This window comes from Oryza brachyantha, chromosome 3, assembly GCF_000231095.2.
Source record: "Oryza brachyantha chromosome 3, ObraRS2, whole genome shotgun sequence".
In the NCBI taxonomy this organism is placed as follows: domain Eukaryota; kingdom Viridiplantae; phylum Streptophyta; class Magnoliopsida; order Poales; family Poaceae; genus Oryza; species Oryza brachyantha.
The window spans coordinates 2,015,690-2,143,516 of record NC_023165.2 but is presented as its reverse complement, the minus strand read 5'-3'; the positions used below and the strand labels follow the sequence as shown (position 1 = coordinate 2,143,516).

The window sequence follows — 127,827 nt, the reverse complement described above, 5'->3', positions numbered from 1 at the left end:
ATTGAAAGAGTAGTGTCTAGTACTAGTTTCTTGATGATGGAAAATTTATGGAAACTTATTTAAGTCTTTAAAAATCCTTTTTCTTGATACAAGACAATAAAACATCAAGTCATTCTTCTCCTATCACGCAAGTTGGTTTCTATTATATTGTAACCAAGAATGCCCTTTTAAAAGAAGTATTACTAACTTTATAAGATGGCATTTCAGAAAAGCATGCTTATGTTTTGATCATTTTAAGGCCAAACCACTAATATCATAATAAATTTGAAATTACCAATATCAGGAGGGGTCTAAAGGTGTGAAATAATACGGACTGTAGTTGTGTCGGCCGACGAGCGCATACTCGACATTATGCCTGCATGGAAGAAGTCTTAAATCTTAATTTTAGCAAAGTGGTTAGGATGGACCGGAGAGGTTCTTCGACCATAGTGGTTAGGATGAATGTGATTTCGTCCTGACGGGATAAGTCACGAAACGGATGATATCAATTGATATCATTTAGTACTAGATAATAAATATTACTTGGGCTGCGTTTGGCCAGCAAGGATAAGTTAACTTACTCTCATCGTTTTTCATGCGCACGCTTTCCAAAATTTTTTATAAAAAATTTTTATAGGAAAGTTGTTTTAAAAAATTAAATTAATCTATTTTATATTTTTTAATAATTAATAACTAATTAATTATATACTAATCTATTACTTATATTTTCCGTGCTAGGCAAGTCAACTTACCGCCCTGAACGCGGCCTTGGTAACATCCGGTAAAGAGGGCAGCGAAGTGTAGGTGAGGCACACGTTGGAGCGCACCAACAGAGGGAAGCACCGCGGGCAGAGATCGGCACAAACGACCTAGGAGAAAGCTTTCTAGTTCCATATAGCCTCCAGCTCCTCCTGGCTCAATTAGATCATCAGGAGTTGGGGCCATCGCCAAACTTGGGAGCAGACCGGAGGAGCACAGCACAAGCGCATGCTTCCGCCTCATATTTTCGCTATGCTTGTGTTTATAAATTACTCCTAACATTTAAATTTCTAACTTTAAATTTAGATTTGCTTTTTGAGTTTTTTAATCAAAGTTATTTTTCACCCTTGACTTTTCGATTGTTATCAACACATATATTACAGTTTTATTCATGAATTATTCTCATGTGCAAATATGTTATTTGATTATTCGTGAAATAAGAAAAAAGATTAGAGCAAGTATAATAGAAAGCTATAATCTGGCTAAATCCTTACATGGAGGAGAGAGAGGAAGTGGACTATAATCTTATAGCCAGCTTGGACACAAGAATCAAGAAACTATGTGAAAGAGACATATGAGTCTTACATTAATGATAAAAAACTAACTATATGAGTTAGCTAAGAGATGACTACAAAAGGCCTTATAGCTAACTTATTGGCTATATTATTAGTCTTACTCTTAGCACCTTGTTGCCCGTGGAGACATTGAGTGCGTGCCACCGCCGCTTTCCTCTGATGCTCCCGGAGAAGCGGAGAGTGCCGCCATTGCCCCCTCTCCGCGTGGATCAGGATGTGAAGCTGAGCGCCGCCCCACTGCGGACAGAAGGACATGGTCGCCATGTTCATAGATTTCCGCGGCTGTCTATCGTTGGGCCGGGGGGAAAGAAGGCAACCGTACGGCGTCGGGGGGTGGCTGAGAGGTTCTGCTGGGAGATCGACTGAGCCGGCGGCGGGTGAAGGAGTGCCGGCGCGCGACGCCGACGGACAAGAGGAGGGATTCGCGCGGCGGAGAGGGGCGGGATCGCGGTCGCGACGCGCGAAGGAGACGAGTTTAATAGCGGCCCATTTAAAACACGCATCTAGATTACGGCCCAAGAGAGCCAACGAAACAGATTTCCAGGGTCAACTCTTCGCCGGCGATTTCGCACGTATCATCTCGTAGTCGCAGTATATGTGATGCATTTGGTTAGTTTAATTTAACGACTCGTTGTGGCAATCGACTAGCAACTTTTGGCCTGCAACTAACTGGTTTTTATATTTTGGTTTCACATTAATTAATTAATTAATTCCTACCAGCATGTGGTGGCTGATGTGATCAGTGTCAGACAGTGTTATTATCTTGTAGTAGTTCGTACTTACTACCGAGTTTAGTATAAAAAAATAGTGCATGTGGTTGCCGCGACATACGAATATCCAGTTAGCCATAAATGCCAAATGGGTTCATGGGAGTCAATAGATAAAGAGAGCAAGGTTACAAGGGTTAGTTAGATGTTTCATGTGGGCGACTGAAAGCGATATCTATCTGAGCTAAAAGTATAGGTAACTGAACGATCAGTTCATCTATTTGGGACCACTAAAAAAAATTATCAAAGCAGATACGTGTGGCACTTGTTTCAAGTTCAGTTACATCAGTGGAGACATTGCTGTTGTCCAGTTGCTCATGGCGAGATACTGCACAACAAACAAAACCGGATTCTTGCACTGCCAGTTCCTTTTTTAGATGTTACTGATAGCTTTTATTTTACCTGTGCTGAAATTGGTTGCTTTACACTTCTACAGTGCAGTACTGTTTCTGTAATTCTCTACGTCACTTTCTAGTCTTACAGTTTTACTGAAACTCTGCAGGTTTATATGAAGCCTGATCAGTGATTACCTGCCGAGACAACACAGGCAGCACCTGGGCCTTTACTGGTGTACTTTCTCTTGCCGTTTGCTGAACTCCCATGAAGGAAATAGCTAAGATTAAATATCGACGGATTAACTGCTACTTTCTCCCGTTTTAAATGTTTAACTTCATTTATTTTTTTTGGGGGGGGGGAATTGCTTTACTTACCCTGTTTTAAGCATAGCTAACAAAATCACCATACTTTTTTTTTAATTTGCTCATTGTTTTCAAAAACGAACCATCCGTCTTATCCTATTCCGTTAATCCCTGCTAACGGTGTTAATAGAGCAAAAAAGTCACAAATGCCCTTACTTATTTGACCCCTGTTTATCATGTGAATTTGGATTGAATTTGTTCATTTGTAAATATGCGTATAAAATTAAATCATTTAAAATATATGTGATACCTTATATAGAAATTTGAATTACATTTGAGATATATTTCATACGTTTTGTGCAATGTTTGAAACCTATTAAATATATTTTAAATAATTTAAGTTTCTCTATAAGGTATCACATATATTTCAAACATTTTAATTTTGTGCACATATTTATAAATGAACAAATCATGCCTCAATTAACATAATAAAGCAGGGTCAAGAACATAAGTATCGCTTTTTTGCTATGTTCACACCGTTAACAAAGGTTAACGGAATAGGGTCAGATAACTCGTTCGTTTTTTAAAACGAGGGACAAATGAACAAAGAAAACATATTGGGTCATTTTGTTGTATAGGCTTTAAAACATGGTCAAGCGAGCAATTACCTCTTATTTCTTATATACATTTGACTATTTTTCCTATAAAATTATATATGCTAAAATATAGATCAACTTAAAGTACTTATAATGGTAAAACAAATTACATAACTGTGTATTTTTTTAATAAGATAAACGGTCATATATGTCTAGAGGTCAATAACATCAACATTAAAAACTAGATAGAGTAAAGACCATACTCTAGAAATATCATACAAGAAACTTTTATAAAACTCATTTACACGAAACACTTTTTTTGTTTTTTCCGTTCATTTGTGTTCGTAACATTCAAACATGGCCAAACTAGAAATAGCCACGAATAGACTCCCAACAATCCATAACCAGTTTTAGTTTAACAAAACGACCTTTACCCCCAAAACAACGGCGTGCCGTGCGCACGAGGTTGGCATTGAACTGTTATGAAAGACGGCCGGGCCAGGGCGGAAGAAGAGAAGCTGCCTGCCACTGGCCGGCCGCGGCCGTGAGGCCGTGACGCTGACCGGCGATCGATCGCGCCTTCGCGCCAACCAACCGGCCGCGAGCGATGGTGCCAACTGAAAAAATATACGCGCGTATCGTATCGGTCGCTTTGGTTTGGTGCAGACGCTATACTCCACGTGATGCGCCCTTCGTATTACATTATCACCCTCAACTAATTCCCAATGTACAGAGCCCTTTCGCCGTTGCAGAGTAATTAAAATATATTTAATAATAAATTTAATCATAGTAAAATAAATAATAATTATATATCTAATAAGATAAATAATTAAACATGTGTAAAAAAGTAATGGCTTTATCTATCAAAATACAGATCAAATACTTTTAGGTTAGTATAACATTTTTGTGAAAAAGCCCAGATAAAGCCTTTTATGTTGTTTTGACCGCCGAATGCACACGCGGAACAAAGAACAAGGCAGTCTTACCTTGAAGTTAAACCGGGCCCGCATGTCAGTGCGATGTACAACATTACTGCCAGGTGGGACCCACGTGCCTGCCTCCGCCGACCACGTGCCGCCCTCTCGCAGTAGCCTTTCCGTCGGACTCCAGTTTTTTTTTCCTTTCCAATTTTTCCATCGACTTTTTATTTTTTATATATATTTTGTTTTCTGGCTTGCTTTTATCGTTTATTATTCTCTCTACGATCTCGTCCTCTTCTCTTCCCCTTCGTTGGGTTTGATCCTTGGCATTCACCCACAACACAAGCCGAAGCCTACGGATTCCAATTCCCACTTGTTTCGGTCTCGCGCGTGCATGGAGCTCTCCGGCGAGCCCGCCTCGCCGGCTACGGCGCCGCCCGGGCAGCCGGAGGAGGCGGCGGAGTTGTCTGAGGGTGCAGTGGAGGAGGAGGAGTCGACTGCCACGGCGTCGCCGGTCGCCCGGCCCGAGAGCGAGGCCGCCACGGAGTCGTCTTCTTCGATGACGCTGGCCGGCGAAGAGGCGGCGGCCGCAGACGGGGAGGAAGTGGAGGCCTACGGGCCAGCGTCGGGGCTGTTGGGGGCGGGCGGGGATGAGTCGCCGTCGGTTTCTGAACCGCGAGAGGAGCCGGGAAGGGTGGATACGGGAAGTGCCGCATCGGCGGCGCCGTCGGTTTTGCGATCGGAGCAGCGTGCGAGGGGAGCGGAGGAGCTGGAGAATTCCATCGCCGCCCCGTCGAGGGGAGGATCGCCAGCGAGGGAGGAGGCGAAGTCGAGGTTCTCTTCCGCGCCGTCGTCTCCTGTTCTATCGGGCACGTCGAGCTCGTCGTCGCCGTTGTTACAGATCAAGCAGCAGGTGCGGCACGTGCGCACCGGCAGCTTCCAGCGGTTCCGGCAGCAGATGCAGCGGGCGTGGAAGTGGGGGCCAATAGGGAGTGGAGGAGGCGCCGAGAGGAGCCCCAGGGAGCAGCTGCTGAGGACGACAGTGAACATTGAGGCTATGGCTAATCAGAAGCGGCAGTGGTACCAAATCCACTCCAAGTCGCGGGTACAAAACTCTCCTGTTTCGTTCAATTATGTTTATGATATTTGTGAATTTTATTTGGAACTTCTGCTTAGGGGCGACTCGAAACTTATTTGAATGGATAACTGAGAACAAAAGTACAATCAGATAGCTTTAGTCTTTGAGGTCCAGTAGGAATGGCAGGTTCATGCTATCAGATAAAAAACAACAGCAGACAGTTTTATAAGGGAGTGCACATAACCTGTGTGCATCATTTGCATTAAGATATTTAAGGAAGGTTTACAGAACGCCAAGTGCCTTGGCAAAAGGATTAATCCATCAAGCTTGTTGTCGTGCCCTGGAAAAAAGAGTCTTGGAGTTTTACTCTACTTTCGGTTGGAATTTTAGAAGAAAAATCGAAGCTTAGTCTTTTGCTCTTCTTTACGGGTCTGATAAACTTTGTTATCTATTCCCCATGTATTGGGAGAGTCTTTTGTACTTGTGACTTGTTTGACTGTGCACACCCCACAAGGTGTGGAGGCTGGGTTTAATCTAATCCATTATCTAAAAAAAAGGATTAATCCATCTCTCACAACAGCAGCAGACAGTGAGCTCTAACACTTCGATCTCTACCTATTTCACCTTTTTGTTGTATGCATTTCAACAACGGGATCATTGCTCAACAAAATGGGCAAAATACTACTAAACCACAATGTTGCAATGTGATTTTTTCCCATACTTGTAGCGAAGTAGTTGATGCATTCTGATGTTCTGATGAGTCATAACTTGGTGAACTTGGTATTATTTGAAAATGTCATCCCCAGAGAGAATTCAAATGCCATAACACCTCTAATAGATTGATTGAAAAATATCAAATATGTACCTAGTACACAAGTACTAACCTAGCACAATATAGATTTACTTTTGTATTACAGTGCCCTTCTTTACGATGTTGCATTATTTTGGCTTGTATTCAACGGGAATTTTCTGTTGTTACTAAGCTGTTTGTTTACATTTTTCTTGGCAGGACCATAAACAATATAAGGAACCAACGACACTCTTTGAAAATTTTTTTGTAGTTGGACTTCATTCTTATGCAAATGTTGGAATAATTGAGGATGCATTTGCAAAGAAGAAAGCTTGGGAATCTAATGTAGAACATTTGGAGATTGTAGATCTTAGAAAAATTCAGTACCATGGACCTATACCGACCATGGAACCACAGGTATGCTTCTTTGAGAAAACACATGGAATTCTTCTGCTCGTACATGTGATTCTAGTCTCAGGGGCTCTGGAAACTTCTATCTTCTTTATACTGTCAAACTCCAAAATTCTGTCCTGATTTAGACTGTTGGGCCTGGCCTCTAGATTCAAGCCTCACTTGCTGCTTTTGAGAATAGTTTGTCTTCATTCATTATCCGTTATCTTTATTAAAAATTATCCGTTATCTTTATTAAAATATAATCAATCGAGAAATTTACTTGCAGATTCTTTTCAAGTATCCACCTGGAAAGAGAGCAGAAATTAGGGAGATTGATTTGCCCTCATTCTGTTTTCCTGAGGGTGTAAAGGTTAGTTAAGTTAGTTTTTTTTGTTTTGCTGAATGTATACTGCAGTTATTGGATTTCTAATGAAATTGCCCTTTGATTTTCTTAGTTGAGTAGAACTGTCTCGATGCAGAAATTTTACTTCTGGCATATGATGTTTTCTAAATAATTTAAATTTGAGTTAAGGCATCTATCATTCACGTGGGTGTTTGAACAATGATTCATGCATCATGATTCGTCTCTTCTTTCTTTCTTTTTTTTTGGATTTGAGCCTGTGGGTTGAATATTTTTTCCTGGAATAGGTCAATTGGTTGGACTGATATCTCGTGATCTTGTGTCTGCAAAAATTCTTTAGTATTATAGTTGAATCATGATTAGATAGAGTTGTTTCAATAAAGGTGGTCTGAAAGAAAGATTCAATTAAGGGTAACATGAAATTTGCTTGTACTACTTCTTTCTCAGAACCTGAGGAAGGTTCAGTTAAGAGTAACATGAAGTTTAGTTTGCTAGTTGTCCTTTCCTAGGACCTGAGGAATACTCGTTAGTGGTACACACTTCTTTCTGGCATAGGCTTTCCATTTTCTATCAAGTGCTATAAAGTATAAACTATAAACAAATGATTATCTGAACTTGTTTACTTGCTGATACCTTTTACAGTCCTGGGGCTTTGATTCCTTTCATGTGACTCAAAGATAACATTTAATTAAATTGTTTTGATATTTTCCCGTGGAGGATTGGGATTGAGTACTATTAAGTATTGCAAATGTTAATCAACCGAAAGTTTATTCTTTTCATTTCCCTTCTGTTTTTGTTGGGATATGTTCTGCTATAAATATATTGATTCCTTTTTATTTCAAATTTCCAGGCTCGCTTAATAGAGAGGACTCCATCAATGAGTGATCTGAATGAAGTGGTATTTGGGCAGGTTAGAACTAGTTGTAGCAGGATTCGGGAAGCCTCCTGTTATTTGCAGTTAACTGTTTTCTAATCTGTGAAAAAAGATATAACGATTGCTTAAATTTTGTTTTAAAACTTGCTGGTCAATGGATAATCAGGGGATGGTTGTCATATTCCACTGGAAATGTAATTACTCTTGTGGAGACTGCATTACTATTCCTACTTACTTCCACTTCTCTCATTCTTGACTTTAATGTGCTTTCCTTCAAAGTGTTCCATCTTGCTAACTTGTAGAACAAATTTTATATAGGAACATCTGTGTCGAGATGACCTGTCTTTTATTTTCTCCATGAAGGTTTGTTTATGTTCTTTTCAATATTCCTGGATTTTAGCATTTAGATCATTATCTATTACCGTTCTTATGGTTGATTGTTGTTCACAACACCAGGTGTCAGATAATGCACCACTATATGGTGTTTGTCTGCATGTCCAGGAAATAGTTCAGAGAGCACCAGGTATACTAGGCATGGTTTCACCACTAAACCCTACTTCCTACAAGCCAAGTCGTTTCTTGGTTTCTGCACCACGTTGTTACTGTTTACTTACAAAAGTACCCTTTTTTGAGCTGCATTATGAGATGCTAAACAGGTTGGTTATATTTACTTAGTTACAAGATTCCTTTGATTATCTGGCATGATAACATTTGTTATGTATAAAATGCCTAGTTGACACTTCCTCAATTTTCTACTAATCAAGTGAGCATATGGTGTCATTTATATGAACAGCATAATTGCTCAGGAGAGGCTTGACAGGATAACACAGTTTGCTAGTGAAATTGCTCTGGCAGAACCAGTCCCCCGTTCCGTGAAAGAGCATAATCAAATAAATGGGGATTATGAATCCCCAAATGGGCTTTCGTACAATGACTGGACAGAATATGCTGTCCCTGTCAATAGTATATCTGGTCTTGTCTCTTCATCAGGACTTCCATCAGAGGGAGACGTTGCTTCATATCTATTCAGGACTTGGGAGCCTAATTCTCCTGAAAGTATATCAGCTAGTGAGACTTCAGATTCTAGTTACATAAGAGAACTTGAGAAGGAAGGCAGACATAGCTTCCAACAATATGATGACTGTATATCAGAGAACTTGGAATCTCGTTGTGATAGCTTTGGAAGAGCAAGTTGTACTTACGAGAATGGACATACTTCCCCAGATCTTCTGTCGACACATTCACCTATCTCCAGAAGAATTGTGCGTGCACAGAGTATGGATTCTCTACACAGGTAACCCTGGTGATTAGAAAAAAAATCCTGCAGCTATTGAGTGCAAATTGTAGTAATTCGATCTGCTAGATGTCTGAATTCATGGGGTTATTCCTATGAAATCACTACTCTCTTCATCCCAAAATAAGTTCATCTTTCTAGTAATTTAAACTAGAAAGATGAAATTATTTTGGGATGGAGGAAGTATCTTTATGTTGGAATTCATATTATTTTTAGCTGTGATATGTCTAATGTTTTCATGCTATCTGCCTTACTCATTAAGCATGTTTGTGGTTTCTGACAGTTCAGTGAAAGGTGCTGGGTCAGATGAAGAAGAAGAAACAAGTGTAAAGCATGAATTTGTTGATGATGAAAAAGTTATGGGATGGGCTAAGGTTCGTCTGACATATTCAAGCTCCACAAAAGTCATCTGCTGGCTCTTGTTCTAACCATATACATTCTGTATTTTAGGCACACAACAATGAGCCTCTACAAATTGTTTGTGGCTACCATGCTCTTGATCTTCCACCTCGTGGTGGTGAGCTAGTTTTCCACCCCCTTGAACATCTACAACCTGTTAAATACTCCAGGCCTGTATTATCTTCTTTGGGGTTAGGAGACACAAATTTGGACAATGGTTTGACTACAATACAACAACCTGAGGTGAATGTGAGATCTTTACAGATCTGCTTTGTAGTGCTCGCATCCCTAAACATCAATTTTTTATTACTAGGTCAATGCCCGTTTGGCTGCTGCAGAAGAAGCTATTGCATTATCAATATGGACTACAGCTACAATTTGTCGTGCTTTGTCTCTCGAAAGTGTATGTTCTACGCTCTGTTCTAAGTTTTACTATGCAGTTTCTTTTGTTTGTGTAGAACTCCCACCAATTTTAAGACAGTCATCTTGTTACAGGGTAAACTCTTAGGCCGCGTTTGGCATAGGGGGAGGGAGGGGTTAGTTATCTGGCGCAGAAAACGTAGTAATGGATTAGTACATGATTAACTAATTATTAATTATTAAAAAAATATAAAATAGATTAATATGATTTTTAAAAGCAACTTTCCTATAGAAATTTTTTGCAAAAAATACACCGTTCAGTAGTTCAAGAAGCGTGCGCGCGAAAAATGAGAGAATCTGGGGTTAGATGGGAAGTTGCGGAACACGGCCTTAGCGGTAGGGATAATAATGAAGCTGTACCACTGTTAAATTTTCCTTTTCTGCAACATTCATTAATCAGTTTTGTTAAGTTTTCATGCTTGGCTCAGTGTGCATAAAGTCACTGATTGTTTTTTACTGCAGGTGCTAGAATTATTTGCTGGGGTACTGTTGGAGAAGCAAATTGTGGTAATATGCCCAAATCTGGTATGATGGTTAGCTTGAGCTTTGTAACTATGTATCCTTTCCTCTTATGCATGTTCCTACTCATTCCAACACCTTCCTTGAATGCTTAATTGCAGGGTGTACTGTCAGCAATTGTTCTGTCAGTTATACCGATGATAAGACCATTCCAGTGGCAAAGTTTACTACTTCCTGTAAGTTTTAAGTTTCTCTTCAATTCTTACTTTTAATACAATATATTGCTAAATTCAATTCTGTTTGGGTGGGACTATGGGAGCTTGGGATTTGATCTGACTGATTCTGCCTTTTTTGGTGGCTCAGTTTTGCTCCTTTTTTAATTTATTTTTATCATTCCTTATTTATTTCTGTAAGCATGAGGATCTTTCTTTCTTGCAACTGATTTTTTTCTAGTTCATATTTGAACTAGAAGAGTGCACTTATTTTGGAATGGAGATTGTACTGAAGATCAGAACAGATGCCTTTGGTGCTAAATATGAAGATAATAGCCATTACCTTTCTTTCTAGACTTCAACTTTTGTTTTGGAGAACATAAATTGGTAGCTGAAATAGACAACTAGTATGAAGATGGTATGGCCTTTGTTGAGTTGGTAGGTGTTTTGATGAAACCCGGGCTGTTCAGCTCAGTTTCATTGCACTTGCATCAACCTTGACTGCACTCCTAAACCGCTATGTACAACTCTAGTAAAAAAAAGTGAAAAATCGTGAATGGTGCAGATTTGAATGCAGTGTACGAAAAATCCATTCATAAGAGCATTATTTTAACTGTTGGACTGTCTTTTATCAATTTGCACCTGTCGCCCAACAGTAGGCATTTGCTTTCTCTAGAAAAGATATATTCATGTCTAGACATGCTTTGCTTTGAACATTGGACTAAGTCTAAAAGAGTGTGGTAGATCTGTAGCTCTTACATATGTTTCCCGTTCCTATTCTGCTCTGAGGTATAAACAACTGCTTTTCAGGTTCTGCCGAGAAAGTTGGTTGATTTTCTTGATGCCCCCGTCCCTTTCATTGTAAGTTCTGAATGTTCTTTAAAGCACACTTACTGGTCATGCTCTTTCAAGGAGTAGTCACTGACTGCAATTGCCAATTTATGTATTTTACCAATCTTAACCCTATTCTGATTGACTGTTCATGTTATCTGATAAATTATCTGTTCTGTCCTACAGGCTGGTGTCCAACATAAACCCCCTGATATTAAGATGAAAGCATCAAGTATTGTCAGAATAAATGTAGAGAAAGATCAGGCAAGTGTGTCATGTTTACTATGGGTTTAAACTATCTTGGGAATGAATGCTAAAATAACTTTTTTTTGTCAAAGTGAATAATTTACTTCATGCTCTATGCTAGCTGACCTGTGAGCATGTGAATTGAAAGGAAGTTATAAGTCAACATGATCAATAGAAGTGGGAATTGACTTCACCCACTACTGGCATTTCGATACACCCAAACAAGAATATCTAGTTTCATTCACATGCTGATTAAGAAACAAGAATATCTAGTTTCATTCACATGCTGATTAAGTGATTATCAAAGAACAAAGAATTCTGCATGAATCTATGAGACCAGGTGTCAAGGTTTATTCTTTCAGGCTGCGCATTATATGTCTAATTTTGCATCATGGCACTCCTGGCCTGTTCATGTCAATTTGGTGATATTTTACTGGGGGAAGCAAACATATGAGCTGCAGCCATTGCAGGATTAGTTTTGTAGCCACTAACTGTTAGTAATTTTACTGAAAATATTCAGGTGAAGGCATGCTCATTACCTCAACTTCCGTATTTCAAAGAGCTTGTTTCTGATCTCAGTCCAATTCATGCTAGACTTTCATGTGAGAATGCTTTGGCTAAGAGACATCCAATTTACAAATGCAATGAAGTTCAGGTAGTAATATTTCTAATATGTGAATGGGGATCTATCCTCTTTGGTGCCCATTCCCTCGAAATTTTGTTTTCCTTTGCAGATCTTGATCATTTAAAATTTCAGCCATCCTTCATGTTCGACTTTAAAGGATAAATATGTCTCAAAATATCACATGTATTACAACTAGTTTGGATTTCATTGCAGGCTGAGGCAGCCTGCCAGTTTTTGAACGTCATGAGAACTTACTTGGAATCACTTTGTTCTGACTTGCGCTCTCATACCATCACCAATGTACAGGCAAATAATGACAGGGTTAGCAATACAAACCCAGATATTTGCACTTCAATTGTTGAAAACAGTATAAATACAGTGAATGATATTTCTTCTATCCTATCAGGTTTCGTTGCTTCTGAAAGACAGCTTTATCGATTCATTCCCCTCAAAGGACCGACAATTTGTAAAGGTACTTGTCAGTTGAGTTCTTAAACAGTGGCATCCATCTTTGTCTATGCGAAACCATGTTCTTATGAAATTAGCAGAAATTTAAGCTGTTCATGGATCCCCACCCTTGGATGGTAAATCTGTTATGTACTTATAGGCATGCCAATCTTTTTCCCCATCATAGTTCCTGTTGATACGAGTTCATAAAAAGATGTGAATATTGTGTGCATTTTTAACTCTTTGGTATTACTAATGCTAGATCACTTCTAAAAGAAAATTTAGTTCATTGGGTAGGTCTTTTTAACCAGAAGGGTGGAGGGAGTATGACAAGTATCTTGGTGTATAGAATTTTCTTAATGAATGAAACTTGTTTTTTTCATTTAACCATCTTCCCATTTTCTTTTCCGTTAGTGTTATGTGTATAGAATTTGCATGGTGTATAGAATTTGCAAATTCTCATGATTTCAGTGTTTTGCAGCTTTTTGTGGAGACACAGATGTTCTCTGTTCTATCAGATTCTCGACTTTCAACATTCGAAAATGAACTGACATAAAAGGTTTGCTCCAGCCAGAGATCAAAGAATTCAAACATTGCTGGTTTGTCGTAAAGATTTCTTCTAGTGCATATCTTGTCATTTGAACGATCGGGAAATGGGAAGAAAAAGGCAAATCCGACCGAGCATTGAGGGGTTAGACTGTGCAGCCCCCAGAAGTTTCTATTCAATGCTGGAGACCTGGAGCTTCCGAAGAATGAATCGGGTAGTCTGGCTATGAAAATATGACGCAGATGCAGGCATGCAGCCCAGTCTTTTCAATGGGCACATGGCCTCCTAGTGGTATACATACGGGATGGAAAAGAGATATTTAAATGCTGTACTACAGTTTTGTTTTTGTTCATTGTCTTCTCTTTGCCATACAAATCAGCCAGTATATAGTGAAAGAGCCCTGTAAATAAATTGAGGTTATCCATTGTAGTTAGCATGTTGGATGTTAGAATGTTGGATGGATTTAATTTGGAGCAATTTTACTATCGTTGAGGAGGTACCAAGAGGTTTTTGTATCACTGTTTTCTATTATTTTCTATGTAAATTTGGTAAATGTTAGTAGGCATTAGAAGGTACCAAATTTTACTTCCTCATCAAGGATTGGAAAAAAAAACTCTTTAATTTAGGGTGAGTACTGCGTAAGAGCATGCATCGTTTCAATTTGCAAAAAAACAGTAACTCAATGAGCTAGCTCTGCAACAGGCATCGATCAATCCCAACTCAGCAAGTTCACAACAGTGGCGTGACCACCTGACGAAATGTAAGCACATCGTTGGAGCAGAACCAGCCAGCTTGGTGATCATTTCACCAATGATAGGTCTTTGCTCTTTAGCCCGATCACGAGTCACAACCGTGACGTGACTCAGCTTGAGCTGCATGCATGCTTATCACGCATCACCAGAGAGGACAGCCTGGTGATCATTAGAACATGATGACATGCCAAAACAACCTATCTTGGGAGTTGGGTCTAGCTTCTAACATCCAGACCCTCATCATGGCAGCAGCTGCTACTCCACTCCATTGCCTTGCGCAGCAAACTCCTCTCCTAACAAGAAAAAAAGAAGGTACGAACACCCCCATCTCTGACACCCTCCCTAAAACTGAGTCTTCCATACGCACAAGAAACCAACAGATTCCAACGTGCGTTTCATTGCAGCTTGCCATCTGATCTGCATGGATTGCCTGGAAGTGGATTTAGGAACATTTCTCCATCTATTCAAGTCATAGACTAAATTTTTTTAAAAAATAAGAAGATAAATTAGTTCTACCTTCATTTTATATTATAAGACTTTCTGTCATTGTCTAAATCATTCATTGATGAATATATATAATTTATATATATGTGTCTAGATTCATTAGCATCCATATGAATCGAGACAATACTAAAGTCTTACATTATAAAACGGAGGAAGTACAAGATATTTCTTTCACAAACGTGAAAATTCAAATACGACGCCTACAATTTATAACATAGATAACAAATTAAACTCTAAAAAATATATGTATATTTGTAGTTATATTTATTGTTTTTGTTATATTTATAAAAGTTATGTTTGAACTTGTATGCTCATATGCTTATAGAACGATATATCCTATATTAATTTACCTACCTATACTTTTGATAATTATTTAGGGGGTGATTGAAAAACCGAACGACATATTTGTAAACGAAAAATAATTTGTGAATAAAATTTTAATATATATATTTTTAGCGGTATACTTAGCAATCTTAAGGCTAAGGCTGAAAAATAAACTTCGATAATAAACCTCAAAATTAACTTCAAATTAAAGGTTAAAATTTTAAATTTTGGCTTATGAGCATAAGCAAAACCGAAAAGACGGGGTGTTAGATGATATGGAATAGACGAGATCACCTTTCTCAAGAATTTAGAATTGTTTCCGGAATTATCCAGCACTAACAAGCATCCGTACGTCGTACGAATCCACCGTACGTTGCATGGTTGCATCTGCGTTTCAAGCCTATAAATACCGTGCACCGCGCTCGCCAATGCAACGCACTCGCAACATTAAGTCAGTGATCATTTGTCATAATGGATCGCCGGGCTAGCATGTCTGGCCGGAGCGTCCGGGTCCAAATCCCGGACCAGCTGCCGACGCTGTTCGAGCCGCAGAAGGCCATAATGACGCCGCACAGCCGCGCGAGCGTCGACGACGAGGACGACGGCGACGCGGCGCAGCCGGAGAGGCGGCTCACGGTGCTGGCGCTCCAGCTCGCCGTGCTCGAGAAGGCGGCGAGCCGGCTCGGCACGCTGGGGTTCATCTGGGCGACGGTGGTGCTGCTCGGCGGCTTCGCCATCACGCTCGGCCGAACCGACTTCTGGTGCATCACCACGCTGCTGCTGGTGGAGGGCGCGCGCATCCTGGGCCGCAGCCACGAGCTGGAGTGGCAGCACGAGGCGGCGTCGCGGCCGCCGGTGTCGTGGGCGGTCGGCCGCGTCTTCTACTGGATGGAGCTGCTGTCCGCGTCGGTGTGCGTCGCGCTCTCGCTCGTCCGCCTCGTCCACCAGCGGTACGGCGGCAGCGCCGAGGCGCGGACCAACCGGAGCTCGGCGCTCGACATCTTCTACGGCCTCGCGCTCGCCGAGGGGCTGCTGTTCCTGGTCGAGAGGGCGCTGTGGCAATGGCGGGTGGGCCACCGCCGCCTGCTCGAGCGCGTCGCCAAGGAGTGCCACCTCGCCACCGCGTGCGGCGCGGTGGCCGTCCGCCGCTTCTTCTACGATTCCTACTCCCGGTGCCTCAACGGCAGCATCTTCGACGGCCTGCATATGGACCTCGTGTCCTACGCCGACGATCTGCTCACCGCCGGCTCCCACGACGAGCAGCGGCTCGGCGCCTTCGTCCTCGTCGCGCTTGTCGAGTCCGACCACTTCGCCGACTCCACGCTGCGCAGGATTGGCACGTCCGCGCCGACCACTGAGCGGCTCATCGAGATGCTCAGCTGGAATAACTCGTCGGAGAAGGGCGTCCGCCGGTCGGCCGCGGTGGTAGTCTCCATGCTCACCGAGGGGAAGCTCAACGCGCTCCGCGTGACCGGCATCCCCGGCGCCATCGAATCCGTCGCGTCGTTGCTGTACGCCGACCTCGACGAGCTCAACCTCCTCGGCCTCTCCATCCTCAACAAACTGGCACACGACCACGACATCTGCGACAAGATCGGCAAGACGAAGGGACTCCTCGACAAGATCATCTCCTACTCGAGCATCGCCAATGCATCTGCGACTGCGCGCACCGACACGAGGCTCATGGCGGTGAAGCAGTCGCTCCGCGTGGTGAAGAGGCTGGCCAGCATAACGGGCACCACCGGGAAGATTCTCCGGAGGGAGCTCTCCGACATCGTGTTCACGGTGAGCAACGTCAGGGATGTGCTGGAACAGCGCGACGGGAAGGCACGGACCGAGCTACACCAGCTAGCGATCGAGATTCTGACGAACCTCGCCATGGACGAGGAGGCGAGGGAGATGATCGGCAGGACAGGGGGCGTGGTGAGCGAGCTGGTAGCCATGTTCTTGCCGGCAACGGAGGCGGTCGGAGACAAGCCGGCTGACGCGGTCCGGGTGGAGGCCGGCGAGGCGCTGGCGATGCTGGCGCTTGACAGCAGGAGCAACTGCGGCGCGATCATAGTGGCTTGCGGTGGAGGCGTTGAGCGGCTCGTCGAGGCGCTGAGCGACCCCGTCGTCGTCGTCCGCGCGGCGAGGATCCTCCGCAATCTGTGCACCTACGCCGGCGAAGAGTGGCAGCTCCCGCTGAGAGGAATCATCGCCGGCGCCAACAAGGTGCTGAGAACCATCATGGCCGAGAAGGGCAAGGTGCTCAACATCTTCCTCGGCCTCGCGGCGCAGATGCTCCGGTTCATGGACCCGGGAGAGCTCCGCACGAGCCTCGCAGCGGCGAGCATCACGGAGGAGGCGCTGGCGAAGGCACTGGTGCAGGTCCTCAGGGAGTACAGCCGGCCGTCGATGGCGGTGCCGCGGATCCGCCGGTACGCCATCGAGCTCGCCGTCGCCATGATGCGGTCGGACGAGCGGTACGTGGCGCTGTTCGTCGAGCTGGGCCTGCAGGGCCAGCTGCGGCGCGTCGCGGCCACCACCTCCGAGCTCGAGTGCTTCAACGTGTTCTCCGGCAGCGTCGGGCTCAGCCGCCGCGGGGTCAGCGTCTGCGCCGACGTCGAGTCGGCACTGGAGTTGATGAGGCAGGCCTGAAGTTAACTGAAGCTATAGTTACCTGCGCGTGCCTGCTTAATCTAATTCGACTATATATATACTCGAATTAGATTATACTGCAGATTAAGTAAGAGGATCTGTTTGCGTTATTACATGAGTTGTTAATCTGTGATTCATTCATTTACCTCCAAAATGTGTTATCTGTTTATCGTGTTCAAAATTTGTGTATGAGTATATACATATTTGTTTGAAATAAGTGTATCTGTACTCTTTCTAAAAATGAGCATTGGACCACCCACCACCAACTTTCATCCTTTTTTAAAAAAAATGAAGAGGTCCGCATGTCAGTCATCATACACCAACTCTCTATTTTATACACAGAGAAAAAAATACTTTGAAGATGATTTATACATCAATAATAATAACATATTCAAAAGCTTTGATAATAATGGGTTAATGAATGTTTTCTTTAATTAAAATCCTATTACAACGCACGGACAATATGCTAGTCATAATAAGTAATTTAAGGTAAACACAATACTACCCTAAAGTTTTTCCCCTGAAACCAACTAGATATCAGGTACAGTGAGAAGCATGGTTACTTGGGAAGTTCTGGTAAAATAGGTTAATGTCATAGGTATATGATATCAGGAAACGTGACCATAATTGGGAAATTCTAGCAAATTAGGTTAATGTGATAGCTATAAGATAGAACAAAATGACAGGAATACCAAACCACAAAATGGGTAAACAAAGAAGCACCACAGCAAGAGGCAAACATAGATACTGGTAGTTTCCAGAAATACAATCATGTTCCATCAATCCCATATACATTGCTGCGAATAGAAGTTCTGGTAAGTCAATCTTTGTGCAAGAAACTTCGCAAGTTTCATAGCTGTAGGCCCAGGTCTAAGAATATCCGGGTTACCTGAAACAGAACATGGACTAGCATCCCCAACACCTATGCACCATCCCCCTGGGGCTGGTTCTCCTGGCTGCCGGTGTAAAATTTCGTCGTCGATGTGGTTAAGAACAGGATCGTCCTTAGAAAATCCTGTCCCAAAAGCTACGCCACTTTGAGTCATATTTTCTACATCATCCAGGGTCAGTAGAAGGGGCTCTTTTTTTGAATGTGAGTCCCATTTTGAATAGTGTAGGTCATGGTTAACAACAGTCCTGTTAAACTCGTGGGAGTTGCAAAGAACTGTCTGGAAATACTTCCGGTGTGGCAAGGGCATGTTAGTATAGTACATTAGCATGGTTCTTGGTAGATTGTCGGTACCAATGATACAGTACTCTGTAAATTTCCGAGAAAGGATAACAGATGAAGAACCTGCATGGGAACAATAGGTACAATTAAATGCTTCTTCAGTTTCATTATTCTAATCAATTAAATAGTTAGGTAAAAAGGCAATAAAATAAGGTGTAATCAAGGTGTAGAGTGAACTCAATGCCATTCTATAAATAAATGGATTCATTTTTTTTATTTTTTCCACCCTATTTCATGAATAAGACATTAGAATTCCACAAAGCTCTTGTTGAGCCTAGGCAGAGTTACATGCCATTGGAGTTGTCGATAGAAATGTCTATGTTTTACAGAGCATTAGGTACCAAACGGAATGGCTAAGTATAACGAGGCCAATAAAATGTCAACCAAAGCAACCAACCAAGAGAATTAGATAGTACACTGTTTATATGGATAGCCATAGGTTGTAATCTGATATTTTAAAACCATGCAACAATAACTAAAGAGGAAAGTAGGAAACTAGTCCATTAAACCTACATATGATAAAGATGTTTCACAATTTCCAGTCAACTGTATATTGCATCATCGTTAGCACTATAAACCATAGTATTATGTCCCATATCATTATGTAAAGATTTATGGGATGGTCTAATAAATTCTCAATAATGTTAACCGCTTACCTGTAAATAGTTTATATGCATTTGGCAGTTCGCGTTTTTGAGTGGCATAAAATATATCAGTCCTGGATGAGAGATATAAACCAGGATCAACAACTATCGGTCTTATCTGTCTTGACCTGCACAACCATACAATGTCAAGAACTTGCATTCCGAAGTTTGAATTAACACTGAAAATTTCAGAATGACGGGATGTCCTTACTCCCTCCAACCGATATAACTGGTATGCTGGATGAAGTTGAGATCCTTTGGTAGATATGATAAAACATGTAGGAGATCTGCCAACAATTTAAGGTTAGATCAAATAAGGAGTGCTATCCTCTATAGACGAGTAGCTTGTTTCATAAAATTTTCATAGCTTCCAAAGCAATGAACTGGTAAAAGCACAACATAGAGGTATCCATGACCATTTTGTTCTACCATTACATAGTAAAATTTCTGAAGGGCACAAGTTTATTCAAGTCTCTTTAGGAAGAGTACAGCAAGTGGACTTTGAATTCAATAAACAAGTACATTTAACATGAAGCACATTGAAGAAACTCTAACAGCCAAGCTCAATCAAAAATAATTCTCCATGCTGTTATAATGCAAAGCATTCACTGAATTAGATCACATCGTCATGAATTTCTGTTGAAGTAAGATCAGATCAGCATGCGAAGCGTGCACTATTTAACCCAAGAGATTTTTAAAACAACCAAGGCCATACGGTTTGTAGGGCGGGAAAGCAAAAATCATTAGAAAGATCAAAGGCTTGTCACGTCACCAAAATAATGCCAGTCCATTTCAAACCTCAAAAGAATAGGCTTCAGTGTAGAAAACCAAGTTCCATACGATTCTTGCATAAAAAGGATATTGTTTTTTGTATATAGAATACTGTAAGAAATATATAGTGATCTATCAATCAGGAATGTATTCCATGGAATGCCACGAATACAAATGTACTACTTTTCATAGATGATAATGGGATTTTAATCCCTTCAATATACCAACTACTTAACCATTCCAATGCATTGAAGATGGTCTTCAGAGTTCAGAGAGAATTTATTTTTCTATCAGTAACCTGATTAGTCATTGATTCACATAGACCTTTCTACATTAAAATACCCCACTTCCTACAAACAATAACAATAACAATTTATTGCGAAAAAATAGCAGGATTAATACTCTAAAATCGAATGTTTTAGATCCAGCCCGAACACCACAACGACGATAGAAACTTCTCACATACACAAAGGTGCCCAAAAAGGTGGAAAGAGGAATCACCGTCCGGAGTGACGAGCGGGTAGTCACCAGCGTCGAGGTGCACAAACCAGTCCCAGTCCTGGCCTACCCGCAGCAGCAAGGCCGCGCCGTGCAGGGTGGCGGCGAGCGTGGACGCGCCATGGGGGTTGGCGAACCCGGGGTCGCCGACGACGTGGACATTGGCGCGCCCAGGGCCAGCCCGCGCCTCGCGGGCGAGCCGCGCTCGTTCCCCCGCGGACGCGGCGCGGTCGAGGAGGAGGAGGTAGAGGTTGCGGGGGTGGTAGGCGGCGAGGAGCAGCCGGAGGAGGCGGTCGGCGTCGCCCACCGAGCCGGTGAGGAGGAATGCGAGGGAGGGCGGGGTCGGCCCAGAGGAGGAGGCGTCGACGGGGAGCGGGATGTGGTCGGGCGTGGCCGGCAGCGGCGGCGAGGACGAAGGAGGAGCAGAGGAGGAGAGGAGGTGGAGGAGCAGCAGGAGCAGGAGCGAGGCGAGCAGGAGGCAGGGGAGCGGGCGGGAGTCCTTGGGGAAGACGGCGGGCGGCAGGGCGGCGGTCGCGGCCGGCCCGGCGAGCGCGGGGGGTTGCATGGGCGATTGGATTTTTTGGCGGTGGTGGTGCAGCCGCGGCGCGGATCGGGGGCGGAGAGGCGTGGAAAGAGGAAAGGTTTTTTCTCTTCCGTGTTTGGTGCACCGGCGTGTCTGATGAGCCAGGGTCCGGTCTGGTCAAGGTGACTTTGAGTTCACTCCATTGAAAATATAGGGTCGATTGTTTTGCCTTTTGTATGATTCGGGTGTATGAGCAGAAATTGTGGATTAGGGGGTGTTTAGTGGGTAAAATAAAAACTTTATAATGTCATATTACACGTTTAATCGGACGTCGGAAGGGGTATTCGGACACGAATGGAAAAACGAATTTCACGGTTAGCCTGTAAACCGCGAGACGAATCTTTTGAGCATAATTAATCCGTCAGTAGCGCATGTGGGTTACTGTAACACTTATGGTTAATCACGTACTAACTAGGCTCAAAAGATCCGTCTCATGATTTCTCACATAACTGTGCAATTAGTTTTTCGTTTTATCTATATTTAATACTATATTTAGGTGTCTAAAGATTCGATGTGATGTTTTGGATGAAAATTTTTAGGAACTAAATAACCCCTTAATTTGGCTAATTGTCCTAACCAAGATTGATTATTGGGTTAGACCAATTATTTTATTCAAAGTTTTGTTCTCAAATTCTATACGAGGGGTTTGCGATCGTCGTACGTATCCTACTTACACCTTATGACAAAAAAGTTTGATTTAGAGAGAAGAAGCAGGGTAAATTAGAAAAATACCATTTGATTCGTCAACTTTTTTTTAAAAAAAAACAAAGTTTACCTTTTTGAGTTTTAGTGAAAAAACAAAAATTGCAATCACTGTCAGGAAAAAGATCAAATGGTATATTGACAAATAAAAAATAATTTATGAGTTAAATATATATATATATATATATATTGATTTAAAAGACAAGGCTAAAAAATAAACCACTATAAAACTATAAAATCAATTTCAATGCTAAGGTTGAAAATTCAGTTGAGACTGATACTCACTTAAATTTATTTGTTTCATCTATTCATTCATATTTGTAATTTTAGTGCGATGAGTTTCTTTTAATAGTTCATTTCAGGTACTTCTATATTTGATGTGTTTACTTGGCAGTATTAGATTAGAATTGAATCGTTACTGTCTTTCGTTTGCCCTTAATAATGTTTTGGGGCAATTACATTTTCCCGTTTAATTGTTCATTTTATGTTCGACGAATCTCTATTTTACGTGGATTACTAACTCTTCTAAGCTATGGTGTAATTTTGTTTATATTGGGACCAAAAGTTTGCCTCCGTGCTCACCGGCGAACGCGCCCGCAATCTACCACAGAAAACCTACATCCACTGCGCTTCATCCGGGTACCCGAGCCACCGAAAACACAATCATGTCCCGTTTCTTTCCTGCGATCTGGTGGCACGCAAGTACACAACCCAAACAAACGATTTGATTTGGGCGGTGCGACGATTGCTCTCCTCTCCGCGACTCCACCACCACGTGCTCCGCGGCCATACCGCCACTCCTGCCGGCTGCCGCCATAAAGATCTCTCTCTCGCCTGATGCCGCGCCCCTACCGCGACGAAATGTCAGGGCCGTGCCCCGCGCGCGGCGACGACTACACACACCAGCTCAACGCAAGGCCACCACCAGCCAGTCCCCCCCATCTCTCACCAGTGCCACGAGTTGTTGTACCCGGACCACGTACCTCTCATCGAACCGCTCGTCGACACCATGTGAGGATGGATGCTCCGGTCTCGCTCTCACCGTCGTTTTCGTTCGTTCAATCAACCAGGTCAGGTAGAATAGAGTGGAGTGGATGAGTCGCTTGCCATGGTAACGCCGTCTGCAGTAGCGTCACCGAGGAGAAGGTGCCCATGCCGACGACACGATGCGACAAGCGGCACAGCGCCACTGTGCCTCGACGGGTGATAAGTACAGTGCCCTTTTCGTTTCTTGCCGGTGCCTCACAGATGGAGTAGTAGTGGATGGAAGGATGTTCCAAGTGCCAGTACTTCACTTCCACCACCAGCCTGATGAAGAAGAAATGAAAAACTAAAGACGTCAAAGTCGTTTGCACCAGCAAGGCTGCTGCAGCTGATTGCCCGGCCGGTGATAGCATAGCATAGCATACACACGTCGCATTCAGACATTCAGACAGAGTTGCTGCCTGTTGATCGATAAGCAAAACACAGCTCTTCCACCGATTGCTTTGTTACACCACCAAGGTTGACATGGTTGCAGGAAAGATTTGAGCATGATGAGGCTGTTTTGATGTCTATCTTTCCTTGCCAAGAACTAAGATTTTGGCAGATGTTCTTAAACCTCTACTAATCCTAATGTCCTACAAAATGGAAAATTGAAAAGAAATGGAAAAGGAGATAAAGGAGATGGCACGCTAATCGTCCCCATCCTCCGTCGCCGCCGGGAGGAAGCAAACGACGGTTTTGTTCCATCACTTGTTGCCCTTGCCGGCGGAACGCGCCGCCGCCCGCTCGGCGCGGCGCGCCTTGGCGTTGACGCGGATGGCGGCCGAGGCGTCCTCCTCGCTCTCGCGGCGCATCTCCATGACGCGGCGGTGGGAGTTGGAGTGCAGCAGCGGGGAGAAGGTGGGGCTGTTCGCCGGGCGGTACTCCGGGAACAGGCGCCCGGACTTGAACCGCACGCCGCACGCGTTGCACAGCGTGCGGGGCCCGTCCGGCCCCAGCCGCCACTGCGGCGTGTCCTCCACGGCGCAGTGGGTGCACCGCCGCCGAGGCGCCGCCGCGTCCGCCGCCGGCGCCGGCGCCGGCGCCAGACGCGGGCGCGACAGCAGGGGCGGCGGGAGGCTCCACGGCGCCGTCACCCGCCGGCGCCGCCGCAAACCCTTGGTCCTCGGCCCCACCGCGGCGCGCGCCGGCGCCGCCGCAGCCGCCTCCACCTCCGCCGCCATGGTGTCAACCGACGGGAACGCGTCCTTGTTCGAAAGCCACTCCAGCTCCTCCTCCTCCTCCCCCTCCCCCTGCCCCCCTCCTCCTACCATCGCCGCATCCAAACCCTGCAAGAACCACACAAAAAATCAAAACTTCCAGCCATACGGCAACCCAGCACCTCCCTCCGCCATGGACACTGGGATTGGAAAGGAAAACATACCGTGTGGTCAAAGAAGCCGTTCAAGCTGGCGCCCGCGTCGCCGGTCAGCTCCCCGGCCAGCGCCGCCGCGTCCTTATCACCAACCATGTCCGCCGCCGCCGCCGTCACGACCCAGGGATAAAGAAATGGAATTTTTATTCGATTTTTCCTGGCACCTCTATTTGATCCCCTGACCTTTTTATCATCAACCCTTTTACCCCTTTTTGTTTGGGGTTTTTTGCTTCGGTTTGCAAGTTAAAGCAAGAGATTTTTGTCTGGGTTCTTGCGATGATGCGAGAAATCCATAGGTTTTAACGATGGTAATAACCCCATGGCGTTCACGTGGGGGTGGGGTGGCTCTTAAGTTTTTGGCCTCTGGACGATTTGGATGTATTAGCATCTCACTTAGCACGCCCCCTGCTGGGTTAACCAGGACCTTCCATTAGGGTTTGCTTAAGGTTTAAGCAGTGGAAACACATCCCAAAAGGCCAAAACAAGAACTGAATGAATGGAGACGAGACGAGGCTACCATTTCCATTCCTTTTTTTTGTATCCTATTTTGGACGCAGCGGGGTGCATGCGTTTCGTGATATATCTGGTCTACAGGGAGTTTCTTGCTGTGATTGAACTGTACTCTATCTTCCCGTTGTTCTTTTAGTTTCTTTTTCTGGGGAAGCTTGATAGTATAGACAAAGTTTGTTGGTGCTACAACCTTTTGTAACTCAAGTTAGACGGAGAGAGTAAGAGGTATCCAAAAATACATCAATAGGTTATGTAAAAATAATGGGTTCTCGTAGGGAGGGAAAAGTGTGTTAGCGGGAAAATATTTACGACTAATTGATAGCAGTCACCCCTTTATTCGATCATTTAAGATAGTCATCTTATAACAAAGAAGTATGGCGGGAATACTAAACATAAAGATTTGTGCGAGTAACTGGTCAATTAGGACGTTAAGGGAAACTCATGTAGCTTTAAAAGTATGCCAACAAGAGGTAGCTACGGTTTGTCGTATATGTGTCCGAAATAATACGACATTTATCACCTCTTCTCCGGTCGATATATCCAGATAATATGTGACAAATTTTACCTTTTGTGCGTTGAAATTACTTTTGTCGTGTGTGTGAGAACGGTGTGCTATATTTTATTTATGGGAAAAGCTAGCTACCCTGTATCGTCCATGTCATTGGGGCAGTATCTCTCGTGTACGATATGCTATACTAAGGTGTACGCAAAAAGTTATAGTCATTCTTTTATATTTTTTAATTTATATTTTTATTAAAATTGAGATATTTCTAATGTATCATTTATATTTTAAAGCAACATTCGTGTACAGATGAGCATTGTCGGTACATATTAGTCGATAGAGCATCATCTGATATCACCATAGTATCAGTTAGATACCAGCACGATATTGGATTTGATATTGTATCATATTCGTTATCTTGTAGGAATCATCCCGTTATAGAATGAGATATCATATAATAATAACCCTCTTTATTTATAAATAAATTCTTAAACCAAACATATGGACAAACTTTTAGCAGGTGTGCTTTAAAAGTGTAAATTTGTATTTCTAAATAGTCGAAATATGGTAGCAAATTATTCAAACCTTCGAATAATGACATGGTTTTTCGTTCAAAATGCATCCATGTTCTCTCACCAATGGATCTAGTCATCGGTAACGGTACCATAGTTTACAATCCACCATTGCTGACTTTGAGTTTGTTTAGATAATGACTAACTTTGTTTCGTAATGTAAGATTAATATATATACAAATAACATATATCGATCATGTGATATATCTAATCTTAGAAAAAATGTGGCTAGTAAATAGTTGCAGCTCCATCTTTTCACGTATGCTTATGTCTATAAACCAAATTTAAATTTCTAACCTTAAGAGTAGATTTTGGGTTTTTCTCATCGTAGTTGATTTTTTAGCCTTGGATTTAAGAACATGTATATAAAAATTTTATTGATAAATTATTTTAAAGTTATAAATATGTTGTTTGATTTTTTTCATAAATAAGTCAAATGATCTCCCTCTTGGCCACTGTACAAATGTAGACCCATATAAATAAAAATTTTGATGAGCTATAAATATGATAATAAATAAAACAGTCCATAATAAATAAAACAGTCGTCTAACATACCTACAGCGTTCTAAATATAATATGGCAATAGAATTATAAGAGACATCAACCAAACACCAAAGACATCTTTAGCGATGAAATGGAAAACCCACGGCTATGAGCCGCTTTCAAACTCTACGGCTGAACCTGCATAACGTGAACAGAAGCCAGCCACGCAGAAATCAGCGTGCATATGGTCCTAGCCCGTTAATCTGTATCCAATTCCAAGCACTCACGACTCTCCAAGGCGGGCGGTTTCTATTGGGCCTTCTCTTGAAGCCTCTCCAGAAGAGGCCTCTGTAACGTCCGAAGCCCATACAGGCATGCATACATCTTTGTGGCCCACTGACATCCGTGGGCCCTGGCGGCTCATTCGCTGCTTGCGTAGGCCTCGTGGTCTCGACCGCAAGGCCGACGGTGAACACGTGGGCCGTGGAGCTAGAGCCCAGAGGCTGGATGCGGCCGGGCCGCGGCGCATGTGTCGTAGCAGCTGCATTGGCAACCAACCCGCCGAGGCGCCGACGCGGATACCGTCCGGCTGTGGTGTTTAGCCGCTCCGCGGATACTTTTATGATCATATACGGTTCAACGAATTAAATTAATGTTTTATGTAAACTTAATTTATTTAGTTAAAATATAGCCGGTTACAAATTATCTGCTGACTAATTCTTATCTATCCCTATTTGCCGCGCAACACCAACTGCCGAAATTTCCATCGTACTTTTTGTCTTTTGCTTATACTTGTAAATCAAAATTTAAATTTTTAAATTTTTTTAACTTTTGACTTTTAGATCACTATAAAATGAATATTGTTAAAGTTTTATTTGTAACTTATTTTTTATTTATAAATATTCCGTTTATTTTTTTCTTTTAAACAGCCATGTCGCCGAGACGGCGAGTCTAGCATGAGATTTCACTTGGAGCTGGTCAGCTGGAGATTTCACCAAACAAACATGGCAGAAACACAGCGGACGCAAATATGCAAGCATGGACACCGAATCAACCAACCGGTCCAGTTTCGTCGCTGCATCGGTGATTCGGCGCGTACACAAATGCCCAGATGCACGCGTTAGTTAGGATTAAACCCAAATCATGCGAATGCGAAGGAAATTTATCTACGGATGCAACGTGCACTCTAATCATATTAGGCTCAGCTCGGGGATGGCGGAGCAGAGTTCCAACTCCATTACCAAGTTGGGCACTGTTTCTGCACTATCCAGCCTTTCACTACCAAACATATATTCTCTCCTCCTGATACTGTACATTAATACAAGATACAATACATCTTACTTAATTAATTTATTATGCACCAAAGTTGCCTAACCAAACAAGCATGTTCACCCAACTACAGGTGTTTGTACGTCGGAGGTTGGAGCCATTTCACAACAACAATCAGCCAAAGGTACACGCATGCATGTGGCCAGCAATAGCATATACTGCAGTCTACATGAAGCGATAAAAATAAAGAAGCGACCCAACCTAGCGTTTTTTGTTTTTGAATTAATTTGGCTATTGCTCGTACTATATAATCAAATGATAATGCCAACACATAACAATATGGAGTACTAATTAATTGATAAGTACATATAAAGGACATTTTACATGCTTTCTTGTCTTGTTTTCTTATCGGCATGTTACTTTCACTAGCTAACACAACACTGCATTTCGAGAGAGGAGGAATAGGTACAAGAACAACAAAACGGTAGTGACTAGTGATGCCCTTTGGAAACTTCCCCTGTTCAATTATAGATATCTATCAATCATATTTTATTTATCAATTAGTTGAAATGCCATTTGATCTATGATTCAAGCAGGAAGAGGGAAAAAAACCACTACTGCTGAATGCTGATCGATGAGTAATGCCACGATTAATAATGGCTCAATAATCTGCCGGCACGGAGGAGGGAATTTTCAGACGCTGCAAAGTGGAAGGCGCTTCACATGGCCCCCCCACGCTGTCTCTCGCAAGTCGCAATTAGAAAAAAAACGTAGAGGAGAGAGTACTAGAGAAGATGATGGAATGGAAGGCCATGTGTGCGTCCATGTGGGCTAGCGAAGCTAAGCTAGGCCGAGCTCAACCGAGTTGGCAATGGCATGCATGGAAGGGTGGCCGATTGCCTGCATTTGTTGCAGTTGGTGGCTGCATCTTACCCTGCATGATTGTTCTGCGGCTAGTGTGGTTTCCACTATCGTCCTCCTCGCCTAAGCTTCATAATCTGTGCCTGTTGAGCCAGAGATTTGTCTTCTGCATCTCAGCCTCTTGATCAGAAAAGCATAGAAATGCATCTTGCATCACTGAATTACATGAAGTAAAACAGCAGGGACTTCAGATCGTTTTTTTTGAAACGGAAGGGCCTCAGGTTGCCTTATGACTGGGCTGCTACATCATTCTTCAGTAATTTACCTCAGCCAGAAAGTTGTTATTGCAGAGAATCTATTGGTATATGAATGCCTGCCAGGTAGGTCCAATAATGGCTTCCTTTACTAACATGGGAAGGTTCTGAGAGTAATTGTTAGGATCATGTTAATTATTTGTTGTGTAACTCACCTACAGGGAAATGGCTAGTTTTTGTACAATAGTACACTTCATAAAGGTAGAAACAGTTGGGTCAGTTGGGCTGACTTTTTGAGGGGAGGACAAGGGTCCTGTTGCTGCTTGTACTTTTCAGTGCTTGTTTATAACCTGATGTCTCCCAGAGCAAAGTGTTTGCTACTGCTACATGACAACCAAACATATTTGACAGAGCAAAAGATGAGCTGTGTTATAAATGTGGAAATGGTTATCTCTATACAGTGCTGTTGCATTGTCTGTTTGGCTTATGCTCATGTTGTGTAGGAGTAGTTGTTACAGAGTGGTCAAGACCTTTGTGATGTGTTAATAACTGAAATATTGTAAACTGAAATTACCGAGTTTGATGCACTAGGATATACGGTATGCTTATTTTGATCTATTCCCTTAAAGAGGAAAAAAAAGGAACGATCGATCAGCTAAAACAATAGCATAGCTGAGCAAGCATAAGGTCAGACCATGACAGCTTCTTATTCGTAACACCAAAATTTAACATCAATCAACTGAATCAAGCCATCGTAGCTTTGCTTTCCAAGCATAAAAGGGGAACATCTAACATTATCCTTTCAAGAAAGAAACATGTCTAGGTTATGCTAATTGAAGCTCTTGGACTTGCTTGGGTCTCAGTATTTAACAACGTTTACTGTATTATTAACTCACCCCCAATTCCTCTTCAAAGGCATTGCAGCTTCCATATTCAGAGCAATTCATCCAAAACAAACCTTACAACTACCAGGTTATCTGCGTATTCTATTCATGGACAATTCAGTAGTGCTTTTCTAGATGGCATCTCATTTCACTATTTTTATGTGCAATGAAAAAAAATGAAGCCAACCACTGCTGGTTAAGATCCCCAAATTTGACAACCTAGTCATGAAAAATGGAAACTACACCATGCCGCTCTCAAGAATCTAATCATCAAGATAACAGGATTTTCTTCCATGTGACGGAGATAATTGGCCTGGGTCTGGGCAACTTGTATACCGTGTACGCGCTTCTCTACCACAATGCAAAGTTTGTCCTATGAATAATTAGCAAAAAAAACTTGCCGCATGAATTTTGCTTTATAATAAAGTATTTCTTTTGGAAGAAAAAAGGAGGATAGTGCCGTTGAAATTTTCAGAGCTCAGAGATCACACAACACAGTTACACAGCAGGTGAAACTTTTACAATGATTTGTTACTCGTTAGAGTCTGCAAACGCATTCCTCGGAAAGGCATTATGCAAATTCGGTCGCTGCTTGCCACTGTTATTGTAATGACACATTTTTCCTAGGCATTGCGTATGTAATATGAGCAATTCTATATAAAATTTGGTATCTTTGATATACTAAATTTTATATGAAATAAAATAGTACCTCGCTAGAAGGTACTAAATTTTACATGGAAAAAAAATAGTACGTCATGTTACCTACTCAAGAATGAAAAAAAACTCGTATAATATACACATAGTGTTTCAAAAAAGTACAGCCCGTAATTGTTTTACAAGATTACTGCCTATAACGGTTTATCGTTCACTGGAATTGTTGCTTTAGAGATGATTCGAACCTTACTTGTAGATGTTCTGCACTAGTACTACCAAAGATCCAGAAGCTAAGCATACTTAGTCAGAAGATTAGAAGATTCTGATGTCACTTTTTACTCCTGGTATTAGACAATTAAATACGAGCTATTTATCACACATGGAAGAGAATCTTACAGTCCCTACAGGCTCCAGCTCCACCACCAGGATCACTGACAAAAGTTCCATTCAACCTGCAAGATAAGGTTAATGTACCTTGTTTATGGTCAATCATTTGTTTAACACCAGGGCACGCTTGCATCTCTACCGCTGCTGCTTGCATTAGAATGTAGTAACAGATAGGAGTATGCAACTAAAGTAATCTTGGCGTTAACCATGCGTGTCACTTAGCAAAATTCCATTTGTTTAGAGTTCAGACTACTGAACTTAAGAAATCACAACTTATGTCTCTTTCTTTCTTATCTGATGGCAGAGTTCAACTGAAGTTCTTAAAGCTTGATTTCTTCCAAAAGACTAAAATGGTGGCAAAACCAGTTTGCTTTCATACTTGAACATTGATCAGAATGAGTAGTACATACCAATATACAGTAGAAATATACTAGAATTTATACTTCCAGACCGTCGATAACAGAACAGCAATGCCATAGTTTCATGCCCATACATCACAACTATTAATATCTCTGCAAAAAAAAAACAGCCATGTTATTGACACATCGAAATAGGGAATCGACTCCAATGAAAACTTCCATGTTCTGTGTTTACAATGATTGCAATTCCCGTTCTTTAAACCAGCAAGACAAAATTCTCTCTCCAATGACGAGGGATCAATCTCCTTTTGCACATTCTCTTAACCACATGGGTCATGTCTCCCAAGCTCTCAATAATTCCAAGAGCATTTTCCAGCCTACGTCCATGCTCCCTCCTAACCTTTACACTCTCATACCAAGCTGTTGTTGTGCTCTCCATGGCCCCCACATAGCTACTAAACCATATGCACCTAACACTAACAACACACACTAGCACACCAATGCATTTGCATGCCACAAAGTAGTATTTTATCATCTCATCCCTCCCTCCAAATGCATAGATTAATGCTTTAATCTAATCCTAATCATAGACATCCTCTTATATACCTTCCTATGAGTTTCCCTCCATTTTCTCTATTGCTTCAAACAAGGCAATGAAAACACAAAACTAGAGCTAGTGTGTGTGACAGAGACCAGAGGAGTGTAGAGGACAAGGGAGGAACAGAAGAACCGAGTATGACAGGTGCTACTACACCGAAGCCAAGTAGCACTCCACGCTTGTTCGTCTCCTTGTCCTTCTCCTTCTTGGCATTCTTGAGCTGCATTGCCGTGTGCAATGTCGCCGTCGCCGCCGCCGCCGGCGACGAGGCCGCGGTGCTGCTGGCCATCAAGGCGTCTCTCGTCGATCCATTGGGTGAGCTGAAAGGATGGAGCTCTTCGCCGCATTGTACGTGGAAGGGCGTGCGCTGCGACGCCCGGGGCGCGGTCACCGGCCTCAATCTCGCCGGAATGAACCTGAGCGGCACCGTCCCGGACGGCATCCTCCGCCTCGCCGGGCTCACCTCGGTCGTCCTGCAGAGCAATGCGTTCGACGGCGAGCTGCCGGCGGCACTCGTGTCCATTCCGACGATCCAGGAGCTCGACGTCAGCGACAACAACTTCAAGGGCCGCTTCCCGGCCGGACTCGGGGCGTGCGCCTCGCTGACACACCTCAACGCGTCGGGCAACAACTTCGCCGGCCCGCTCCCGGCCGACATCGGCAACGCCACAGCGCTCGAGACGCTCGACTTCAGGGGCGGCTTCTTCTCCGGCGGGATCCCGAAGACCTACGGCAAGCTCCAGAAGCTCAAGTTCTTGGGCCTCTCAGGCAACAACCTCAACGGCGCTCTCCCAGCTGAGCTGTTCGAGCTCTCGTCGCTGGAGCAGCTCATCATCGGCTACAACGAGTTCAGCGGCGCGATCCCGGCCGCCATTGGCAATCTCGCCAAGCTTCAGTACCTCGACATGGCGATCGGAAGCCTAGAAGGTCCCATACCACCGGAGCTCGGCCGGCTGCCGTATCTCAACACCGTTTACCTTTACAAGAACAACATTGGTGGTGAGATTCCCAAGGAGCTCGGCAACCTCTCCTCCCTCATCATGCTTGACCTCTCCGACAACGCGATCACCGGCACGATCCCGCCGGAGCTGGCACAGCTCACTAACCTGCAGCTACTTAACCTGATGTGCAACAAGCTCAAGGGCGCCATTCCGGCGGGGATTGGCGAGCTCCCCAAACTGGAGGTGCTGGAGCTGTGGAACAACTCCCTCACCGGGCCGTTGCCGCCGTCGCTCGGCAAAGCGCAGCCGCTGCAGTGGCTGGACGTGTCGACGAACGCCTTGTCCGGGCCGGTGCCCGCCGGACTCTGCGACAGCGGTAACCTGACGAAGCTGATACTGTTCAACAACGTCTTCACGGGCCCGATTCCGGCGGGGCTCACGACGTGTTCGACGCTTGTCCGCGTCCGGGTGCACAACAACCGGCTCAACGGCACGGTGCCGGTGGGGCTCGGGCGGCTGCCGCGGCTGCAGCGCCTGGAGCTGGCCGGCAATGAGCTGTCCGGCGAGATCCCGGACGACTTGGCGCTCTCGAAGTCGCTCTCCTTCATCGACCTCTCGCACAACCAGCTGCGGTCGGCGCTGCCGTCGAACATCCTGTCCATCCCGGCGCTGCAGACGTTCGCGGCGGCCGATAACGAGCTGACCGGCGGCGTGCCGGATGAGCTTGCCGATTGCCTGTCGCTGTCCGCCCTCGACCTGTCGAACAACCGGCTGTCTGGCGCGATCCCGGCCAGCCTCGCGTCGTGCCAGAGGCTCGTTTCGCTAAGCCTCCGGAACAACCGCTTCACCGGGGAAATCCCTGCGGCTGTCGCCATGATGCCGACATTGTCCGTCCTCGATCTCTCCAACAACTTCCTCACCGGCGAGATCCCGAGCAACTTCGGCAGCTCGCCGGCGCTTGAAATGCTGAACCTGGCGTACAACAACCTCACTGGCCCCGTGCCGGCGACGGGGCTCCTAAGGACGATCAACCCCGACGACCTTGCCGGGAACCCGGGACTCTGTGGCGGCGTCCTGCCTCCGTGCGGGGCAAACGCTCTCCGGTCATCGTCGTCGGAATCGTCTGGTCTTCGCCGCTCACACATGAAACACATCGCCGCCGGCTGGGCCATCGGCATCTCTGCCGTGATAGTGGCATGCGGAGCCATACTTGTTGGCAAGCAGCTGTACCACCGGTGGTACGTCCACGGCGGATGCTGCGACGACGCCGTGGAGGAAGAGGGGAGCGGCTCGTGGCCATGGCGCCTCACGGCGTTCCAGCGGTTGAGTTTCACTAGCGCCGAGGTGCTCGCGTGCATCAAGGAGGCCAACATCGTCGGCATGGGCGGCACGGGTGTGGTGTACCGCGCCGACATGCCACGCCACCACACTGTCGTCGCCGTCAAGAAGTTGTGGCGCGCGGCCGGCTGCCCCGAGGAGGCCGCCACGGTCGACGGGCGCCAGGACGTCGAAGCGGGAGGCGAGTTCGCGGCCGAGGTGAAGCTTCTCGGGCGGCTCCGGCACCGGAACGTCGTGCGCATGCTGGGCTACGTGAGCAACAACCTGGACACTATGGTGCTCTACGAGTACATGGTCAATGGCAGCCTGTGGGACGCGCTTCACGGACAGCGAAAGGGCAAGATGCTGATGGACTGGGTGTCGCGATACAACGTCGCGGCGGGCGTCGCCGCCGGTCTCGCCTACCTGCACCACGACTGCCGGCCGCCGGTCATCCACCGCGACGTCAAGTCGAGCAACGTCCTCCTCGACGCCAACATGGACGCCAAGATCGCCGACTTCGGCCTCGCCCGCGTCATGGCGCGCGCCCACGAGACCGTCTCCGTCGTCGCCGGCTCGTATGGCTACATCGCGCCGGAGTACGGGTACACGCTGAAGGTGGATCAGAAGAGCGACATCTACAGCTTCGGAGTGGTCCTCATGGAGCTCCTCACCGGACGGCGGCCCATCGAGCCGGAGTACGGCGACAGCCAGGACATCGTCGGGTGGATCAGGGAGCGGCTGCGCAGCAACACCGGGGTGGAGGAGCTGCTCGACGCCAGCGTCGGCGGCCGCGTCGACCACGTCCGGGAGGAGATGCTGCTGGTTCTGCGCGTCGCGGTGCTGTGCACGGCCAAGTCACCCAAGGACCGGCCCAGCATGCGCGACGTGGTGACCATGCTCGGGGAGGCGAAGCCCCGGCGGAAGAGCAGCAGCGCCACGGTGGCCGCCACCGTCGTGGACAAGGACAAGCCGGTGTTCACGACGTCGCCCGACTCCGGTTACCTATAATACAACTTGGTTTTTCACCGGAGCCTCTGACGTGACAGACGCGATCGAACACTTTTCTTGTATCTATAGTTCCTGCAATCTGCTATGCTTTTTACATAGTTCTGATTTACACATTTGGTCCTGTTCTGGGACTACGAATTGATGTAAACAATGTTTATACCTTTTTTAAACAGTTTTAGGATATAAAGGAATTCAATTAGTCAAATCAAATACGAGGCAAATTCTGAATTTGTCCATAATCCGCGGCTTCCCCAAACTACTCCATGCAAATTGATACGGACCGCCCATGGTGGATCGGACGGCTCAAATAATCCCCGTGTAGGATTGCTAGCAATGTAGCGAACCATATCAAGGGTGGCCCAAATTGAGGCACAATATTGTGCGTCCGTCGCCCACTCACGTCAGCCCAATTCGTCCTCGCCCATTATTATGCCTCGCGTCGTTTGCTCTTCTATTTGCAAGGGAGAATCGATCTCACCGCCGTCACCGGTGACCGGCGCACCGCCGCCGCCGCCGCGGTTGTCGTCGCCTCGTCGGAGTGGTTTGCTCTTCTGTTCGCAAACTGGAGCCGTGTCGCCCAATGGGACTTCCGTGTGCTCCTCATCTAAGAATCGCCTATTTCTAGGAACGAGATGTTTTTTCATTGTTAGACAGAACTTACCTTGCTTCTGCATTGATAAGATTAAGTAGAACAATGCAGAAAAAAGAAAGATCGTTCACTTAGCTAAGAGCAAATTAAACTGATGATTCTAGCTAGCTAGTTGATGGTAATACGGACCTTGATTTGGATGCCACCTTGGTCGTCGTCTTCGAGGACACACCATGGCACCACGAACTGGAAGCACTGCTTGCGGTCGGGCAGCCCATCGGCGAGGTCGGTGCACCCTATGTGGAACTCGGACTTCTGGTAGTGGCTGCGGCACATGTCCCCGTCGCCATTGTAGCCGAACCTCGAGACGAACAGGAGCTCGCATTGCATCGCCGGCTGCTCGGCGGCGTGGGGACGTATGCAGAGCACGGAGATGGCGCGGCCGAGCGGCTCCCGAGTGACGTTCAGCATGATCAGGTGGTCGGAGAAGGTGGCGCTGCCGCGGCGGTGGTGATGGACGCGGAGGAAGGTGAAGCCGTCGCGGAGGTGGGCGCTGACCATCTCGCCGGCGCGGACGTTGGTGGTGCACGGCCAGTTATGCGCCGCGGCGAAGTGGTCCAGGAGCGCGGCCGCCGAGCCGACGAAGCCGCATGCGTCTCCGGGGCAGTGGCACGGCGCGTGCCGGCACACCAGGCGGTGCGCGTCAAGGTCGTGGTAGGCCGGTAGGAAGGTGCAGCCGTGGGCGGCGTGCGGGCACGCGACGCGGATGGACGCCACCAGGCGCTCCATGGCGCGGCAGCGCCGATAGGCGGCGACGGCGACGCCGCAGACGTGGCACTTTCCCGCCCCCGTCAGCCACAGCTTGTAGCGGCACCGGAAGCACACCACGTGCCCGACCTGGCACTGGAAGATAGGCGGGCTCAGCGGGAGGCAGCACACGCCACACTCGAGGGCGTCGGCTTCCAGGACCGTCACGCCCGCCACCGCCCGTGTCGACGGCGGTCGGCGGCACCTCCCCGGAATGGATGCCGGCGCTTTCCTCTTCCTCCACACCTTTGCCATGATTCTCCTCAGTCTCGTCCTCCGAATCTGCGAACACCGGTGTGAATCAGACGACACGCGGCTTCTTCCTCGCGTTAGCCGAGTTGTTCGCTTCCTCCGCCGCCGCCATGGCTCGCTGAGTGCACCGGGAGGAATCTCTCCGAGACTCTTCGACTTCTCTGGCTGACTGTATGGATTCCCTACCTCTCTTAAACCAAAAAAAAAAAAAGCTCCCTTCCTCTATTTGAATCTCGTAAAAAAAAACATAACTTTTTTATTCAAAATACTATTTGTCCCATTATCATTTTTTATTCAAAATTTTTACCATTTTATCCTAAACTATCCTTCCACCTCCACCCCCTCCTCATTTATTAAGAGACATTATTCAACATTAATCCATGTTGAACAACTTAACGATACTTATATTTTGGCACAAAAGTAGCATGTCTGCATGTGTTTCCCAGCAAATGCATTTGGACAATTAGTACATGTAAAATGTGTCTATTTGGCAGTGTTGATAGATCTGCCAATAATTTTTTTAAAATAAAAAGATCCATTGGCCTCCAAATTATTATTATCTTTCATAAATTTATTCCATACATGTTATATTCCTATATGATGCAGCACAATAGATGTAGTGAGTTAGGAAAATTTAGAGCTCAAGTAAATTTAACACCGTTGAGTATTACTCACTCTGTTTTAGTTTTAGCCTTGATCAGATGCATACAGATTCTAATGAATATGGATGGAGAGACTTTCACACACATAGAGAGATAGACTTATAATATGCGGCATGTTTTTAATCCCTATATTGACATCATAATTCTATATTTCTGTTGTATAATTGCGGTATGTTTGCATGTTGTATAAAAGCAAGTACGATAGTAGGTTATAAGCCAATTATAAACACCGGAGGAAGAAAGTTAAAAATAAAGTAATGTTAACTTCCATTCAAAAGCTAGATTTTGCAAGTTATATATATTAAGTATATAAGGAGAAAGAGATATGGGTGCAATAGTGGAGCCTACCTTATAGCTAATCTTAGTTATATTGTATTCTTTATATAGTTCTCTTCCACTAGCTATAAAGCTCAATATACATATATGTCATATTATCACCCTCCTGCAACTATTATATTTAAATCTCGTACAAACCTGCAACATCCTTTGTAATTTGTTAGCTTCTAAAGATTAATATGTAAACATCTCAAAAATCACCGTCCTCTATATCATTGTCACAGTATTTCGGCGTATATTGATCCATAATTTTAACACATTTAATATATATTTATCTATATATCCCTATATTCATTCAATATTTCAATATATTCAACCCACATTAATCCATATATCTTATATTTAAGCGTGAAACGTCAGCTAGTATAAACCTATAGCGAGTAGTTAGCTCTAATACGGAGTATCAAACTTGCTCTACGTACACTGACAGAGGTGGATGAAAACCTAGGAGGCGCACTTGTACTGTTGTACATCGCTGGAGAGGGGATAAAGCAGGCCGTGCAACCCTCGGGTATTAATGGACCGTGGAATCCAATTTGATCTCGCTAACGCTCTTTCGTGGGCCAAAAGTAACCAATTTTGTGCGTGGGAAGAGCTTAGGAGGCAACTGGCCACCTTATGGTGTTCCTGCCAGGACTTTAAGCCCAATGAGGCCCATGAGAATCGCTGTGTTGGATCGCAGCGATACATTTCTTTGGTGGGCCAAAAGGGAGACGAATATTCAATGCTCCAAAGAAGAGGAACTGGGCTCCTTGTCTCCTGCTCCACACGACGCCGACATCAGACGACATCTTGCAACTAGCAAATGCTACAGGCGACGGTTGATCTGTGCTGCTGTGCAGGTACGGTTTAAGACAGCGTAGATCAAACACATGCATATTAGAGCTGCTACCATTATTTTTCAAATGCAACACATGTACTCCTCGCTGGCCTAGTTTTATCAGCTTTAATAGCTAGACAAAGCTATACAAGAATCACCAGCTTTTGAAGATGAATGCTTTAGAGCATGTATAATAGTAGACTATAAGTTGACTATAACCTGATGTGGAGAAAAGAGGTAATGAAAAAAAGGTGGGGTTGGCTCTTATGCAAGAGATGATTATTCACCGACTCTAAGAAAAATGCATTAAATATAAAGGTAAGAGAAAGAGATAAGGACATGTTCAAAGGCAGAACTCGTTGTGGGTTTTATCTTAAGCCACGTCAAGAACAGGAGTCTATTTTATAATGATACATATAGAGGTAGAGTTAGGTGTGGTTTTTTCATTAATTTAATAAAATATTTTTTATTAAGCTAATTTTCTTTTTATATATTCTCATGCAAGAAAGTTTTCTTTAATAAATGCTAAGAGTCGACTCTAAGCCGTTACTATGCATGACAATAGTTTTTCTCTCTGCTTCCCTTTTTCTCCTCCACATCACCAAATTTGTTTACGTGGTAATTGAGAGAGTCAACTAATAGATACCTTTGTACGTGCTCTAAGAGATAAAAATTATAGCCAACCTTATAGCCGATCTATTATATGGGTTGACTATAATATAAGCTTATAGATAGAGCAAGTTCAATAGTATAGCCAACTACTAGCTCCAATTCATCTATAGTCAATTTAATAGCCAATTCATACAATAGTTATCTACAAAACATTAGTACATGATCTCACATGTCATATATATATTGTCTTAGAGTCTGTGTAGTTGGTTACAAATTAATAGTCCACCTCTCTTCTCTCTTCTCTTTATCTCTTTAAAATATGCTTATAACTGTGAAATAATCTGCTATTGTACCTGCTCTCTAAGTCTGAAGGGTAAACTTATAAAAAAACTTGGAAAGCAACGAGCAAATGATTAAAAACATAGATTCGACTAAAAAGCATCGCTGTCCAATATAATAACACCCTCTGTACGCTTAGTACCACCGGTTGGATCCTATGCTTGGCCATGACACCATCTCTTACTTGCACGGGCCCAAATCCGAGTACCAAAGGTCGGAACAATGCCGCGCTTTTTCATGTCAAGTTCATCAGCAACATGGGAACGTGCAGGACATGATCTGCTTTTGGCTTACACTGATGAAGGCGACGTGTCATTTGCCTCTGTGACTTGTGTGAGCCTTGATGAACTAATGACTGGCTGTTCCTCAGCAAGCAGCCCTAATTCCATCTTCAAAGAACGGGACACCAGAATTTTCTGGTACAATTGTCAAGGTGTCAGTCCGATTTGCACGGAATAGAAATAAGGAACGCTATACATATAATACTAGATTATAGAAATGGTGTCGGTCCGATTTGCACGGAGTAGAAATGAAGAATATTATACATACACTAGATTATAGCAATTATGGATGGTTGTGCTACGAATGTAGATTCCTGTAGATACCGTGAGCTTCAATAAAACAGCTATCGTGCAGAAAACAAAAGCAGATGCCACTCTCACCCGTACCAATTAATTGGTACTACGTGATACTGTTCCCATAGTCCCATTTATATCACAAAGGACCACAGGGGGGGCTAACCGAAGTCAGATGGACCGACACAATGAACAAGACATAACTTGAGAGCATGATATGATTTTTTTTCTTTTGCATAAAATGCTTCAAGTTTTAAAATATAATCAAATATCATGTAGTATATCACACCAGAGGTTGATGCCTGAAGAAAATTTCCACTACACGCCATGCCAATCTACATATCTGACATGCATTACATTTTAAATCTAGCGAGGCTGCGAGAATATACCTGAAACTTGGGACCGTAATTTCATCTATTTCATCCTTCAGAGAGCCGTGGTGTGTTCATCAACCTATGAGACAACCATAGAAAGGAGATAAGCACATCTCATTTCAAGACTGCCATAAATGAGCCAACAAAATTACAACATAATTATTGTTTTTGCAATATCAATTCACTACTGGTCTTCCAACGTTGAGACCAATAAGGTCTAAATTCCCAATAAGATAAATCTGAATATGAACAAAATAAGTGTTAAGACAAAAAAAAAAGAATGGCCATATATTAGTTTCTTGCATAATTCAAGCAGTCCAGCAGACATGATACATAGCCATGAACAAGCACTGAGGAAGCGATTGACAAATGATTTAAGAAACCCCAATTTTATCACCGCTGGCTAAAAGCCTAAAAAAACACTGATCAATAAGAAGGCCGTTCAGGCATTGAGAAACCATTCACTACTTGATAGGCAATAGCATCTACTTTACATCACTGGCAAGCAAGTTCAGATGGAAGTAACTAACAACAGAATTTGTTGTTTATGTATAGTCAACTCTATAGCCTGTCATAGCTATTGGAAGAGGACAACTTAAGGCTTCCACAATCATTATTGGAGCATCCAGCCCTAAGCAACTGAACAAATAAACAAACATCCTGCAGCCATTAAGTTGCAATATAGTAGAGCTAGTTCAAGTCTGCAAGTATGCATCCTTCTGAAGCATTATCTGGGATCACAAACGTTGTAATACCTTGCATGAAGAAATGTCATATCAACAAGTATTTCCTTGATTTCTTACTAATTGTGCATATGAAAAGATAGTATACACAAATTCTAAACCATACACATACAGAGCAAAGCAAACAAAACAAAACAATACCAAAATTGATATACCTACAAATCCCATAAGGGCATACAAAGTATTATTGAGCGAAGCAAAATAAAAACTAGAGTGTGAAATGATATTTATAGGGGCAATTCAAAGGCTGTGCCATTTTTCCACGAGCATCTTTTGTGGCACGACTTGCACCTGTAGGGGCTAGATCATCAAGAACATACATGATCATCAGAACTACTGTATTGGAGATCTTTGACCTATGGGCAAGGTATTTGCATCAGAGCTTCTTCAGAGAGGAATACTACTTTCATTCCCTCAATCACATATCTAACTACCTGTAGTTTAGTTCTGACCTCTTTGTTCATTTTTCCAGGAGTTTTTGGCAGCTTTAGTAGAAGGATTAGTAGAATCACCACCCTTGTCCTTGGGTTTAGAGAAGAATGGATCCCATTCGTGAGGTCCAATTGTCCTCTGCCCTTCTTCTAGCAGATCATACTTCCAGCTATTCTCTTCAACAAAATCTTTATCTTCACGGTCTTCTATGATATCTCTTCTCAATTGTGTCACCTTGTTAATGATTGCCTCTACAGAAACATCGAACGCATCCTTCAGAGTTTCCAGCTTTGACCTTGGATCAGCATATATCACCCTTGGAATGAGACTGATGACCTCTTCCCTCATCTTCTTGACCACATCTGGCTGGATACTTTTTAGCCTGTCCTCAATGCTGACATTTCCCGTACGGACGCCATCTTCAGGGATGAAAACAGAGTACCGTGTATAGTTCTTCGGAAGATGCCATGTATATTGGACATATGCTGAACCAGGATGAAAGAAAACAGGAATGCAGCCAGCCAGCATCGAGTCAAAGGCAGATCTTCTCGTATAGGAATCACCTTGTGGCTGCAAGCAGAACAGAGAGCTCTGAAACATATTCATGATTGCGCTAGGGGAATGGCACTTGCTCTCCCCAAGATCACACTCCAACAATTTACAAACACTTGATGCCCTGCATTGATCAATAAGCTGGCCCCTGATGGACTTAGGATCATCAGGACGAGGAGCCCCAGCAAATGAGAACAACCATGGTCGTTCCAGGCTCCTCATTCTATCCTGCCAAAGCAAAACATCAGCATCCTTGGAAGGGTGGAAGTAAGTAGGGTAAGGTATCGCAAAATCATTGGCATTCCATGGGCTTGACTCCACCACCAACATCGACATATTCTTTGCAGCAGGCAAGAACAGCAGCTTGTTGCCCCAATCCGACTCTTCGTCCGTCAAGCGCCTGAAATCCCACGCAATCCTGCCTCCAACCAAGAAATGGTCACGCCCGCCCATCACATCCCATTCGGGCCTTTTCCTCATCCAATCTATCAAATCCAGCGACGCAGCATCCCTCATCGAAATGTTGTAACCCCAAAGATACCTCGCCACATCAAACCCCGCGTAGAACGGCACAAACACCGCAGCAGCAATGGACGAGTCCTTGGTCAGGCACTCATACTGCTTCATCCTGTTCCTGAAGATGACATCCACCATAAACTGGTTCGTCGCGTACCAGCCGGTGTTGGAGAAGACCCCTTCCTCGTTACCCAACGGCGGACCAAGCCCATCGTTGCTCACGAACTTACACATGTCGGTCCAGATGCTGAGCCTTTTGCACTCCCGCAGCATGTCGTCGTTGAACCGCGGCGGCAGCTCGTGCACGTAGATGTACCGGCCGCCGCACGGGTCGCTCTTGTTCTCCGCAGTCTTGAGCGCTCGCTGGAACGCGTACTCCTTGTGCGGCGTCTCCGCCTGGACGACGGCCGTGGACTCCTCTTCCACTTTGGGGACAGTAGCGGTGGCAGGTGGTGGCTCCGAGACGGTGCCAGGCGGTGGCTCGGAGACGAATACAGGCGGAGGGAGGGGAACGACGGGGTCGGAGAAGCGTTCGGGTTCGGGGAGCGGAAGGTCGGCGTGGGAAATGCTCGCCCCGGCGTCGTCGGGCTGCGCCCCGGCAGAGGCGCCAGGCTCGTTGGCGATGACGAAGAAGTGGAAGTAGAAGATGAGGACCCAGAACATGGCGCAGAGCGTGGCGAGGAAGCATAGTCGCGACTGCGGTGGCTTCCCGCCCACCTTCTCCATGCCGTCCTGGTGTGACGGCAGCACCGGCCGCCGCCTCATAGCAGACATCCGCCGCGCCCGCGCCGACCCCGCCGCAGCCGCGCCGCCGCCGCCCAACTCACAGGCCAGGGTCCGAATCCCGCCGCATCAACACACCCCCAAAACCCCAGCGACAAACAGGACGCGCGGGAGCGGCGCCGCTGCTCGAGACACGGCGCGGGGAAACCGGATCGGCGGATCGCGCCGCGCGGGGTGGTGGCGAAAAGAAAGCACCACTAAACGAACGAACGAACGAACGAACGATGGGTTTAGACTTTTGGTCGCGAAATTTGTCCCCGTCTTCTTCGATTCGGGAGGGGGGAGTTCTCCCTTGTGTTTGAATGCGGCTTGGTGATGGAGTAAGCGGCGAGGGGGAGGGAGTAATGAGGAGGGGAGGAAACCAGGTGGTGTGGGGGAGGGGGAGGGGAGACGTGGCGACCGACCCGGCCGTCTCAGGACGGACGTGCGAGGGTGCGACGGTGGTGTCAGTGGCGTGGGCGCCCAGAGGCGCGGTCGCCTGGGACGCCGGGACGTGGCGGTGGGAAGGTGAGCTTCCTTTTTTGTTTTTTACCGTATGATTGTTCAGTTGTTTTCACGAGGTGTCTATTTTATGGCTTCACCGACACATGTGGGCTTGATTTGTTCATACAAACTCCCCACTTTGCACCATACTCTAGGACACCCGAAACGGTGCTCGGATGTCGCTAGTCATGGACTAGCCGTATTAATTTTTCACACCATATGCTTGTAATACGTCAGCATGTGATTTCGAGGTATTTTTATGACAAAATATAACAATTACTCTCTCCGAAAAAAACCATTTTCCACTGATATCACACATGCTAATATAAAAGAAAAAAACTACATTACCCTTCATTTTATAAAATAGTCAATGTATGTGGTTCCTTCTTATTTAGTTACAATGTATTTGCCTTATATATTTATGAACTCCAATACAATTATTATGACTCAAAGTTGAAATTATTTTGGAAAATAATGAGATAAAACATTGTCTTATTTTTAAATGGACGGAGTAATTCTTAATAAGTTTTTCTCAATAATATGGAACAGAAGTGTTTAAGGTTTAACTGTATATATTCTGGATTCCATGACTATTTGATAGCAGTACTCGTTTCTCTTGTTGAAATTATTGCATGGGTTGCTATCAGGCTCACCATATCAAACAGAAAGAGGATATATAAATTGTCTTCGTTCTTAGGTTGAGTAATAGTTCCTTTTGTTTTTAGTATGCAGTACTTCCTAACCATTTATATGTTGTTTAGCATGGAGCAAGATGTTAGTTTTTTTTAAATCACTTTAGTAGTCATTTTTGGAATTTTTTATTTGATTAGATTCTTTCTAAGTACCTGATTAGCTCTGAAATCATTAGAATGATTAAAATCATAAGAATTATTGAATAGATATTTATATTGGTATATAAAATTTGAATAATATAGATACTTATATTTTGAAAAGGGAGAGTATCAATATTTTCCATAGTGCCGGGAGCTTGAGTTCAACCAAAGGCCATGGCCCATGGTTATCTTTTTTCTCATATCAGCATGGCAAGCACTGCTCGATCCCTTGGCTTTTCACAGCAGCCGTTGAATTTTACTCAAATGCGTACAGGCCATTTGTGACTAAACAATACGAAAACCCAAGTGCCGGTAAACTGTCTGTTAAATCATTGCACATTGATTTCGACTCAGACTCGGTCACATAATTTTTTCGTTAAGAAGATGACACTTTTGTTTAGTGGGTTCGCTTGTAACTTACCGGCGTTCTATTGGCAGCAACCACAAAAAAGAAGGAAAAAACGAATAGTAGGGGGCAAACGGGGACGGCACAGGATGGCGCGCCACTGCAGAAAACGTGCGCTCTCGCTCGCCGGCGAAATCGTCGGTAGGCGGTCAAAGCGGGGAGACAGGGCAATGTGCGGGGGGTGACGTGCCGGTGGCCGCACCGGTTGCGCCGGCTGTCCAGCAAGCGCGACGCGAGCGCAGGTTGCGGCAGTCGCCGTCACGCGGTGCCGGATCCGCTCCGAGATCCAGAACGAGACACGGGATAAAGAAAAACCGGAAGCTGCTGTTTGCACTGGAGTAGAGCAGTGCCATAGGTCTGCCGACACTGGGCTCCCATTATTTTACTTTGGAGGAATAAGCGAAAATATGTTTTTTAAATGAAAAATAATTTATACGTAAAATTTTTATATACGTGTATATAGCGACTCAAAAGCAAAATGTCTAAAACAAACCATGATAAAAAAAACTACAAAATCAAGTTCAAAATTAAGTTTTAAAATTCAAATTATATCTTATAAGCAGTTGCAACTGTGAAACGATGGAGCCCCTGCTTTTTTTTACTGTTTCTGCCTCTTCTCCGGTTCTCCTTCTCCATAGAATCGTTCTCGCGCCTCTTTGCATCATGCAACGTGAATGGTTTAGGCCATGGTTAGTTCTAAAAATTTTCACCTAAAAACGTCACATTGAACTTTTATACCTAAATAGAGTATTAAACATAGATAAAACGAATAACTAATTATAAAGTTATGTGAGAAATCGTGAGACGAATCTTTTAAGCTTAATTAGTATGTGATTAACCATAAGTGCTACAGTAACCCACCTACGCTAATGATATATTAATTAGGCTTAAAAGATTCGTCTCGCAGTTTACAGGTGAGCCATGAAATTCGTTTTTTATTCGTGTCCGAAAACCATCGACTAATATGACACCTAAAAGTTTTTATTTCACCAACTAAACACCCCTAAAATACAACCCGGAGCCTCGAACAAGTTGGCATACATCAGCAATGGCGAAACATCGTTATCATTGTTGTTTATAAAATCAGCTATGGATTCTAAAACGGTACACTAGAGCAAAGCTAGGTTCCGTTGTATATAGACCGAAACGCACATGGAACAGCAAGAAATACCAACACAAGATGGCAGCGGTAAATTTGATGGAAGATCCCAGAGAAATTTAGGGGGTCCTGTCTGATGAGGCACTTCCTACAATTTGTCACGCATTTGGGCTGGTCCCCGGCCTGTCCCTCCCTCCCCCGATACAGTCGAGCGCCATCATTGCAGGAAATGTACCCTTGAGAGTTGAGCCCCCCTTGACGACGAGGGAGTGGGTCTCACGAACGTCGTCCGCATGTGGTGCTACGTGCGATGCGAGTCTCCGGTTACCAAAACTGCCGGGAGAACACGCCATTTGTCAACTCATTACGCTCCAAATGAGGGGGATTTAGCAGCAAGGATTTGCCACCATGTCGAGGAGAGACTTGCCGGCCGGCCGCGGCCGGACCCCGCTTGGCGGCACGCTGCGCGACGTTTGTTGGGTCCACGATCACCGGCGTGTTCGGGTGTGTGCAGTGCGCCCGGTCATGGGCTCCAGGCAGAGCTTTCAATCAGAACAGTGCAATTTCCCTTGCTATTCATGTTACCGTGTCCAGAGAGGAGAAACAGGATTGACAGTGATGCTCGCAGCCTTGTTCAAGTTCCCAAATTTTTCTCTAAAAATATCACATCGAATCTTTGGACATCTAAATAAAACATTAAACATAGATGAACCAAAAAATTAATTACATAGTTACGAAAGAAACCTTGAGACGAACCTTTTAAGTCTAGAGTCCACGATTAGCTATAAGTACTACAGTACCAACATATGCTAATAACGGATTAATTAGGCTCAAAAAATTTGTCTCGCGGTTTCCAAGCTAGCCGTGAAATTCGTTTTTTTATTCGTGTCCGGAAACCCCTTCCGACATCCGGTCAAACATTTAACGTGATACTTATCACAAAATTTTTTTTCAATCTAAACGGCGCCTTAGTACGTACCAGTAGGAGTTATTACTCTCCATCCAACAAAAATAGCAATTCTACCATTCATAAAATGGAATTTGCTACTATATCACAGTCGACATGAAACTGAAACAAATTTCTTGCAAAAATAGCAATTCTAACATCCAATTGCGTCCGCATTCGGCATAAGGTAGCTTACCCGGCGCGGAAAATACGGTAATAGATTAGTACATGATTAATTAATTATTAATTCTAAAAGATTAGAAAAATAGATTAATATGATTTTTAAAGCAATTTTCTATAGAAAATTTTCAAAAAAACACTCCGTTTAGCAGTTTGGAATACTTGCACACGGAAAATGAGGAAATCTGTGGTTTAGTAAGAAGGGAACGAACGAGGCCTGCGTTAGGGTTGGTTTCAAGCTTAGGGAAATGGTGGATAGGGGAGTTCCCCGATCTTAAAGGGGGTGATCGTGGTAGCTGGTGGCTCGGTGTTGGATGATGAGGCAGCATAGCCATCAATAAAGGCATAAAGTCGTGGGGTAAGCAGAGGAAGGTAGACCGGTGTTTAAGACAAACATAAGAGCATCGTCAGCATATGCTTAAAAATTCATCCCCTGATATTTTAGGTTGCAGGGGGTTGTGGCGGTGTCTCTACAAAAATTTGTATGTGGGATGAGCTTATAGGACTTTGCGAGAAGCCACTAGAGCCAGGGTAGATGGTGAAGCAGTGGCATCTCGCTTCCACTGGTTTGAGAAGGAGGACAAAATTAGTGTCAGAACCATAAATTTTCTTAAGGCTAGGCGAGCCTGACCCTAGATAGTGGTCATGCTAAAATATTACTGGGCCACTACATAATTACTGTAATTAAGCAACTATGACATATTGTATATATGCATATGACACCCCCGGAGCCCGGACATTTGCCCATGGTCGTCAAAGCATAGCTCTACCACTAGACATAAGGCAAGAGGGGGTGAAGGGAAGTCCGATAGGCTTCACCGATGTTGTAGGTACCTTGCAGTAGTGGTGAGGCCAAGTTGTGGCTCGCTAGGTGGTGATGGTGAAGGAGGCAAATAGAGGACTCGAGGAGAATGAAGTGGCGGTGGTGGGAAGAAGAAAAAAGGGTTACAATTCCCATCGTAAACATTTTGATTTCTGGTCTCAATTATCACAATTATTCTTTATGTAGGCACCTTTCATTTATGTTCCAATGGGAACAATCTTATGGAGTCCTTTGAAACAAACAATCGATTTCTACCCACTCATCTAAGCTTCCTATGGGTCTATTCTAGATAAATTATCGAGGAAAACATGAATAAAGTCTCACCCACATTTCTTTTCCCACTGTCTTAAGTTCCTATATATCTATCAAATGACAGTTTAGATTTATTTTTTCATGTATTTTGATAATAGGAATCCAACAATCTTGTCATTATATTCCTTCTATTTCATATTCCATTTGTTTTGACAATCCTTATTTTCGAGTGAGCCCTTAATTTCTTATTCAATCATAAAATTTTTTATACTAGTATTCTGGGATGGAGGCAATAGTTCGTTAAACTCCTGATGTCATCTGTTGTTGTGCAGAGCAAGTACCATAGTCCTCTTAACATGAGCTCCAAGATGGCGTGTTGAATTAAATGATGATGCAAATAAGAGAAGTCAGGAGAGAGATGAGTAACAGTTTGGGGCATTTAAAATACAATGACTAGGACGGTGTTTATAAAATTAGATGAGCTAGCACATAGGAAACATATGATATTACAAGTGAGTAAATAAATATAGATAAGAAAAACAAATCTTACATTAGACATGGTTTCTACAAGACTTAATAAGAGAGTAATTGCATTAAATTTAAATAGTGTCTGTGCTAAGATGATAATGCTCAGTATGAAGGACATAAAACCACCCTAGCGTATTGCATTGTAAAATGCTCACATGCAATGAGTAACCTATACAAACTCCAAGAAAAAATATTGCATTGCAAAATACCCTCGAGCAAGGAGTAACCTATATAAACTCAGAAAAAATAAGAAGGAAAAATAAGTAGATTGGTTAAAAAATGGTTACATAAATAAAATTAAAGGTAACATGCAAATCTAGCAGCAGTATTAAACTTGCTATATTTTACAGTTTGCATATTTAAGTTACAGTTTTACGCTAGCATTGTAGTAAAACTGTAACTTAAATAATGCATTTCTGCACGCTTGTTTTCTGCAATTATACTGGTGATGAGGTTGCAAGTCTGCAACCAGACACTCACACAGAGGAGAGGACAGCTGGGTAGGAGGTAGGTAGCGACCTGCCGCTACGGCGTACCCCGTATAAACGAAATGACCCATGCCACGTACTACTAGAAAAACTTGGATCATCATTCATGGGGAAGGTGTACGTCACCATATACTGGAATCCTAATCAGATGAGTTTATAAATTAATTCTATTAGCCTCATTCTAAAATATAAGTATTTCTAAATCATTACTAAAGAAATATTAAAAGATTGTGTTATAGTCGTTTTAGTAGTTATTTTTTAATTTTGAATTAATTAGAATCTCTTTGTAAACATCGGATTATTTTGAAAATATTGAAGTGGTGAGAATCAGTACACAAATACTTATATTATGGTATAAAATTTAATTGCTAAAAATGATTATATTATAAACGAGATGCAGTAGTCCAACGCGATGATTAGTTAAAAAAAACTGACGGCACAATTGTCGGCTCTAGATTGACCGGGAGCATATATAGAACCTGAACATCTGAATAAAGGAGAAGTCCAGGTTAAACCTACTTAACATGGCTTGCATCAGTAGAAGTTGGCCAGGGAACAGAAGGTCAAGCTGGGCCTTCCATAGGGAAAAATTAAACGGGCCTTTTCATATTATTTGAGATCGACAGGAAGTTCATTTTAGGTCCATTGATTCCTTGACTACGGGTCAAGTTTTATTCATATCTCTCTATCGCAAAACTGGTATATAAGTATCGTCAACTTGTAAAATCAATACAAATCGATTCTCTCGGTAATATTAAGTGTTCATCGGCTGAGAGACGAGTGAGCCAAAAGGAAGAGGAGAGAGAAAAAGAGAATGACAAATGAAGAAGAATGTGGCCTCAAACTATTTTAAATGTTCTATCGATTTGCTTACTGTAATACCAAGTGACACGTTAGATGAAGATTTTGCTTTTAGCGCCACGTAGATGTCATGTCTAGAGATAGCAACGGGACCCGCGACCCGAGACTCGATGTGTATTTACTCCATTAGGGTACGGGTATGGGTTAAATGTATTACCCGTGGGTAAATAAACGGGTAAATACCTTCACTCGACGGGTACGTGGGTATGAGAACGTTCATATGATATCCATACCCGTGGGTAATAAATACCCGGAAACCCAAATGAACATTCTGGCCCATATATGAAATTAGGCTAGCCCAATATAAAACCCTAGGTATTTAAGCCTCAACCCATATATGAAATTACGTGGATTTATATATTGTCTACTACTATTTAAGTACTATTTGATGGGATTTATGATATTGTTGACTGATACAGATGCCTTGTCGTTGGCTGGTTGCTACAATTGGATCAAAATATTTTATGTTATTTTTATTGTCATGTCAAATTTGGCGGATAAATGGGTGACCCGCGGGTGAGCCTTACCCAGGCGGGTATGGGTATGGGAAATTTTTTATACCCGTGACGGGTATGGGGATTTTGATGGGTCTAAATTTCAATGGTGGGTATGGGTATAAGGTACCGATACCCGATAGGTATTTACCCATTGCCATCTCTAGTCATGTCAGCTAAAGCGGTGAGGTCACTATCAAAACACCTTGGGACTAGATTTATATCGGGTTTAAATGTTGAGGGACGCTTTATACCTAATTTCGTAGTTGAGAGACGTGTATAAAACTTGAAGCACAGTAAGGGATCTAAAGTGGATCCATGACATCTTGGGCCGAAATCGAATTGGTAGGCGATAATAAATAAGCCCATCAGAGGAACACTACATCAATGGGCAAATAAATAATCCATGGGGTTGTAGATCTTGTTTCATTCAGCACACGATGGTCCATGGTTTGCTGTTACTCTTCTTGTCTTCTTTGAGAAAAGGTAGCGTCCAAGCCATTAACCGAAAGCTCAAAGCCACCCGAAGGATTTGGATTAGACTAATTCTTACGAAAGTCATTTGATTCATAGAAACGATCTATAGAAAAATCTTAGAAACATTTTTTTTGGATAGAGAAAATTATATAAACATATCCATTCACTCAAACCTTTTTTTAAAAAAACTCCTATAAATTGATATGTGCATGCCAGCGTATATTTCGTTTCATTTCCCGAACACTCTCCGAGCCACGTGAGTAACGATGTCGTCGTGGCGGTATGCACGCGGACACGCGGTGGTACATCCGAAAAGGCTAACGGATGAACGTCAAGTTTACTAATCCATGTGAACATAGCTTCACACATATATATACATATAATTTTTAAGTATATAATTTTCGTAGTTATATCTAACATAGATATTTTTCTACTAGATATTCTCATTGATCCGAAAAGAATTGGTTTCGAGTCCAATTCATGATTTCAGTCCAGAAGGACTTCGTTCAATCGAAGTTTAGGTAAATTTATTTCTATATATAAATTTTTAGGCCAACTATAGAACGGAATTCTGTTAGAACGACATAAATTATTAACTAGATGATACTAGTTGATATCAGATGATATTAATTATCTGGTATCATCACGGCGAGACGGCACGGAGGACGCGAGCGAGTGCGGGGAAGAGCGCTAGCGGCGCGACAAATACGGAGGAGTGGTGTTGGAGCCGGCGCAAAAAGACTTCCGTCTAGGATGGGAGTCTATTGTGTAGTTTTTGTGATAAATTTTCTATCAATAAAGATGAAACTTTATAGGTACAAACACACACAAAAAAAAAGTTCATGAGATAAAGAAAATTTTCCAACCCCGGCACCTCGTCACCCTCCTCTCCTTCTCTCTCACATATGTTCTATGGTTATGATTTAGATGTTCGAATCTGGTTTGTTGGAGTCCATTTGCCGTGGCGGGCCCAACATTAATTCACGGGTATTCATCTGAATACCTAAGATTTTTCTAAAAGTACATATATATATATATAAATATATATGATATAGGATACGTATACATATATGTATTAAATAAAATAAAAAGAAAACCCACTTCAGCCCAAACAGATAAGAATAGGTTTATTGGGCTACTTTTCTTATTTTGACCCATTTCAGACCAACTAACTGAGGCCCACGGCCCAATTTCTAACCCTAATGAGAGGGTCGGGGGCTCGGGGCTCTTGCCTGTCCTGCTGGGGGATTGGGGGCGGCGACTACCTGTTTGGCTGGAGGTATTGGAGTTGGAGGGCTGTTGGCCGGCAACCGGCGGGCGAACGGGCGGCGCGCCGGTGCGAAGGTGCGGCCGGGAGGTGCGGAGCGGAGTCTGGGACGGCAGGACCGGGAGCCGCCGCGCCGAGGGCCCGAGAAGCGGGACGGGCGCTGATTTACGTACGTCATTCTTAATTTGCGTTTGTATTTTGCCATATGTAGTTGTTGATTTGTGAAAGTCGTGTTTCATCGACGGGTCAAGACAAGCTAACCATGTACTGTCAACTGTCTTTTGCTCACGAATGGATCAGGGCCTGACACGCAAGTTTTGGGAATAATCCCTCCCCTGCCAAACACAAGTTTGAGTGAGGATTCACCCAATCCTCCCTGCTATAAAGTCCACTTGGGAATTAAACCCTGCGAACCGAACAAGGCCTTGAGGGGTCTGGTCGAGTCTAGAAAGGGCTCCTCTTCTCCACCGGTCGCGGCGGCGAGAGAGAGAGAGAGAGACAGCTAAGCTAGGGTTTCTGATTCCCCTTCCTCGATCGCCGGAGGAGATGTCGCGGACGCTGGTGCAGCCCGTGGGGCAGAAGCGGCTGACGAACGTGGCGGTGGTGCGGCTCCGCAAGCATGGGCAGCGGTTCGAGATTGCCTGCTTCCCCAACAAGGTGCTCTCATGGCGGACGCGCGTGGAGAAGGACCTGGACGAGGTGCTCCAGTCCCACACCGTCTACTCCAACGTCTCCAAGGGCGTCCTCGCCAAGTCCAAGGACCTCCTCAAGGCCTTCGGCACCGAAGACCAGACCCAAATCTGCCTCGAGATCCTCGACAAGGGCGAGCTCCAGGTCTCCGGCAAGGAGCGCGAGGCCCAGCTCTCCTCCCAGTTCCACGAGGTCGCCACCATCGTCATGGACAAGACAATCAATCCGGAGACACGCCGCCCCTACACCATCACCATGATTGAGCGCCTCATGCACGACGTCCATTTCGCCGTCGACCCCAACCTCACCTCCAAGGAACAGGTATTCCTTAACCAAACCACTGCCTCTTGTTTCTGACTTCCACTTCATATATTCTTCTTGTATGTGCGTGCTGCAGTTCTGTTTTAGTTCAGTACACGAATAGGGCTTGCTATATGATTTGTTAGCTTCATCCTTTTGCTTTATTTTGAAGAACTAGATTTTTTTTTTTTTGCACAATGGGACTGTAGGTACAACTAATACTGTGGTATTGACATTGTTGGATCAATTGACAAGAGCATACTGGTGGAGTAATTACTTGGTTGTAATGTTCTAATTTTTTGTTACGGCATGTATGGAGATTATATGTTCTGATTGTTTGAGCTCAAGTTTTGAAAATCCTTGTTTTCATTTATGAAAGTTCTACTGTATCCTAGCTTTGATTTTCAATTCTTTTTCTATCACAAATATAGTGAATGTGCACACCCAGAACCAAATATAGGGAATGTATAACATCTAGTTTCTGCAGACACATAACCAAAGATAGTGAATGTGGGTGCACGCAACTTCATGGCTGCATATAAAAATTAGGTACTATATACAAATTAGAAAATGACACTTAAGCGATGAATTTTTCCTGTAAGCTACCACTGGACTTCTCCTGTTGGAAATGAGGAATAGAGCTTTTCCCTCATCCTCTGTTAGGCATGTAGCCCTTACATGGCTGAATAGGAAACTTAGATTGTCTGAAATGTTGATGTGGATCCAAATCTGAGCTGCAGGAACAGTAAGCTGCATCTTGTATTGAGATAATTACTCTTAGTTCATGTGCTAGATATTTTTGTTCTATCTTATATGTCTCTCGTCATTGGTAGAGCTGGTAGCACCAATTATGTTAGCTGTGTATCAGTTGCACCAATTTTGTTGTATTTTTTCTATGGTTGATCAACCTTGGTGAGCCAATTTCTCATGATAAACAGATGATAAACTGTAGGAAGTAGCTGTGACAATACTGGTAACGTAGTATGTTCATACTTGTTATGGTCACATGATTTCTTCATTGTGTAGGCACTGCAAATTATTAAGAAGCTAATTTATTATGGTTACCTAAGATTTCTTCATTGCGCAGGCACTGAAAGTTATTAAAAAGCTTACAGAGCATTTCCCCATAAAGCGTGCACCATTGAGGGTGCGGTTCACTGCACCAAAGTCCAAATTTGCAAGCCTTACTGAGAAGCTTGGAGAGTGGAATGCTAATGTTATTTCAAAGGATGAATCTGGAAACCAGCCTTCTGTTGTAAGTTTTTTAATCATGCTTTCTTCCAGTTATCACTAATTCACTGATTATGATTTGCTTGTTATCAATGTTCCCTACATGACTACTAGAGGCATTTCATCACAAGTTATATCGGGTTATGTAGTCGTTCGTGTTTTCATCCACAATATTATGGAGCTGTTAAATGGTTTTTGCTGTCCTCTAGATGCTAGCTTTATAGCTCTAAGGTTTGGTTTGAGGATGATATCATTTAGAAGGTTGTTTCATCTAGATGCTTGGTCCTTCTAACTAGTTCTAGTCTGCAACAACAAATATATGCCAATTAATGCTTATAGAATTTAGTAGTCACTCAGAAGCTTGTCCTAAGATAGCAGTCTGTTTTTTTCATTGATAAACGGATTGTCGTATACTGCTATGACTTGGATGTTAGCCATGTCACTCAGAAGCTTGATCTTTATATGCTATTGCATTGTTCAGTCTTCTGTGGACTTAGCCTACTTGCTGCTGCTTAGTGTTTCCTCACATTACTTCCCATAGGAGCATTACCATCCTGTCATGCTTAAAACCTTTATGTTTGCCCCATGTGTACGATATTTTGCAGGTGTGTGAGATTGAGCCATCTATTCTGCACATGTGTGAGGAGAGATTGAAGGATGTGCAAGGGAGGGTGGAAGTACTCTCAGTATCAGCGCATGCAGAAGGTGGCTCGTCTGTGGATCATTATGAAAGCACTGAAGAGTCTCGATCAGTGCCTGCAGTGGAGACTGATCCTGTTGCTCAGATAGGCCAGGCCATGCAGAAACAGTCCATTTCAAGCACGACAGAAAATCTGGGTCAGGGACTAGGCAAACAGCAGAGGAGATGCAAAGAATGTGATGTTCTTGTGGAGGACAAGTTGTATCGGGAGCATTGCAAATCTGGGTGGCACAAACACAACTACACACGGCACAAGAACGGCCTTCCTGCACTCAGCCAAGAGGAGTGCTTGGTGGAAATGGAATTAGCTGACTCCAAGAGGGACCTAAAGGACTATGATTTCTGAGGTGAACTATACTTCCACTTTGATATTCTAATGACTTAGTACAAAAGGTTGTGCCTAATATTTTGTTTCGCCATGTTATCTACAGGTGGAGCCGCGGAGACTGTAAACGTTCTGTGTGGTACATGGAGTTTCAGTGTTTTCGCTTGAGAAAGGGTTATCTCTTGATGCTGTATAGGGAGGGGACGGAATATTTGTGTAACTGCGATATACGCTAGCAATCTACCGAAATGGAGTGGTATGTTACATTGTTTAGCTGCAGAAGGATAGCTGAACCTGGTTGCTGATGTATAAGTTGGCCTAGTGAAACTGGTGGCAGTTTTGATGTTGCTTGTTCTGCAATGGGATGCTATGCTATGTGAGAGACCAGACCACATGTTAGTGCCATGTTTCTTGCTATCATTCTTGTGAACACAGCTGAATGCAAACTTTTAGATTGATTTTGCAACCTACAGAGTGTCAATTTGCTACCGACTGTTTCTGCAGCACTGTTCGTATGATTCGATCTGGAAATAATCTGTAGGAGTAGAAAACAAATGAATACATTTCATATAACTACGTATACTATCACCAAACCATCGCAAACCTTTCTATCACAAAACTACATATTAGACATCACGTTTATGGTAAAACTATAGATTTTATATTGACTATCATAAAAACTAAAGATTTAGATTATGTTCGGCTGCCTTGCTTACAAACTCATATTCGCTCGTTTTTCATCCGCGCACTTTCTAAAATATTAAACAATGTGTTTTTAAAAAGTTTTAGAAAGTTGCTTTAAAAATCAAATTAATTTTTAAAGGTTTCTATAACTAATAATTAATTTATGAGATATTAATCCCTAACTATGTTACCATACAACTTACTAACCTAACCCAACTATTGCTGCCGAACGCAGCCTTAGTAGCAAAATTATCCCAGAACTACAAGTTAAGTGTCAATTCTGTCACAGAGCTATGATCTTTATAGATCCAATGTAATGGCAGTACTAGAGATTTAAACTCTAAACATATTGTGATATTTTCAATACTAGATTTGTAGATATTGTATATGGCTTGAAATCTATAGTTTTAATGATAAGTTTAGCAATTAGTTTTGTGATACATCACTTAAACCGGTAGTTTCATGATAATTTTATCAAACTATATGTAATTTTCCTTTATTTTTTTGACATGTGATTTTGCTTTTAATAAAAGGTTTCTGTAATATAAAATTGTTTAAAAGATTATATTAATCCTAACCGATGCGCCAGGCGATGAATAAAAAATGATGAACTTGGGGAAAAAAGTTTCCCGTAGCCATTACAGTCGACCAATGTTTCGCAACAAATAAGTTGCGTGACCAAATTCCATATACGCCTAAAGCCCAATGGAGCATACAGGGTTATTGTTTGAACGTATTTGCAAATAAAACTAATTTATATACATATTTTTACTGATTTAAAAGTTAAAGCTAAAAAAAAATTATAAAATAATCTTAAAATTAATTTTAAAATTAAATTTTAGTTTAAGCGGAAACAAAGAGATAGGGATATCTTTGTGTGTCGGTTTCAAGATGTTGACCACCGTTTGCATGTACTACACGGTATATGCTGGGGAAAATATCCCTCACCGACCGTGACATCTCTACGTTCTTCAGCGTGCATCGGCGGGCAAGACCCAGTCCGGCAGCAGCAGCAACTCCGGCGGGCTGGAGCTGCTCTGACCGAGGGCGCGCGGCGGGAGCCTCCGACGGCACGAAATATATATTAATACTGCATCCAAATTATATTTTCACGTCATCCTGCAAATATGTAAAACAACGTGTAAATCATGCCGCAATTTGAGAAAAGAAGATGAAAACTAGCAAAATCATACAGATGCGATTAGTATCACACAAATCAGTACTGTCATACCTTCTATAAAATTTTAGTCCTTTTACGAGTTTTTTTTATCCCACTTAAAAAAAATAAATTTAATCACAGTATATATTTAGTACCTTAAGATACAACGTATTAAGGTATCAAAATTTCACGCTAAAATTGTTGGCACCTCATGTTAGTTCCAAATGATGGTAAAAATTCTAAATGATGGTAAAAAAACCCAAATACAAACACCGAAAAAGTTCCCAGAGTTTGTATTTATAATTTTTGTTGGTATGCAAAGTCGTTCGTGGCTTCGTGCGGGTTAGCGGCTCAACCGGTTCATCATCTTCCTCCTAATTCAAATATAGGCGAGGCAGAGAGGATCCCAAATTCCCTTCCATCGTCAGGTAACCGGGATCAAAATTTTATTTCAACCACTGCTTTTTTTCCCTTTGGAAAAACATGAAAAATCAAACAGTTTCAAATCTCATGTGTTTGCTCTGTAACTTACTTGTATCATCTCCCTAACTATTCTGGTACTCTGACCTAACTCGATTGCACACCTCCACTGGTGTTTGCATCAGCTGATGTCGTTGAGAGCCGCGTCGATGCGCTGGCGCCGGCGCCGGAGCGGTGCATCTCCTTCCTCAGCTTCTTGACCCTCTCGATTACCGCCTCCACCGTCAAATCCACGGCGTCCTTCATCGTCTCCAGCTTGGACCTAGGGTCAGCATACAACAGCCTCGGTGCGAGGTTGATCACCGTCTCCGTCATCTTCTCCGCGACGTCCGGCGGGATCTTGCGGAGCGTCTCCTCGATGCTGACGTTGCCGCTGCGGATGTCCTCCTCGGCGATGAACACCGAGTAGGAGTCGTGCTCGTCAGGGAGGTGCCACTTGTACTGCGTGTACGCGGACGCCGGGTGGAAGAACACCGGCACGCAGCCGGCCAGCATGGCGTCGAACGCCGACCGCCGCGTGTACGTGTCGCCGGGTGGCTGAAGGCAGAAGCGCGTGCCCTGGAACACGCGCATGAAGGTGCTCGGGATGAGGCACTTCTTCTCGCCCTTCCGGCACTGGATCAGGTTGCAGAAGCTGGAGCCGCCGCACTGCCGGACGAGGTGGTGACGGATGGAGTTGGGGTCCCCGGGGCGCGTGCCGCCGGCGAAGGTGAAGAGCCACTCGCGCTTCATGGCGCGCATCCGCTGCTGCCACTGGAAGATTTCGGCGTCCTTCGCCGGGTGGAAGTAGGTCGGGTACGGCACGGCGAAGTCGTGCTCCGTCCACGGCGTCTTCTCGACGAAGAGTACCGTCATGTTCTGCACGGCCGGCAGGCGGAGGAACTTGTTGCCCCACTCCGAGTCGCTGTCCGTCTGCCGCTGGTGATCCCACGCCGTCCTCCCGGACAGCACGAAGTGGTCGCGGCCGCCCATGGCGCGCCACTCGGGGCGGTGCGTGAGCCAGTCGACGAGATCCAGCGACGCGGCGTCCTTGACCGACGCGTTGCTTCCCCAGAGGTGCTGCACGACGTCGAAGCCGGCGTAGAACGGCACGAAGACGGCGGCGGCGCGGGAGGAGTCGCCGGTGAGGCACTCGTACTGCTTGATGCGGCTGTGGAAGATGACGTCGAGGCCGAAGTGGTCCGTGGCGTACCACCCCTCGTCGGCGAACGCGCCGTCCGCGTTGTCCACCGGCTCGCCGAGGCCGCCGTTGCCGAGGTACACGCACATGTCGATCCACTGGTACCACTCGCCGCAGTTGCGCAAGATGTCTTCGTTGAACCGCGCCGGCAGGTCGTGGATGTACACGTACCGCCCCTCGCAGGCGGCGTCCCCTGCCGCTGCCGCTGCCGCCACCGTCGTCGTCGTGACATCACGTGCCGACGGGAGCCTCCCGAGCTGCTCCTCCTGCTCGAGGAGGAAACGCTGCGCCTGTGCGTCCTCGCCGCCGTCCGACACGACGGCGACGAGCGACAGGTGCGGCGATCTGACCGGCGGCGCGCCGTCGAAGACGGAGAAGTGGAGGCAGAATATGAGAAGCCACGGCGTGAACGACAGGGCGGCGAGGAAGAGGAGGCGAGGCAGCAACCGTTTGCCGCTTTTCTGGGCGCCGGCCCTCTCCATTGCCGTGGAGAGTTTGTGAAGACCTAAGCTGGATGCATTTAGCAGGTTAATAATTAGTTGGTGGAAATTGATGTGCAGATGCGACTGGCCATTCCAGTAAAAAACCACTGATTTTTTCGCTTCGGGTTATACTTACAAATTAAATTTAAAATTAATTTTAAAAATTTTATCATAGTTTATTTTTTAATATTTCTTAAATGTATATAAAAGTTTAAATTAATTTCCTTTTGTTTATTAACCTTTTCTTTTCCTTTTAAAAAGGAAAGATAACTGTGAAAATATCAAATGCTTGCTGGTGTGCCTGAAAAAAAGCCAGTGATCTGTGCATCCATGCACGTGTTACGAATCTTTGGATCCCTCGACGAGAAGTCTCGGGAGTGTCACAACAGATCAAATGGAAGTCGGCCAATGTAGCACACTCGTAGCAAACCCAACTAACCAACTCTCGTAAAATACAGCTACAGTAATCAAATGGAGTGTGTAGAAGGATGTGACCATACTTCGGCTAGGCGGCTGCTTCGAGGTTGAACCGGCCACTGGCGTGGATGCGAGTATGCGACCCCTATAGATCTCACGTGGTTGCACGGCCATCGCGTCCCCTTAGGAGTTGACACCGGATTAAGACTAATCTTATTGCAACTTGACAAGCACTAAATCTCTCGTTTAGTACAAGTATAACAGTGGTTGTTGTACAAACACATACAAATAAATAGATAACTTGTATAATGACTTATCTATTTATTTATCTGTAAAATATTTAATTTATTATTTGATACATAAATCGAGATAATCAATGATATTAGTGAATAGACGACACGTGGCATACAACAATGTTAGCGCTGTCGGTTTGGTATTATAGCATGCACCCCTACCATCTCTTCGTAAAGAGACGCTGTGGTCGTTTGTTAGATGGAGAGGGATTTTTTTATAAATTTCGTAGTATACAGAGTAGGTGCCCTTAGTCGCTGGCTCTCTCCTCGTCGCCTGCACTCTCGCGCCCGGTGCGATCACGACCACGCCAAGCATGGAAAATCGACAAGGCCGGGCGGGCGCGGCGATCTAGCTGATCAGGTTCGCGCGCGCACGGCCAAGCAACGCGCGGAGACCGAGAAGGGCGCGGGGATCTAGCTCAACTTCGCCTCCGGCGAGGCGGCACCGGCTGCGCGTGATGCCGAAGCGAATGGAGCATGTGTGTGCAGCCACACATGCACACAGCGTTTGCTCTTGCCGTCGTCTTGGCGACAGCAGAGTCGGCCACCGGTGGAGTGCGGCGTTTCAGTGCTAGTGCAAAGTACAGACCAGACTTCTCCTCCCAAATGTACCCAAAACCAAAAGTAATGTGAGAAATGTCACCGACAGTTCTCGATTTAAGTAGTAGCAGCAAGCATGTTGAGTCTATAGGGATCGTCAACGTGGCAGTGCGGCAGTGCCTGACGATGACTTCATGCACTTGTGCTAGCGGTGTCTCTGTAAACGAATGAACTTTTTGATTTGGTCCAGCCGTATTCGACAGCCAATTTCAAATCTGTAAAAAAAATTGTCAAAAAAAATCTGTAAAATTTATACTTATTTGAATAACTCTAGGGATATGTGCTCTACGTATCATGCTAATACAGTATGTTGCAGATGGAATTTTCATATTCACCGATTTCCTGCGTATCACCAAAATAGTCAATAATGTTTTTAAAAAGTTAACAAGTTAAATTAACATGAAATATTTACTCTAAAAAATGCAAGTTCAAATTCAATATCTATAAGTTGTAATAAAAAAGTTAAAATGAAACTAGTGTGTACACATTAATAGCTAAATTTGTTATTTTTGTTATAGCTTGTATAATTTAAATTTAAACTTGTATGGTATATCTTGTATTAGTCTATCTTATATTTTTATTTTTATGACTATTTAGATGTTATGTAAGAAAGGAGATCAATTTTACGGTTCGTGAGAAGGTACCAGTACCTACTCAAGGATTATAAAATTGCTAAGAAAGGAATGTATACATAATCAAGCGATGAAAATATTTTTGCTAATATGTTTATGGAGATGATGACCCTTGGGAGCAAAATTTTTTTATTAAATAAACCTTTTTAAGAAATAATTTTATTACTAAACCTCTGGACAAAATTTTTCTAAAACCAAACCTTTTGGCCACGCCAGTGACAATGGCGTGGTAAGACAACGCTGGCACGCAGCCTAATCGGCGTGGCATGGCGTGGCAATCTCGCCACGCCAATGTCAGTGGCGTGGCAAGGCAATGTTGCCACACCACCGATAATGCCGTGGCAAGCCTTTTGGCCACGCCAATGTTGGTGGTGTGACCAAAAGTTTCATGCGGTGGAAATATTTTTCCCGAAAGTTTAGTAATAAAATTATTTCTTAAAAGGTTTAAAAAATAAAAAATTCCTTGGGAGCATATATTTTACACATAAGTTATGCATGCACTCATTGTACACACTAGTAAAATGTACTTCTAATAACAATATCAATATACATCATTTTCAGATTCATCGTACATACACGAGCAGAAATAAAACGTAATTCTAACAAATTTATACGGTTAAAATGGTCAAAACTTTTTTCAGCATCTAAAATATAACAATTTTGAATTTGCGATTGTACCTATAGGATAATATTATAAAAGTCATATTTTATAACCTTTTTTATTTTTATAACATTTGTTTGTTGGTGTACCGATGAGCGACCGCTCAAGCTATTATTTACAGGGTACGTTCGCATGCATAACGTTTGATAATTATTGATAGGGATGGATTTTTCCAACCAAGAAAGACAAAAATCCAACTTTTCAGGCAAGAACTCTCGATGGAACTGCAGAGCATATATTAGATGCTACAAACTGACATTTGTGCTACTGCTATGGCACGTGTGTTTTCCAATCCACTAGTTTCAGTCCGTACATGTGCAGCTTTTCAGGAATGAGAATCTGCAAACTGCACCGACCGTGGACATGGGTAGTAGTACCGGCGCAAATCTCAAATCTAAACGAATCTGGCAACGAAATGAACTATTCAAAGATCTACTTCGATTGAATCAATCAGCGAAATTGATAAATACCATCTCATTCTACGTGTTGTTTTGATGTGAATTCATCGAGTATTCTACATTTAAATTAGTTTGCGTCGTTTAGCGTCTAGTGCTTGGTGGCTAGATTGCTTCGGCCGGAGCCACGACCTCCCGTAGCCTCCCCGGGCCATGTCGACTCTGTCGATGATCCCCTCGACGGCGACGTCGAAGGCGTCCTTCACCGTCTCCAGCTTCGATCTCGGGTCGGCGTATATCACCGCCGGGATGAGGCGGATCACCTCCTCCCGCATCCGCTCCACGGCGGCGGCGGGGATCGCCCGGAGCGTCGCCTCGATGTTCACGTTGCCGGCGCGCACGTCGCGGTCGGGGATGAACACCGAGTACGCGGCGTGGTCCCTGGGGAGGTGCCACGTGTACTGCCGGTACGCCGTCGCGGTGTGGAAGAACACCGGGATGCAGCCGGCGACCATCGAGTCGAACACCGACCGCCGCGTGTACGAGTCCCCCGGCGGCTGCAGGCAGAAGGTGGATTTCTGGAAGAGGCGCATGATGTTGCCCGGGGAGTGGCACTGGCTGCTGCCGAACGCGCAGCCGAGCTGGCTGCACGCGCTCGACGCGTTGCATTGCGCGATGATCTGCGCGCGGATGTTGCTCGCGTCGTCCGGCCGCGGCGCGCCGACGAACGACATGAGCCACCGGCGCTGCATGCCGCGCACCCTGTCCTGCCACCGGAACACGTCGGCGTCGGACCTCGGGTGGAAGTAGGTCGGGTACGGCACGGCGTAGTCGCTGCCGTGGAGCAGCGAGGACTCCAGGACGAGCACCGACATGTCCCGGCCGCCCGGCATGACGAGGAGGTTGGTGCCCCAGTCGGGGTTGATGTTGGTGTCCCTCCGGAAGTCCCACCCCGTCCTCCCGGCGACGAGGAAGTGGTCGCGGCCGCCCATGCGCCCCCACTCCGGCTGCCTCATCAGCCACTGCGTGAGGTCGACCGACGCCGCGTCCCTCGTCGCGTTGTCGTACCCCCAGTGGTAGCGGACGAAGTCGAAGCCGGCGTAGAACGGGACGAACACCGCGTCGGCCACCGCCGAGTGGTTGGTCAGGCACTCGTACTGCTTCATCCGGTTGTGGAAGATGGCGTCCAGCGCGAACTGGTGCGTGCCGTACCACCCGGCCTCGCCGGACAGCACGCCGCCGCCGGCTCGGTCGACGAGCGGCCGGCCGAGGCCGGCGTTGCTGACGAACCCGCACATGTCGGGCCAGTGGTCGCTCGTCTTCCGGCAGTCGCGGAGGATGTCGGCGTTGAAGCGGCGGGGCAGGTCGTGCACGTAGATGTACCTTCCCCGGCACGGGTCGGCGCTGTCGTCGCGGCCATGCCCGAGCTGCAGCAACCCGCCGCTGAGCAAGGAGAAATGGTAGTAGATGAACGACGTCCACGAGACGACGGCGATCGCGGCGATGAACCGCAGCGGCGGCAACAACCCGATCGCCACCTTCTCCATCCCCTTCTTCCCCACCGCCTCTCGGTGCAGATTTGATCAGCTGCGGAGTCAAGATCCAAGAACTAATCACACTTAGTCTCATGCACGTATATACATGGAGTGTAATTCAAGCAAGAGACCAATTCGATCAAAAAGGAATAAAAATGTAAAGCGGCTTTGCATGTCACAGACGAAGATTTGTGAGTGGCTCACCACTTGTGTGATCGACTTGTTTGGTCACTCTAATCTGCATGTTGAGTGCGCAATATATACTTCAGCAACACCAATGTCTCGAGAACTGATTGGAGGAAGACGAAGACTCAAAAGACTCTGCTCTAAGGAGTATGGACGACGACTAGCCAAGCACTCTTGCACTCTGCCATGAGATTTTGGGAACTAACCTATTCTCTAGAGCCTAATGATCTACTAGATGAATAGTAACACACACTTGGGTTCAAAAAAAAAAAAAATAACACACACTTGCTGGGCTGCAGAGTTGACAGAGGAGTGCAGTATATTAACACCTGCATGGGTGACATTAAATTACTAACTGGTCGTTGAATGAGATCATATTTGTTTAACATATCAGTGAGTTTGTATAACTTTAAAATTGTGGTTCAAAATAGCTGTGACAATAATTCGTCAACAGTTCTGCTTGCGTGCTTGTACCGTCGTAATTACTCCCAATTGATTTGTTAAATATGTGATCCGAATTGTAACTGGAATTATATCCGGATTAGTTTTCTAGTAGGTTTCTCCCAGTTGTTTCCTACTAGGAGTCGAATTAGTTTCCTAATAGGATTCTTTCGCCTAATCCTACTAGGACTCTTAGATTTTCCCCTTATATATACTCTTGTAGTCTGCACGGGAAGAAAAAAAAAAGGTTCTCATCGTTTCCCCTGCATTGTAATCATATCCTCATAGTGATTATTGCCGGTTGGCGCCCGTGGTTTTTCCCGCAAGGGTTTTCCACATTAAATTCGTGTCTCGTTTGTGTCTTTGTTTCTAACAAGTGGTATCAGAGCAGCGAAGATTAATCTATGCTACGTTGCTACCGCTGATCGGGCTTTTTCCGGCGATCTACAGAATCGCCGTTCCGTCGAGATCAGGTCGGAATCGGCGGCGACTCCGACTCGACGTCGCGTCCGCACAGAAGAAAAAGAAAGGAGCAGACGCACGCACGCAGGAGAAAAATTGATCGTTCCAAGGACAAGCCATCAGATCGTGCCGTCCAATCCGCGCTACTGTAGCAGCTATAGTACAGCTACAGTAACAGTATCGTTTTTCTTTCCAGATTTAATTGCTACATTTACCCGATCTTGTGTGCCCAAAAGTTGTCAGATCAACTATTGTGCATCGTTCCGAGCACTGGAGTTTCGCGTATCTGCTTGGGTTCAACATATTAATACCAACAGATTCAGGATTTATTCCCAATGGCGAGTTTAAAGTATGATCTACCTCTTTTGGACCGAGACACAAGATTCTCATTGTGGCAAGTGAAGATGCGTGCAATTCTTGCACAGCAAGATCTGGATGATGCACTTGATGGATTTAACAACAAAAGGACAAATGATTGGTCCGACGATGAGAAGAAGAGAGACCGTAAGGCTATGGCATATATCCATCTTCATCTATCCAATAATATTTTGCAGGAAGTGCTTAAGGAGAAGACAGCTGCCGCGCTGTGGTTGAAGCTGGAACAGATATGCATGACAAAGGATCTAACCAGCAAGATGCACTTGAAGCAAAAGTTATTTCTGCACAAGTTGCAAGATGATGAGTCTGTGATGGATCATCTCTCCACTTTTAAGAAAATTGTTGCTGACCTTGAGTCCATGGAGATAAAGTATGATGAAGAGGATTTAGGCCTTATTCTGTTGTGCTCATTGCCTAGCTCATATGCAAATTTCAGAGATACTATCTTGTATAGTCGTGATACTCTAACTTTGCAAGAAGTTTATGATGCTTTGCAAGCCAAAGAAAAGATGAAGAAGATGGTACCTTCTGAAGGATCTAACTCACAACCAGAAAGCTTGGTTGTTCGGGGCAGGCAACAAGAGAAGAACACAGACAACAAATCAAGAGACAAAAGTTCTAGTGGCTACCGCGGGAGATCAAAATCCAGAGGCAGGTATAAGTCATGCAAATACTGCAAGAGAGGTGGACATGATATTTCCGATTGTTGGAAGCTACAGAACAAAGAAAAGCACAAGGGAAATTATAAACCGAAAGGTAAGCAAGAAGAGCAAGGTAAAGCCGCAGTTGCTACTGATAATAAACCAGATGCAGAATTACTGGTTGCTTATGCTGGTTGTGTACAAACCAGTGACGAGTGGCTTCTTGATACTGGATGCACTTATCATATGTGCCCTAATAGGGATTGGTTTACCACCTATGAACCTGTACAAGGTGGTAATGTTTTGATGGGTGATAATACGCCCTGCAAAGTTGCGGGCGTTGGTACTATACAGATCAAGATGTTTGATGGCTGCATTAGAACATTATCAGATGTGCGGCATATTCCCCGTTTAAAGAGAAATCTCATCTCTTTATCTACTCTTGATCGCAAAGGGTACAGATATTCCGGTGGAGACGGAATTTTGAAGGTAACAAAAGGCTCTCTTGTTGTGATGAAAGCTGATATTAAAACTGCCGATTTGTACCATCTACGAGGTACTACGATAGTAGGTAATGTTGCTACAGTTACCGATTCATTATCGAATTCCGATCTTTGGCATATGCGTCTCGGGCATATGAGTGAAATTGGTTTGGCAGAATTGAACAAGAGAGGATTACTAGATGGACAAAACATCGGAAAGTTGAAATTTTGTGAGCATTGTATCTTTGGCAAACACAAGAGGGTGAAGTTTACCACATCCACACATACTACTGAAGGTATTCTTGATTATGTGCATTCTGACTTATGGGGTCCTGCTCGTAAGAGGTCATTTGGAGGTGCTCGTTATATGATGACTATCGTTGATGATTATTCGAGAAAAGTTTGGCCCTATTTTCTAAAGCACAAATTTGAAGCTTTTTTGGTATTTAAGGAGTGGAAGACTATGGTCGAAAGACAGACTGAAAGGAAGGTGAAAGTCCTTCGTACTGATAATGGGATGGAGTTCTGTTCTAGGCAATTTAAATCATATTGTAGGTCAGAAGGCATTGTGCGCCACTACACCGTTTCTCATACACCTCAACAGAACGGCGTAGTTAAGCGTATGAACAGGACAATTATTTCAAAGGCCCGTTGTATGCTGTCAAATGCAGGTTTACCTAGACGTTTTTGGGCGGAAGCTGCTTCCACTGCTTGTTATCTTATTAATCGCTCACCCAGTTATGCCATCGATAAGAAGACTCCAATTGAGATGTGGTCTGGTTCCCCAGCTAATTATTCAGACCTGAAAGTATTTGGTTGTACTACTTATGCTCACGTTGACAACGGTAAATTGGAGCCTAGAGCTATTAAGTGCATATTTCTTGGTTATCCTTCTGGTGTGAAAGCCTACAAGTTATGGTGTCCTGAAACCCAAAAGGTTGTGATTAGTAGAAATGTCATCTTCAATGAAACAGTTATGTTGAATGATAAATCTTCTACTAATGTTCCTGTTAAGAGTCAGCAGAAAGCAAGCGTGCAGGTGGAGCACTTGATCAGTTCAGTACATGTACCAGAAAAAGAGAATATTGCTAGTAACCAAGATGCACCGGTTATTGAAGAGTCAGACTCTTCTGTTGTTGAGCAGTTACCAAAATACTCTATTGCACAAGGCAGAGCTAGGCGAAATATTAAAGCCCCTCAAAGATTGATCGAAGAAGCGAACATAGTTGCTTATGCTATGAGTGTGGCGCAAGAAGTCGAAGGTAATGCAGAACCTTCTTCATATTCTGAGGCTATTGTTTCTGCCGATAGCAATAGATGGATAGCTGCCATGCATGACGAGATGGAGTCACTTGAAAAGAATCATACTTGGAAATTGGTGGAATTGCCAAAGGAGAAGAAACCTATCCGTTGCAAGTGGATTTTCAAAAGAAAGGAAGGTATATCTCCAACTGATAAGGCAAGATATAAAGCTTGGTTGGTGTTACGGTATAGTCCAAGAGACTATTTGGCGCGCAATCAATTTGACCTGTGAGGTGTATATTGGTAATTGATGATTTTGATGCTACAAGAGAAAATTCGTCTCAAGGTGGAGATTGTTAAATATGTGATCCGAATTGTAACTGGAATTATATCCGGATTAGTTTCCTAGTAGGTTTCTCCCAGTTGTTTCCTACTAGGAGTCGGATTAGTTTCCTAATAGGATTCTTTCGCCTAATCCTACTAGGACTCTTAGATTTTCCCCTTATATATACTCTTGTAGTCTGCACGGGAAGAAGAAAAAAAAAGGTTCTCATCGTTTCCCCTGCATTGTAATCATATCCTCATAGTGATTATTGCCGGTTGGCGCCCGTGGTTTTTCCCGCAAGGGTTTTCCACATTAAATTCGTGTCTCGTTTGTGCCTTTGTTTCTAACATGATTGTTTAATGAAGATTTCTTATTTGTTTAAGATGGCATTGAGTTGTATTTATAACTTTACACTGTGGCTCGAAAAAAGGGTGACATAACTCGGTCAACAGTAACAGTGTACATACATACGCTTTGTACCAGTGTACAATTTTGTTTTGTAGCACAAGTTGATGCTGGATACGAATGTGTATATGCTAGTATAGTTTTTGGCTTTTTTGCGATGAATACCGTGCCACGTGAGCCAGTCTCTGAGTGGGTTCATCTGAGGCTCTGAGCTTCCATTGGATGTTTCGGATCTTTCAGTCAGATATGGCATTCTGATCAAGTTCTGTTTCAAGAGTCTTGCATTCTTGCATATATTTTTTTTGAATGAACTGACACAGACTAAGCCAATTTTCACCGTCGTCTCTTTACTTGTCCTTATAAATTAAAATTTAAATTACCTTAAATTTAGAGTTAATTTTAGAATTTTTTCATAGTTTATTCTCTAGCTTTTAGATCGTTAAGAATATGTATATAAAAATTAGTTAATAAATCATTTTTTCTTTATAAATATATTGTTCGTCAAACAACGAACCCCTTTGTCAAATAAAGCACGATGAAAATGTTGTACAGTTAAAAGACATAAACTTTACAAGAAGGGAAACTAAGCTATAGTTGTGAAAGACGTTTTGCACTTGCTAAAGTTCATATTATAGGGGATCCATGCCCCTTTGTCGTTGGAAATAGGATCCTCTGACTTAAGTCAGAATGACTGATATGTGGGCTAGCTCCATGAGATGTTGGCCTAGATAGCCTGGGTTCAAAGTCTCATTTTTACCTATTTAATTGATATTAGATCCTTCTCTAATATCTAAGTTTTTAGTTGGACCCATGAGCGATGGGCCCACTATCAACCACCTACATCTCTCTAACTTAAGTCAGAGAGGCAGTGTCCCGTTAGCCAGTGGCACTCACTGTTCGTGGACTATCGTAGTTGTGCTCTGGATTGCCGACTTGAGTTGCTCGCACGATGTACAAGCTACAATTATGTTCGAGATTCTCATTGTAAATATGCACTCTTAGCAGGTGGGTGAATATTTCTAAACTGTGTCGGCTATGATGGCAGTTGGTATTGTTTGATCATCCACGATTTGTTAATATGTTAGACATCCACATTCTATTCTGAATGATTAGCCAAGCGAAGATCTTGCATTTCTTTGGAGCCCAAGGTTTTCAGATCAACATTTCATAGCTTGTACTGACGGATCGGAAGAACTGTGATCGTTAAACAGGTCCAACAGTCTCCTGAGAGGTGATCCTTTCTCTTTCCAGAGGAAAAACAAACGGTATATTTAAAAAAAAAATCTGTGAATAAAATTTTTATATATGTGTTCTTAGCAATTTAAAAATAAAAAAGTTTAAAAATAAAACTACGATGAGAAAAACTAAATTTAATTGTGAATTTAAGATTAGAAATTTAAATAAACGGTTTGTGAGCTTCCAAGTAATTATATTAGCTACATAATCGGTGAGCTGCAGCTTTGTTTTATATGGCACTAGTACATCTTTATTCACTACTACTGACCGACTGACACTTGTGATGCATTCTGCAATCACCTCCCTAAAAACAATTGAGTGATTTTTTGGCTCTCACGGTTTCGCAGTTGTAACTATTTATAATCAAATTTTAAATTTTAAAAGCTTAATTTTGATCTTAATTTTATTGTTTTATTGTGATTTATTTTACAGTTTTTACTTTTCAATTGCTATGGACACGTATATAAAAGTTTCGCTTATAAATTATTTTTCGTCCGCATCCTAGTGTTCTTCATGAGAAGCTATTGGGTGCTTACATAAATTTAGTTATGAATATTAAGTACACAATTTGTTTTCCCCCTATGGGCTTTGTAGACTGTATTTAGCTTTGGATGTTGGTGGCATGATATAGAAATGTTGTAATATATGTACTTTAATTTTTAATATTATTTATGGTCATCTTGATGGCATACAAGATATCAGTGCATATGCACTCAAGTTGTAAATTGAATATCCCGTACCCAAGCTGACACTAAAAATATGTTACATCTCCGTGCAATAAAAAAAGATGTACTATAAAAAAACAAACAATGGGAAGACCAGAATCAAATTAGCCGCTAATGCCTCTAAAACACTATGAGCACTTCAATTGGCTGAGAGACTCAGTGAATCATTGGTGAAATGAGCTCAAAGTTTCCACGGGATCAAGCAAGTCGCCCAACCAACGTAGGGCAAATGCCCGACAGCTGCTTTCCCCAAGATAAGCAGCCGCTGACCGGCATAGAGGAAGCTTCTGTCACTACGATCGTTGCTGTCCCCTTTCACTGGGATCGGGCGTAACTAGAATAAAATATTATTAGTGCTTATAACATATTATTAGTGATCTAAAAGATAAATAAAAAAATATAATATAATAAAAATCTAAAATATACTTTAAATTTATCGTTGAAAATTTAAATTTTGGTTTATAAACATAGCCATAAGCGAAAAGATCGAAAAGATAGAGTGTCCGATTCCTTTGACAAGTTGATCGATCGACCAATCTCCGCCATGGCATCGGATATACAAACTCGGCCGATCGAACTCCTAGGGTTTCATCTCGTTCACTGGTAATTTAAATTATTTATAAATTATTTTTTATTTATAAATATGCAATCACCCGGAGAATTTGGCCATGGTACTGGCACGCCGGAGGCTCTCCGATTCCAACTGTCTCGAGGCACGACAACGACAACAGAGATTTACAATTAGCGTTCGCACCATTTTTTTTTACCGATAAAGGCTATCTCGTTTTGCTTCTTCCTATGTACTAAATTTAAAATTTACTTATTCTTATGATTTTATATCTTAGTTTATTTTACCCCATTTGTTTTTAATTGCTATGGATATTTCTGTTGATTTGTTTTTTTTGGTAAGACTGTTGATTTGTTTATGTTACATCGTTTGCTTATAAGCCAAACCATAAAGATTTTGGTTTATAAACTACTTCGTTTTTTCTTCCAAAACAAAATATCGATGGGAGCCAAAGATTTTACTGCTAATAGTGCTGTCAGGTGTTAGTTTTAGCGATTTGCAAACCACGCAGATTGTATGGAGATGGGGAGAGGGTGCCTATTGCTTAGCTCCGGCGTCTGAAGATCTAGAGCTCGCGTGCTTAGTTTTACTCCAAAATCTAGTCAATGCCAAGATGCGATGAACTCGTCGGTACTTCCAGCCAATATTACCCGTTTAGGCTTGGGCTATCACTGACCTACTAGTGCTTCTAATGTACTCCTAATTACTGTCTTATCGACAGATCCCGAGAAGTTCGAGGTGATTATGATATATTAGCAGACAAAAAATAACTTATAAATAAAACCTTTATATACTTCTTAACGATCTAAAAACTAAGACAAAAAAATAATATTCAGTGAAAAATCTCAAAATTAACTTTAAATTTAAGACTAAAAATTTAAATTTTAACCTATAATTATAAGTAGAAGTAAAAAGATGGGGTGGCTGAATTTGATCAAGCGGAATCCAAAGAAGTATATTGAATCTGGCTATACACTGACACGCCCGTAAATAGAATTGTTCATTCGACGAGTCAATAGTAAATGGAATCTATCAGCTCGAACTACCAAAACTGAAAATATTTGATACGGAATACCTTTTAGGGGCATTTGAATCACAAGAATGAAAAAAAGGAGAAACAAGAAAAAACATAGAATTTTGACATGAATGTAAATATAAAACATAAGATTACAAAACATAGAAAAAATGTAGAAATAGCCGTTTGATTAGACCATAAGAAAAACACAGGAATTTAAGGAAAGACAGAGACTCATAAGATTTTTTTCATAATGTTCTACCTCTTGTTAAATTTTCTTCAAAACTTATATGAGAAGAGACATTTCATAGGATTTCATAGAGTTAATTCCTTTATTCAAAGGGGTCTGTAGGAAAAATTTCCATAGAAATAAAATCTTTTAAAATTCCTTTAAATCAGAGGGGCCTAAACATGTGTAACGGGCTAAATCGCAGCTGTGTGGGCTGGTTTAATGCCAATGGGCCACACGTTAGCTCGGCCTGGAGATATCAATAATATCATATTATAACCTTAGATTAGAGGATAGAGCATTCTATATTCGGTTTAGAAAAAATATTCCATAAATTCTAAAAAAAGTTAAGTAACATATGTATATATAAAATATTATTTATATGTATAATAATCAAATTTATGTTAAATATACTAAAATTTTAATAATATTGATAGTTTCTTCTGTTAAAGGAACATATGTCATATTTCTTCTGGCCCAAAATAAGAGGCAGTAATTGTTGACGAGCAACCTCCTCTCTCTCTTTTTTTTTTTCAATTTATTATCTTAGAATACTCTTAGCACATTAGGTTCAGCTGATCAAAATATCTGTTTGAAACGATTAAGAAACAATTTAAATGCATTATTTTAGTAATATTTCACTTATATAGCACTATTTATCGGGTCAAAGTAGTCAAGCCTTATACTATAAATTCTATATTTTACACTTTAAATTCCATATATTCATACTGTAATTTTTAAATTTTATTATGTATTTTTCAGTGCTCACTTTATAATGAGAACTAGAAGGAAAATGGTTCATTGTCCGCTTTGATTCTGGAAAAAAAAAACATTTGTTTAACAACGTTATTGTTCTGTTGAAATTAAGCCTAAGCAAAACAACTTGTTAACACATGAAAAATAATTTATTAGCAAACCTTTGATATAGATGTTTTTCACGATCTATGGCTGAATAATAAACTAGAATAAATCTCCTAAAATCAATTCTAATTTAAAATTTAAAATTTAACTTATATACATAAACATGAAGGGTTAATTAACATAACGTCATTTTAATGAAAACAGAGTTACTAGTATATAACTAAAACAATAATAAAAAAAGAATGAACCCGCCGCCTCCCATCGGCGTCCAGCCGTCGGACTCCCGTCTCGTCTCCTCCGTGTTCGCCCGCCGCCTGCGCCGATCTCCCGCGAGCAGAAGGGGCGCCGTCGTCCTGCTGTTTCCCCGCCGCATCCTCACCGGTGAGCCTCCATCCATCCGTTATGCAGCCACATTTTCTTTCTCACCTCTCTATGCACGCACTTCGTCCTGGAATTTGCACGAACCCTAGGTTCTCTTCAGGATTTGGAAGTTTTTCTCTTACATTTCGTTAGCCTTAATACTGATAGCGTATTCTTCTGTTCCCAGAAAGTTTGGGGTTTCAACTGAACCCCCTATGTCCCACGTTGAATCCGCCCCTGGTGCAGATGATCTGGCCCCAGTACTTGAAAATCTCATCGTATCCTTTGCCCCTTTATTGTTTAATTAATATCAGTATACTTCCCTTTATTACTTGATATCGAACAAACGATGATATGCCTGATGGATTAGTTGATTCATTGTTTCTGGGTACACAGTGTGAGTGTTTGCTAGTAAGGAGATTTCTTATGTTGCCTTAACGACGAATCTTAGGCATCATGGGATGATTCTACATGTTCTGGCGTATCGCACTGCATGCTACACAAGTCAATTTTACAGGATGCTTTTAAATACTCACATTTAGATACAACCAATTGCTTGGGGCCATTTCTTACTTTTGGTGCGAAGGTACTTGTTGCCATTCCAAATAGAGTTTTTATTCATCATAAGCGCCATTCCGAATAGGTGCACCTGTTTCAGGCTGGCTCATGGTGTGTGAGGCATCTCCTGTGGTCTGTTGAATCGATTGACGAATCTGAAGTTGCCCAAGAGGAAGAGCACTCCAGATTATTTCCTGAGGTCAAGGCCTTTGAGTATCTCTATTTCTTGAGCAGAACTGTTTGTATTTCATTGCGATACATGTATTATCAATAATAGCAAAAAGAATATTTTAGACATTAGTATATTCAGTGCAGGCCTATGCATTTTAAGCTTGAAGTTAACAATACTTTTCTCAATCGTTACATGTTTACCAGTTCATTATTATTCTATACTTAATTGTAGCGTCGCTACATCATGTATTCATTTCTGTAACTGTGATTCTCTGTAGAATATTCTAATACAATTCCAACTTATTTGACTGCAGATAATTGCACTGACCTTAGATATATCTGCCAATCTCCTTCCCGTTGCATCTAAATGCATTGCCAAAGATACAGTGCATGCTGTTGGCGATTTTATTTTGGAGCTACTAACCCTGACAGAAAGCTCAATACTTGACAACAAGGTAACAGTTCCTATTCTCACAATGGTAATATCATCTGGCTTAACTGATACATTACCTTCTGGTTTGACCTGCATGACTTTTATGATCATGTTACTTGATTTATGTCCTATAAGAAAGATTTATATGTTACCTTGCATATCTATCCTCCATCTCCTGAAATTAACTTAACAATAAAAATCTAAAAGGGGAATGCCAGTGTAAATATATTACCTCCATGACACTACAGTAATGCCTTGTCTATTTCAAATTACGTGCAAGTTCTTTTTGCTCCTAAAGGGATGCTTTTGTTAAAAATACTGGAAACCCATTATTTAAGTGAAAGTGCTTCCTACCCTAATACATAGATTTGTCAGACTAAAATTGATTTATGATTTTTATATGACTTTGATAATATGAGATGGCAGCGCTCTTTTCAAATAACTAGAATGTTAATATTGATTTATGATTTTTATCTGACTTTGATCATATAAGATGGCAGTGCTCTTTTCAAATCACTAGAATGTTAATATTGCAGAAATGATCTCATAGTATACGCTCTCTGTTTGATATCTGTTGACAGAAACTCGGATCTACAGGACATGTTGCTAAGGCTGCACCTGTTTTTCTAGATGAAACAATTAAACTGTGCAGAGGGTGCTTTGAGGCTGCAAAATCAGATCAGTGCATAATGAGCATGCCTAAAGAAGAGATAATTGTGGAACACAAAGAGCCAGATCTTGTTAGCAACGTGGCCCAGATTACAGCATGCACTATTCAATCCTTGTGTAAAATAGGAACCTATGCAGCATCCAGTGGTGGGAGCCAGGTGATTTTACTGAATATATCATGGAAGGGCATAATTTCCTTACTACAGCTTGGTAAAGGAACGATAGAAGGAAAAGTGAATGTAAGAGAGATCATTTTAATTCCTATCTCCATTGCCATTGAATCTCTGAGGATTGCTACTGAGACATGGTGTGTGCCATTACAAGAAGTCCTTGGTACCACTGAAGCTAGAAGGGCATTCTTACCAATCAAATATTTCCTAATGAACGCCGTAAGGATTTGTTCAATATATCCATCCGAAGCAATGGCAATATACAAGAACATAATTAGGTGTGCACTGGTGATTTCATACTCAAGCATTCTATTCTGCAGAAATCCCCAGTTGAAAGCAGCAAGTGAATTAGTTTTTGAGTTACTGGAGCCTAGTTCCTTTCTTCTGCTAGACACACTTATGAAGTCACCAGAAGTAAGTCCAGAGTCCAAATGCCAGCTTGTGGAGTACTTGTTAGAAAAGGTAGAAACTAATAATCCAGAGAACACAGGACAAGTTGATCATAGAATGAATTTTGCTTCATTGGGTTGCATTTTTTCTGTGGATTCTGATGGTGATAATATAAACAGGGCACTTTTACCTGCTGAATTTACTGTCTTTTTGCACCTCCTCAATGCTTCCCCATGGTTGACAGAAGAGGTGGTCATTGAATTATGTAAGAAGCTACATCCGCTTCTAAATATCTTAATATTAGAAGATGTTTACTCATACGTCCTTGGCTGCCAAATTCCTGCCCTAAGTGGTGCTGAAGATGCTCCTGGAGTTGTCTGGCAACCTATATATACTTCTCTTATACAAGCCTTGAAGACTTTTATGATTGCTGCTTCTGCTTCAAGTGCTGCTTGGAGTGACTTTGAAGTCTTCTTACTTGAGAACCTTTTCCATCCCCATTTCCTTTGCTTGGGAATTCTAACAGAGCTATGGTGTTTCTTCGTGCATTATGCTGAAACTGAAGCTTCGACCTATTTGATCAATCAGCTACTTATTCTGTTAAAGACTCTAGCATCACCGGATGAAGTTTTTGCACCTCTCAGTTCTCTGAGGAAGCTTGCACGTGCATTGTGTACCATCTTGAGCTATGCATCGCCTGCGACCATTGATCAAATTTATACCTGTGCGCTGAATGATAACTCTTACGAGTCATCAATCCTGTACTTAGCACTATTGATGGAAGGATTTCCTTTTGAGTCATTATCTGTTGGTACAAAGGAACTTGCTTTGAAGACACTGTTCACTGCATTTGCTGGGTATCTACAGAAACAGAACTATTTGAATAATCATGGAGAAATTGACTTGCCAACTTCTTCTAGCTCGGGTGTAGTAGGGCTTCCTGTACATGCTCTAGCCTCTGCGTTGCAGAGTTGGTAAGTCCCTTATCCATTACTATTATTCAATCTGATGCTAGAATACTGCTTTTATTTATTAAAACTCACAGAATGTTGCTTTTGCACACAATCTTTTATGCAGTGAAATAAAGGACACAATTACTGTAAATGAAAAAAGTATTGCTACTATATTCAAGATCGCAATCTCTCTCATTAATATGTATAGAACTTCACCTGATGGCAGTAAGAACCTCCTTGTCCAGCACATCAGTTCCATATTAGTTATTATTACACACATGAGGCATCTTTGTGCGTTCAGTGAGCTGGAAAAGTTAACTTTGGAGCTGCACACACTGTTCATGTCTGGTCCTGATAATTCAATTGCAGCAATCTCTCAATGCAAACCATCAATGGCTTCATTTATGGCAATTCTTGGTCATTTGAACACTACTGAAGATGACGCTAACATACTTTGTTCTGCAATGTGGGATCTATTCCATTTCTTGCTGAGGGAGCGCCATTGGGCACTCATTCACCTTGTAGTGGGCTCCTTTGGGTACTTTGCTGCTCGCACATCTTTTGCACAACTCTGGAAATTTGTTCCTGAAGATGCCGCCCTTTCCTATAACACTAGCACGGGGGTGGACATAGATGAAAACGGGTTTATGTTGGAATTAAAAGCCTTCCTTGAAAAAGAGGTAGCCTTGAAAGATGACAAATGGTCCGAGGAGCAAATGTGTTATCTAGTTTCAGAGGGGAAGATGCTGAAGAAACTGGTTGAATCATGCCTTGAAATTCCACTAGCTCCAGAGCCTGAGAAAATTTTGATTACCAATGATGTGAGGAAAACAAGGAAGAGGAAGATGCCGGATGGAATTTGTGAAGGAATGACGCTTGTACAGAACGGTCTCAAGATCATGCGGGGCGCTCTCAGTGAAACAGACTTGGGGGAGCTGAAGGACAGGTTTGCTATACACTTGTCGCGCCTTGAGGACGCAGTTTCTCACATTGCTAGTTTCTCTGATAATATCTGAAAAATTCACTGTAAATGTACAGCCATGATGATTCAGATGCTATGCCAATTCAGTTTCTGCCAAGTGTAGAAGCAAAAGCCGTTGTGATTGAGGACACTAATATGCTATGCATGAGCATGACTGAAGCCCAACTAGTACTGCATGATAGTTTATGTTGCAAGAAGAAAATGCATATGGAAGTAACCTTTCTTTCCAAATGGATTACCACGTCATTTCAGTATTTTACTGCCTAAATAAAAGGTAATCCCAGTAGAGGACGCAGACACACTTCATTGCACGGAAGCAAACAACCCAAGGACGTGACAGCTGCAGCAAAAATCATGGATGGTCGAGCACTTCATCCAGCTAGTACGCGAGATGGACAGTGATCCTGAGCAGCGTCTCGGCGCCGTCGGTGACGTGCTGCCCGGAGGCGATCAGCGGCCGCACCTCGGCGAAGCCGCCGGCGCCCTTGAACTTGCCGGTGCCGCCGGTGATGGACAGCCGGCACAGGGCGGAGCCCACCTTGTAGACACCGAAGAAGTTGAGCGTGTCGCCGTACTCGCCGCCCTCCATCATCGCCGTGAACGCCATCATCTGCGCCGACCCGTCGGCGGCGCTCGCCACGTAGACGCCCTGCGCGCGGCCGAGCGGCTGCGCGCCGAGGTCCGGCCCGCTCGTGAGGACGTCGTCGATGACGGTGATGGTGCCGAACCCGAGGCTGAGCCCGTCGGGGCCGACCTGCACCTGCGCCGAGCCGCCGCCCTTCGCTGGCTGCGCGAAGCCGGCGCCGGCGAGGCCGGTGTCCAGCGGGATGCCGTTGTTGCCGTTGTAGGTGGGGATGGCGCCGTTGGAGTTGGGGATCGGCACGCCGTTCTTGGGCGTCGCGAAGCCGATGGGCCGCGCGAAGGGGACCTGCCCGTTGTAGATGTTGCCGAGCAACCCGGTGATGGGCCGCGCCGTCGGGCTCGAGCCGCCGAGGATGTCGTGAATGTACAGCTCCAGGGGCTCGTGTACGCCGCCGGCGCCGGACTGTGGGTTGGTCGCGGAGACGGCGGCGCCTGTCGTCGCCGCGGAGGGCATCTGCGCGTGGGTGGCGGGAATGTGGAGCGTGGCGATGGCAAGAACGAAGAGAGGAACGGCTGGCAATGCGAAGCTAAACATTTTTTTGGCTAGCGCGCGCACTCTCCTTACTTTGTTCGAGCTCAACGGCTTAACTTTCCTGTGTGTTGGTGATCAAACAAATGGCGAGACGAGTTTATATATCAAATGTTTGTGTGCAATTTCTAAACACGAACAAGTGAAGCAGTTGTTTTCGCACCTGAAGCACCTGGAGCGAAGGGTGAAGCGGTTCGGCTTTGATCCACCAGAACCAATACAGGCAATAAGTGAATGAGAAGACGAGGGAAAGAAAAAAAAAAAGCTGTGGCTTGTGATTAGCACGAAATTCAGGGAAAGACAGCTGCATCTGCCTGCTGGCCACAACCACAATCTTACATCAAATCCTCTACACATAAGGTTCTAATTAGGGTATACAACAAGATAGATCCTAACACTCAAGTTGTTAGGTTTCAACGTTCATGAGTACATGACAACAATATATACAACGGCACATAAACATATGACCTCGCACATAGAAGGAAAAAAAAAAAGGGAAAACAAAGACAGGAAGGAGCTCATGCGTCAAAGTCTCTCAAGTTGCTGATCTCTGTGGCAATGTCTCGAACGCAGAAACAGTGTTCGTAAACTTCATGCGATGAAGAGGCGCCCCACTTGGCTTGATAGCACATGCAATCTTGTCCTCGAGGGGGCAGCGAGCTCTCAACATGGAGAAGACATGGTTATTCAGCCTCCTAGCTTTCCTCATCGCTTCAAGGATACCTTCGAAACCCTATTCATGCACATCACGAATGGTCGTAAACCAGAAAAAAAGTACAATATTACGAATATCTTTTAGGACTTGGGAGTAACTTCAGATCAGGAACAGCAGAATATGATCTCACCTGCAAGAAATTAGGGCTTCTGTTCCTGTCTGAGGATTGATAGAGTGAAGCTGTTGCATTTTCTACTTCTGCCACGTTGAGAAATTGGCAAGAGAAATCGAAAAGCTCAAAATGTTGTTGTTGTCCCAGTAAATACATGATTGTACATCCAGCCCAAGCTACAGAATCACCCAGCATTTCTTGTCTCCTCGAAGGATTGATGCTCTCTTCCAAATAGCTCTAAAAGAAAAAAGAAGCAAAACTATTTAGTACTCCTATATTTTAATCGATGATGTCATTAACTTTTTACACACATTTGATCATTCATCTTTTTTAAAAACTTTATGCAAACTTACAAAAATATAAGTTATAATTAAAATATATTTAATAAATTCAATCACAACAAAATAAATGATAATTATGTGATTTGTTTAATTAGAGGAATAGTCAAACTTGTGTTAAAAAGTCAATGACGCCATCTATTAAAATACGAAGGGAGTACCATACAAAGGATAGACCAATCAAATGAATGCCGGGGGCATAAAGAAGAACATCAATAGCTCTCAAGTTCCACTTCCATGGCAAACAAAGACCAGTTTACTGAATAAGTGTATTGTAGTGTCACCCCAAACAAAAGGAATAAAATTCTTGTAGTTTGTCAGAACTTTGAAGCAGGTTCAGATTCTAGATTGATTTATTATTGTTTTAGGGAAAACAGTAGAAAAATAACATAAGGTTCATCTTTGTCCTTATTCCCTAAGACGAGGGAAACAGGTAAAAGTAAAACAGGATGTTGACCACATGCCACTTTAATCGTGAAGCTTTTTCAGTTTATCCTTTTGAGGGGTAAATAATTGGAACGGAAAAAGTCTGTAAATGATGGATGACACAGATATACTGTAACGGATTTTTGATGATGAAGTCTACTTACATACTGAAGACCGCTAAAAACACGATAGAAGTCCTTCGATGTGGTGATGTCAATAAACCCTGTCTTTGGAGTTGCACTCCATTTGCTGTAATGCCTATCCAGTGCAGCACTCGTGAAAGCAAGGGCATACTCCAGCACACTCCCAGAGTTTAGGTTTGATTTGTAGAGTAGACCTGTAGAAATGTTCCATTTATCAAAATTATTAGAAGGGACTAGCCGGAGGGGATCGGCTGAGAGCCCAGTTTATTGAGGGACTTCAGTTTTTTTTCGTTTCTTTTGTTAGCTGCCTAGCTGCCTTCTTGGCTGTACTTTTACAGCTTCTGGCGGTTTTAGCCGGTTTGCTCTTTCTGTAAATTCTCTTCTTAATGAAATTGGGTGACCGTTCCTGGGTCTTCCCCACAAAAAAAAAAAAATTAGAAGGGACTAGATGAATGTGCAGAGAACAGTGGAATTTCAACCAAATCTTAGTGTTCAACAATGATTAGGATGATATGTCACCCGTATTGAACCCATCCAAGCAAAGCCTAACTGGTTTAGATAACACATCATCATTTCTACATTGAGATGGCCATTTCTTACCAAACCTACTTTTATTTTCCCTTTTCTGGCAGTTAAAAAATTCAACACAAAAATATCGTATGAAAATATGATTCAATAAATGGGCTCTGCACTTACTGGCAGCTTCAGCTTGCTTTGCCATGACTAGAAACGAAGATGGATTTGGGCATGCAGGACTTGATGCAACTGCATTGGTGGCGCCACTTAACAATGTGGTAAATGGAGTATTATCAGAGTATGCATGCTTCACTTGCCCATCATTTCCTGGAATCAAACCCAGCCATGGAGCAGACTGCATGAACTGTGTTGTGTCTATTTGCCTCTGGAAAAATGAGCATGTATGTCAGTGAGGGAAAAAAAAAAAACTTGACCAAACATGCATGCCAGTAAGAGAACAAGAGTACTTCATAACAAGGACTTTCATTGTGTAAAGGCAAAACAGACGGACCAGTAATTTATAATGTTTACAGATTGAACAACATAACAGTGAGCAGATTGGGAGAAAAACATAATATGGGAGACAGTTCCAGCAGCATTATATGATTAGGAGGTGAGTAGACAGTAGACACAAACTTGTCCTGGTGAAACTTTCAGAGATAGTTTATGATGCAAGGCCCTCATAAAATACAAATGACTCAGAAATAATATGGCTTCTCTACTTCATATCCTAGGTGCAAGGACTAAGGGATGTTCAGCTCCCCTCAGTGATTGTACTGCAAGACTGTTTTAATATCTATTATAAAAATAAGCTTACATACAACGGCCCAAAGTAGGACAGCAGGCCACCGTTTTGACTATCAAAGAAACTAAAATTTGCGTAAAAACATATATGCTCACCAAAACAATGTCCAGAAGGCTCATCCAATACAAAGCACTCCCAATTTCCTTGAGATCATGAAGAACTTCAGTTTTCACGTCTGATTTTGCTTCCCAAGTTAATATTTCATGAATTATCTTCTGACAACCTATGACAAGCGCAAGCTGCAGTTAGTGTTAAGTCGGGCAGTTTATGATATTTAATGTGGTACATGCCTACATGATGACTATAAAGGAGCCTACGAAAAACTATGACGTCCAAAGAAATTGAGATCATCCAATTCTTAAGAAAACATTACTTACTTTTCATAGCTACTCTAAAACCACTTTAGGAATTACATCTGGCAATACACCAAACTACCAGCAACTATTTATCCTTTAAAGTATGATATAATAATAGAATTACCAATACATCACCTAACACAAAACTTATAAAAATCACTTGCCCTAGTGAAATGAACTTAAAGAATGGAATGCAGGAATTTGGTAGGAACACTGTTGGAACCATACAGATTCCAGAAAAATTCCCACATTCCTAAAAGACCTAGAATTAATTGAAGAATTGTAGAATAATTGAGAATAGCAATATCTGGGCTAAATAGATGTATTATGGACTGCTATTCGTCAATGCTATGTCATACTTCAATTGAACTTGAGTACTCCTGCAATGCTAGATGGTCTCTTCAGATATACTATGCTTTGCCTTTTATTCTGGACAGGTATTTAATGGCCCAAAAGGAAACATAACACACACTGTAATTCAAAAACATGATTGCCACCAGACACCAACATGTTTACCTGCTATACCACCATCAAATGAAAGAAGTCCAATAGATTTTGGCAGTGCTTCTTGCAGTGCAGTTATTTTTGGCACCATAGCTGTTATCTGAAAAGGAAGGGCAAATACTTAGGTACTAGTAGTAAACTTCAGCCGTGAAGCTTAACAAGAGTTTTGGCAGTGTTTTTGTTACAAGAGATACAGCCGTCAAGCTTTAAAAACTTGCTCTTCCACTAAACATAAATTCTGGGTTATCGGTTAGTGTCCCTTCATGTGCACAGTAGCTTAGACAACTCACCTTGCTTGATATATGATCCAATAAAGCACGGATAATACCAGGTAATGATCTGGAACCAAGAAGCTTAACAACTGCAAACATATGAGGAATCCCAAAAAAGTCATGGTACAAACCAGCAATGCCCTGGTATGCCATGGTCAACTCCTACAAAGAAAATGAGAATGTGAAATATTGAAATACTAGAGATCAAGATACATTGTATAGTTTGTTGGCAGGTAAAAGTAAATGAAAAGGAAACATCATAATGTATGTGACGCAATATCGGAGACATCTTACAATCAATTTATAATGCACTGATGTTCAAGCATGATTCTCAGATCTCATCTCCAAATAATCTGAAAACCTTTTTCTACTGACAGCAGTTGCTCATTATTCAATGATGGCATCATTAATGATGTATTAAAGAAACACTCAACCGGCTGGGAAAAGACCACCACACAGCTTTGCACTGAGAAGAAACCTTACCCAAAGCCAAGCCACGAAAGGCCATGAACCCTACCCCTTTGACACAATGATCCCCCCAACCCCCAAAAAAATGGTTCGGGCTACCTCTGCCCTGTACATGAGGGCCCACCCACATAGGTGGTTTCTTAACACGTCTTTAACCAAGGGGCCAGTGAGCAACCTTTTTTCTAAACCAACTCAGAAAATTCGCTGCCAAGGGGAATCGAACCCAGGAGCTGTTAGGTGCTACTACAGTGCTGCAGCCACTAGGCTATAGACCTGTTCGCATAATGCTGTATTATATAACTTTTATTCTTTTAACTTTAAAAAATGAACTGTATACACAGCTTGAAAATTTTCAACTACATCAGCACTTCAAATTTTACAAGCAAAAACAGAATACTAAAAATGGCAAGCAGCAAATATAACAAAAGAACTTACATGTGATCCACAAAAGAAATAGGCCTTCCCAGTAGAGGCACTTGATCTCTGAGAAGAGTGATGGGCTCCTTTTAATGATCGAACAAAGCGTTGTGTGGTATTACATAGGATAAAATTGGGCAAGAAATCTGTCTGCATCTCATTCCATATCTGTGGTAGCCAGGAAATTCATTATATTAGGGTAATTGTCATCTGGATGCATATGAAACTTTTGCATGAATAAACACAAAGATAGCGGATGCAATCATCATTCATAAAGTCCTACAAACAAGACTATCACCACCAACTCCTTTGTTTTAAGCATTAGGAATAAGTACATGACACCAATAGACAATAGTACACCACAGAGGTATAAGAAACAACAATTTTGAACAACTACCATTCCATCAATAACTGGTTTTATTTCTTGCTGACCAATGGAAATGCAAAAGCTAATACAAGAAGCAGATTACAAACCATTACCAGGCAGGCATGGTCCAAATAATAGCATATAGCAGAATTTTTTGCATAAATTAGATACCAAAAATAAGAATATATGTATAATGGTAGGGTTTAGGGGCCCAAACCTGCGAAGAGATACGACTAGAATAAGAAACCAGTGACAGGTTCTCTTGCATCTCACTAAGCATAAGAGAGTAGGAATCCAACTCAAGAAATTTTGATATCGACTGATGTGTTAGCTCCAAAATATCCAACAGTTGTTGCAGTTCCTAATTTGAGAAGACAAAGAAGAAAGGTTGATCAACCAGAACCAGCATGTAAAATGCCTAACAAAATAGAGCAGAGTAACTAAAAAGGTCTAAATGAAAACAGAACAATCTTACCACTACACCGCATAGATCTCCACTTTCAAAGCGCTCCAGTAGGAAATCAATATTTTCCCGAAACAGCTTGTTCATTCTCTGGGTAATCAGGCTTCTTAGGTCAATTGTCCTCCCAAGGACCTGATATGAAAAATAAAATGCTCACGAATAATGCAAAACAGTAAACCTCAAATGAATATCTTAATAGTTTTAAAGCAGGCAAGCATGGTGAGCTTGAAATCAAACAATTCTTCCACCCTCAACTCAAGGGATGGACCAAGGAACAAAAGATTGAATACTGATTTAGAAGCTGGAGACAATGTTAAAAGGAGTAACTGCAAGGTACCTTAGACTTCAGTAATAGTTTAGGTGCTGAAAGCAAAGCTACAAAAAGGTAGTTATAAATTACTCCCTCCGTCCTAAAATGTAACCATTTCTAGAGCTCACGGGGATTAATAAAGTAGTTGAGAATGATTGGAGGAAGGTTGTGATCGGTGGAGAAGAGAATGTAGATGGAAAATTTAAATAGAAAATGGTTATGATTGGTTGAGATGAGGAGGTAGGTGAAGAAACAGCTTCATTTTGGGACAAATGGTGGGTGGTAGAAATAGCTTCATTGTGGGACGGAGGGAGTATAAGATAACTTAAGACCAAAGTTTGACGTACTGCAGGTTGGAATGGAAAATGAGTGGATCTAAAAGAAATGTATGACACAAATAAAAGCGCCATTGACATTAGTATCCTTACAGTATGTGCAATATCTATTGCATGGCTCTTGTTTCACATCTATCTATTTCATGGCTGGGTACCACTTGCCAAGCACAATTTGGAAACAGAAATACCTCATCATGGCTCTCAACATATAGAATAGTAAAGCAACAATGCAATTTGATATTAAGAAGTATATAGCATCCTAATATCTTGGAATTATCTCCTGTCTTGTAAAAAAAGTCTTGGAATTGTGGTATATGACACATCAAACACAGGAGCAGTTGAACTCCTGATCAACAAATACTGAAGGTCTCAACATAAACCATATTCATGGACTTACCATTACTCTTTTTAACTTGAATATTGCGTCAAACCGCAGAGGTTTCACGAAGTACTTCTCACCATCATCACATAAATACGTAAATGAACTATCGAGAAGAGTACTGCATACAGGGAAAAGGAAATAGGTGAGCAGAACAAGGAATCCAACATCAACCGATTTGCTATTCGCATTTGTTGGTTAACATGCAGACAATTTCCAATATTAAAACAGACTAAACTGAAAAAGAAAAGGCAGATACCTTGCTGCACAGCTCTTGTAATATGTAAAGATGATCTCATTAAGCTTTTCAACAAGAAGATCAAAGGAAAGATCGACCTAAAAGTCAGAGCAGAAGTAATACCAGTAAGATATTTAATGCAAAACAAAAGATTAATTGCAATGCCACAAGTATTTCCAGCCAAAACAACACATAAGCTGCAGATCTCCTACGTATTCGGAAAAAAAAAACACATAAGCTTTGCCTAAGGGCCCTGACCCAGCATGGTTCTTCCATTTCAAAATATAAGGCATATTTTATTTTGTTAGGACAGGGCTTTGACTAAAGATTAATCTATCAATATATCACTTATATGTGTCACAAAAGTATAGTCCTAAGAAAGTACTTTCCAATATGAATCTGATAACATCAATTTTAAGTCATGAAAATTATATCCAAATAGAGTAATTGTTGGTCAAACTCTTGTCCTAATGAATAAAAAATGCGCTCTATATTTTGAAATGGAGGGAGTACCACACAGACCACCATAAAGAGCCGACACATGGATTGAATTAATCTGTCCTAGACATTACATTGATAGTGCACACAATCATGCATACATATCTTCTATAATTATCGAGAGTAAAATTACTGAAAAAACAACTCTTCATACCTATTAATTGTAACATATCTTTCGGAAAATTACACAACTACAGAAGCAATTGAAAATAACAACAGAATATAAACCATATAGCCAAGTGCAGCAAACTTCATTGTAAAAAAGAATGAAGAATACATTTATAGAATGAGAATGTTAATTTATCGAACAGAAGGAAGAGTATTAATAAGGAAAGAGTGTAATGGAAACTTTTGTATTAAAATTCAAAACACTACAAAAATGGTAATTGCTTACCTCAGCTTCAATTTCGTCATAAAGAAATCTCTGTTTGAGACAAGTTAATGCATGCTGAGCAGAGTCATTGTAAAGGTCAAATGGTATCAAAACACTTTCAAGAAGACCAGCATCCTGTGTCTCGGTGACATACTCAACCAGCATCCAGGGGAGTGAACATTCAATTGGAAACTGTCAGCAAGACACGAGTTAATATTAGCAGCACAAAACAACAGCCTGCCTCCACAAAGTTATCTTATGGTGATTTGTATAGCTGCAATAGCAAGATGTACAGCATTGAGTACGTGAAGCAAGAAGAAAATTGATTTGTGAACTTAATTTCATTCAAACACTGCTCGCTAGCTAAATGCACTGTTTAGTAGTATGTCCTGTCAGTTGAGACTCCCACTAGTATCACTCTAAAAAGGCAAACTAGAACACGTAAGCACAAATTGCTGACCTGGATAACACGGGAGGATTCCAGGTAAAACTCTCGGAACCAAAGAAATCCAAGATCAGTTAAAGTACCAATTGTCGCTGCATGTACCCCAAATATTAGCAGTTAAGTTAGAGTATCCAATGAAACACGGTAAATATGACCTCCTAAAAGTTACATTGGCACTTTTCAAGCACTAAAAATGTTATACTAAAGTGAGCATATTTTCCTAAGAACACGGTATGATAATTTAAGTATCACCAAGCATTAAAAGTGTACAGCAGAAACCATATCCACATGATAATAACAGTTTGATACAGCATAAAGCCAACGCACCTGTATAATCCAAAATATGCAAGAAAAAACTGAGCTTATAAAAAAATGTCTCTAGCTGTTTCAGATCTTCCACAGGTATTCCAGAGCCACTATTGCCAAATAGTCCTCCAGGTTTTCTCAGATTACCACCAGATACAAGCTCACAGATGAGAAATTGCAAACAATGAATCTAAACATATCGGAAAAAGGAAACAAAAGTTAAAAACGAGGAGCAGGGTCAACAAAAGATTATAGCTAGAGCACATAAGGGCAACTAAAGTTGCAGTATGACGTAAAATTAGGAAATAGAAGAGTTCAATGGAGAATTTGACAATCTGTTACACTCATGGCTTATCATCAAAATTTGCTCCACATAATTATTAAACTGAATTGCTTTTATGCTAGAAATACAAAGGAGTAAAGAGGACAGCCTTTTCATGTAGAACATCAATGGTACAAAAAAACAGACCAATTTTCTAAAATCCAAGTAATATTGATGAGATAGTAAACCCCTTTCGTTACTGTAGAACATACAGCTAGTAAAGCAAAGCTTTCACATGATAAAGTAATAGTAAAACCTGTGCAGCTGTTGGTGCAACTGGCCTTGGATAAAATGTGTTTTGTCTCATTTCCTCTGTTTCTTGATGTAATGAGTGCTGCTCTGAATCAGCCTTGCTAGTGTTGGCCATCCAATCTGCGGAGAGGGTTCGCATATCAGAGAGAATCCTGAAAGAAAAACAAAGGAAAATAGACAAACTCAAATTTAAGTTCCCAAATGAATTCTCAAATTCAGGAAGAATTAGCCTCATACGTAAATAAATATAAATGGAAAATACAGCATTGACATAATTAACTATGCTATGCCAAGAATAAATAAAACATAGAGCAAGACCTATTGGAGCCTAGTGGAACTGCTAGAGGAAATTTACAAAATCATGTTAAAACAAGGATGTTCGGGACAGAACAAGTAACCTAGAAAGGTCCTTCTTCTTCCGAAATGTTGTACGGAGCATAGTATCTAGTTTATCCTGTACAAAATCTTGGACCTCCATATGTATTGTTTCCCATAATGCTTCAGACACTAAGGTGTCACAGCGTTGCATCATCAATCCAATACTTTTTATGTAACCAATTAATTCAAGAAGAGCCCTCCGTTCTTCTGCAGTGTAGTTCCAGCGTACTACCTGCATGCAAGTGTCAAATATCTATAATCAATCAATATGTCAAATGACCATAATCAATAAATTTTGAATTTTAAACACTAAAAAGTGTACATCAAAACAGAGAGGACAAAAACATAAAAAAATAAAATTCCACCAGTGGTCAAAGGAAAAGAACTAATTTGCTGGCATTTCATGGCAGAGTTTACATGGGCCACTACGCAATGCAAGTATGCAACATGTAGGCACATTATCCTATTCAGGGAAGAAGAGCTGTAGAATATGCTCAGTAAGATTCAGGCCAATGGAAATCATTTAGAATATGCTCAGTAATTATTAAAAACTTAAAAATAGATTTATTTGATTTTTTAACGATTTCTATATAGAATTTTTTTTGCACAAAGCGCGTCATTTAGCCTTTTGAAAAATGTGCCAATGGAAATCAAGGAGCAATTAAGCTTAAAAAGCTGAAAAGAATGATGCCTCAATCAATTAGTTTCAGGCCAATGAATCAACAGTAAAGGTCTCTTCATGTGCCCACATATATCAAGTTCAATTAGTGTATACAAGCCAAATCAGGGTGTTGTAGTTAATTTATCGTGTAACAGGAAAATAGATTACCAAGAAACTTGGTGAACCCATCCGTTGGAGATTAATGATCATGCATGTGGAAATATTCAAACTAATGTTACCAACATAGTAAAGGATCATAGAAATTGTAAATTTCCAATCATCGTATCAATGACACTTGAGGATTCAAATGTACCTTAGAATTGTGTGACCTAAATTCAATGGAATTAAGCAACAGAACAACAGAGCATTTATGAATAATACATAAGAGGATTACAAATAAACTCAAGTGAATCACTATCTTTTTTTTGTTAAGCTTTCATACGGGCACACACACAAAATAAATTGTAATTTACATAGAAATAGCATTGGTACCATCGCCATTCCAGGTAAAGAAAGAAATACCAGAACACAACTTTCAGTAAACAAGGTACAACCAATTTCAAAAGCAAGGAAATGGAGTAGAAAAAAGTAATTGATGCCGCAAACACTGCTTGCAAAGAAAAAAGACCTTTTCATAGTCAAAAAATGTTGTCGACCCATGCTGAGAATCTGAAGGTGGTTCTTTACAAGGGCGCGAAAATTTCCAGGCACACTGCTCCCATATCCTGCCAGTCCATCGGCTAAGAAGCTGGAAACCTTCAACAACAATATCATACATGTTCCCCTTAATATCCCTAGACCAGTCATTATCCGCACCATCTGATGACTTCAATATTATCATCTGAAAGCACATTGTAATTATCATTGCCAACACATATCACAGAATACAAGAAAAAATCGTAATTATCTCAAAATTAATTGGAAAATTAAGTGTAACCTCTTTTGCATTTTTTTAATAGAAATCCACAGTAATGATATATCACAAATATATGTTCTGAGTCAATTTAAAGCAGAGTTCAGTTGGCATAAATACAGGAGACAGTGTTTTGAAGCGGTTACTATCAAGGACAGTGCTAAATGGTAATGGTAATTCATTGTAATGCTAAATGGTAATGATTTCACGGTTAACATATAGGAAAGAGCTACTAAATTACTGGAATGAAAACTTTACATGCTAACCCAAAAATGATAATAACTTCATTTCCACCTGGTTCATTGCAGAGGCAAAACGTATAGAAAAGTCATCATGCTCCGCTCTGATAGTTCCCATGTGGTTCAAAATCAAGTAATGCCTCTGATAGGTGGTTTAGTTAAGGAATTTCAAGCATAACATAACTTAGCATACATAAATTTAGGTCACTTTGCACATTATTTATCACCAAACAAAGTTTAGTTTTATTTTTGGCACTTCTTAGATCATGGAATTCTTGGATAATAGACACCTCTATTTAGGTACAAATAAAAATTGTAGTTTCTATAAAAAAAAACATGTTCAAAGGACACATAAAAGGATATTCTTGTAGCTCTCGAGGGGGGATTTCATGAGGAGATGGAAGAGTAAGAAGACGGGTTTGACTGGAAAAATTTTGGAAATATGATGATAGCTCCTTCAAAATTGCAGCAGGAGAGAGATGCAGATCTGGAAATGCTGGAATAACTGGATCATTCTGGCAAAATTAAATAACAAAAACATTAAGCCAAATGGTAAGCATAGCTCAAATAGTACACTTAAATATTCACTTAATGCAAATAGACAAGTAGATTACATAGATAGCCTGGTAGTCAAACCTTAAAGATATTGAGAAGACGGTTGATCTTGATTCTCTTATAGAGTGACTCACTCTCTTTCTCCGACGAAGTTGCTAAAACAACCAAAACTGGGAGAACACGAAGTAGAATATGGCGCTCAGGAAAAAGAAGAGCAAAGTCCAACTCCAATGACTCCACACAAAATACTATAAGAACCTGCAGAATGTCCTCAACACTATTCTTTAAGTCAAGGAAATCAAAGAAAATATCCATAGTAGGCAAGAACAAATAAACTTTCCAGTGTGGTGCATGCAGAATCAATAATACATACATCTATATTATAAGTGACTCTTGATGAATTATCGAGACCATTCAAATGCAAGTTCACAATCTACAATTGTGCTGTACATAGGAATCAACAGAAGATGATTCAAGTAAATAAACTTTCGATAGCATTTTTCAAGTGTAGAACTATATCCCTACAATACTCACAAGAAATTGACATTTTCTTTAGTCAATTCCTATAAAGTAGCTTATACTTTGTCCTGCTGTCCTGCAGCTCGAGAACGCAGTTGCTATGGGCAGCAAAGATCCTTGTGGTAGATATATTTATTTTGAGAACATTATTTTTCTACTTCTTATGAAAGGAATATCTAGATATGATTCGTATACAATGTTTGCAACCACCAGGTATTCTTCATTTATAAAAGAAGCGGGATACGTATTTGTCCGAAACATCTCAGCATGCAAATTCAACAAGATGGCCCATCTGGTGCTCAAAAAAATCTGCAAGTGCCAACAAGAGATCAGGTCAAATACAGATAGGAAACTCGTTGGTTAGGAAAGAGATAAGATTTGTTAGGAAACTAGTGATAGAGATCGAATGGATTATTAGAGAATAGTTTCTTAGGGGTCAAGTCAGTCCTCCCTATATATAAAGGGACCCCATCTACTCCTGTTATTAAGCAACCCATGAATCTATAAGGTTAGTCCATTAACAATCGTAGCCTCTCTAGCACAACTGGAAGAAGCCCTGCCGGCTAGTAGAAGGTGAGCGCCCTATCAGCCTGGACCCTTCCCCTAACCAAATCCATAACACCAAGATAACAAAATGTTGTAAGAAACAAGACATGAAAAACCAGCAACCTGAAGATCATCCAGCTCTTCTCTCATAGTATCAGTATCCTGCCACTGGGTGCTTACTTGAGTAAATGTTCTGCATGAAGAAAATGAGAATATAAGCACTAATGAATTGTTGGAGAATCTACAGGGGTAAGGACTGAAAAACAACACGATGTACTTTAAAAACCATAAATCATAATAAATAATTTATTGTTAAGTAAAATATTAAACACCCCTAAGTCATCATTATAGCCACTCTAATAAAATAATCCTATCTATAAAGATAACTTTATTTGTTGGTCTTGCTCACAAATGTTGAATGATGAAAAAATCAACTATAATCGAAAAAAAATATTGTGACAATCTCATTTCTGACATTGTGCGAGAAGAGCTCTGGGAACTAAATTTAATATGACCATGTACCTCTTGTACCATGAAAAATCATTAGGTATACTTGCTTTTGCATTCTTAAGATGATCGAGCTGCACAAGGACATCGAGCAACTTCAGCATAGACCTGGATTGAAACAAAATGAGAACATGAAGTTAACATCATACAGCAAATTATTACTGACTGCTGAGTTTGAACATAGAAGTTGTGATCTTAACAATGATACTCCGAAAAATAGATAATATACAATGAAATAAGTTAGCTTGGCAGCTCTATATCCCCTCTACAGGCATGCAAGTTTCACATGAAAGAGATTGATTCTTTAATAAGTCAGAAGTACTGGGCCAGTAACTTAGTACAATAAACAAGCATAAGGCAAGAAAAGGTAAGCAATGATCACTAAGGAAAATGGACGTACCAAAAATGAGTTATTGTGGGTCCATTAACCAGTCTTTCAGGCCTAGAAAATCTCTGCATATCAGCTGCCAACTGTACAAGATAACACGTGTAAAAACATGCAACAGGTGCTATAATATTTCTGATTCTGAAGGCCTAAACCACTCAGAAGGTAATAACCTATCATGGGGCTACAATAAAAATTTCAAAGATCAAAATATCTGTGTGCGAATAGATCTGATAGCATTTCAGGAGAGTAACAGCCCCCCTAAAAGGATGAAACTAGTTCCAGCTAGTTATATAGGAAAAGAAGAATTCAAGTTGGGTCTGTGTCAGCTCAAAAACCCCAAAAATGGGCAAGAATGGAACAATCACCCAAAAATGATACTAACTCCATCCAAAATTTGAACTAGAAGGGAGCACCTATTTTGGGACGGACAGAGTAATATATTTATGCCTTCAGCTAAATTTTCTGGCTAATTTGTTATTTCTTTAGAAAAAGATCACAGCCTGTTCGTTTGACAACTCAGGTGCTGACTGCATTTAACTTAACTGTACAACAAGACAAATATAACTAATTCACTATGACATGCATAGCTACTTCCAAATGAATTACATTCTCTCTGTTTGCAAAACCTTTCTGTATTTATGTAGCCAGTTTTGATTGCCATTTCTGTGTAAATATGTGTTTCCCACTTCACATGGTACTTTTCAAGTTCACATTACACAGCTGTATATAGCCCAACTTAATTGGTAGTTAAGTCTAAAGATGCCATGACACATCACCACGTGCAGACATGATCGTCATGTGGATCAATTGGGAACATTTTACTCCCTTCGCTTCAAAATGTAAGGTGTTTTAATTGTCACAAGTCAAACTTCTTCAAGTTTGACCAAGTTTATAAAAACACGTAGCAACATCTACAACATGAAATTGATTTCATTAAATCCACCATATAACACATTTGTTTGATGTTGGAACTGTTATATTTTTCTATAAACTTGATCAAACTTAAAGATTGACTTGGGACATAACCAAAACACCTCGCATGTTGAAACAGAGGGAATAGCTCAGATTTCAAGGAAGTTTCAAAAGTCTTTGGATAGGATGTACTCATTTACTATTTATTGTTTTTCTTGTTTTTGTATGAGTGTGTTTTGGTTGTGTGCACATTCGTGGTGCAGAGGCCGGGAGTGTTCTCAGAACAAATGTATCCTTGATATAATTGACTGAGATCAATAAAGCTTCCATCATGTAAAAAAGTTACTATTTATTGCTAGCATATAAGAAATACAACTGCCTAACCATAAAGAAATTGAAATCACTTATGGAAGCAGATATGAGATAACCTATAGAAGAGACAGGTATCGTGATCTAATTGAACAAGGCAGAGGTACTACCTTAGAAGCAGCAGATGCTTGCCACCTCTGGATTTCACGCAGGCGGCTCATCTCCAAGTCAAGAACTTGATATGTTTCAAGGTACAAGTCTGCTTGGTTATGCTTCATTGAATCAGGCAGCTGCATTCAAAGGTTCTACAGCATATGATATTCAAGATCACTGTGGGGAATTATGTGCTTCATGGTGTAGAATTTGCGCATCACTTGGAGAATTATGTATGATAAGATTCATTTAACATTAACATTAGAGAAAAGGAACTCAAAACTAAGTAAATCAACTCTATAACAGAAAGAGAGAATATTTTAGTTCCAAAGTTCACAAATATGATGCTTCAGCAAACTAATCAACTCAAACAGAACTACCTAATAAAGGATATGATTAAATCAGCATAGACTGCACCCAGATCAGGATTAACACAGAGAAGGTGGGAAAATGATTAGTTGTAGTTGGATTATAGCAAACTACCTTAACAGATCAAAGAAGACTGATACTGTGAGATAGAATAATGACAAAAAAAATGTTGAAAAACAAGGTCCTCTTCATTGTTACCAATAGTAGATCTCCAAATGACTTGCAAAATGTCAAATGCTTTAGAATTATGACTTGGATGGCAATCAAATGAATGTACATAATTAGATGAAGCTAACCTGAGGTAGTGCTTTAACACAGCTACGGTATGTGTACAGCAAAGAAGCCATTTCTTTTCCCTCTTGAATCAGAGTGTTCTGCAGTATGTTGTTCATCCAGAGAAACAATAGAAGACAGAATGTGATCGCCTTCCATTTAAATCCACGTAAAAAGGATTGAAAAGCAACAGGAATCCACAATGTCACTAATGAAATATAGGATCACGAACCAGCTGGTTGATCCCTTTCGTGTCTTCTCCTAGCGACAGGCGATAAGCAGCAACATCACTGTATTCTAAAAATTGAAGTGCAAACCTCAGATGACAAAAACAACTGTCAGAAGTCAATATTAATCAAATACTGAAGCTATTGTTTCGCTAGTATTGTTATTTCACAACAGCAGCAAAACAAGGAAAATAAATCAAGAATTCAATAGCATGTTAGATCTTTCCAACTTTTCATGGTGTTGCCATCAGGCACCAGCAAAACTATTTTGAGAAAAATGTAATTAATGGCGACAATGACATGAAAGACATCATCATGCTGCATACCAATAGGACTATTAGTTGCGTATCTTTCACTTGATAATAGCACAGCCAAGCCCTGCACATCTGGTTGCTCGTCCTGAAATTTAAAATACAACCAGGTTAATACGAAAATCGGGATCAAGCAGAAAGGGATTAAAATGTGGTGACCAAACTATAACAAATTGGATTGCTACATACAGCACACAACCTAAGGTCATTCTCAGTGGGAGTTTCATTCTCATTAAATAGGGTGTCATGTCAACATGTTTTGTGATGTGGCATAGAATTAATGAAATGATAGATGAAATGGATTTCATCTAGATGAAACCATATGTATATTGTTACCTATGTAGCTTATCTCTTGTATGTATTGCCTATGAAATGACAGATGAAACTTATGCATTGTATGAACTGTTTCAATCATCAACTAAAAGCCATGTTGCTTATGTGGCACTCTTGGAAACATAAAAATGAAACCTTCCACTAGGAATGGCTTAAGTATGTTTCTTGTAAGGATAAAAGGCTTGATCAAACTATACAAAAAGGCGAGCATGGTTATATCCAGTCCACAATAGTTCCAAAGAAAACATAACTATAACTTCTCCATAAAATTCAAGGTAATGAATCCTAAGTCACTGTAACTTCTCCATAAAATTCAAGGTAATGAATCCTAAGTCTAGATATAATCCTACTCGTTCAAATTCAGAACAGGGAATTCTAGTAGGTATGATTGACAATGAGCTTATCGGGACCACCATACATCCTTCTACATTTAAACACACAGTGCATTTGAAGCAAATTATCCCCGTTCATCATTTCAAACTAGGTGTGAAGCTAACCAGATCTAGCAAAATTTAGAGTGTACCTACCACAGCAGAGCACCACTGATCAGCGCGACAGCGCCTAGTCCGGTGTCAGGACGATTGAAATTAAATTAGGGACGTCTAAGATCACACAATGTACAGGTCTATACTCCTTCAGAGATTTAAACTGGAACAAGAATCAAGTAAAAACTGGACGTCATTAGTGTCATTACCCTACAATTCAGGCGAACGACCAGCGGGCAAACCTCTAGAACTCAAATTGTACTTGCAACGAAGCCAAACCGACAACCAAAACCCTAGATTCACACTTCTACCGGGGTTTTAAACTCTGGGAGCACGAGCACGAGCATGCAAACGAACGAACACCCACTACTAACACTGCCCACGCCAATTCGCAACGCCATTCGAGCACCGCGAGAACAGCGAGTCCCCCCGACAGCTCGGAGGAGGCGCGCGAGCCCCGCATTCCGCGTAGCGTCACCGAGGCCGAGCAGATCGGGCTGGCCTGAATTTGGGAACCGGGAGGAGCAGCGAGCGAGGGAGGGAGGGAGAGCAGGGAGCGTGGAGCTACCTCAAGGGAGAAGGTGGAGAGGGCGGCGATGGCCTCCTCGACGGGGATGGCCATCCTCGCCGTCGCCCCGCCACGCGGAGGAGGAGGAGGAGGAGGCGGCGAGCTGCCCGCCGGGCGGTTGGGAGCGGGAGCGAGGTTGGCGGTGGCGGTGGTGGTGGTGGTGGAGACGAGGGACGAGTTCGTGCGCCCACCTACTCGTAGCAGCGGCGCAGTACCACGGTCTCGTGACCGTGAGTTGTGACAAGGCCGTGGGGACGGACGGTGGGGGCAAGTGGAGCGGTGAAGAAGACGTGAAGTGCACTCGAAGTAACAAACGGTGAAAGTGGACGGCGTTACTGAATGATGGGTTTCTCTCCCTCTTCCCTGGACGTGAGTGGGCCGATTTATTGGGCCTAGTTTGTACCGGCCCAATAGCAAGTTAACCAGTACTGGGCCTAGTTTCCATGGATCCAAATGTGAATCTTATTATTCTGGGCCGGTTTGTAAGGTCCAGTTAGACCTGTCACCTGTGGTACGGCCTGCAAGCTTGAGATCAGGATGCAAGATTGTTGGTTGAGGTAATGAATCCTTTTGTACCGTAGGTACACGAGGCATTGTTGATTGTTATTGAAGATGAAGGTGATGGGTATTCATGATTCGATGTTATTCCCATCATGGCGCATCGTCCTTTTATATGGTGACAAAACCAATCATGTAGACATGTGCCACTTTCATTCAGACGTAAATGCCCATAACTTCAGTATTGAGACTTCATACTTGACACTTATGATTATTTCGTAAGTAATGGTCCTCTCAGCCTATCTACGCCTACTATCACTGATAATTCACTATCGGATCACTTGAGTCTTCAATTCACTAGGGGGGATTGTTTGCCTTATTCCGGGATAAAGACAAACAATATATTTACATACGAAAAATAATTTATGATAAAAACTTCATATATGTTTTCTTAGCGATGTAAAGTCAATGCTAAAAACAAACTAAGATAAAAAAAAAACTTTAAAATCTACTCCAGATTAAAGGTTAAAAATTTAATTTTTAACTTATAAGCATAAGCATAAATGAAAAGATACACCCTCCTCTTTTAGCTTTCGGTTTAGATTATAACCCAAATTTTAAATTTTAACTTTAAATTTGATGTTGATTTTGAGTTTTTTCATTAAAGTTTATTTTTCAGTTTTGTCTTTTAGATCGCTACAAACATATATAAAAGTTTTATTCATAAATTATTTTTTATTTATAAATATATTATTTGTCTTTTTTTATCAATAACCTTAAAAGATGACCCCTGTCGGCTCTAATGTCACACATGCGGCCATGCGCCACTTTTACCACCTCTGGACGAGGGGCAGAATTAGGTCTAGGACAGCTATGGCCAGAGCCTTAGGCCTATATCCATAATCTCTTTAAAATTATATTACCTCCGTCCCAAAATAAGATTATTTTTTAGTTTTTAAATATAATATTTTAACTCTTCGTCTTATTTAAATTTTTTTGTGATTAATATTTTTATTGTTACATGATGGTAAACATGAATAATACTTTAAGCATGACTAACATTTTTAAGTTTTTTTATAATTTTTTTAAATAAGACGAATGGTCAAACTTTAGACACGGTAATTAAAAAATAAAGTTATTATGGGACTTACAAAATTAACATATAAATTTTCAAAATAATTAATACCCCATTAACTTAACCTTATTCTTTAAATTTTCCGGTTCGTCCCGTGCTCCTGACAACAACAGATCAGCAGATGCCATTGTTAAGCCAACGCGGTGGTCCAATCCCAATCCAATCCAATGCGTGGGCGCGCGCGCGGCAGCACGCATGCAGGCAAGCCGCACAGCTGCGGCGCGGCGCGGCGCCGTCCGTGCGTGTGACTGTTGCCGATGCCTCCGCCGCCGCCGTGCAGCACACACATACAGTGCATCGACTACCATTGCAGTTTGCAAGGAACCGAGTACCTCTGACTGTACCTGCAACCGCAAGCAGGCTGCTATTCGGGGCCTTCGCGTGCCATGATTTGCCGCTCGCTACAGGACGCTAGCTAGCACGCAAGCAGTGTACGTACGTGCCGGTGTGTACTGTATGTACCGACGTGGCCCGGCTGCGTCTGCACAGTCAAGGCGTTTTTAAGACCCGACCGATGCGGGGGCCACTGGGGTGGCCCAGATCATCACGTGCAGATGAATAGTACGGACTAGATGATTAGGTGCACAAGAAAATGGTTGATCCTGTCGTATTAGCGGGCATCCTTTCTCGCTTTCGTCTATAAGCTAAAACTTGATTTTTTTTAAAAAAATTCAAATTTAAAGTTAATTTTATGGTTTTTATTAGAGCTTATTTTTCAGTCTTTTTTATATTGATAAGAATGTGTGTATAAAAATTTTATTCATAAATTATTATTTTTTAAATAAGTTGTTTTGTTTTTTCATTAAAAAACCAACAGATGACCTCCTAGCTTTTCAGACAAAACAAAGGCTAAAGCATAGGGTACATAGACAATGGTATTCAGCTCACATTGTTCTGTCTTTTCTTTTAGTTTTCAGCAGCTGGAATCCTGCAACTAGCTAGATGAACATTTGCACTGGGTTTTACAGATCAGATCTGCTGCAGCGTCTCCGAAGAAGATGGGCGACGTGCATGACGTGACAAACGACGGAGAGACGTTGCGGTCCAGGAGTAGCATATCATATGCAGCAGCCACGCGAGAACGACATGAAATCATCGTTTGCCGTTTTGTCGTCGAAGGACAGCAGAAGGGCATGGAAAGATTCTTCAGTTTCAGCTGGGCAACCAGGCCAGCGAAAGACAGCGGCGATCGATCACAAATTACTACTCTGCTACAGGTTCAGAGGCAGCTAGCCCATTCGGAGTAGTGATAACTGATAAGAACGTCGTAACTGCACTGAACAGCGGCATGATTTCGCCTGTGCTGGATGCTTCCACGATCCTGTTACATGCTTCACGCAAGCAGCATGATGATCCAACGGAAACAATAGAACGGGCATGAACAGCCACGAACACGCCAGAGCTTGTGCACAGCGGCATTTGGTTTGCTTGCCGATCTGGCCAAACGAGACTACCATATCAGCAACGGCAAAGCCAACGAGGAACGGATGATGTACTGATTTCTGGACGAAAAAACAGTAACCAGTCACAGTTGCAATACGGATTACGGACAGGTAATTTCATTATCAGCTGGGCCGGCGCCACTGATGCTTTGGTTTCCAGACAGGTTATTTATGTCTCTCAGTCTTACTGCACTGCAACAGGATTAGGAAAAAATAATTGTTTGATAGCAAGCACTGCAGCGACCGAAAACACCTGGTCAGAGTAAGCATCCAATTAGGCATTAGCCAGGTGCCTTGTGACGAAGGAAGTGACAGTGTGAACAGTTTAAACGAGTAAACGGCTGAGAACAAGGGGCGCTTTTCAGATTTTTATGCGATTACTCTCTCTGAATGTTTAATGTAACTAACGTCATATAAATAAAAATTAAGGTAGTATTCGCTAGGAATGGACAAAACTTGTCACGAAGGATACAAGTAGAAGTACTTATTTTAGGCTATGTTCTTACGTCGATGAAGAATAAAAGATGAAAACTTAATTAATTTTGTGATAGCTATTTACTATAAAGTTATGAATCTACTTTTATATAAAAAATTTACTCGCACCATCTAACAATTCAAGAAACGTGCACGTAAAAACCGATGTAAAAACTAGAATAAGTTAGACTAAAAACCATGAATGCTTTGTCGACATGGCTGGCTACTTGGCTTCTTCTGCACCTGCACCTAAAAGATTAGAAGGTTGACCGGTAAATGTGCACCAGAAGCTCTGTGTTCATGGACCATTAGGTCCAGCGACCAGCTCTCGACAGATCAGTACAGTTCATCTAAAGGGGACCATAGCAAGCAATATCACCGAGCTGGCACACAAGTCACAGTACTTAGAAAAAAAGAACTAGCCTAAAAGATACATTAATACTAAGCAAGGTGCAAATCATTATAAAAGCACATCTAGGAATTTAGCCATTGGATCCATAAAAGAATTAAAGGATACTCATCACATCAGCAAAAAGGATGTTATTCCCCAGGAATGTCAATGGACTTGGCTTCCTACCTGCTCATTTTTAATCAACAACCTCCTGAATGCAGCCATGCAATATTGCCCGGCTACAAGATTAACAAACGGAGAAGGCAGAGGAGGACAAAAGAATCAGTAAACAAAGTGGGAAGGAAAGGTAATGCATTGGACTGTTGTAGGCCTCCAAGGAAAGATGCACATGGCCACCCTCTTATTACAACTACATAATATTGCTTGGGTGTTATAAACAGTGGCAAACTCTAGGGGAAAAATGCAGTTTACCACAAAGGCTGCACACTTTTAGAGCCTCCTCTAGGTCTGGCCTCTGTTTTATCACCTCATCATCACACACAAAATTTCATGAATGTGGGCACAAGATTCTGGAATGCAGCTGTATCACTTCATAGACGTTATTACTGTAGAATGTATCAATGGCAGTGACATTTAACAGAGTGGGGAACATCTCGAGCATAAAGAGAAGTAATGAGGGCAATATACACAAGAGTAAGAGCCTCAAGGGAGTGCACATGAGCCTTGGTCTCCACCAGATTGGAAATAAAAGCAATAGGTGGACACCACAGGCAGGGAAAATAAAATGCAGCTTCAACGGCACCCAGCTAGTTCTGAAAATGCCTCCCCAACCAACTCGTCCAGGACCTCCCCACATATCTCCTTGCTGATTTCATCCACCTCCAACCGCAGTGCTTCGGGCCATGACCTGCCTTGAATCTCCTTGCTGACAACCCAATCAGCCACTAGGCCCGCATTGTCCACAACATTGACCATATATTTATCGCCGCCGTCGTCGGAGAGCCAACCTTTCACTAACCTCCATACCTCATCTGCAACTAGCATGTCGCCTGTGGCAACTCTCTGTGCATTGTTAACGTGTCGGTCAGTGCAAGGGTAAGCGCCCCAAAGCTTGCTTTGGCCGATGTCTAGTAAGGCAGCATTGACGGAGTCGATGAGGAGCCTCTGGTTTGACCGCCTTTCCCTGCACTTAGCATCTTCCACCTTATGTTCCAAGAACTGGTCAAGCACGGTAGCGCCCAGAGGGAAATCATGTGAATGCCACCGTACGAAAATGTTGCTAATCTTTTCATTGCCAAAGCCAGCTGAAGATATAATCTTTTCAATGAACTCATATTGATCTTGCTCATGACTATCTCCTTTCGTTGAACATAACGTAGCCTCCTGTGAAGAATCATCCCATGATAAAGCCCGCGCAATTGATCCAATAGGAAGAGATCTCGAAAGAGGTTCTGCCAATGTTGAGTTTAACTTTTTAGAGAAGGACGCAACAAGTACTGTGGCATGGCTCAATAAATGATTAAACACAAATTATTGGTGCTACAGCCTCATTTTGTGTCAGCAATAACAGCTCATAGTCATACCAGCTAGGGTTAATCATGAAGAGCAATAATGATAACTCATAATGGTTTACCTTGTTTAGCGGTAATTGCATTTTCGGATGAATTGGGTGACTTCTCACTAGCATCCTCAAATGATGCATCGAGTACTGATGTAGGACTAGGTTGATCAAAGTGGGAGTTTCGGATCTCAAATGAGAGTGCTTTCTCAAGAGTAATTACTGGAGACTGCAAAAAACAACCAAAATAATACATATTTACCGTACTTCAATTTGAACCATATGTGCAAGTAAATAAATAAATAAAGTAAATTACCTTAGATGAAGAAGAAGTTACTTCTGGTTCATTGACCGGAGCTACTGCGTGTGTAATATTGGACTTCTCTAAATTTTCTGAAGCAACATCCTCTTGTAAGCTATTCCATTCAGTCTGCGATACATCAGAGTTAACTGTTGACTCATTACCGGCCAATGGAACTCTGCTACCCAAGGCCCCCAAAGAGGATGGGGAAAGCTTATCGTTTCCAGATTTCTTGTGTTTTAGGAAGAAGCTTGAAATCTTTCCCTTGAGAGATGACTTGCCATTCTTAGGTTTGACCTCCTCCTTTGATGACGTGGGCTCCTCATGTTCAGGATTTGAGCATCCACCATCTAACCGCAGACTGTCAAAGGCTGCTGATGAGACTGGAACAGATTTTGACCTTGACATTTTCTTGAGGGTACTTTCTCCGTCTCCATCAACAGAACATTTAGATGGTACTGCAAGTCTTGGTTCATTGGTGCACAACTGATCGCTGGTATTAGTGACCGCTTGTTCAGTGGCCCCTTTTTTCTTCATATCTGACATGGCAAGCATTTCACCGAGTGTGCTCAAGCTCCTTTGCACTAGCACTTTTTCTTGGCTGATCTCATTAGAAGATACAATTGGCCACCTATCAGAGGTATGTTTCTTAGCCTCCCTAGTTACAAGTGATTCAGGAGAACAAGAAGCTTGGCTTAAAGAAGAAGCCAAGTAAGGGTTGCTAAACCGGTAGATGTACTCCCAAGAATGGCGTGATGTTGCACTTCCAATTTCTGAGTCACTAAAGCTACTACCCTCTTCATCATATCCGTAGTATGCTCTATCTCTTATGAACATATTTGAGTGCATGCAATCCTGAAAAGATTCATCATGTTGATGGCACATGACCTGTGCTGACCAATTTATCTCATCACTCAAATGCCTTGATATAACAGGAGCTCCAGAATCATCCAGGTTGTCGTGCCCATTTTTCTGAAAATGCTCCACTGAAGTTATGACAGAGCTAGGTTTTAAAAGCACTATTCGCGTGTGCTGTGGAGGCCTTTCTGCTTTGACATGACCACCAACAGAATTAGACCTCCTATGAATATTGGTTCTCTCTATTCTACTTCCATTGACTGTCTGCTCTTGCTGGTTTTTGATTTGCTTTTCACCTTTCATCTCCACTGATTTGGTGGGCTTCAACACAGTGATGCGCTTCCTCTGGGGTGATGTTGGCGCAGAATGAAATTCACTAGATTGTTTCGCAAAGAGCGAGTTAGGTTTCTCGAGAAATTTGAGAAACAAGTTTTTATTTGAATTCAGAACCTCGAGAGATTCATGGAATTCCTTTGATTGGAGAAGATTCTCATGTGATGCTAGATGCTTTGCTTCAACGAACTTCTGGCAGACAAGATCCATTCTTTTCTTGTCATGATCTTCATGTGCTCTTCTTCTTTGTGGGAATTCATTGCTCAGATGTTCACTTCTTGGTGGTTGGTATCCAACTTCATAGACATCCTTATACTCCATATTTTCAACTAAGCCTGTGTGCTTGTCAAATGACATTTGGTTGTTAACCCTTGCCAACATGGCAGACAAATGGCCATCTGGAAATCTCCTCCTGTTGGAAGGTTGAACAGACTTAGGAAAGGCTGCATCATCATCAAGACCCATCAACTTCGCTACAACACTAGTAGTCTTCTGATTTGTGTCCCCCTCCTTCGCCATTTCCTGCGCTATCAGCACTTTCATGGGCGTACCATTACCGCACGATCTATCTGATGAGCTCCTTCGCATGCCGCCAGTCACCTGCAAACATGGATCATACAGTAATCAACACATTGCAAAGTCCACAATATGATACTCCAGCAAACTAATCAACTCAAACAGAACTACCTAATAAAGGATATGATTAAATCAACATAGACTGCACCCAGATCAGGATTAACACAGAGAAAGTGGGAAAAGGATTAGTTGTAGTTGGATTCTAGCAAACTATCTTAACAGATCAAAGAAGACTGATACTGTGAGATAGAATAATGACAAAAAAAAATGTTGAGAAACAAGGTCCTCTTCATTGTTACCAATAGTAGATCTCCAAATGACTTGCAAAATGTCAAATGTTTTAGAATTATGACTTGAATGGCAATCAAATGAATGTACATAGTTAGATGAAGCTAACCTGAGGTAGTGCTTTAACACAGCTACGGTATGTGTACAGCAAAGAAGCCATTTCTTTTCCCTCTTGAATCAGAGTGTTCTGCAGTACGTTGTTCATCCAGAGAAACAATAGAAGAAAGAATGTGATCGTCTTCCATTTAAATCCACGTAATAAGGATTGAAAAGCAACAGGAATCCACAATGTCACTAATGAAATGTAGGATCACGAACCAGCTGGTTGATCCCTTTCGTGTCTTCTCCTAGAGACAGGTGATAAGCAGCAACATCACTGTATTCTAAAAATTGAAGTGGAAATCTCAGATGACAAAAACAACTGTCAGAACTCAATATTAATCAAATACTGAAGCTATTGTTTCGCTAGTATTGTTATTTCACAACAGCAGCAAAACAAGGGAAATAAATCAAGACTTCAATAGCACGGTAGATCTTTCCAACTTTTCATGGTGTTGCCATCAGGCACCAGCAAAACTATTATGAGAAAAATGTAATTAATGGCGACAATGACATGAAAGACATCATCATGCTGCATACCGATAGGACTATTAGTTGCGTATCTATCACTTGATAATAGCACAGCCAAGCCCTTCACATCTGGTTGCTCATCCTGAAATTTAAAATACAACCAGGTTAATACGAAAATCGGGATCAAGAAGAAAGGGCAATCATGCATAAGCCTGAGCTTGGGATTAAAATGTGGTGACCAAAACTATAACAAATTGGATTGCTACATACAGCACACAACCTAAGGTCATTCTCAGCGGGAGTTTCATTCTCATTAAATAGGGTGCCATGCCAACATGTTTTGTGATGTGGCATAGAATTAATGAAATGATAGATGAAATGGATTTCATCTAGATGAAACCATATGTATACTGTTACCTACGTAGCTTATCTCTTGTATGCATGACAAATGAAACTTATGCATTGTATGAACTGTCAATCATCAAATAAATGCCATGTTGCTTATGTGGCACTCTTGGAAACATAAAAATGAAACCTTCCACTAGGAACGGCTTAAGTATGTTTCTCGTAAGGATAAAAGGCGTGACCAAACTATACAAAAAGGCGAGCATGGTTATATCCAGTCCACAATAGTTCCAAAGAAAACATAACTATAAATTCTCCATAAAATTCAAGGTAATGAATCCTAAGTCTAGATATAATCCTACTCGTTCAGAATCAGAACAGGGAATTCTAGTAGGTTGGTTGACAATGAGATTATCAGGACCACCGTACATCCTTCTACATTTAAACACACAGTGCATTTGAAGCAAATTATCCCCATTCATCATTTCAAACTAGGTACGAAGCTAACCAGATCTAACAAAATTTAGAGTGTAGCTACCACAGCAGAGCACCACTGATAAGCGACTACTCAGGAGTCAGGACAATTGAAATTAAATTAGGGACGTCTAAGATCACACAATGTACAGGTCTATACACCTTCAGAGATTTAAACTGGAGCAAGAATCAAGTAAAAACTGGACGTCATCAGTGTAACTACCCTACAATTCAGGCGAACGACCAGCGGGCAATCCTCTAGAACTCAAATTGTACTTGCAACGAAGCCAAACCGACAACCAAAACCCTAGATTCGCACTTCTACCGGGGTTTTAAACTCTGGGGAGCAGGAGCACGAGCACGCAAACGAACGAACACCCACTAACACTGCCCACGCCAATTCGCAACGCCATTCGAGCACCGCGGGAACAGAGAGTCCCCCCGACAGCTCGGAGGAGGCGCACGAGCCCCGCATTCCGCGTAGCGTCACCGAGGCCGAGCAGATCGGGCTGGCTTGAATTTGGGAACCGGGAGCAGCGAGGGAGGGAGAGCAGGGAGCGGCCGTGCGTGGAGCTACCTCAAGGGAGAAAGTGGAGAGGGCGGCGACGGCCTCCTCGACGGGGATGGCCATCCTCGCCGTCGCCCCGCCACGCGGAGGGGGAGGAGACGCGAGCTGCCTGCCGGACGGTTGGGAGCGGGAGCGAGGTGTCGGTGGTGGTGGTGGAGACGAGGGACGAGTTCGTGCCCACCTACTCGTAGCAGCGGCGCAGTACCACGGTCTCGTTACCGTGAGTTGTGACAAGGCCGTGGGGGCGGACGGTGGGGGCAAGTGGAGCGGTGAAGAAGACGTGAAGTGCACCGGAAGTAAGTAAGTAACAAACGGTGAAAGTGGACGGCGTTACTGAATTATGGGTTTCTCTCCCTCTTGACCTCTTCCCGATTTATTGGGCCTAGTTTGTACCGGCCCAATAACAAGTTAACCAGTACTGGGCCTAGTTTCCATGGATCCAAATGTGAATCTTAGGGAGCTTTTTAGCCCCATGTCACATCGGATGTTTGGACATTAATTTAAAATATTAAATATAGACTAAAAAAACTATTTAATAAATGAGAGCTAATCCGCGAGATAAATTTTTGAGCCTAATTAATCCATAATTAACAAATATTTACTGTAGTATCACATAGGCTAATTATGGATTAATTAGGCTTATTAGATTCGTCTCGTGAATTAGTCCAAGATTATACATTATTGCGTAAGTAATGGTCCTCTCAGCCTATCTACGCCTACTATCACTAATAATTCACTATCAGATCACTTGAGTCTTCAATTCACTAAGGGGGATTGTTTGCCTTATTCTGGGAAAAAGACAAACAATATATTTACACATGAAAAATAATTTATAATAAAGACTTCATATATGTGTTCTCTTAGCGATCTAAAGTCAAATGCTAAAAACAAACTAAGATAAAAAAAACTCCAAAATCTACTCTAAATTTAAGGTTAAAAATTCAAATTTTAACTTATAAGCATAAGTAGAAATGAAAAGATACACCCTCCTCTGTTAGCTTTGGGTTTAGGTTATAACCCAAAATTTAAATTTTTAACTTTAAATTTAAGGTTGATTTTGAGTTTTTTTATTCAAGTTTATTTTTTAGCTTTGTCTTTAGATCGCTACAAACATATATAAAAATTTTATTCGTAAATTATTTTTTATTTATAAATATATCATTTGTCTTTTTTTACCAGTAACCTTAAAAGATGACTCCCAATGGCTCTAATGTCACCCATGTGGCCATGCGCCACTTTTACCACCTCTGACCAAGGGCATTACTAGGCCTAGGGCAGTTATGGCTGGAGCCCTAGGCCTAGATCCATAATCCCTTTTAAATTATACTAGCTCCATTCTAAAATAAGATCATTTTTCAGTTGTTAGATATAATATTTTGACTCTTCGTCTTATTTGAAATTTTTTGCGAGTAATATTTTTATTGCTACAAGATGATAAAGCATGAATAGTACTTTATGCGTGACTATTTTTTAAAGTTTTTTATAATTTTTCAATAAGACGAATGGTCAAATTTTAGACACAGAAATCAAAAAATAAAATTATTATGGAACGGAGGTAGTACAAAATTAACATATAAATTTTAAAAATAGTTAATACCCCGTTAACTTAGCTCTATTCTTTAAATTTTCGCCCCTGCTCTTGACACCAGGAGATCAGCAGATGCCATTGTTAAGCCTGTCCACCACACCAACGCGGTGGTCCAATCCCAATCCAATCCAATGCGTGGGCACGCGCGCGGCAGCACGCATGCATGCAGGCACAGGCAAGCCGCGGCGCCGTCCGTGCATGTGACTGTTGCCGATGCCTCCGCCGCCGCCGCGCGCACTGTACTACTAGCACTAGCACACACATACAGTGCATCGACTACTATTGAAGTTTGCAAGGGACCGAGTACTTGTGACTGTACCTACAACCGCAAGCAGGCTACTATTCGGGGCCTTCGTGCCATGATTTTGCCGATCGATACGGCGCTCGCTACAGGACGCTAGCTAGCACTACTAGGCGGTGTACGTGCCGGTGTGTACTGTACTGTATGTACCGACGTGGCCCGGCTGCGCCTGCACGGACTAGGCGTTTTTAAGACCCGGCCGATGCAGGGGCTACTGGGTGGCCCAGATCATCACGTGCAGATGAATAGTACAGACTAAATGATTAGGTGCACAAGAAAATGGTTGATCATGTCGTATTAGCGAGCATCCTTATTTTTGCTTCGATTTATAAGGTAAAACTTGATTTTTTTAAAAAAAATAAGTTTAAATTTAGAGTTGATTATATGGTTTTTATTAGAGCTTATTTTTTTAGTCTTTTCTTTTATACTAATAAGAATATGTGTATAAAAATTTTATTTATAAATTAATTTTCGTTATAAATAAGTCGTATTGTATGTTTATAAAAAAACAAAAGATGACGTCCTAACTTTTCAGACAAAAAAAAACTAAGCATAGAGTACATAGGAAATGGTATTCAGCTCACGTTGCCACTCGGGCACTGGATCGAGCAAATGAAACGACAAGGATTGTTCTTTCTTTTCTTGTAGTTTTCAGCAGCTGGAATCCTGCAACTAGCTAGACGAACATTTGCACTTGGTTTTACGGATCAGATCTGCTGCAGCGTCTCCGAAGGAGATGGACGGCGTGCATAACGTGACAAACTACGGAGGAGGGACGTTGCGGTCCAAGAGTAGCGTATCATCGTATCGAATCTTTGGACACCTAAATAAAATATTAAACATATATGAATATTAAAACTAATGACATAGTTATAGAGAAAATCATGAGACGAATCTTTTAAGCCTAATTAGAACATGATTAGCCATAAGTGCTAAAAAACAACATATGCTAATGACGCAATTAGACTTAAAAGATTCGTCTCGTGATTTTCAGACGGAATCTAAAATTTATATTTTCATTCGTGTCCGGCAACTCTTTTCAATATAAGTCAAACATTTGACATGACTTTTTTACCAAAAATTTTTATCAACTAAACAAGGCCTCGCATGTAGCAGCTCGAAGGACAGCAGAAGGGCATGGAAAGATTCTTCAGTTTCAACTGGGCAACCAGGCCAGCAAAAGACAGCGGCGATCGATCTCATAAAAAATACTCGAGGTATCAAATCAGAGATTTACTTCTATAATTTCTTTTAAACTGCGAGATACTAGTGGTACTAATATTTCACTCGTGCCATCTACCTTATGACTAAGCTGATATCTCGAGGTACCATGCAATCGTGACCGTTTAGGTCTTGTTTAGATCCCAAAATTTTTTTGGCATAAACATCACATTGTATCTTTAGATACCTAAATAGAGCATTAAACATAGATAAAACGAAAAATTAATTGCATAATTATGGAATAAATCACGAGACGAATCTTTTTGAGCCTAATTAAGCCGTCATTACCCATAAGTGCTACATGTAACCTACATATGCAAATGATGGCTTAATTAGGCTTAAAAGATTCGTCTCACGATTTATTCCATAACTGTGTAATTAGTTTTTCATTTTATCTATATTTAATGCTCTATTTAGGTATCTAAAAATTCGATGTGATGTTTATGCCAAAAAAATTTGGGATCTAAATAAGGCCTTAATCTATCACCACCAACAGTCGGGATTTTAGTATCACCTTAGTTGTGAGGTGGATATCACGAGTAAGTATTTTAGTATCTCACGATACTGGTACCTCGTAATATAAAAGAAAGGATAAAAGTAAAGCTCTTGAATCTAACGGTGCACAAGTAAAAAACGTCAAGGTACCAAAACAAATCTCATCCCAAATTACTACTAGTGCTCTACTGCAACAGGTTCAGAGGCAGCTAGCTCATTCGGAGTAGTGATAACTGAGGATAAGAACGTCGTAACTGCACTGAACAGCGGCATGGTTTCGCCAGTGCTGGATGCTTCCACGATCCTGTATCCAACGGAAACAACAAAACGGGCATGGACAGCCACGAACACGCCAGAGCCTGTGCACAGCGGCATTTGGTTTGCTTGCCGATCTGGCCAGACGAGACGTCCGGCTGACAGGGGCTACCATATCAGCAACGGCAAAGCCAACGAGCAACGGATGATGTACTAATGTCTGGACGAAAATACAGTACTAATCAGTCGTTGCAATACGGACCGGTAATTTCATTATCAGCTGGGCCGGCGCCACTGATACTTTGGTCCTGTTTAGTTGCCAAATTTTGTTGACAAAAAAATCACGTCAAACGTTTTACTGAATGTTACAAGTGATTTTCGGACACAAATAAAAAAACAAATTTTAGATTTCAGCTGGAAACCGCAAGACGAATCTTTTGAGTCTAATTAATCCGTCATTAGCATATATTGGTTACTGTAGCGTGTACGACTAATCATGTCCTAATTAGACTTAAAAGATTTATCTCACGATTTTCCCTATAGCTGTGTAATTAGTTTTAATGTTCATGTATATTTAATATTTTATTTAAATGTCTAAAATTTGATATAATGTTTTTGAAAAAAGTTTTTTAAAGTTTTCGGACAGGTTATTTATGCCTCTCCCAGTCGTACTGCGCTGCAATGGGAGAAGAAAAAGAAAATGTTTGATAGCAAGCACTGCAGCTACCGACCGAAAACAACTGGTCAGAGGAAGACGCTGTTTGGATCAGGATTTTTTTAAGTCTATTGTCACATCGGATGTTTGAACGTTAATTAGAAGTATTAAATTTAGACTGATAACAAAACTAATTATATAAATAAATGCTATTTCATTAGACAAATTTTTTAAGCCTAATTAATCCACGATTAGCAAATGTTTACTGTAGCATCATATTCGCTAATCATGGACTAATTAGGCTCAATAGATTCGTCTTATGAAATAGTTCAGAATATGAGAGGATTTTATTAATAGCCTATATTTAATACTTCTAATTAGTATCCAAACATCTACAGGGACTAAAAAATAACACCCCCTAAGCATCCAATTAGCCATGTGCCTTGTGATGAAGGGAAGTGACAGTGTGAACAGTTTAAACGAGTAAACGGCTGAGAACAAGGGGCATTTTTCAGATTTTTTATGCAATTATTTCGTTAGAGGGACATTTTAATTTTTTTGCCACTCATAGAAATGACACCTAACATATTTGTCACTCGCTGTCTATGACATGTGGACCCTCATGTGTCTATATATTAGTGACAAATACGATAGCATTATTTCTAAGAGTGACAAAAAAAATTAATTATTCCTTCGCTTAGGAATGGACAAAACTTATCATCAAGGATACAGGTAGAGGTACTTATTTTAGGCTACGTTCTCCTGTTGATGTTGACGAAGGGTAAAAAGATGAGAACTTAATTATAGCTTCTCTCTGTTTCACAATATAAGACTTTATAGCCTTGTCTAAATTTATATGTATGATAATGAATCTAGGTATATATATATATAAATTATAAATATTCATCGATAGATGAATTTAGACGAGGCTAGAAAGTCTTATAATATGAAACAAAGGTAGTGTTTACTACTCTCTCCGTTTCACAATGTAAATCATTCTAGCATTGTCTAGATTCATATAGATGCTAATGAATCTAGACACATATATAAAGTATATATATTCATCCATCAATGAATTTAGGTAGAACCAAAAAGACTTACAATATGAAATGGAGGTAGTATAATATTGAAAATCTACTTTACAAATGTGGGACAATGAACTTTTATATAAAAACTTTACACGCATCGTCTAAGATTCAAGAAACATACGAGTAAAATTCAAGGAAAAAACTAAAAATAAGTTAGACTAATAACCATGAATGCTTCGTCGACATGGCTGGCTACTTGGCTTCTTCTACACATGCACCTAAAAGATTCAGAAAGTTGACAAGTAAATGTGCGCTAGAAGCTCCATGCTCATGGACCATGAGGTCCAGCGACCAGCTCTCGACAGATCAGTACAGTTCATCTAAAGGGGACCATAGCAAGCAATATCACCGAGCTGGCACACAAGTCGCAGTACTTAGAAAAAAAGCACTAGTCTAAAAGATACATTAATACTAAGCAAGGTGCAAATCATTATAAAAGCACATCTAGGAAGTTAGCCATTGGATCCATAAAAGAATTAAAGGATACTCACCACATCAACAAAAAGGCTATTATTCCCCGGGAATGTCAATGGACTTGGCTTCCTACCTGCTCATTTTTAATCAACAACCTCCTGAACGCAGCCATGCAAAGTTGCCCGGCTACAAGATTAACAAATGGAGAAGGCAGAGGAGGACAAAAGAATCAGTAAACAAAGGCCGTGTTCGACTAGGGGGCTAAGTTATCCTAGCCCCTTCGTTACACTTCCTAAACTGCTAAACGGTTTATTTTTTGCAAAAGTTTTTTCTATAAAAAAATTGTTTTAAAAAATCATATTAATCTATTTTATATTTTTTTAATAATTAATAACTAATTAATCATATACTAATTTATTATTACGTTTCGTGCTGGATAACTAACCCTTCCTCTGACCCAAAAGAACGCGGCCAAAGTGCGAAGGAAAGGTAATGCATTGGACTGTTGTAGGACTCCAAGGAAAGATGCACATGGCCACCCTCTTATTACACCTACACAATATTGCTTGGGAGTTATAAACAGTGGCAAACTCTAGGGAAAAAATGCAGTTTACCACAAAGGTTGCACACTTTTAGAGTCTCCTCCAGCTCTGGTCTCTGTTTTATCCCACCTCATCATCACACACAAAATTTCATGAATGTGGACACAAGATTCTGGAATGCAGCTGTATCACTTCATAGACGTTATTACTGTAGAATGTATCAATGGCAGTGACATTTAACAGAGTGGGGAACATCTCGAGAATAAAGAGAAGAAATGAGGGCAATATACACAAGAGTAAGAGCCCCAGGGGAGTGCACATGAGCCTGGCTCTCCACCAGATTGGAAATAAAAGTAATAGGTGGGCACCACAGGCAGGGAAAATAAAATGCAGCTTCAATGGCACCCAGCTAGTTCTGAAAATGCCTCCCCAACCAACTCGTCCAGGACATCCCTACATATCTCCTTGCTGATTTCATCCACCTCCAACCGTAGTGCTTCGGGCCATGACCTGCCTTGAATCTCCTTGTCGACAACCCAATCAGCTACTAGGCCCGCATTGTCCACAACATTGACCATATATTTATTGCCGGCGTCGTCGGAGAGCCAACCTTTCACTAACCTCCATACCTCATCTGCAACTAGCATGTGGCATGTGGCAACTCTCTGTGCATTGTTAACGTGTCGCTCCATGCAAGGGTAAGCGCCCCAAAGCTTGCTTTGGCCGATGTCTAGTAAGGCAGCATTGACGGAATCGATGAGGAGCCTCTGGTTTGACCGCCTTTCCCTGCACTTAGCATCTTCCACCTTACGTTCCAAGAACTGGTCAAGCACGGTGGCGCCCAGAGGGAAATCATGTGAATGCCACCGTACGAAAATGTTGCTGATCTTTTCATTGCCAAAGCCAGCTGAAGATATAATCTTTTCAATGAACTCATATTGATCTTGCTCACAGCTATCTCCTTTGGCTGAACATAATGTAGCCTCCTGTGAAGAATCATCCCATGATAAAGTCCGCGCAATTGATCCAATAGGAAGAGATCTCGAAAGAGGTTCTGCCAATGTTGAGTTTAACTTTTTAGAGAAGGACGCAACAAGTACTGTGGCGTGGCTTAATAAATGATTAAACACAAATTATTGGTGCTACAGCCTCATTTTCTGTCAGCAATAACAGCTCATAGTCATACCAGCTAGGGTTAATCATGAAGAGCAATAATGATAACTCATAATGGTTTACCTTGTTTAGCGGTAATTGCATTTTCGGATGAATTGGGTGTCTTCTCACTAGCATCCTCAAATGATGCATCGAGTACTGATGTAGGGCTGGGCTGATCATAGTGGGAGTTTCGGATCTCAAATGAGAGTGCTTTCTCAAGAGTAATTACTGGAGACTGCAAAAAACAACCAAACTAATACATATTTACCATACTTCAATTTGAACCATATGTGCAAGTAAATAAATAAACAAAGTAAATTACCTTAGATGAAGAAGAAGTTACTTCTAGTTCATTGACCGAAGCTACTGCGTGTGTAATATCGGACCTCTCTAAATTTTCTGAAGCAACATCCTCTTGTAAGCTATTCCATTCAGTCTGCGATACATCAGAGTTAACTGTTGATGCATTACTGGCCAATGGAACTCTGCTACCCAAGGCCCCCAAAGAGGATGGGGAAAGCTTATCGTTTCCAGATTTCTTGCGTTTTAGGAAGAAGCTTGAAATCTTTCCCTTGAGAGATGACTTGCCATTCTTAGGTTTGATCTCCTCCTTTGATGATGTGGGCTCCTCATGTTCAGGATTTGAGCATCCATCATCTAACTGCAGACTGTCAAAGGCTGCTGATGAGACTGGAACAGATTTTGACCTTGACATTTTCTTGAGGGTACTTTCTCCATCTCCATCAACAGAACATTTAGATGGTACTGTATGTCTTGGTTCATTGGTGCACAACTGATCGCTGGTATTAGTGACCGCTTGTTCAGCGGCCCCTTTTTTCTTCATATCTGACATGGCAAGCATTTCACCGAGTGTGCTCAAGCTCCTTCGCACTAGCACTTTTTCTTGGCTGATCTCATTAGAAGATACAATTGGCCACCTATCAGAGGTATGTTTCTTAGCCTCCCTAGTTACAAGTGATTCAGGAGAACAAGAGCCGAAGTAAGGGTTGCTAAATCGATAGATGTACTCCCAAGAATGGCGTGATGTTGGATGTCCAATTTCTGAGTCACTAATGCTACTACCATCTTCATCATATCCGTAGTATGCTCTATCTCTTATGAACATATTTGAGTGCATGCAATCCCGAAAAGATTCATCATGTTGATGGCACATGACCTGTGCTGACCAATTTATCTCATCACTCAAATGCCTTGATATAACAGGAGCTCCAGAATCATCCAGGTTGTCGTGCCCATTTTTTTGAAAATGCTCCATTGAAGTAATGGTAGAGCTAGGTTTTAAAACCACTATTCGCGTGTGCTGTGGAGGCCTTTGTGCTTTGACATGACCGCCAACAGAATTAGACCTCCTATGAATATTGCTTCTCTCAATTCTACTTCCATTGACTGTCTGCTCTTGCTGGTTTTTAATTTGCTTTTCACCTTTCATCTCCACTGATTTGGTGGGCTTCAACACAGTGATCCGCTTCCTCTGGGGTGATGTTGGTGCAGAATGAAATTCACTAGATTGTTTCGCAAAGAGCGAGTTAGGTTCCTCGAGAAATTTGAGAAACAAGTGTTTATTTGAATTCAGAACCTCGAGAGCTTCATGGAATTCCTTTGATTGGAGAAGATTCTTATGTGATGCTAGATGCTTTGCTTCGACAAACTTCTGGCGGACAAGATCCATTCTTTTCTTGTCATGATCTTCATGTGGTCTTCTTCTTTGTGGTAATTCATTGCTCAGATGTTCACTTCTTGGTGGTTGGTATCCAACTTCATAGACATCCTTATACTCCATATTTTCAACTAAGCATATGTGTTTGTCAAATGGCATTTGGTTGTTAACCCTTGCCAACATAGCAGAAAAATGGCCATCTGGAAATCTCCTCCTGTTGGAAGGTTGAACAGACTTAGGAAAGGCTGCATCATCATCAAGACCCATCAGCTTCTCTACAACACTAGTGGTCTTCTGATTTGTGTCCCCCTCCTTCGCCATTTCCTCCGCTATCAGCACTTTCATGGGTGTACCATTACCACACGATCTATCTGACGAGCTCCTTCGCATGCTGCGAGTCACCTACAAACATGGATCGTACAGTAATCAACACATTGCAAGTAATTGATAGCCAACACTTGATATACATTAGGTTGGTAAAATTATGACCTTACTGTCTTGAGATCAGCATACTCCTTCCGTTCTGATTGAGTTTCTCGCACCGAGGAACCTATGAGGAGAGTTGAGGATTCATAATTAGGATGACTCATACCTTCCTTACTAAAGAATCATCAGCAGATTTATTTTTTTTGTAACGAGAAAATCATCATGCTATTAATCATGTAAGGAAGTGCTCAAGCTAAAACATCATGCTTAGCTTGTTGGTTGGCTGCATAAACATACCATCTCTTGCGGCAACCCTCGCGCTGGCTCCGGCACTCAAATCAATCAGGTTGATCACTCTTTATTCATTCACACCACCACCACGGAAACAGCTGCAAGAACAAAAATTGCCTCCACTAGATCATGGCTAGAGCCTGGGGAAAAACAGAAACAGTAGCTGAAGCAAATTAGCAAAGAAAACAAACTGCTACATCTAGAACCAAGGCGAGAAGCCATAAAAATTTCAAAAAACAAAAGAATTGGAGATTCCTGTTGTATTGAATGCAAACACCCAGTAAATTGCGTATGACCCGAGCTAACGAGACGAAGGGAGAATTGGAAACACGAAGATACCATGCTGGTGTTTTCTGCCCCCGTGAACACGCCCGACCGAGGATGGAAAAAGGGCGGCATTTCTACCAAGAAGGGTGCAGAAGAGGAGGGATGCCAAGGTGGCAAGATCCCATTCCCCCCTTCACGCCAATTCGCTTCAATTCCGGGTGGAGGAATTAGATACCACAACCTCCCTGGGAGACGCAAACGACACAACATGGTGAGGAAAAGCGAGGGATCAAGGCAACCAACGGGGGCAGCCAGGCAAAGGGAACAACGGACCAGTCCGAGAATGTCGTGGCACGGCGGGGACGACGACGGTCGTGGCAGGCCGTGGTAGCGAGGGTTGAGGGGGCTTCCGGTCGCCAACGACCGCGGGGCCCCCCACCAGCGCTGCTGGGGGAGGTGGGGAGAGCGGGTGGGCGGGCGAGCGAAGGAGCGAGACGTCTCGTGGGGTGGGTGGGTGCGCGCATGCATGGGTTCTTGAGCTTTTGTATTGTAGTGGAGGAGCGAAAGCGAAAGGAGCCTGGTTGTTGGATTAACGGTGAGAGGTGATGATGGATCAAGATTAAAGATTAAAAATGAGCGTGGTAAAAATATACAAAATGCCCTCCATGACATGTGTAATCTAGTCTCTATGCATGTCTTCAGGATGCTGTAATTCTGAACATATCTCTATATATTGAATCCTGGACGTTTTGTTGTGTTCTGATTAGGCCATGTGGCACCTTCGGCTGCTGAGTTTGGCCTCAACGCAGGAGAAGGCGAGAAAGGCGCCAGCGAAATGGAAAGCGGGGCACCGAAGAAAGGGAAAGAGGGAGAGGGAGAAACTCGCCGCCGCGGGCCCCGACCCGTCGCTGCCAAGGTCGCCTGGCACGCCACACGCGCCACTACCCCCAAACTCCGCCGCCTGCTCTGCCGACATGACGCACCAGCCGCCGACGCTACCGCCCAATCGGCCTCCTCTGTTCAGCACCACCGGCGCACGTCGCGCCGCTGCCTCCGGCCGCCCTAGCCTCAGCCGAGCCTGCTGCTAGCCCCTCCTCACTCCCCTGTAACCTCCCTGGCCACTGCCCTCACCGAATCTCGCCGGAGCCATCGCCTCCATGGCAGCCGCCGCCGACCTGCATGAGCCACTACCGCTAGCCCTCCCGGCGCCATCCTGGACGGGCCGACCGAGGGTAATGAGACTCCCTCGGGTCCACGGTCCCGGAGCCGTCATCCCCTCGCCGCTCCACCACCACCCTCGCCGCCGGCCAGTGGGCACTGGCCACCGGACAATGAGAAAACGAAGGAAGAAGAAAGAAAGGAAGAGAGAGAGAGGAGGAGAAGGGAAAAAGGAAAGAGAAAGGAAGGAGAAAAAAGAGGAAGGAAAGAGAAGAGAAGAAAAAAGACAATAGAGAGGAAATAAATAATAAAAAGAGAAGAAGAAAATAAAATAATTGGAGTCCATCCTAATTTCTTTTTCCATTAAAAATAAATCCGAAAATTATCGTTTTCTCTAATTCAAATAATTCTCTAACCTTTCAACCTCATATCAATATCCGAAATTATATTTATTTAAAAATAAATTTAAATAAATTTATTTCCGCTGCCGACACCCGTTGCTGGGTCGCGCGCCACCCCTCGGCGCCGTGAGAGAGACGTACCACACAGTTAGAGTGTGTAACACTGAGAGACATAGGGAGAGAGAAGGTAGGTTTCTATTTGAGTGGGTTTTTATTATTGGGACTCCAATATTTTTAGGTTTTAAAGTTTAACATATATCCCACAAATAAATAATCACTATATTTGTATCTTCTTACAAAATAAAAAATAATCAAATTTACAAAGCTTTTAAAGTATATTTATTAAACTAGCAATATACTCGTGCTAATGCTACGGTGTCATAATATTTTCATTTATACATTATTCGATTTCGCTAGTTAAATTATTTTTAGGAAAATATGTCTAATTGCAACTTAATTCGATTCAAGTCATATATCAAACATACATGTGGTGATGTACGGTGATATTTGATAATAAAAATCAAATAATTGAAATAAAGTTTATGTTTTAGACATTGCACATTTTTATTTATCCATAGTCATAATCAACCGAATAAATTTCATGGTCATATGTACCATCCATCATGCTATTAATTTAAAGGTCTACGTTGACCATTCATGTGATACATATTGATATAAAAAATTATTTATAAATTTGATTCAATATTAATAAAGGGGCTATAGGAATGACGTATAACATACGAAGATTCAAAATTCAACACTATAATATAAATAAATAATATATGTGTGTTCATAATTGGAGACCAACAACCACTTAAACTCATATATATTACATGATACATGCACATATATGTTAAGTAAATAATTTAATTTGGACCCAAACAAATTGTTTATTTATTTTACGAATAACTTATGGTATTATATATTTTCAATAGAATTTGAAAAAATGCAAGTAGTCAACTATAGATACGAAATTTGATGGCGCCTAAAAACCGGACAGAGCTATACAAATTCTACTGTGTCAAAAAATAGCTCCCAAAATTACCTATGGGTCAATCTGAACACACACATATTTATAAGTTAAATAATATATGTACATATATATTAAAAAATATTTTATACTCGTTCCTTTTCAATTTGACACCATTGATTTATTCGTGTTGAAATATTCATATAAAAAATACCGAGAGAGTGTTACAAATACCACCATATGAAATAAATCTCTCGTTATTTCATGTTGCCAACCTGATCGTATATCAAATATTAGATTATATATATATATATACATTAATTAGTATCCAGTATAATTTTATTTAACGTCGTTGATTTAGAGGTGTACGGTTAACCATTCGTGTTGATATATATACTATAAAAATTACTTATTTAGCAATTTAACCATGCATGATGCATAGGGGTGGACAGGAAGCTTGTGGCTCGTTAGCTTGCTTGACTCGTGACAGCTCGACTCGACTCGTTTTATTTTTCTAACGAGCCGAATATTTTAGCTATGGCTCACGAGCCTTAACGAGCCAAAGCACAAACTACAGCAGCCCATAGATAATAGGCCAAAGGCCTATGGGCCATGGCCCAATAAAGAACCCTAGGCAATAAGCAAGCAACATGCAGCATTGCAGCAGCCAGTAGCCGTACTTCCAGTCTTCCACCGCCGCCGCATATACCAGCACAAGTGCTGAAGTGCACGACACTACCACCTGAACTCTCTTGGCGTTCGGCAAGACGGCGACCAGGAGGTCGAGGACGAGGCGACGGGCGGCGGCCAGGCCCCAGCTCCGCCGCCGGCGCGCCGCCTCCCCGTCGGCTCTCCCACCGCCGTCGCCCGCCTGGCCGCCTCCCATCCCAGCGAGCCGATGGCCATCCGCTCCCTCCACCACCGGCCAGGCCACCTCACGCCGCTCTGCCGCCGGTCTCCGCCGCCTCGCGTCGCTCCACTGACAGCCGCTGCCTGAGGTTCTCCGCCATGGCCGCCACCTCACGTTGCTCCACCGACGACCGCCGCCCCGAGCTCCTTCGCTGTAGCAGCCGCCTCACGCCACTCCGCCACCGGTCATCGCCCCGAGCTTCTCCGTCGCGGCTACCGCCTCGCCTCGCGCTGCCAGCCGCCACCCCGAGCTCCTCCCCCGTGGCCACCGCCACCCGGAGCTCGTCCGCCGTGGAGCCAGCTCGAGCTTTCCACCGAGTAAGCCGAGCTGACTTTTTAGCTCTTATTAGGATTAACGAGCTGAGCCGGCTCGTTAAACTATATGGTATCAATTCCATATATGATCTAAGCCGTTCGCGTTTTGTTGCAGATGATTTTATTCGTCGGATTTATCTAATGAATCATGAGTCTTAAAAATATACAACCTTCATACACCATGCCTGCACCAATATCAGCGTAAAAATTACTACATTTTGTATACTTATGTCACTTAAATACTATCAATAAAAACAAGAGAAGTTTGCTAATTCTACAAAAGCACCCACATATTTAAAAAAACTACATATATATTGATAAGATAACGAAAGAAATTACAAAATCATTTGCACATCCTCTTTGCAAGCTCTAAAATCTTACATTTCTGTCCTTCAACATCTAAGTCTTACATATAGGCGCTTTTGTCTCTTCCAGAAATTTTTTGTATTAGACAAATGGTCAAATATTATAACTAAAAGGTTCAAACATCTTACATTATGAAATGGATGGAATACATTTTAAGACAAGCAAACACTACAAAAGTGCTTGGGCTATAGAAAGCACTTAGTTTTATAAACATATAGATATATATTGTAAACATGGATAGTACAAAATAGAAAATTGAGTACATTAAATTCTCTTTAATTCAATAATTATGTACGAAAGTAATGCACATCATTTGTTAATAAATAGGCCCAATAAGTAAGTTATCCATCTAAATGATTACATAACATACTTTCATAAAAGCAAAAATATTTTCCATTCCTTCCAAACAATGCCTTTTCAACTATTGTTGTTTCCTCTTTAGAATTTACCATTTGCAATGCACAAAGCCGAGATCTAAAAGTCCTTAAACATATTCATTACGTTCATAATAGTCCAAAAGATATGAAAAGAATGCGCTATTTTTTTATTTAAAATTATTGATAATAGTCCATATTTATAGTTACAACCGTTAAGAATATAGTTACGCACGGCAAGGCCGTGCGATCTTTCTAGTTGTTCTAAAACGGTATACCGTTCTAAAGCCCTTTTTATAACAGAGAAACTACACAATGAACTTCTAACTCTTCTTGCACTAGCTTCAACGCCACCTCTTCGTGTTCCTTTGTAGCCGACGCTCTCCTACGCACTCGCTCACGTCCTCTGTGTTGCCTCACAATGATGATATCAGATGATACCAATTGATAGTCTGGTACTAACTAGCATCATCTAGTCTAGTTTATAATTTATTCTATTTCGACATGATTTCGTTGTCTAGTCGACCTGTTATTGATTTAGATATGATAAATTTATGTGAGATTTGGATAAGATAGGGTTCTATAAAACTATTTGACCATAAAGCATGGAGCTACTATGTGATAATCTAGAGTTTTCAGCAACTCTTCAAGGTGATCATACCCAAAATGCCCTCCATGACATGTGTCCATGCAGGTTCTTTCAGGTTGCGGTAACTTTCCAGCATTTCGTTGTTATTCGGTTATAAGATGGTGTAGTGTGATTTTCGGGCGTAAGGAATGGTATTAATCATAGTCATACCAGCTAGGGTTAATCATCAAGAGCAATAATGATAACTCATAATGGTTTACCTTATTTAGCGATAATTGCATTTTCGGATGAATTGGGTGACTTCTCACTAGCATCCTCAAATGATGCATCGAGTACTAATGTAGGGCTGGGCTAATCAAAGTGGGAGTTTCGGATCTCAAATGAGAGTGCTTTCTCAAGAGTAATTACTGGAGACTGCAAAAAACAACCAAAATAATACATATTTACCATACTTCAATTTGAACCATATGTGCAAGTAAATAAATAAATAAAGTAAATTACCTTAGATGAAGAAGAAGTAACTTCTAGTTCATTGACCGGAGCTACTGCGTGTGTAATATCAGACTTCTCTAAATTTTCTGAAGCAACATCCTTTTGTAAGCTAGTCTATTCAGTCTGCGATACATCAGAGTTAACTGTTGATGCATTACTGACCAATGGAACTCTGCTACCCAAGGCCCCCAAAGGGGATGGGGAAAGCTTATCTTTTCCAGATTTCTTGCGTTTTAGGAAGAAGCTTGAAATCTTTCCCTTGAGAGATGACTAGACATTCTTAGGTTTGATCTCCTCCTTTGATGATGTGGGCTCCTCATGTTCAGGATTTGAGCATCCATCATCTAACCGCAGACTGTCAAAGGCTGCTGATGAGACTGGAACAGATTTTGACCTTGACATTTTCTTGAGGGTACTTTCTCCGTCTCCATCAACAGAACATTTACATGATACTGCAAGTCTTGGTTCATTGGTGCATAACTGATCGCTGGTATCTGTGACCGCTTGTTCAGTGGTCTCTTTTTTCTTCATATCTGACATGGCAAACATTTCACCGAGTGTGCTCAAGCTCCTTCGCACTAGCTCCTTTTCTTGGTTGATCTCATTAGAAGATACAATTGGCCACCTATCAGAGGTATGTTTCTTAGCCTCCCTAGTTACAAGTGATTCAGGAGAACAAGAAGCATGGCTTAAAGAAGAGCTGAAGTAAGGGTTGCTAAACCGGTAGATGTACTCCCAAGAATGGCATGATGTTGGACTTCCAATTTCTGAGTCACTAAAGCTACTACCCTCTTCATCATATCCGTAGTATGCTCTATCTCTTATGAACATATTTGAGTGCATGCAATCCCAAAAAGATTGATCATGTTGATGGCACATGACCTGTGCTGACCAATTTATCTCATCACTCAAATGCCTTGATATAACAGGAGCTCCAGAATCATCCAGGTTGTCATGCCCATTTTTCTAAAAATGCTCCACTAAAGTAATGGCAGAGCTAGGTTTTAAAACCACTATTCGCGTGTGCTATGGAGGCCTTTCTGATTTGACTTGACCGCCAAAAGAAGTAGACCTCCTATGAATATTGCTTCTCTCTATTATACTTCCATTGACTGTCTGGTCTTGCTGGTTTTTTATTTCCTTTTCACCTTTCATCTCCACTAATTTGGTGGGCTTCAACACAGTGATGCGCTTCCTCTGTGGTGATGTTGGTGCAGAATGAAATTCACCAGATTGTTTCACAAAGAGCGAGTTAGGTTCCTCGAGAAATTTGAGAAACAAGTGTTTATTTGAATTCAGAACCTCGAGAGCTTCATGGGATTCCTTTGATTGGAGAAGATTCTCATGTGATGCTAGATGCTTTGCTTCAACGAACTTCTGGCGGACAAGATCCATTCGTTTTTGTCATGATCTTCATGTGGTCTTCTTCTTTGTGGGAATTCATTGCTCAGATGTTCACTTCTTGGTGGTTGGTATCCAACTTCATAGACATCCTTATACTCCATATTTTGAACTAAGCATGTGTGCTTATCAAATAACATTTGGCTGTTAACCCTTGCCAACATGGCAGACAGATGGCCATCTGGAAATCCCCTCCTGTTGGAAGGTTGAACAGACTTAGGAAAGGTTGCACCGTCATCAAGACCCATCAGCTTTGCTACAACACTAGTGGTCTTCTTATTTGTGTCCCCCTCCTTCGTCATTTCCTGCGCTATCTGCACTTTCATAGGTGTACCATTACCGCATGATCTATCTGACGAGCTCCTTCGCATGCCGCCAGTCACCTACAACCAAGGATCATACAGTAATCAACACATTGCAAGTAATTGATAGCCGACACTTGATAAACATATGGTTGGTAAAAATATAAGCTTACTGTCTTGAGATCAGCATACTCCTTCCATTCCGATTGAGTTTCTCGCACCGGGGAACCTAGAGTTGAGGATCCATAAATTAGGATGACTCGTACCTTCCTAACTAAAGAATCATCAGCAGATTTTTTTTGTAACGAGAAAATCATCACGCTGTTAATCATGTAAGCAAGTGCTCAAGCTAAAACATCATGCCTAGCTTGTTGGTTGGCTGCATAAACATACCATCTCTTGTGGCAACCCTGGCGCTGGCTCTGACACTCAAATTAGTTATGTTGATCATTCTTTGTTCATTCACACCACCACCACGGAAACAGCTGCAAGAATGAAAATTGCCTCCACTAGATCATGGCTAGAGCCTGGGGAAAACAAAAACAAATGCTGAAGCAAATTAGCAAAGAAAACAAACTGTTACATCTAGAACCAAGGCGAGAAGCCACAGAAATTTCAAAAAAACAAAAGAATTGGAGATTTCTGTCAGATTGAATGCTAATGCCCACTAAATTGTGTATGACTCAAGCTAACGAGACAAAGGGAGAATTGGAAACACGAAGATACCATGTTGGTGTTTTCTGCTCAGTACCCCGTGAACATGCCCGAACAAGGACGGAAAAAAGGTGGCATTTCTACCAAAAAGGGCACAGAAGAGGAGGGGTGCCAAGGTGGCAATATCCCATTCCCCCTTCGCACCAATTCGCTTCAATTCCGGGTGGAGGAATGAGAGACCACAACCCCTCGGGAGATGCAAACGACACAGCACGGCAAGGAAAAGCGCGGGATCAAGGCAACCAATGGGGGCACCCAGGCGAAGGGAACAACGGACCAGTCCGAGAATGTCGCAGCGTGGCGGGGACGACGACGGTCGCCGCGGCGGCGAGGGCGGAGGGGCTTTCGGTCACCGGCGACCGCGGGGCCCCCCACCAGCGCTACTGGGGAGAGGTGGGGGAGAGCGAGCGGGCGGGCCAGCGAAGGAGCGAGACGTCTTGTGGGGTGGGTGGGTGCGCTCATGTGTGGGTTCTTGAGCTTTTTTATTGTAGTGGAGGAGCGAAAGCGAAAGGAGTCTGGTTGTTGGATTAACGGTGAGAGGTGGATGATTGATCAAGATTAAAGATTAAAGACGAGCGTGGTAAAAATATCCAAAATGTCCTCTATGACATGTGTAATCTAGTCTTCCCTTCAGGTTGCTGTAATTCTGAGCACATAGTTCTGAAACGGTATACGTGCCTCTCTATAACCGAAAAACTATACAACGAATTCCCACCACGTACGGGAGTCTTTTGGCTCTGGCTCCTGCGCCGCTTCTTTGCATGCACAGCGTTGCTTCTTCGTGCTCCTTTGCCGCCGGCACTTTCCTCCACACTAGCTTGCGTCCTCTGTGATGTCTCGCAGTAACGATATTATATGATAGTTGGTATCTGTTCCATTTTAACGGGATTTTGTTCTATAGTCGTCTTGTAATTAATTTAGATATGATAAATTAATGTAAGATTTGGATAAGGTGAGGTTCTATAAAACCATTTGACTATATAGCATGGAGTTACTATGTGATAATCCAGAGTTTTTAAGACTCTTTAGGGTAAACATACCCAAAATGCCCTTCATGACTTGTGTCCATGCATTTTTTTTTAGGTTACGATAACTTTCGAACATATCGTTGTTATTTGGTTATAAGATGGTGTAGTGTGATTTTCAGGTGTAAGGAATGGTATTAAATGCAGTCACTGTGAACTTAGCTGAACAGTGCAGGTAACGTGTCCATGTCGATCGAACGAACATACGGGGACAAGGATCGTTGAGGAATGCTGCTGATCTGAAACAGGACATTATGGGAGCAAAGCCATGTAGTTGTAGGAGTACTAGAAACTTGTTAAGTTCAGGAGGTATCAACATCAGGCCTTCCTATGCAACCCCTGGTTACAAACTAACAATTACAATTCATGGTGCAAATCCAAGGAAATCTTCAAGCACTCTAGGCTAGAGCACGAAATGAATCATGAACATCATACACAGCTCATAGAAACACACGTATTGCTTCTCTGATGAACACTAGAGCTAGATAACGAGCCAGCTTGGCTCGGCTCGGCTCGGTCCAGCTCGTTAAGATAACGAGCTGGCTCGGCTCGGCTCGTTATCGTAACGAGCTAAAAACCCAGTTCGGTTCGGCTCGTTATAAAGCTCGAGCTGGTTTGTTAGGCTCGTGAGCCATGCATAAAAAGTTAACCTAAATAATTTTTCAATAGGTTATACAAGAAAATTTTCATTTCAAACATGCAAATCATATGAAATTATATTTAAATATTAAAGTTTGAACCAACAAATCACATAGTAAACTTATGAAGTACTAAACACATGCATTCCAGAGTAAAATTAATGAACGTCGGTGAATCTTGTGTCTTTGATCTAGCTCGTTAGGCTCATGAGCAGCTCACGAGCCAGCTCGAGCTGGCTCGTTATCTCTAACGAGCTAAAATGCTAGCTCGGCTCGTTTGAAAAACGAAACGAGCCGAGTCGAGCCGAGCGGAGTTTGTCACGAGTTGAGCGAGCTAACGAGTCACGGGCTTTTTGTCCACCCCTAATAATCACCGCATCCATGTCCCGCATTCTCGGGCAGCTCAGCCCATATCCGTTTAGTTCTAATTTTTTTTCCTAAAACATCACATCGAATCTTTTAACATCTAAATGGAGTATTAAATATAGATAAATAAAAACTAATTGCATAATTAGGGGAAAAATCGTGAGAGGAATCTTTTGAGCCTAATTAGTCCATGATTAGCCATAAGTGCTATATTAACCCACATGTGCTAATGACAGCGCAGTTTCTAGGTGGGCTATGAAATTCAAATTTGTATTCATGTCCGTACATTTTTTTCGATATACGATCAAACGTTCAACATGATAAAAAAAAAGTTATTTCCACAAACTAAACAGTCACTCAGCTTGCCATGGGGGGCGTTTCGTTTTTTTTCTGTGGCCTGCCTGTCCTAGAGACAGGTTCTTGCCTTTTCGTTTGTGCGGCTGCCACTC

The 127,827-nt window shown here is 42.2% G+C and overlaps 15 protein-coding genes across 15 annotated transcripts; 5 read left to right on the top strand and 10 right to left on the bottom strand.

Moving 5' to 3' along the window:
• Nucleotides 1–4,542: 4,542 nt before the first annotated feature.
• LOC102701985 lies at nt 4,543–13,731 on the top strand. The gene is made up of 18 exons (XM_006649329.3): nt 4,543–5,339; nt 6,322–6,519; nt 6,782–6,865; nt 7,707–7,766; nt 8,049–8,093; nt 8,187–8,386; nt 8,524–9,024; nt 9,308–9,398; nt 9,475–9,666; nt 9,737–9,826; nt 10,306–10,368; nt 10,464–10,538; nt 11,325–11,375; nt 11,532–11,609; nt 12,112–12,246; nt 12,430–12,537; nt 12,623–12,688; nt 13,145–13,731. The coding sequence occupies exons 1-18, from the start codon at nt 4,629–4,631 to the stop codon at nt 13,217–13,219; spliced, it is 2,823 nt and encodes a 940-aa protein (XP_006649392.2). The 5' UTR covers nt 4,543–4,628; the 3' UTR covers nt 13,220–13,731.
• Nucleotides 13,732–15,279: 1,548 nt separating this feature from the next.
• On the top strand, nt 15,280–17,672 carry LOC102708230. Its single transcript, XM_040522768.1, has one exon. It carries the CDS (start codon nt 15,280–15,282, stop codon nt 17,428–17,430), a length of 2,151 nt encoding a protein of 716 aa, XP_040378702.1. The 3' UTR covers nt 17,431–17,672.
• Nucleotides 17,673–18,138: 466 nt separating this feature from the next.
• On the bottom strand, nt 18,139–21,234 carry LOC102707948 (beta-glucuronosyltransferase GlcAT14A-like). Its single transcript, XM_015834949.2, has 4 exons — nt 20,578–21,234; nt 19,517–19,592; nt 19,318–19,433; nt 18,139–18,724 (listed from the first exon to the last, which is right to left on the bottom strand). Exons 1-4 carry the CDS (start codon nt 21,137–21,139, stop codon nt 18,210–18,212), a joined length of 1,269 nt encoding a protein of 422 aa, XP_015690435.1. The 5' UTR covers nt 21,140–21,234; the 3' UTR covers nt 18,139–18,209.
• Nucleotides 21,235–23,244: 2,010 nt separating this feature from the next.
• LOC121053922 (GATA transcription factor 3-like) lies at nt 23,245–24,778 on the bottom strand. Its single transcript, XM_040522474.1, has 2 exons — nt 24,267–24,778; nt 23,245–24,171 (listed from the first exon to the last, which is right to left on the bottom strand). The coding sequence occupies exons 1-2, from the start codon at nt 24,351–24,353 to the stop codon at nt 23,590–23,592; spliced, it is 669 nt and encodes a 222-aa protein (XP_040378408.1). The 5' UTR covers nt 24,354–24,778; the 3' UTR covers nt 23,245–23,589.
• A 6,949-nt stretch (nt 24,779–31,727) lies between these two features.
• Nucleotides 31,728–34,930, top strand: LOC102707663 (MDIS1-interacting receptor like kinase 1-like). Its single transcript, XM_040522766.1, has one exon. The coding sequence runs from the start codon at nt 31,728–31,730 to the stop codon at nt 34,857–34,859; it is 3,132 nt and encodes a 1,043-aa protein (XP_040378700.1). The 3' UTR covers nt 34,860–34,930.
• A 686-nt stretch (nt 34,931–35,616) lies between these two features.
• LOC102707386 (putative E3 ubiquitin-protein ligase SINA-like 9) lies at nt 35,617–36,510 on the bottom strand. The gene has a single exon (XM_006650970.1). The coding sequence runs from the start codon at nt 36,508–36,510 to the stop codon at nt 35,617–35,619; it is 894 nt and encodes a 297-aa protein (XP_006651033.1).
• A 2,628-nt stretch (nt 36,511–39,138) lies between these two features.
• On the bottom strand, nt 39,139–43,541 carry LOC102701703 (xyloglucan galactosyltransferase KATAMARI1 homolog). The gene is made up of 3 exons (XM_006649328.3): nt 41,421–43,541; nt 40,241–40,304; nt 39,139–39,692 (listed from the first exon to the last, which is right to left on the bottom strand). The coding sequence occupies exons 1-2, from the start codon at nt 43,240–43,242 to the stop codon at nt 40,300–40,302; spliced, it is 1,827 nt and encodes a 608-aa protein (XP_006649391.3). The 5' UTR covers nt 43,243–43,541; the 3' UTR covers nt 39,139–39,692; nt 40,241–40,299.
• Nucleotides 43,542–52,392: 8,851 nt separating this feature from the next.
• On the top strand, nt 52,393–56,120 carry LOC102701424 (ribosome maturation protein SBDS). The gene is made up of 5 exons (XM_006649327.3): nt 52,393–52,557; nt 52,689–53,399; nt 54,466–54,633; nt 55,214–55,655; nt 55,740–56,120. The coding sequence occupies exons 2-4, from the start codon at nt 52,935–52,937 to the stop codon at nt 55,652–55,654; spliced, it is 1,074 nt and encodes a 357-aa protein (XP_006649390.1). The 5' UTR covers nt 52,393–52,557; nt 52,689–52,934; the 3' UTR covers nt 55,655; nt 55,740–56,120.
• A 1,777-nt stretch (nt 56,121–57,897) lies between these two features.
• LOC102701148 (xyloglucan galactosyltransferase KATAMARI1 homolog) lies at nt 57,898–59,618 on the bottom strand. Its single transcript, XM_006649326.2, has one exon. It carries the CDS (start codon nt 59,616–59,618, stop codon nt 58,044–58,046), a length of 1,575 nt encoding a protein of 524 aa, XP_006649389.1. The 3' UTR covers nt 57,898–58,043.
• Nucleotides 59,619–62,672: 3,054 nt separating this feature from the next.
• Nucleotides 62,673–64,245, bottom strand: LOC102700873 (xyloglucan galactosyltransferase KATAMARI1 homolog). Its single transcript, XM_040522763.1, is given in 2 exon segments — nt 62,673–64,170; nt 64,172–64,245. Coding segments are annotated over 2 exon segments (1,503 nt in total). The 3' UTR covers nt 62,673–62,741.
• A 9,351-nt stretch (nt 64,246–73,596) lies between these two features.
• Nucleotides 73,597–78,082, top strand: LOC102707106. The gene is made up of 7 exons (XM_015835284.2): nt 73,597–73,728; nt 73,895–73,985; nt 74,159–74,293; nt 74,366–74,464; nt 74,751–74,891; nt 75,451–77,072; nt 77,176–78,082. Exons 2-7 carry the CDS (start codon nt 73,923–73,925, stop codon nt 78,065–78,067), a joined length of 2,952 nt encoding a protein of 983 aa, XP_015690770.1. The 5' UTR covers nt 73,597–73,728; nt 73,895–73,922; the 3' UTR covers nt 78,068–78,082.
• Nucleotides 78,083–78,390: 308 nt separating this feature from the next.
• On the bottom strand, nt 78,391–79,335 carry LOC102706829 (dirigent protein 16). Its single transcript, XM_040522377.1, has one exon. It carries the CDS (start codon nt 79,208–79,210, stop codon nt 78,413–78,415), a length of 798 nt encoding a protein of 265 aa, XP_040378311.1. The 5' UTR covers nt 79,211–79,335; the 3' UTR covers nt 78,391–78,412.
• A 114-nt stretch (nt 79,336–79,449) lies between these two features.
• On the bottom strand, nt 79,450–97,437 carry LOC102700599 (protein PIR). Its single transcript, XM_006649325.3, has 30 exons — nt 97,211–97,437; nt 95,840–95,912; nt 95,519–95,583; nt 95,310–95,387; nt 94,662–94,781; nt 93,283–93,353; nt 92,898–92,990; nt 92,499–92,568; nt 92,074–92,138; nt 91,392–91,587; nt 91,119–91,270; nt 90,811–90,904; nt 90,232–90,444; nt 88,963–89,174; nt 88,569–88,716; nt 88,012–88,180; nt 87,700–87,776; nt 87,261–87,431; nt 86,390–86,466; nt 86,149–86,251; nt 85,119–85,238; nt 84,861–85,004; nt 84,295–84,444; nt 83,410–83,553; nt 83,132–83,219; nt 82,355–82,482; nt 81,635–81,839; nt 80,960–81,132; nt 80,050–80,268; nt 79,450–79,937 (listed from the first exon to the last, which is right to left on the bottom strand). Exons 1-30 carry the CDS (start codon nt 97,262–97,264, stop codon nt 79,740–79,742), a joined length of 3,870 nt encoding a protein of 1,289 aa, XP_006649388.1. The 5' UTR covers nt 97,265–97,437; the 3' UTR covers nt 79,450–79,739.
• Nucleotides 97,438–101,681: 4,244 nt separating this feature from the next.
• Nucleotides 101,682–107,152, bottom strand: LOC102700033. The gene is made up of 7 exons (XM_006649324.3): nt 106,992–107,152; nt 105,665–105,737; nt 105,344–105,408; nt 105,135–105,212; nt 102,986–104,761; nt 102,745–102,898; nt 101,682–102,562 (listed from the first exon to the last, which is right to left on the bottom strand). The coding sequence occupies exons 1-7, from the start codon at nt 107,043–107,045 to the stop codon at nt 101,904–101,906; spliced, it is 2,859 nt and encodes a 952-aa protein (XP_006649387.2). The 5' UTR covers nt 107,046–107,152; the 3' UTR covers nt 101,682–101,903.
• A 6,559-nt stretch (nt 107,153–113,711) lies between these two features.
• Nucleotides 113,712–118,334, bottom strand: LOC102706550. Its single transcript, XM_015834275.2, has 6 exons — nt 118,138–118,334; nt 117,098–117,156; nt 116,869–116,924; nt 115,019–116,776; nt 114,778–114,931; nt 113,712–114,595 (listed from the first exon to the last, which is right to left on the bottom strand). Exons 1-6 carry the CDS (start codon nt 118,332–118,334, stop codon nt 113,937–113,939), a joined length of 2,883 nt encoding a protein of 960 aa, XP_015689761.2. The 3' UTR covers nt 113,712–113,936.
• Nucleotides 118,335–127,827: the final 9,493 nt, after the last annotated feature.

Coding starts and splice junctions, on each gene's coding strand:
- LOC102701424 (XM_006649327.3), top strand. CDS start 52,935: ATGTCGCGGACGCTGGTGCAGCCCGTGGGGCAGAAGCGGCTGACGAAC. Junction 53,400..54,465: donor ACCTCACCTCCAAGGAACAG/GTATTCCTTAAC, acceptor TTCATTGCGCAG/GCACTGAAAGTTATTAAAAA. Junction 54,634..55,213: donor CTGGAAACCAGCCTTCTGTT/GTAAGTTTTTTA, acceptor GATATTTTGCAG/GTGTGTGAGATTGAGCCATC.
- LOC102707663 (XM_040522766.1), top strand. CDS start 31,728: ATGACAGGTGCTACTACACCGAAGCCAAGTAGCACTCCACGCTTGTTC.
- LOC102700033 (XM_006649324.3), bottom strand. CDS start 107,045: ATGGCCATCCCCGTCGAGGAGGCCGTCGCCGCCCTCTCCACTTTCTCC. Junction 105,213..105,343: donor CGAAAGGGATCAACCAGCTG/GTTCGTGATCCT, acceptor AACGTACTGCAG/AACACTCTGATTCAAGAGGG. Junction 102,563..102,744: donor TGCAATTACCGCTAAACAAG/GTAAACCATTAT, acceptor CAACATTGGCAG/AACCTCTTTCGAGATCTCTT.
- LOC121053922 (XM_040522474.1), bottom strand. CDS start 24,353: ATGGTTGGTGATAAGGACGCGGCGGCGCTGGCCGGGGAGCTGACCGGC. Junction 24,172..24,266: donor ACGGCTTCTTTGACCACACG/GTATGTTTTCCT, acceptor TGGTTCTTGCAG/GGTTTGGATGCGGCGATGGT.
- LOC102701148 (XM_006649326.2), bottom strand. CDS start 59,618: ATGGAGAGGGCCGGCGCCCAGAAAAGCGGCAAACGGTTGCTGCCTCGC.
- LOC102707106 (XM_015835284.2), top strand. CDS start 73,923: ATGTCCCACGTTGAATCCGCCCCTGGTGCAGATGATCTGGCCCCAGTA. Junction 73,986..74,158: donor CAGTACTTGAAAATCTCATC/GTATCCTTTGCC, acceptor GACGAATCTTAG/GCATCATGGGATGATTCTAC. Junction 77,073..77,175: donor GCCTCTGCGTTGCAGAGTTG/GTAAGTCCCTTA, acceptor TCTTTTATGCAG/TGAAATAAAGGACACAATTA.
- LOC102708230 (XM_040522768.1), top strand. CDS start 15,280: ATGTCTGGCCGGAGCGTCCGGGTCCAAATCCCGGACCAGCTGCCGACG.
- LOC102706550 (XM_015834275.2), bottom strand. CDS start 118,334: ATGTCGGCAGAGCAGGCGGCGGAGTTTGGGGGTAGTGGCGCGTGTGGC. Junction 117,157..118,137: donor GCCAAACTCAGCAGCCGAAG/GTGCCACATGGC, acceptor GAATGAATAAAG/AGTGATCAACCTGATTGATT. Junction 114,932..115,018: donor TAACTTCTTCTTCATCTAAG/GTAATTTACTTT, acceptor TGTTTTTTGCAG/TCTCCAGTAATTACTCTTGA.
- LOC102706829 (XM_040522377.1), bottom strand. CDS start 79,210: ATGTTTAGCTTCGCATTGCCAGCCGTTCCTCTCTTCGTTCTTGCCATC.
- LOC102701703 (XM_006649328.3), bottom strand. CDS start 43,242: ATGTCTGCTATGAGGCGGCGGCCGGTGCTGCCGTCACACCAGGACGGC.
- LOC102707386 (XM_006650970.1), bottom strand. CDS start 36,510: ATGGCAAAGGTGTGGAGGAAGAGGAAAGCGCCGGCATCCATTCCGGGG.
- LOC102707948 (XM_015834949.2), bottom strand. CDS start 21,139: ATGCAACCCCCCGCGCTCGCCGGGCCGGCCGCGACCGCCGCCCTGCCG. Junction 19,593..20,577: donor CCCGCTCGTCACTCCGGACG/GTGATTCCTCTT, acceptor AATTGTTGGCAG/ATCTCCTACATGTTTTATCA. Junction 18,725..19,317: donor TGCATATAAACTATTTACAG/GTAAGCGGTTAA, acceptor GTTCCCATGCAG/GTTCTTCATCTGTTATCCTT.
- LOC102701985 (XM_006649329.3), top strand. CDS start 4,629: ATGGAGCTCTCCGGCGAGCCCGCCTCGCCGGCTACGGCGCCGCCCGGG. Junction 9,827..10,305: donor GTGCTTTGTCTCTCGAAAGT/GTATGTTCTACG, acceptor TTTTTACTGCAG/GTGCTAGAATTATTTGCTGG. Junction 12,689..13,144: donor AGGACCGACAATTTGTAAAG/GTACTTGTCAGT, acceptor AGTGTTTTGCAG/CTTTTTGTGGAGACACAGAT.
- LOC102700599 (XM_006649325.3), bottom strand. CDS start 97,264: ATGGCCATCCCCGTCGAGGAGGCCATCGCCGCCCTCTCCACCTTCTCC. Junction 90,905..91,118: donor CCCCCTCGAGAGCTACAAGA/ATATCCTTTTAT, acceptor TAACTAAACCAC/CTATCAGAGGCATTACTTGA. Junction 87,432..87,699: donor AATCCTCCCGTGTTATCCAG/GTCAGCAATTTG, acceptor TCTTGCTGACAG/TTTCCAATTGAATGTTCACT.